The sequence below is a fragment of the Pelobates fuscus genome, chromosome 12 (assembly GCF_036172605.1).
Source record: "Pelobates fuscus isolate aPelFus1 chromosome 12, aPelFus1.pri, whole genome shotgun sequence".
Lineage (NCBI taxonomy): Eukaryota > Metazoa > Chordata > Amphibia > Anura > Pelobatidae > Pelobates > Pelobates fuscus.
In genome coordinates, this window is record NC_086328.1 from 19295986 (window position 1) to 19440164 (window position 144179).

The 144179-nt window shown below is 41.8% G+C and overlaps 2 protein-coding genes and 1 long non-coding RNA gene across 5 annotated transcripts; 2 read left to right on the forward strand and 1 right to left on the reverse strand.

Moving 5' to 3' along the window:
• Positions 1-20511: 20511 nt before the first annotated feature.
• On the forward strand, positions 20512-84327 carry LOC134578885 (uncharacterized). The gene is made up of 2 exons (XR_010086142.1): positions 20512-20604; positions 84009-84327. It is a non-coding gene; the product is annotated as an uncharacterized LOC134578885 (long non-coding RNA).
• Positions 84328-95241: 10914 nt separating this feature from the next.
• CCNE1 (cyclin E1) lies at positions 95242-103444 on the reverse strand. The gene is made up of 11 exons (XM_063437429.1): positions 103350-103444; positions 103085-103169; positions 102703-102768; positions 100755-100903; positions 100166-100301; positions 99591-99737; positions 99102-99197; positions 97405-97539; positions 97015-97126; positions 96219-96376; positions 95242-95570 (listed from the first exon to the last, which is right to left on the reverse strand). Exons 1-11 carry the CDS (start codon positions 103385-103387, stop codon positions 95325-95327), a joined length of 1368 nt encoding a protein of 455 aa, XP_063293499.1. The 5' UTR covers positions 103388-103444; the 3' UTR covers positions 95242-95324.
• LOC134578430 (uncharacterized protein F13E9.13, mitochondrial-like) lies at positions 103142-123206 on the forward strand. 3 transcript variants are annotated; one of them, XM_063437432.1, is made up of 7 exons: positions 103142-103162; positions 110448-110523; positions 110598-110680; positions 112051-112231; positions 117390-117540; positions 119785-119912; positions 122673-123206. In XM_063437432.1, the coding sequence occupies exons 2-7, from the start codon at positions 110451-110453 to the stop codon at positions 122861-122863; spliced, it is 807 nt and encodes a 268-aa protein (XP_063293502.1). In that variant the 5' UTR covers positions 103142-103162; positions 110448-110450; the 3' UTR covers positions 122864-123206. The 3 variants fall into 3 exon arrangements, with proteins under 3 accessions (XP_063293502.1, XP_063293500.1, XP_063293501.1); XM_063437430.1 differs by lacking the exon at positions 103142-103162 and adding an exon at positions 104957-105017; XM_063437431.1 differs by lacking the exon at positions 103142-103162 and adding an exon at positions 104968-105032.
• Positions 123207-144179: the final 20973 nt, after the last annotated feature.

The following is a 144179-nucleotide window of genomic DNA, read 5'->3' on the forward strand; positions in this document are numbered from 1 at the left end:
AAGCGCTACGGAATCTGTTGGCGCTATATAAATGGCAATAATAATAATAATATATTGCACAAACACAGTAGTATGTTTTAGTGCATAACCATGATGGTAAAAGGTTCTGCTGTGTAGACTTAGACTGGTACTTTGAATAGAGCAACTTTGATGGGAAAAGGGGGTAACTGCTCTCCTTGGAACTGTTTTGGCTTGTTATGAGTTTTTTTTTTTTTTTTTTTAAAGGGACACTGTAGGCACCATAACCACTTCAACATGTTGACGTGATTATGGAGCCTAAGGTCACTGCAGTCACAAGTCCAGCAGCCCAGCCTCCAATGACAATATTGTGTAAGCGCTGCTATATCAGAGATTGGGGCAGTAATAAAGGGCGCTCAGTTGATGCTCTCAGCCTATCACTGCCTGCTATACACCTTATGGCGTGAAGAGGAAGATAGCTCCACCTTTGCCATACTTTCACTGGAGATTGGGCTGAAGTCTGCTTGGGACCAAGAATCAGAAATAAACAGTGAGTGAACCGTTAAATAGTGATGTGGGATCTATAAATTCCAGGCACCATAACTATTTCAACTGTTGAAGTATTTGTGATGCCTAAAGTTTTCCTTTCAAGCTGGTAATTAGAAAGCACTGCCACCAGAAGTGACCACAGTGACAAATCCAATGTACAAAGTGATCTTTCTAAATGTAGCTCTTGATGTCAGTCATCTAAGCTCTCAAAGTGTTAACACAGTTCTTTTCTATAACTCTGTAGCCTTAACATGCCTTTGGCTGGCATTAAAGATATTAAGCAGAGCTTATACTGTAAATTAGAGGCGTTTCCTGCCGCTGCCAGAAAATACGCTAAGTATAATCTGTACAAAGCAATTCAAGACCAGAGGGGAATTAGACACACTGGTGAAAATAGAAGTGTGCTCTTGAAGTAATGAAATGAAAGTAATCTTGATTGGCCTCATTTGCTGCAGTTCAAAAGCTGCCCATCATCACCATGAATGTAACAAGGGATCAACCGGCGGTTATTGCTGCGACAAAGTGCTTGTGGTTACCTAACACAGAACAAGTCAAGAACCCCTTATTGTACACTCAATAATGGGTCCTCCAACTCTGAAAGGATATATGCTATAATTTTAATTTCACAAATACACAGGGAGGACAGGAAGGTTAGTCTACAGCACTTCAGATGTTTGATGTTAACTCCTATTATCATCTGTTCCCATTTATTTGCAAAACACTGTAACTGCCATCAGTAGAAGGGAAATAACTTATAAAGAGATAGTGATTCCTGTTATTTTTTTTTTTTTTTATTGTAAAATTCTGAGTAGCCTGTGATTGAATATTGAATACTGTGCCCTAGATAGGTGGTAAGAAGTGAAAATACATTAACCATAGAGAAGGATTCTTAAAAAGTGTGACATATGGAGCCCATTATATTCCTTAGTCAAAGATGGGAGTAATAAAAAATGTCTTATATTAATCACTGAACTATTACTTAACATACGGAAACATACAGGACACCTTTCACCTATTTAGTCATATGGAACACTTATTTAAGTTTAACAAATGACAAGACAAACTTCAACACTTTGTTTCTGATTTTAGAATTATTGTTATTATATTTACATAATGACACTCTTTTCCACAAGATGGCAGCATAATATTTAACATGCAGAAACTGAGTGACAAATAGCCGTTAATGCATAAACAACAATATAACTGAAAGAGAAAGTATAGTGCTGTGGTTGTTTTCAAGTTTCTCTTACTTTTTACAATTAGTATCACACTTTTTAGATACATTTTGTTAAAGGGACACTAAGATCATGCAGACCACTTTATCCTAATGAAGTGGTCTGGATGCAGTGGCCCTGTCCTTTCTAGTTTTCTAGAAATTGCAATGTTTACATAGCAGGCTTAAATCCAACTTCAGTACCTGTGTTCCTGACAGCCACTAGAGGAACTTCCATGTCACTGACCTTGTGAAACGTGATGCACAAGCGACTAGGAAAGCATTGAAATGAATGGCTTCCTATAGGGCAGCTTGGATGCATGCATGGCACCATCGTGGAGGAGGCCATGTTTCCTTGATTACATCATGTGAGGCAGAGAGGTGAGAAGCACCAAGTAACACTGATTTTATTAATTTTTATGGCACAAGGTAGACCTATATATAACTAGGGACAGGGGTAATATAGTATTATGACTACTGATTTCTAATCATTATGCCAAAGTGTTCCTTAAATGGAAATCTATAGTGCAAATACAAAGCTGTGTTCCTCACTCTATAGTGCCTCTAGTCCCACCTCCCTCATGCCCCTAACACCAGATTCCAGCGCCGACGTCCCTCAGCACTGTTTCGGCGCTCCGCCTCCTCTGATGTCATCCGATGAAGTGGGCTAATGCGCTTGCACGACGAGTGCATTATGCCCTCCCCAGAGGAAAGCACTGCTTCAATGCTTTCCTGTGGGGATTTGATTGATGCTTTATATCCTCATGCAGAGCATAAGAACATCCAGTGTGAGTTATACCAAGCTGGAAGTGACTCTAGTGACTGTCTGACTGACAGCCACTAGAGCAGTCTTAGTCCTGCAATGTAATTATTGCAGTTTCTCAGACTTACATTGCAGGACTAAGTGGGACTGGGACACTGCACCCAGACCACGTCAATGAGATGAAGTAATCTGCAAGACTATACTGAAGCCCATGGAACAACGCAGTGGGAGGAGTGGGCCTTGACAGAGCCAGGGAGTGGGCAGGTGCTAGTGTTTGGGGGTCGGGTTAGGGTAATGGTGCTTGGGGGTGGAGACAGGGAATATAAAGAGCAGCCATTTTAGAATAGGGGCCATTTTAACCAGAGCCTCTCTTACCTGTAAATTGTCCCACCCACCCTCCCTAATTTTAGCAGTTCTGTTTAGTCACAGCGGCGGAACAGGGCGTAGTGAAAATTGGAATTTGGCGTGGAGTTTGAACTGGACAGGCCGAGGTGTAGGCCTGATGGAATTAAGGACTGGTTGGTTCTAGCTCTTCGGTGGCGACGAACCTGGGGGTGTAGGGGTGTCTGAGGTACACCCCTACAGTTAACAGTATGATGTGGGGCCTCTTTGGTAGGCCGTGTTTCAAGTGAATTGTTATTTGGTTATTTATTGTTCAATTGGTAGGGTCATTGTCAGAGGGACTGTGTGGGGGGTATAGTAACTTAATGTATAGTTGGACAATTACCCTAAATTATGTTAATTATGTTAATTTATGATAATTTTATGGAATAATTTAATTAATAATTTAATTAATAAAAGCTGTGGACTTTATACTCCAACAGAATTAACTGTGTCCGTGTCTTATTTAGTATAAGGTTATAGTACTTGACGAATAACGTCTGTGCAAAGGTTTATATAAGTTTTTAGCACATGCCGAATAATGTCTGTGCAAATGTCATGTACCTTTAATGTCAAACTTTCATTTGGCAACTGGTCATTTAAGTAATATTGTCACAGCAACATAGACAAAGTTATTGTTTATTAACGCCATTTATATAACACCGACATATTCTGTAATGCTTCACAATTTATTAGTCAGGGAAGTGTGAATAGTCAGGAAATTGACATTTTTAGTCAGTCAACAATTATTCAGTTTGGTTTTTAGCCCCCAAGACTGAAGTTTATGTAGAATGCACTTTAAATTTTCAACAATTCACTCTTTATGAATAATCTTGAATTACGTAATTTATTACAAAGTAAGCGTAACTGCCTTGGACAATTCTTTCAATTCAGCTCTTTGGCCTTATATTTGAAATTCACTTTGCATCCCCAACAATCCAAATACGTTTCTGTTCAATGAGAATAATAGTTAACATTTGCAAAAAGAAACCCTAAAAAAATCTGGTTGTATATTTCTCAGGTTATTCTTACGTATAACGTCGGTGACATAATCCCAGAATACAAGGCTGCTATCTCAAGGTATTCACTGCCTTTTCTAAGCAAAATACATACCTATTTCAAGCAGCCTCTGAATGACAGGTGTGCTTTGAAACAAGGGGTGGCTAGCATATTTTTCAGCAAGTTGTCCCAGAACTACTGAAAATATTTTTGACACTCTAATTATGATTAGATTCATACATGCTGTTTTGCAATCACCTTTGCCTGACAGCTGATAGTTAATCATGGTCTCTTTATCATTTTCCATATTTAAGTCAGTCACTCACTGCAGGTAGCAGTGAGTGAATGGTTGTCAGTGACAATGTCCACTTAGATGTTTCACCATAAATATGGAAGCTCTTTGCAAAATATAAAAATAATATGTATCTTATAATACACATATCATTTTATCTTTACACTGGGTGCAATATTTTTTTAATTGGACACTCTAGTCACCAGAATAAGTAGAGCTTAGTTGTTCTGGTGTGTATAGTCTGTCCCTGCATGCATATTCATGTAAACACGGACTTTTCAGAGAAAACATTGCTGCCTAGGGACACCTCCAGTGGCGGTCACCAAGTCAGCCACTAGGGGTGCTTCCTGGGTCAGTGCTGCACAATGTTTTGCCATCGTTTGTATTCCTAACACCATAGTGTTCCTTTAATTCACAAAAATATCCCTGCTAGTGAATAGATATTTTCAAAACAATTTGGCCCTGATAACCACTGGTATTGCATGGATTCTAAACTCTTCAAATATGTTTTATCACTATTTACTTATAAGTATTACTTATATGTAACGCATGTGCAAAACTATTTTTTGCTATTGTCTTTGTTTTGGATTTCTACTTGACATTGTTTCAATTACATCTAAACCCTTTAAAGACTGATTCTTAACAATCCTACAACTTTAACTTTATTTCACAAAGGAGAGATTAAAGAGAGAAGTGCAGGGCAAATTGTGTGCTTTTTTCTACACCTTGCAGTTAATTTTTCCTTTATTTTCCAATTCCTGGTTTAGTCAATGAACCCACTTTTTTATATAATATTAAAGGTTGTCTTTTAGAAATGGGATTCACCAAAATATATGACACTCGTACACCGCTAGTTTATTCTACGTAATGTGTACCTTTTCTAAAAAGGATTACAAATCAGATATTATGTCATTCTCCTCATAAAATATAAACAGAAGTGTCTCTGGAACCCTAAGGGTTAAGCCTTACCCTTAATACCCAAAGAAAGACAGAGACTATAAACTCAACCAGCGTAGCTTCCATCAAAACAGGGTCAGTATAGAGGATAATTCTTTTTCCTCAGTCAGACTTACAGTTTGGGACCTTTTGCAGTCTTGTTAATTAGTGACTGACGCAGAGTTCATAATCTCTAAACGGCCCTGACATCTCTATTAGCTGAAATGTTAATGTCGGTCTGCAACAGAAGATGTCTATGCAAACAGGAGGGGTTCCAATCATAATACTGTTCATGCAGACAAGTTTTCTCTTGTCACAAAGTAGATAGTTCAATTATTTCAGCAGGAGGCTTCTTGTAGGGTAACCTGCTTGCAGCTGTATTCTAAAACACCTTATAATTTGCTGATGTGATATGTATGATACATAAATCCCACTCATTGATGCCTTACAAAAAAGACAAGTTAAAGGACCACTATAGGCACCCAGACCACTTCAGCTTAATGAAGTGGTCTGGGTGCCAGGTCCAGCTAGGTTTAACCCTTTTTTCTATAAACATAGCAGTTTCAGAGAAACTGCTATGTTTATAATAGGGTTAATCCAGCCTCTAGTGGCTGTCTCATTGACAGCCGCTAGAGGCGCTTCCGCGCTTCTCACTGTGATTTTCACAGTGCGAAGACGCCAGCGTCCATAGGAAAGCATTGAGAATGCTTTCCTATGGACTGGCTGAATGCGCGCGCGGCTCCTGCCAAGGAGGAGGAGAGGAGGAGGAGAGTCCCCCGTCCGGCACTGGAAAAAGAGGTAAGTTTAACCCCTTCTATCCCCTACAGCCTGGCGGGAGGGGGACCCTGAGGGTGGGGGCACCCTCAGGGCACTAGAGTGCCAGGAAAACGAGTATGTTTTCCTGGCACTATAGTGGTCCTTTAAGAATTCAGTGGTCCACTAATTTGTCCTCAATTGTTATTGTTTTTGTCATGTGTCTTTCCATATGTATGTTTGTATTTTCAAAATATATTACCGGTATTTGTATTTTCATGATAAGCAAAGTAGTCATGAGTAAGAATATAATATAGAATCAATACAGAACCTAGAAATTATCATTTTGCCAAAGGTCAGTTCTAATAATGTTATATTCGTATGATATATTCTTTTTGACAAACTAATAAAAAAATAACTAAAAAAAAAATAAAACAATAGCTTAGTTGGAGAATTTTTCTTAATCAGCTATTTTTTCAGCCTAAATTTACCAAATGAAGTTTTCAGTTTAATACAATTTGGTGTTTAGTGAGTAAGCCCCTGTTTCTATATTAGTAAGCGGAAGTCCCCCTGACTATGTCACGTTATGTCAAATCGGGACACACTGACAACCGTTAGAGTGCCAGAGCAATTTCTAATTGATTCCTAAACAATCCACTCTTCCTTATTATTACGTAAACAAACCATTAAACAGCTCATAGGTAGGAAGGGGCATATCTGCAGCACTCAAATATTTAACTGGGAAATATTTTTGGTATTTATAAAGCTCTCTGAATTTGAAATTAGTATGCCCATGGAATGGACAGAGACAGGTGACCGTGTGAGGATTTAAGTGTAGAAGCTAATCGGCGCCACCTGCTGATGAAAAATCATATTAACAGATGTTTAAATACATTAACACCTGCCATAAAATTGAAGATTATGCTAGCGTTAGTGTACTTATAATCTTAATTTTAATAATGACAGGAGGCGAGTATTTTGCATAACTCTCTTAACTAAACTCCATAGCAGTAAAGAAAGTGAAACATTTAAACCAATCAAAATGCAAATAGGGAGTATATTATCCCAGTAAATAGGCTCCTCCTCCTCTTTCGGAAGCGACATCGGAACAGGGAAGAAGGTTAGCAATAAAAGTCTGTAGTAATTATCAACTGTGGTATCTAACTGGAATGATGAACGTCTTGGCATGAGTGGGAACAGGCACCAACGGGTGATAGAAGTCGTCCGATAGAAGTCGTGGTCTTTATATGAAGAACCGCAGTCCTATGATTATGCCGCAGAAGTTGCAAGTTGAAACGAAGTTAAACTGAAAAGAGAATGTGAGAAAGGTTAGGCACCGGTCTAGAAACTGTTTGTAATATAGGTATTGATCCATCGGATAGCATTGAAACAGTATATATTACGAATTCAGAGTATAATCTAACAGTAGATCGATAGGCTGATGGTAATAGAGGATACAATATGCCAACATGTTGGTTGGTGGAGATAAAGAAGGAAGAAAAGGAGAAAGTTGTAGACGTATGAATAGAGTAGTTCCCCTCCTCTCCGGGTGGGAAAATAATCGCCTGCTGTCATTATTAAAATTAAGATTATAAGTACACTAACGCTAGCATAATCTTCAATTTTACCACATGACAGGAGGCTTCCTATTTTGCATTTTTAACGCTGTTGTATAAGAGACATGGCCGCACCGGAGTTCGGTCGGAAATAGAAGGTGCGGAACGTAGATTCTCTAGACCAATCCGCGGAGCGTAGGATATCCGTTATGGAGGCACCCGCCATGAAGGCTGAGGATGCTGCTGCACCGCGTACGGAGTGGGCTCCTAACGTAGTGTCCACGCCGGCTAGCGATAGCAACCATCGAACCCATCTTGCTAGGGTGGTCGTTGAGATGGGGACATGTGGTCTAACGTATGATACTAAGAGTTGACCTGAGGGTGCAGACCGGAGTGGTAAGGTAGTTTCTACATACTGACGTAGAGCGGAGACGACACAGAGTTGTGGATCTGTGGGGAAGAATGGATAGAATACAGATGTGGAGTCAGTCTTCGTGCGACGAGATATCCGGAATGTTACTCTTCTGGGGAGATAGAAAAAGCGTCTATGTCCAGCGCTCGAATGTCTGACACTCTGCGGAAGGAGACCAGGCAAAGCAAGACCGTGAGTTTTGCTGAGAGTTGTCGGAGGGAGAGTCTGTCGTTAGTTGGCCAGTCTCTCAGGAATCGGAGGATTACGTCGACGTCGCAGAATCGAGAATATTTCGGGCCTGGGGGGCGTTGTTATCGAATGCCCCTCAGAAGTCAACACACCAGTGGGTCCTTACCAACCGGGATCCCTAGTATGGGGACATGAGCCGCTGAAATACCTGAACAAATTACGTTAAGTGATCTGTAAGACAGACCTAATGAGAATAGGTGGGATGGGAAATTTAAAATGGCTAAAAATAGAGGCCGTAAATGGATTGAGGTTCCGTTCCAAACACCAAGTGGACCAGGAGTTCCAAGAATCTTCTGGTTCCAGGGGCCCATGAGTCCCATAGTAGTTCTTTAGCAGCCTGCGATAGTTCGCCGACTTGCCAGGAGCCCCTGAAAGTGTCCAAGCCACCAGATGGAGACGATTGTCTAGGATGAGTGGGTGAGGGTTGCCTTTTGGATCTGTGAGAATGTACTGATGATGAGGTAGAAGAAGAGGATTGTTGCATGATAGAGCTAGGAGGTCCGGGAACCATGGTTTTCCTCTCCATAGTGGAGTGATGAGCACTAGAGAGGTTTGTTGATTCTTCAGGTAGTGTATGGTCCTCGCTATCATGGCGAAGGGAGGGAAGGCGTAGGCTCCCGTAATCGGCCATGGCTGTAGGAATGCGTCCACTGCTGCGCTCTCCGGGTCCGGGAGCCAGCTGAAGTATAGTTCCGTTTGCCTGTTGTTGCGGGACGCAAATAGATCCAGGTGAAGTGGCCCTCGGTGTTCCGCAATGTGGTTAAAGATTTGCGGATCCAGTTTCCAGTCGCTGGTGTCCCGCCAGTGACGTGAGAACCAGTCTGCTGTGAGGTTTGTCTCTCCTGGGAGGTATTCTGCCGTGAGGGAGATGTTGCGGGGTAGGCAGAAATCGAAGATCTCTTTCGTGATTTCTGACAGGAGACGGGAACAGGCTCCGCCTAGGCGGTTGATGTAGCGGACTGCAGAGATGTTGCCCATCCTGAGGAGGATGCAGCAAGCCGACTTGTCCTTTGCTAGGCTTCGGATAGCGAAAGACCCGGCTAGGAGTTCTAGGCAGTTTATATGCATGTTGAGGTCTTGGGATGTCCAGGCGCCTCCTGTCGATGTATTTTCGCTCGTCGCGCCCCATCCCCAGAGGCTGGCGTCTGATTCTAATATCATATCGGGAGTCTTTCCGAAGATGGCTCGGCCGTTCCATGCCTCCATGCTGTCTAGCCACCATCTGAGTTAGTCTCTGACTTCTTCTGTCATCGAGATTGGCTGATCGTATGAGGGTTTTTTCTTGAGGAAGGAAGCTTTGAGGCGCTGCATCGCCCTGTAGTGGAGTGGACCGGGGAATATAGCTTGTATGGAAGCCGAGAGAAGTCCCACAATGCGTGCGAGGGCGCGGAGTGGAATGGTGTGGCAGCGGATGGCCCTGCGTAATTCCTTGCGAATGGCTGAGATTTTTTATGTCGGCAGCCGTAGAGTGCTGGAGATGAAATCTCTCTCGAATCCTAGAAATTGTACTGTTTGTGATGGGGAGATAGCCGATTTTTGAAAGTTCACTATGAAGCCCAGGGATGACTCTGAGATCTGTGGTATACCGTGTGTGTCGTATCAGTCTGAGTCTGTCTGAGCAGAACAGCAGGAGGTCGTCCAGGTATATAATGCAACGAATTCCTTGCGCTCGAAGATGTGCGACCACGGGTTTCAGTAGTTTGGTGAAACACCATGGGGCCGAACTGAGGCCGAAGGGGAGGCACGTGAATTGTCAAGGAAGGCCTTGCCAGTGGAAACGAAGGTATTGTCTGCAGGATTGGTGGACGGGTACTGATAGGTATGCGTCCTTGAGGTCTAGTCTCGTGAACCAATCCTTGTCTTGTAAGAGGTCTCGTAGAAGATGTATGCCTTCCATCTTGAAGTGGTTGTAAGTGACGTATTCGTTGAGTTGTCGTAGGTTTATGACGGGTCGTAGATCTCCCGTTTTCTTCTTTACTAAGAAGATGTGTTTGAAGAAATTCGAGGGTCGGAGGCGGGTTCGATCGCGCCTTTCGAGTATAGGGTTTGTAGTTCATCGTCGATGAGAGAGGTGTCTATCCTTGAGCAGTGGATGGGACGTGGTAGTTCCGTCTGTCGTGGTTGGTCTACGAAGTCTATGACGTGGCCTTGTACTGTCTGTAGGATCCATGCGTCCATGGAGATGGAGGTCCATTCCTGGAAGAAAAGAGATATGCGACCTGCTGTACGCATTGGAAGGGAAGAATGAGTGAAATGGTTGCTTACCTGAGGAAAAACGAGCTCTGCCTCGGGTGCGTGGTCCGCGACCTCTGTCTGCGCCTCGAGTGTAGGAGGATGGTCGGTATCCCACCTCTGGATAAAAAGGTTGGGGTCTCATAGAGCGGAGGCCTGATGGCCAGAAGCGGCTGGCAGCACGGCCCCTTTGGCGGCCAGCCCGTCCAAAAACACCCCTGGAGGGGTTTTGTCTAAAGACTCTTCGCATTGATGTCTGAGCCTTGTTTAAGGATGTTGTCAGGATCGGGTCAGGGATCCAACACGCAGAGTACAAAGAGTAGCTGATACGTATACCGGTCCTTAGAATGGCCGGACTAACGTAGAACTACAATAGAATGGTCAGAGACAAGCCGAGGTCGAGGATAACAGAAGACAGGTAAGCGAGAGACAAGCCGGGTCAAGGAATACAGAAAGGCAGGAGAGTAAATAACAAAGCCGGGTCAGAACCAAAAGACAAGAGAATCACAAAGCACTGTGTGACTAGAAGGACTAGAACCACGACAGGGCAATGAGTGAATGAGAGAACCCCCGTTAAGTATCCTGGCTAGGGAGAGGAGACACGCCTCCGGCGAGTCCTGATTCGTCTCCCGAGATTTGAGTGGCAGGATGTTTCGGGTTAGCGTCATGACGTCTACCTCCGGTCCTTCTGTTATAAAAGGAAGTGACTCCCTCGCGGCCGGCGTTAGCAAGGCCGAGTGAACCGCGGGAGATCGAGGAGACATGGCGTCCGGACGGATAACCTTCTAAGTCTCTACCTCTCTCAACGGTAGAGACTCCAGGTACCCTGACAGTACCCCCCCCCTCAGATACGCCCACCGGGCGGAAGGAGCCGGGGCGAGATGGAAAGCGGGAGTGAAATGCCCTGCGAAGACGAGGAGCATGAACATCCTCTTGTGGTACCCAACTCCTCTCCTCAGGACCATATCCCCTCCAGTCAACTAAATATTGTACTCGTCCCCGGGAGACACGAGAATCAATAATGGAGTTAACCTCATACTCCTCCTGACCCTCCACCTGAACAGGGCGCGGAGGGGCGATTGTGGAGGAGAATCTGTTACAGATTAGAGGTTTCAACAATGACACGTGAAAGGAGTTCGGGATGCGTAAAGTAGCTGGAAGAGCTAGACGATATGCCACTGGGTTAATTCGAGTCAAGATCCTGTAAGGACCAATATAACGAGGAGCGAACTTCATGGAAGGAACTTTAAGACGAATATTCCTAGTGCTCAACCACACTCTATCGCCTGGAACAAAATTCGGAGCCGCCCTTCTACGTTTGTCAGCATGTTTCTTTACCAGTACAGAATTGTGTAGAAGAATCTGTCGAGTCTGATCCCACAACTTCCTCAAGTTGGCCACATGGACATCAACCGACGGTACTCCTTGGGAAGGAGAAACCGGGGGAAGAATAGATGGATGAAAGCCATAGTTCATGAAGAAGGGACTTGAATGCGTGGAGTCACAAACAAGATTGTTGTGCGCAAACTCTGCCCAAGGAATCAAACCGACCCAATCGTCCTGGTGTTCGGAAACAAAACAACGTAAGTATTGCTCAATCTTCTGGTTAGTTCGTTCAGCAGCTCCGTTAGACTGAGGGTGATAGGCGGACGAAAAATTCAATTTGATGCCTAATTGAGAACAGAACGACCTCCAAAAACGTGAAACAAATTGGGAGCCTCTATCAGAAGTGATCTCAGAAGGAATCCCATGTAAACGAAAAATCTCTTTAGCAAAGACCTCTGCCAATTCAGGAGAAGTCGGGAGTTTAGGCAAAGGTACGAAATGTGCCATCTTGGTAAACCTATCGACTACGGTGAGGATAACAGTGTGTTTTTTAGAAACCGGCAGATCCACAATAAAGTCCATAGCCACACAGGACCAAGGTTTGTCAGGAATCTCCAGCGGTTGTAGAAGGCCACAAGGAAGCGAATGCGGTAGTTTGGTTTTAGTACAGACCACACAAACCCCGATAAAATCCTTAATATCCTTCCGTAACGACGGCCACCAGAAATCCTTGGAGATCAAAGAATACGTCTTGCGGACACCCGGATGACCAGCCACCTTACTCTCGTGAAGACACTGTAAGAGCTCCAATTGAAGTTCAGGGGGAACGAAAAGTCTGGAAACCGGAGTCAGTCTAGGTGCCAGATGCTGCAAGTTCCTTATCTGATCAAGTAGCGGGGAATGAACTTTGAGAGTAGTGTTAGCGATAATGTTACACTTGGGTACTATAGAGGACAAAACCGGCTCAGATACGGCAGCAGGTTCATATTGGCGAGATAAGGCGTCGGCTTTAGAATTCTTAGAACCTGGCCTATATGTGAGTACGTAGTTGAAGTGAGTGAGAAATATGGACCAACGAACCTGTCTAGATGATAGTCGTTTAGCCTCCCCAATATAGGATAAGTTCTTATGATCCGTCAAAATAGTAACAGGATGCAAGGTACCCTCCAATAAATGTCTCCACTCCTTCAAGGCCATTATAACCGCTAGTAGTTCCCTGTCACCAATGTCATATCTGCTTTCAGTACCGGACAATTTTTTGGAAAAGTATCCACAAGGATGTAGTGGTTTATCTACACCCAACCTTTGGGACAGAACAGCACCTATACCTGTCTCAGAAGCGTCTACTTCGAGTAGGAAAGGTAGAGTAGTATCAGGGTGAACTAAAATTGGTGCGGAAGCAAACAGCTCTTTGAGTGTCTCAAAAGCCCGAAGAGCTTCAGTAGACCAATTCTTAGTCTCAGCCCCTTGTTTGGTCATGTTAGTGATGGGAGCAATGATAGAGGAGTATCCCTTAATGAAACGTCTGTAGTAATTAGAGAAACCAATGAATCTCTGGATAGCCTTGAGACCCTGAGGTAAAGGCCAGTCTAGTATGGATTGGAGCTTCTCCGGATCCATTTCAAACCCTTCCCCAGAAATCACATAACCAAGAAATGTAGTTTGGGATTGGTCAAAGCTGCATTTCTCTAGTTTGCAGTATAAGCCATGCTGAAGAAGTTTGTGTAAAACCCTCCTGACTTGCCTGTGGTGAGTCTCAATATCCCTGGAATGTATAAGAATATCATCAAGGTATACAATTACACAGTCATCTTGAAACTCCCTAAGAACCTCATTAATAAGGTCCTGAAATACTGCCGGAGCATTGCAGAGACCAAAAGGCATTACCGTATACTCATAGTGCCCATATCGAGTATTGAATGCAGTTTTCCACTCGTCACCGTCGTGGATTCTCACTAAATTATAAGCACCTCTAAGGTCTAACTTAGTGAAAATTTTAGAACTTTTTAATCGGTCAAAAAGCTCGGTGATCAAGGGAATCGGATAAACATTTCTGATGGTTATCTTGTTAAGGCCTCGGTAGTCAATGCAAGGTCTTAAAGAGCCATCCTTCTTTTTAACAAAAAAAAATCCAGCCCCAGCAGGGGAGGAGGATCTTCTAATGAACCCCTTGTCTAGGTTTTCACGAATATACTCCTCTAGAACTAAGTTCTCATTCGTGGACAAAGGATATACATGACCCCTGGGGGGCATGGTACCAGAAAGTAAACTAATTTTGCAATCAAAAGGCCTATGTGGTGGTAAGGTATCAGCCTTTCTTTTGTCAAATACTGCCTTTAAATCTTGATACAAGGGCGGTATCTGTACTTTGGTAGAGTCAGTAGCGTTATTAATTGGGTTGACACTACAAAGAGGTGACACTTTCTTTAAACAACTCTCTTGACAATTCTGGCCCCAAGAAACTATTTCCCCTGATCTCCAATCTATAACGGGGTTATGTTTCTTAAGCCAGGAATATCCCAGGACTATGGGAACAGAAGGGGATGAAATGAGTAGTAGGGATATTTCCTCCTTGTGTAGAATACCAATAGTTAAGTAAAGAGGTGTGGTCTCCCGGGAAATCACAGGCTCAACTAAAGGTCTACCATCAATGGCTTCAACAGCCAAGGGTGTCTTCCTTAACTGGGATGGGATAGTGTGTTTAGTGAGAAACTTTTGGTCGATAAAACTCTCAGCAGCGCCGGAGTCTATCAATGCCATAGTTTCTAAAGTTCCCTTCTCCCAAGTTAACGAGACCGGTAAAAGGAGTCTATGTTCTTTGTAGTTATGAGTAGAGGACAAAATCGAAACACCCAAGGTCTGTCCTCTAGAGAAACTTAGGTGCGAGCGTTTCCCGGACGGCTGGGACAGCTCAAACGTACATGACCTCTGAACCCACAATACATACACAGTCCCTCTCTTCTCCTGTACTGTCTCTCCTCCTCTGAGAGACGAGTAAGGCCTAACTGCATAGGTTCTGAAACCTGTGGATCTTTGGTTTCAGCAACTTGAAATGATGGTACTAGTCTAGAGAAAGATTTAGCGGTTCTATCTCGAGTATTCTGTCTCTCCCTTAGGCGTTCGTCAATACGGGAGACAAAGGAAATTAAGTCCTCCAGATTCTCGGGAAGTTCTCTAGTAGCTACCTCATCAAGTATTACATCAGATAATCCATTTAAGAATACGTCTATATAGGCCTGTTCATTCCATTTTACCTCTGCCGCCAAAGACCTGAACTCTAGTGCATAATCCACAAGGGTTTGGTTGTCTTGTCTAAGGCGCAACAGTAATCTGGCTGCATTGGCCTTCCTGCCAGGAGGGTCAAAAGTTCTTTTAAAAGCAGCTACAAAGGAATTATAGTTATAGACTAATGGATTATCATTCTCCCACAACGGATTCGCCCATCTCAGAGCTCTCTCAATGAGTAAGGTAATAATAAATCCCACCTTTGCCCTATCAGTAGGGTATGAACGGGGCTGTAGCTCGAAGTGAATACTGATCTGGTTCAAAAAGCCACGACACCTCTCAGGGGAACCAGCATAACGTACAGGTGGGGTAACTCGGGAAGAAGCACCTACAGTAGCTACCTCTAACCCTGAACCCACAGAAGAAGCAGAAGTGTTACGCCTCTCCTCAGGTGGATTAATAGGGCGAGACAGCAGCGCCTGTAGTGCCAGAGCCATCTGATCCATCCTATGATCCATGGCGTCAAACCTAGGATCAGGAGAACCAAGCTGACAATTTGTACCTGCAGGATCCATGGCCCTGTCGTAATGTCAGGATCGGGTCAGGGATCCAACACGCAGAGTACAAAGAGTAGCTGATACGTATACCGGTCCTTAGAATGGCCGGACTAACGTAGAACTACAATAGAATGGTCAGAGACAAGCCGAGGTCGAGGATAACAGAAGACAGGTAAGCGAGAGACAAGCCGGGTCAAGGAATACAGAAAGGCAGGAGAGTAAATAACAAAGCCGGGTCAGAACCAAAAGACAAGAGAATCACAAAGCACTGTGTGACTAGAAGGACTAGAACCACGACAGGGCAATGAGTGAATGAGAGAACCCCCGTTAAGTATCCTGGCTAGGGAGAGGAGACACGCCTCCGGCGAGTCCTGATTCGTCTCCCGAGATTTGAGTGGCAGGATGTTTCGGGTTAGCGTCATGACGTCTACCTCCGGTCCTTCTGTTATAAAAGGAAGTGACTCCCTCGCGGCCGGCGTTAGCAAGGCCGAGTGAACCGCGGGAGATCGAGGAGACATGGCGTCCGGACGGATAACCTTCTAAGTCTCTACCTCTCTCAACGGTAGAGACTCCAGGTACCCTGACAGATGTGTAGACGTTTACATGTCTGCTCAGCTCTTTAAGGAAAGGTTCTCCAAAGAGCTTGCCCTGTGCCATAGGACCTAGTTCTTTGGTGCCCAACTCCACCAACTTCCCGTCAATGCGGAGAAGTGCTGCTTTACGTCACTCGGATGATAAGGCGACATTGGCATTACCCACAAAACAAAAGCATCTTTGTGCCCATTCCCGCACATCATGCGCCCATTCTCGCACCATAGTAGCGTCGAATTGATCGGCTTTGGCTAGGGCATCGTCGGCCAAATACATAATTCTGGATAGTGGTCCCACTGAATCCAGAAGTTTATCCTGTACCCCTCTAAACCCTTTCTCCACTCCTTTGCGTGGGTCACGGCCACCTCGTGACATAAAGGTGGTCATCACCTGGTCGAATTCTGTAGTGTCCGCAACGTGGTCAGGTAGAAAAGGTTGTGGGCATTCCGACCTCAAGCGGTTGCGGACTGTCTTGTCCATGGACTTTCGTAACCAGAGGTGAATGAACCTCGCTAAGTGGTGGTGTCCAGTCGCTTGAGAGTAGGTGTCTTATTTTTCGTGGGTCAAAACGTTTTTGTCCCAGCGGGTCGAATATGGTGTCTTCGTCTTCCTGCGGGGTTTCCGCATTGTCTGGTTCTTGGGGTTCTCCCATGAACGTGTGTTGTGGAAAGAAGGATTGTGATCCTGAGTCTGAGCCCCAAGCATCCTCGTTGGAATCTGACTCGTCCGCTTGCCATTCATCTAGGATGGCCATGGATTTAGTGTGAGATTCTTCTTCTTCTGAAGAGTACTTGTGTTGCGGGTTCGGGGTGGTGGCTGTAGCGGGTTTAGTGCGTTTAGCAGGGTTTTTGCCTTTGTTAGGGTTTTGGTGACCCTTTTCGCCTTTCCAATGGCGTTTGCCCGTGAGGGTTTCTGGGCTCTTGCGTGATTCTGGTTCATCAGAATCTGAGTCATGGCGGGATGGGTGGGTTTTTGATGGTTTCCTCTTGTCAGGACCAGAGGCCATCATTTTGGAGAGAACTTTCTCCATAGAGGCGGATACGGCCTCGTTTACAATGTTTTGGAGCTCTGTTGTCTGAGAGATCTCTATAATGCCTGAATATGTGTTTGGCACAGGGCGTATGATAGAGGTCAGTATGCTGTATTAGACAGTAATAAGCTGTTTTAGTATCGTTATGCGGACCCTAGCAGGGTGCAATAACGTGTTTTTGTTGTACAGAGTACAAATTACCCCAGCAGGGTTTATAAAAGGTATGATAATGGTTTGAGAAGAAAATCAAATAACCCCAGCAGGGTTGTAAATATATTATACCCCAGCAGGGTATGTAGTGGTATGTATGAGAAGGTTATACCTTCAGCAGGGTCTGTGACCAAGGAGAACTGTGGCAAAATCACCCCAGCAGGGTATATAGAGCCAATGGTAATAATAATAAATAGCCTCAGCAGGGCAGGATACAAAACCACTAGTTGGGATTTTTGTTCTGGGCCTCACCCAGGGTTGTAGAGGTGGCCATAAAGCGACCTCTTTAGCAGCACAGTTTAAGGGCAGCACCCCAAGCAGGCACAGGTTAACACCTTATGTGCCTTTAACAGCTTTTAAGCTTTATAACTGACCTCTGTGGAGTATTGCGGTAGAATTCCGTCCAGTGTGTGTCCCTCGCGGCACTGGCGGCACTTTCAAGATGGCGTCCGTAATCTCGCGAGCCGCGACAAAATGAGTGAGAGGGAGCCGGCAGGGGCGGTAAAGCAGGGGGCAAAGTCTGAGGGACCTACCAAAACTCGGGGTCCACCCGAGGGCGGAAAAAACGAGCGGGAAAACTGGAAAACGGAGCGAGGCCGCTGGGACTAGGGAGACATAGTCAAAACTGTCCCAGTAAAGGAGGGAAAGGTAGTTAAAGTAAAAATACAGGGAACACAAGTAGAGAAAGTAATAGGAAATAAAGATAATAATAAGAAATAAAGTATATAAGCAAATGTAAGCAAATGTACGAGCAATTATAAATGACAAAACGTATATATTATGAAGTAATAAGGGAAGAGCAAAAAACTCTGACCTGTCTGTGATGGAGCAGTAAAGAAAGAGGAGGAGAAGCCTATTTACTGGGATAATATACTCCTTATTTGCATTTTGATTGGTTTAAATGTTTCACTTTCTTTACTGCTATGGAGTTTAGTAAAGAGAGTTATGCAAAATAGGAAGCCTCCTGTCATGTGGTAAAATTAAAGATTTAATCCTACCACATTTAGATAAAAAATACTTTAGCATTGTATTAATAAAGTGCGCCTTATGATGATACATGTATTATTCTGCATACCCTGCAATGCACGGGATATATATAAAGCTTAAGAAAAAGTTCTGCTTTGCCTCTAGAGATTATATATATATATACATATATATATATACAGATAAAATTTGTATCTTGCAATACCTTTTTTATTGGACTAACATATATATATATATATATATATATATATATATTTTTTTTTTTTATTTAACAGGAATAGGTGGCTTCCCTCCCTGCCACTCCAAGAATTACCGGTATAGAAGTAATTGGCTGAGGATAAGGAATATTTTTTGATTTTTTGTTATCTTTCTTGTCTGAAGAGGTGGGTAGTGTGCGTTTCTTTCTTTGGCACATTGAGGTGGGGTTAAGTAATGTAGTGGAGAATCTGTACTATGAAATCATAGGTAGATGAGGTGGGAGAATTCAAGAATCAAGTGTGTTGAAAGGAGCAGATAAAAGTATATACAGTGGAATAATTTAGGGGTTCTAAGAGTAATATGAAATTTCAGAGGACACAAACGCAGCTTTCAAAAGATGTATAAACATATCTAAAGTACACAGTTGGTGCATTCAGGATGGCAAGGAAGATTAGTAAGATATACCAAACCCAAAGGGAAAGAAAAATCGCTCAGCCAGGTAATGTTAAAATTCAGGTAATTTTATTTAACACCAAGAATAAGCTGGAACATACTGAGCACTAAGTTATTTAGAATGCCAGACTTACTCTAGGCATTAGTGAAGTAGTAGATACAAAGGTGAAGCGCTGTATATTTTAAACAATGTGAAATATAAAAAATAGGATAATACCTTAATTTCATACACAAAAGTCCATATGTGGCATATAGTACCTTAAAAGTAAAAACAAATAAAAACAAAAATAGTGTATCCTGTGACATAAATAAATTGGTATAGAATGAAATAAATTTCCCACTCACACTTTTAAGAGCTAATAAATATAGCTCAATAAAATCGCTTGTAGGATCCGTAAAGGCGATCCTAGTCCCTTCTTTTGGTGGGAGTTCTTCCTCTTCCTTGGTCTCTAAAATCAGGAGAGGTATATGGTGCAGTACCTTTGATATACAATCTATAAAAGGGTAAAGCAAAAGGGGTACTTACAAACCCAGAGCCATCCAAATCGGCTCTGATCAGGAGTATATGTGGTTAAGGACCACAATCCGTCTTTGTAAAAGTAGCAGGAACAATGCCAGTAGTGAACCCTTTCCAGAACCTATTATACCTGGCTCTTAGTGTGTAGACTCTTGTGTAGACTCTTGTGTGGGAGCAATACATCTAAAACCTGCAAGAAAGGGCAGAAGCTTTGAGCAACTGCCTGCAGGAACTCTGACACAGTCATTCATTATGTGTCAGAGTTCCTGCAGGCAGTTGCTCAAAGCTTCTGCCCTTTCTTGCAGGTTTTAGATGTATTGCTCCCACACAAGAGTCTACACACTAAGAGCCAGGTATAATAGGTTCTGGAAAGGGTTCACTACTGGCATTGTTCCTGCTACTTTTACAAAGAAGGATTGTGGTTCTTAACCACATATACTCCTGATCAGAGCCGATTTGGATGGCTCTGGGTTTGTAAGTACCCCTTTTGCTTTAGAGCAAGGAATGCCCCTCAGAGACCAAGGAAGAGGAAGAACTCCCACCAAAAGAAGGGACTTGGATCGCCTTTACGGATCCTACAAGCGATTTTATTGAGCTATATTTATTAGCTCTTAAAAGAGTGAGTGGGAAATTTATTTCATTCTATACCAATTTATTTATATCACAGGATACACTATTTTTGTTTTTATTTGTTTTTACTTTTAAGGTACTATATGCCACATATGGACTTTTGTGTATGAAATTAAGGTATTATCCTATTTTTTATATTTCACATTGTTTAAAATATACAGCGCTTCACCTTTGTATCCACTACTTCACTATTGTTTAAAGATAAGATTTGGTGTTATAGCAGCTGATTCACTCATATCACATTTACTAAATAAGCGCTAGTACTACCCCCTTTTCTGCATTTTACTCTAGGCATTGCCTATTAGTAAGCATCCAGTGGTGTAAAACATTTAAAGCTAATGATGGTTTTCTGAATTCCTTCTTGAATGTTCAGGATTACACTCGTTGTTAAATAAACTTACTTCATCTCATTTTAGTAATATTTTACTCCTTGATAGATAATTAAATACCTACTCATTTTTGTATATCTTCTGGTTTCCTGCTTTTCATAGTATGTGGTGATAACTACCTGAAGCACAAAGAGGATTTGGAGCAACCCCCCAGGATTCTGAAGGAAGGCACCCCAAGGCGACATATCCATCAAGTCTCTAGTGAATGAATTACTATTTGCGCATATATCTGTACTGTATTACACTATATCAGTGTTTTTTTTTCTGTAGATCTACAGCTGTATCCTCATCATTTCATATATTGGTTTGCTGTTTTGAGGGATACTACCTGGGATATAGAGGAAGTTGTGCGTTATTATTTTAAGTTATATTTATTTTTATTCCACTCTGTTCACTTTGAGGTGAGGACCGTGAGGTTGTGGTAATTGTACTGATAAATGCTTCAGCCTACATTTATAGTATTCCTTTTGTTAATTAAATCTTGAGACTCTTTGGGCATTTCTTCACCTATCAGTGCCTGTTCCTTTCATACATACTCAAACACTATGATTTCTAACATTAACCCATGCAACCATGTATATTTAAAGGAACACTATAGGGTCAGGAACACAAACATCTATAACTGACCCTATAGTGTTAAAAACACTATCTAGCCCCCCTGGCCTTCCCTTGCCCCCCTAAATATAGCAAAATCTTACCAGTCTCCTGGTGCTGGCTCTGCCTCTGATCTGCCTCATTGGCTGACATGATCAAAAGTGATGATCTCAGACAATCACAATGCACGATTGGCTGAGATTGTCAATTCTGATGATCACAGCCAAGGAGGCTGGCTGGGGCCAGAGCCAAATAATGCCTTGGCCAATCAGCATCTCCTCATAGATATGCATTAAATTAATGCATCTCTGTGAGGAAAGTTCAGTGTCTGCATGCAGAGGGTGGAGACACTGAATGTCAGTATTGCAAACTGTACAGCACTGCCCTAGGAAGCACCTCTAGTAGCCATCTGAGAAGTGGCCAGTGGAGGTCTCCCTAGGCTGTAATATAAGCACTGCTTTTTCCCTGAGTATAAAGGCAAAAGGCCTACAGGGACTGAGTATACTCACCAGAACAACTACATTAGCTGTTGATGTTCTGGTGACTATAGTGTCCCTTTAATCCCACAATTTTACCTGCACTTTCAAACATTCAGTAATATATATATATATATATAAACAGCGATCTGGAACTGCACTCACGGTCCTTTGAAGTTTGAAAAAAATTCCTTTATTGCATCAAGTATAAAAATCAACGTTTCGGTCCACACAGGGACCTTCCTCAGGATAGACTGACCTATCCTGAGGAAGGTCCCTGTGTGGACCGAAACGTCGATTTTTATACTTGATGCAATAAAGGAATTTTTTTCAAACTTCAAAGGACCGTGAGTGCAGTTCCAGATCGCTGTTTATATGTTCCGCCCCTGTAAACGAGCACCCGGCAAGTAACAGTCTTTTATGGACTTTAAACTACATTTGAGCTAGAGTGCAAGGAACTTTTGTATTTTTGTATATATATATATATTTCATTTTTAAATTATAGATAGACTGTGGTACAGTAACAGCAACTAAACAATGCCACAATGTGGAGCCAGGTCAAGATTCCACAGAGCCCTTGTTTGGGCCCACTTAACTCTTCACATAAAGAGGGTAAATGGTGCCAAACATGACCACCATTCCCTGGGCGGCTGCATTATCCTGCCTTGTGTGTATGATGCTGGTAATTAAAGTCCGTTCATAGGAGATTCTGGGCATGACATATGTCGTTTCCAAAATAATTTTCTTTACAATATTATGGATGTATCCGTTAGTAGGTGTAGCATTTGTCATTTAAGTTCTTAATAAAAGACTCAGAGGAATGATTCTTAACATTCACAATCACTGTTAGAATGACAAGAGATAGCTACAGCAGACAGAGAGAACTTCAAAGACAGGTAATGCGCCACACCTGCTATTTTATTAAGCACAGTTTCTTCCCTTAACTACTACTAATGTTTAATGACATCTGGCAAGACCGAGATTTCATGTACTGTTTCTGGATTAATGAGTATATGTAAGAGTAACTTAAATTATTGGGGAGCTGCATTGATGTCACCTAACTTCTTCTGAGATCTATAATGTACCCAGATTATGCTTCAGATCTCAAATAAATCATTTTAATAGATACATTTGTTTCTAGGAAAGCAATCTGGCTACTCATATGTCAGCCTTCACTCTTAATGGAGCAATTTTTCCGTGTATATTTTAAGAGGACTAATTAACCTTGAAAGATTCGCTGAGAAAATTAAAGTGGTGTTCATCTGACAAGAGATGTATATTTGAAGATCACAGTCGCTAGCATATGGTGCATGTGGAAAAACGACAGAAAAAGTTGAAATGTATTAGTTGGCAGACCCAAAAAAATTCTGACGTGAAACATTTGACTGCGGGCTAAGGAGTGAGATGAAATGTCACTTGTGATTTGCTAGTACCGTCCATTTGGCATGTAAAATCCCCAATTGGGGACGCAATTTAATGTTGACCTATTAGCCATGGAGCAATATATCATATACTAAACATTTAATTTTAACTAAAGAGAAATTGTTACTACAATAAAACTTTCACTCACAGGATAGACTATTTTGTTTGTTCTTTGAGATAAAATAATGTAATATGCAAGTATCAATTCTGGGAGGAAGTAAAAAAAGATAGCTGTATATCCCCATCATTCTACTTATCTGTTAATTAAAAGTTCTCACAACACAAAATAATTGAGAAGACATTTTCAAAAGTACTAAAATGCAAAAGTAGACTTTGAGATCAGACCCAGAGGAAATCTCATATTAAGGATCTCAGGTCACAAGAGGAGGCACCATCAAATTTACAAGTAGTTGATATCATTAGCCATGTCTCAGCAGGGTTAGAAAGCTAGAAAAAATAACTAAACTGCACAACTACAACCTCACTTGTTAAATGAGATGTTAATTGACTGCTTACTGCACAGTAACCAGTCTTCCCTCCTTTCCCAACCTAATGAGCTGCAATTTACACCTCCCCAGATGGAATACGTTTGAGTAAAGAAAACATAATTGGCCGTTTTGCTACATTTCAAAAGAACAACACATGCCTTTGAGCTATCTACTAATATACCCGGGATATGGGATTTTTTTAGGATTCACATATATTGGAGCATTTTCTACATACTTATCTGTCATGTTATTTTTATGTTTCTAGATATATGGATTTTATTTCTAAACAAGTGGCTACAATTGCTTCCATGTAGCACTAACAATGTTATCCATCAAGAAAAATCACAAGGTGCCAGATAAATATGAACTGTAACTACCCTAGATATTTAATATTATATTTACGTATCTATTATATTTAACAAATATGTGTTTGTAAGGCGAGTAAAATAAAATTAAATATAGAAATTCACACCTATGTATTTAGCTGTACCTGAAAATTGAGTGCCCCCACCTTGGTTCTCTGTTAAAGGAACACTCCAGGCCAGTGGGGGAACTAATGTAGACAGAGCCTTGATGCAAGTTTTTTTGGGGGGGGGGCTCCCTTTAGCACAAGGGTGCGCAATAGGTAGATGTAGATCCCAGTCTGTCAAACTCCCCTGAAGCTATGCCAGCTGGGGATTTACCATTTGCCCATCCTGGCAGGGTTGTATTTGTGAGCAGTGTTTGTGCATTTTAATGTAAACATGTTTTTAGATAGTGTACGTGTGCGCATGTAGGGGTGTATTTGTAAGTACTGTTACCATTGGAATGCAGTGGTGTACTTGAGTGTTTTGTTTATGTTTGAATTCAGGGGTGTGTTTGTATGTAGTGTTGGCTCTTACATGCAGCTGTGTTATTGTGTGTAGTGCTAATGATTGAATGAATTGGTGTTTGTTTATAAGTTTAGTGGTTTCATTCAGGGGAGTGTTTGTATGCAATGTTTGCATGTGATTGAAGGGGTGTGTTTGTATGTTGTGTATGTAGGCAGCGCAGAAGGAGCGCTGATGTGTTTCCAGTTCGTCACTGCTCCTCGTGACTTCTGTGTTGATGCAGGAGCTGGAATATGACATTAATCCGGCCCCGCATTACTAAACAGCGCGAGGGAGCAGTAAGGAACCGGAAGACTGCAGGGAGACTTCCAGTGAGAATATCTCCACTGGACCCCAGGGAGAAAATCCCCACTGGACCCCACAGAGATGAACCACGACAAGAAACAGCACGAGGGTACTCAAGACAACACAATTACTACAGAGAGCAGTAGAGGTTATTTTGCATACAGGAGTGGTTCCCAACCTTTTTTGGCAACGGCAAACTTCAATAAGAGTCCCATTTTTTAGGCACACTTGTTTTCTTTTTCTTTTTAACTTTATTAGCAGCTTATAAATGTCACATGTTTTACAGTCTTACTAATAACCAGCCATACTTCTAGCCAAACCGAATTATTAGTATAAAGTAATTGCATTAAGAGGATTACAATATTAATGCTGATAGTTACTAAAAAGCCCATTTTCTGGAGCCATTCCAACCTACAGAAGCTCTAAATGAAAACCATCTCCATAGTGTCCCTTTAATACAAGTTACAGGTGTTTTCTTTAAAGATGTCATTTCCGGAGAAGTGACAGTTCCACTTGAAGTGTCCTTGAGTGTCTTTGCATTTAATAATATGTTAAATTTTAGGCACCCAATTATTTATTCCTTCCAAAAATATATGAGGTTACATTTATACAACCACAATACTTTAAATAGTCATAAAATACAAAAAGTATTTGTTGTAGTAAGATAGATGCAGGTGATGGACAAGGTGATGGATTCCCCGCTATACACGGCCAATTAGGTTAGGTTCAAGCTAAGTTACGGCTGCAGAAACTATAGGGATGGTGTGGTAGACTAGCTGTAGAATGAATGGGCAGACTAGTCACCGCGTGGGCTGATAGCTCCTTGTAAGTGACCTACCAACAGCAATAAAACTAGTGATTAAGCCAACAACCTCAAAAGGGTGACAACCCTGCACACAATGGCACAAAAATCAACTAAAAAAGCAAGCAAAACCCCACTCTACAGATCGCAGCGTTACCCTTACCACACTTACAAGATGGTGCCGACAGGCCACGCTCGCCAGCCTCCTACTTGGACCACAGTGACAGCCACTTCTTCAGGCAGAGAATTCCACATCCTGATTGTTCTAACAGTAAAAAAACCTTTCCTTTGCCTTAGACGAAATCTTCTTTCTTCTAGTCTAAACACATGACCTCGTGTCCTATGTAAAGTCCGGTTTGTGAATAGATTTCCACACAATAAAATGGAAGAAATAATTGAAGTTCACAAAAAACAACCAACATGGACCTTCATGCTAAAATAGACCGTCTTACAGAGAAAGTGGCTGATCATGAGGACCGAGACAGGCGTAGCAACATTCGTCTGCGGGGAATTGCGGAGTAAATTTCCACCTAAGAGCTGTCCAGGTATGTGAGGGAACTCTTCAAAGCCATAGCTCCTGACTTGCCAGAACAAGAGCTTCTCTTGGACCGCATTCATTAACTAACAAGGCCAAGGAACTTACCTCAATCAGCACACAGAGATCTCATAATGAAGCTGCACTACTTCACTACTTAAGACCAGATCATGCAAGCCTCGAGACATCTGGCAAACCTACCAGACCGGTTCTCCTCAGTAAGGCTCTTCACTGATTTATCAGCCTCCACACTCTAGAAGCGTAAGGCCCTGGCTCCCATCACCCAAGCCTTAATAACAATGAAGCTACAACACAAGTGGGGTTTCCCAGCCCGCATTATTAAATGCCACAATGGCGCCATGCGACTTTTTATGACAGTGGAAGTGTCACGGAGTATTAACCCTAACATGCAGAGTTTAGGATAGCAAGGAATGGACTAATGAAATATAAACGACTTACCGGGCCTTAGAGTGGACAGAATAAAGCGAGGTCGAAATACGAGCCAAGGTCAGGGTAACGGAGAAACAGCGAAAACGAGAACTAGCTAGAGTCCGGTACACGGTAAATATCATAAGGGCAAACAAGACAGGCAAGAGTTAAAGAGAAACTCAGGAAAGTCATGAAACAAAACCAAGGTCAATACCAGAATACAATACAAAACACAAGGAACGCACTGAAGGGTACTGGGAACAGAAACCACAATATGGCACAGAATCTAGGGCCAGGTAAGTTTAAATACTTTTACTTTTAATTTTATTGGTCCATGTCATTCCTGCGCCCCAAAACATGCATGAATGGGGGCGCCGGAATGACGTGGGCCAGTGGGAGCCGACCGCAAGGTTACGCTCCCATTTCCCCTTTAAGAAAGTGCTTTCAATACTGTACGGGCTGTGCGCCCGATCAGAATGTTTGGTGTGCGTGGCCCACCAGGAGCAATGAGTTTTCGAGCCGCATGTGGCTCGCATGAAGACAGGACTGCTCGAGCCGCATGCGGCATGATCAGAGGACCCCTGCAGGCACACAGACCGGGTAAGTATTGTTACAGGAAGAAGGAAGGAAGCTGCTCAGAGAATGGAAGATCAATATGGCAATACCGAGAGAACAAGAATTGCCCGGACCTGCACACTGTTCACCAACGAAAGTCATCTCAGACTGGCAGAAGGTTGCCATGATAAAATGACTGTGATCCACCCTGCAGATCGATTGCAGAGATGCTCATTCACTACTAACAGATAAGATGCCTTAGTCAAGAGCCTAAGCCCCTGTTGTGTTTTTTTTTTTTTTTTGCTATATATGTATATGTTAGTTAATGGGTTAACAACAGTTAAAATATGTACTATCTTAGACATCAGGATACACCTGAATGAGGATGTCTTCAGGGTCATGTGTCCACCATTTACTGGGTTAAACCTACTGAATTTGGGCCTAGCTTCAGCCCCACCAACGCATTGGAGTAGGTCCACTCCTCACAGACGACCCACCCCCAAAGCTTGCAAGAGCCATGTTTCCGTCGTCGGTGCGTAGCCGCATCACCTTTGACTACACAGAGTTCTCTCTGCACAGAATTATGATTTTTCTGCACACTCTGCACAGAGTTATGGTTTTCTTTTTATGTTTCCCATATTGTTATTTTTATTCCCCCATTTCTCAGACAACAGCTCAGTCCATAACACTTCTACAATTGGTACACAGCACCCTAACATACCCGAGATGTAGGAAGGTGGCCATGCCTACCTGTCACTCCTTCCCCAGAGGCAACACAGTTCACCCCCTCTCTAATGAAATATACTCCTTAGATGTAAGGGGTCTAAACACACAGGAATTGCAGACTCAATATCACTGGGGAGACAAAAGATTGGGCAACAACAAATCTTGGGCAAATAATCAGAAGCAATAAACACACATGGCACCTAAGCTGTGACCCCTATCTGAGACAGAGCAGTTGGTCTTCCTACAAGTTTTTTCCTACTGAAAAAAAATGTTTTAAACAAAAATACAAAACATAAGCAAAAAATAAACAAAATGTTGGAGGGTAGCTGGTAAAGTCCCCCTGTCAACGGAGTGGGAGCACTCCAAGTGAGTACCAAGTGAGTCTTATCAAGTGAGTCTTATCCCCCACTATGGCGCTAAATATAATGTCTATCAACGTTAAGCGGTTAAATTCTACAAGCGTAGATTGACACTAACAGAAGCGAGAAAACACAATGCACATATTCTCTTTTGCCAAGAGACCCACTTTAAGTGGGGCAATAGACCCAAATTTAATTTCAAACACTTCCCACATGATTTCCACTCTTGTTTTAAATCCAAGAAAAGGGGGGTATCAGTGTTAATTAGCAGAGCCGTCTCCTTTAATCTAGTAAAAAAAAAAACTGGGGGGCAATGCGGGCAGATACCTATTACTACAATGTTATGTGAATAATAGACCCTACACCTTTATCAATATTTATGGCCCGTATTATGACCATCTCTCTTTCTTTGACAAAATCTTTGTTCTGGCAACACTGCACAAATTCAGGGAGGTAGTCATCGGGGGAGATGGTAATTTTATATTAGACCAATCAATTGACTCCACTTCGGCGGACAAGGTCTCACACACCACATGCATGAAAAGAGAAAATTCCTCCGCCAAACTAAGAAACAAACTACTACAACATAATTACATTTTACATATCATTCCATGGTAGACAACACATACACATGAATTGACAGGTTCCTCCTTCCCTGTTTCCTAGTGACGAAAATCCAAGACACCAAGATTGGATTAATAACATGGTCAGACCATGCTTCGATCACCCTGTCCCTACACCAAAGATTTCCTACCGTAGATTCAGGTACCTGGAGACTTAACGACATACTGCTTCACGATGCGTCAATAGTGGCAACAGTACAACAAGATTTAAAAGACTATCTCAAACTCAACTCCCCTGACGACACAAATATTGAGAATTTTTGGCCATATATGGTCATTAGGTAAAGTTTATAAAGGCAGCTAGCTACGGAAAAAACAAAGACTTAAAATATATACTGAAACTATTCAAGATCTTACGAGTTAACACACAAAAACAAATTTGACCCCTCACCTACCACTCAGAACCGACTGAGACTCTTGCAAAACAAAACAAAAGAATTAGAACTAGCAAAAACCACATACATATTCTGAAAATTCAAGTATAAATTCCTTGCCCAGAGAAATAAACCAGGGGCTCAATTAGCTTCCCAACAACAAGCCCGCATGTATCATTCTAAAATAGCACATATATCACCAAAGATAAAGGGAAAATACTAAATCCCCAAGATATTGTTAACGCATTCGCTACATACTACAGCACACTGTACAATTTTAGAGACAACCCTGACACCCCAACGCCAACAGTGAAAGACATCGAAACATTCCTAGAATCAGTGAATTTACCTCACCTCCTACCTGAAGAGATTGAATGGATCTCCGCACCTTTTAGCACAGAAGAAATCACAGAGGCCATTAAAAACCTCCCAGCACACAAATCCCCAGGGCCAGACGGCTATACAAATAGCTAGTACCAAACCTTTGTAGAGATTCTCTTCCCACACCTATCGACCCTCTTTAATACCTGCTACACCAAATGAACCTAGCTCACATATCTACTCTACCAAAGCCAGGAAAATCAGCCACCACCTGCCCAAACTTCCGCCCTACCTCCCTCTTGAACGCAGATGTGAAATTGTATGCCAAAATATTAGCAAACAGAATGGCAACATTTATAACACGCATAGTTCAGACAGATCAATAGGGCTTTGTTCGCAGCAGGCAGGGATCAGATAATATGCACAAAATATTGAACATTATCTCACATATGCAGGAGTCGAAGAGAGAAGATCTTCTCCTAGCATTAGATTCAGAGAAGGCCTTTGACAGGCTCAATTGGCGATACATGAAGAGAGTTCTCATGAAATTTGGTTTTCCGCGGGCATTTACAGCAGGAATCGCCCAGCAGCCAGCGTCTCCAACACAGGGTTTATTTCCACCACATTCCAAATCACCAATGGCTCTAGACAGGGATACCCTCGCTCCCCATTGCTGTTTATTTTCTCTCTGGAGCCATTGGCGTATAAAATTAGACACCATCCTGCTATACATGGGGTGAAGATAGGCAACGACAGCTACTGCCTCTTAATGCTTGCAGATGACAACCTACTTACCTTAGAACAACGACCACCTCGGTACCGGCTCTCCTCCAATTGCTACAAGAATATGGGAACATTTCCCATTACAAACTAAACCAATCGAAAACACAAGCCTTACCGGTTGGTCTACCCACACATGTGGTCCACTAACTCTTGCAGCAATACCAGTTTGACTGGAGAAAGTCTAGTCTGACCTATCTAGTGGTTAAGTTGGCACCCTCCCTACAAAATACATCTAATATGAATTACAAAACCTTGCCTAGCATGTGCACCACAGACTTCTCAAAATGGAAGTTGGTAAAACTCTCATGGCTGGGAAGTGTTAACACAACTAAAATGGTCAATCTGCCCAAACACCTGTATGTCTTCAGGATATTACCCCTACCTATGCCCCTCTCTCTCTCTGCAAACGCCTGCAGAAAAACATTAGTGCATACATTTGGGAGTACCATAGACCCCACATACCACTCTCACTCATGCAAAAACATACAACTCGGGGAGGAGTGGGTCTACCCAGCATAGCGACATTCCACAAGGCTTCCCTGTTGTTCTCTGCAATTATGCATGAACGCAAGGGTACACTACAGTGGGTTGATATTGAGAATTCCCGGGTGAATGGCTCCACACTAACCAACATTATGTGGACACCCAAACACTGAAGTCCGAAACCTTTGTGATGATTGTTCCCGACCACACAACTATCCATTGCCCAGTGGGATCAATTCATGACACAGCTGGGAGAGTCTCATAAATATCGCCACAACACACTCTTGTCAGCACTAACAGCTGAGCTCTTTCTCCCTGGCTCACCTTTAATTCATGGATCAGCAAGGGAATATGCACTATAGGAGATGTCTACCAAAACAAAGAGATCATATCGTTCCCACACCTCCAAAACACATACCACTTACCAAATCATATGTATTTCAGTACCTACAACTGAAAAGTATTGTCATGTCTCATGTACAAATACAAGAAGCCACTACCCCACATTTACCGTAACGGCTGTGGCCCACAAAATGTATGATAGATGCTGGAAACATCCGACACATCCCAAGGCCTTATCGATCTGCTATAAAGCATTGAGAGAGATAGGGCCTGATATACCGTTTCTCTTTCTCAAACACTGACAACAAGAAACAGAATGTGACTTGTCTCCCTGCGAATGGCTGACCGCGATAAACGCACTGAGAGGTATTACTAAATGTTACTCCCATGTAGAGGCACATAGGAAGCTCATCTACAGATTGTATCACTCCACATAAATTGCATAAGATGTACCCTACGACTTCCAAGAACTGCTGGCGCTGCGACCAGACTGACACACATTTGGTGGCGATGCCCAACCATAGCCCAACTATGGGATTTGGTAGCACACACATTGTCGTATCTGGGGTTACTAAATATCAAACTGAACATACATACAGCACTGTCTCCATGTTAGCTTGCAACCAGTCTTCCTGTCACTATATAAAAATGTGCATTGTATTTCCAACTCATGCCTTGCTAATCCTTTTCATTATAACTTACAGAAAATTAAAAAAAAACTTCAAATCGAAAAAAATCTGTTTTACGAGAATGTAAAGAAAAATACAGGTATAACTGTTTATTTGTGTTAGTATTTCATGGTTCAGTGGTTAATTTAATCTTACCTGCCATGCAACGCATTAAAATTGAGATTTTATGCTTTGTTGGATGCACATCCAACCCATGCCACATGTTTTGATTAAACCTATACTAAACCATGCATAGAGATTTTAAAAGGTTAGACTCACTGTTGTTCGGCCGGGGCACATACCGATGCTGTCAGGATCTGCCCTAGACTGATCATCTGTACTGAGATAGGGGAGGTACAAAACAAACTGCACAATAATGTTGTTTCTTTTATATTACCCATGATTTATTTAGATTTTGCCTCCATTAATGAGGAAAAATAAATCACCTTAAACAGGTGTAAGTTTATCAGGTAAGGATGTTGGATTTGTGTTCGGAAATTAAACTGACGGGTGTTTTAATCAGAGATGCTTAAAAATAAATTAAGAAAATAAATGAAACCTGATTCATCCCTACGTTGTCTTATGTTTTTAAAGAGAAATAAATCAATATTTGGAGAGAAGAAGAGAAGATAAAACAACTGTAGAAAGTTAGGTTTGGGGTGACAGAGCCACTTTTTATAAAAAAAAAGCACCTCTTATATAATGCATCATTAAAAATACTTTTATGCATTTTACAGCTTTGAGCCTTAATAATACCTGTATGTTTGCATCCTCAATTAGCTCAATCTGTATTTTTTGCAAAATATATAAATATGTAAATATTTTTCAACATTTTGTAAGCCTGCCTCCTCTATCCTTTTCATGTCCTCTATGGTAAAACAATTTTGCAGGTTACTGTAGCCTGTATGTAATGTCATAGGTCCCTTTCACTGCCTCCCAACCTGCAGTGTTTCTCCAATAATATAGACCTTTGTGTCATAAAGAAGCAGTGAAAGGGTATAGTTTAATTGTAGCTCAGCCAATAGATTTCTTAATAAAATATCAGTAAAAAAAAAAACACTAAATTACAACTTTCACACAACTCTGCTCTGTCCATCATAAAATCTTGTCATGCAGAGATTTAAAGGAATGCGACAGTGTTATGAATTCAAAGCTGTATTCCTAATACTATAGGAACCCTCTCCCGCCACCCCCACACCCTCTCCCCATCAATATAAAAGGTTAAATGTAAACTTTTTTCACTTACCAGATTCCAACGCTGATGTTCCTTGATGCTGGGTCGGGCTCCTCCACCAATGTCAGCCAATGGGGGAACCTAATGCAAATCTTTGGCGAGGACCACACACCACACACCACACACCACACACACTGCAGGAAACGCATCTAGTGGCATTCTGATAGAATGCCACTAGAGGCAATCTTAACACTGCAATGTGAACATTTCAGTTTCTCTAAAACTACATTGTTCAACTATCTAAGTTTAAAAACAGTCTTCACGTCATTATATATATAAAAATGTGCATTGTATTCCCTTGTCATGCCTTACTGATACCGGAGAAACTGACGGAAGCCAAGCACAGAGAGATGGACACAGGTTTCTTCAGGAAGGAAGAGATTCTTTATTGGATCACCGATCGGGACTCAGAGGGACTAATGTCACCAAAATACAGCAAAATCTGAGCCCCGGACAATAGTGCAGGCTCCTTATATAGGCATATAACTCCTCCCATATTAAGCTCCACCCGCACATTCTCTTGACCAATCAACACAAATAAGAATTAACTTCCTGTTTGACCGCATGGCTTGTCCAGCACAATGGAGGAGGGGGAATACTATATCCTGTATTCTTGCACATGCTCCGTACACTACTGATCGTATCTTGCCACGTGCAACCAACTGATCGATACGTCAGCATATGCACGTACACATGCCACGTGGTAATCTCGGCCTACTAAATTTATTTTTACCGAGATTCCACCACATTCCCCCCTTTGATGCCTCTTGATATTTTACAATTACTTGAGGCATCACTTAACCTTAGTTTTGCTTACACCGCAAGTTACCTTGAACCAGACCAGACTTATCTTATGATGTGAATCTTCAACATTCATCTTCTTGCATTGGTTCTCCCTGATCTAGAGCCTTATATTTATATATCGCCATTATCTGTGCAGCAGCCTTCCTCTCTGCTATACTTCCTATCAGGCTTTGCACAGACCTAACTACTAAGGGTATAAGACACGGTAGGAGTAGACACAACAGTAAAATCAATAGGACTCCACCTACCACTGCCTTAAGCCCTCCAAACCATTCATACCAGCTACCAAACCAACTACTTGGATTGTACCCTTTCCATACCTGAGTAGGCACATGCGCTAGTTTAACCATATGGCTAGTAAGCTCAGCTATTGCTTGCCCTTCGTCGTCTATTTGAAGACAGCAATTGCTTAGGTTAAACTTCCCACATACACCTCCCTCTACTGCCAAAAGGTAATCCAAGGCTAATCTATTTTGGTATACTGCTGTCCTCATCCTGGTATTATGTTTCACTAGGAGATTGAGCGCTTGTGATGTCTCATTTGTGATAATCTCAACCACCGCCTGTAATCTTATAATGCGGTTGAGCATATAAATAGGGGTTCTATAACCAAAGGTACCATCTTCTGCCCACGTGGCTGGCCCATAATAATCTATGATACGCTGGGGAGGCCATTCATTATCTTCCCAGGTGCCTATCTCTAAGGGTCCCCTTTTCTTCCTATGATTCACATCATACACTTTAACACCTAAAGTCTCACCTGTTTCAATCGGTAACAAGAAGAAGGATGGTTTGAGCATACCCAACACACATGCCCCTTCCCAGTCCTGTGGCAACTCCGAATAGGCTTTCTTACCACAGATCCAGTACAAATTTGCTGGGGCTCTCCAGGTAGATGTGATGGATAAATCAAACCACACATCCTTTAAACTGGCATATCTAGCAAACGGGTTAGATGGTTCTGAGACATTTGAAGCCGACCACCAAGTTGTATTTTTAGTATCATCATCATAAGCTTTTTGCCCTAGACAAGTTAATTCTCCTACAGAAGTATTATACATTATTCCTTTCCTTGCTATGCAAACATAACCTATGATGGAGGTCTTTAATCTCCACTCAGATTTACCTCTAACACTCATATGATAATCGGCTTGTGTAGATATTAATTGGTCAACTGCCTCAGAACCGGACATTACCTCCTTTGCTTCCCAAGGCCATTGGTCTCCCATGTTAGTACCTCCACACACATAGCAGTTGGTAACATTAAGACTACCGGCAATACTTTCAGCTAGATCGATAAACAGGTTTTTAGCATTATGGGGGATCTTATTATCTATACTCATCTCTTCATAAAAGGAATGGTATACTTGATGAGTCTGGGAGGATACCGTATCAGTCTCTATTCCTATAAACAATAATGTCCCAGGATCTAAACCCGTCCCGTATATCTGAAACCCAAATAAATTTCCATACTTATCTAAGAACTTGTCGGGGTTATTAATAAGTATATGGACTGGGTTGCATTCCATAGACTTACAATATGGGCTAGTCGGCAACTTAGTCACTATCATGTCTTTGTCTACTGTCTGTCCCCAAGTCGCCCACCCCACACAAGACCAATATGGACAAAAGTTATAGTCTTTATTTGGGCATCTAGGACTCACATATTTATTTTTGCTACTGGGACAAATGTATTTATCGTTAGACCCATACGTCCTCTCCCATCTAAGATCCCCACATACATTCCACGGCTTTCTACCACTCGATATTGCTTTACACGCATCAAATGGCAGAACACCCGAAGAATGTACGGATTCTAACACCGTCTTATTAATTAGGGTCCCCTGAGGATCTCCATTCCTGAGAGTCAACCAAATTGTACGAGGTTGATACTCCGGACTGAAGCACTTAGGTTCTCCTACTCCTAAATGGCACACACTATATTCTATATTTAAGTATCTACATCTCGATACATCTCCTTTACACTCGTATTGTGAATGCCAGATTAGGGTTTGGGAAATATGGTTACCTGTTCTCGTAGTCTTAATGCATACCTCACAGCTAGGAGTGTCGGTACCTCTACCTTCCTGAATATAAAGACACATGTAAATAAACACAATCAGAAGCACATCTTTCGCCGTCATCCTCAGTCTTCGTCCGTGCGATGGAACCTCAGCTTCCAGGATGTGAGGGCTGCAGGGAATGGAGTTCTGCTCGTCTTCACAGGTGTCCCTTCGAGACTTTCCTGGCTTATACACTATGTGATGGTAAGCGGACAGGCTTTATTATGGCCTTCTCACTCACACCTGTAACAATAAAATTTGTAATCCACAATAATTCCTCGTTACTCCGACTGAGTAGTGCGTTTCAACCGGATCTTGCAGGGATTCTCTGGATCTGCTGTAACTTGCCAAGAATCGACTGCTGCTGGCTTAACCCTGGAGTGATGTATCCACGGAGTCACTTCGGCTACTTTTATCGCTGTAGGGGTAGACAAAAGAACAACATAAGGACCTCTCCACTTGGGCCCTAACGGTACATTATTCCACTCTTTAATCCACACTTGATCTCCTGGATGATAACTATGAACAGGGGGATAAATATTCACAGGTAATCTATCTTGTACCCATTTCTGTACCTCCTCCATAGTCTTACCCAACTCTACAACCTGCTGCCGGGTAATTCCTTCTCCCAACTGACTCAAATCCCCCCTTAAGTTACCAAGTACGGGAGGTGGTCGCCCATACATAATTTCAAAAGGAGAGAGGCCCATCCTTCTGGTAGGGGTACTGCGAATTCGCAATAAAGCTATAGGTAAGAGAACGTTCCACTTAAGTTGGGTTTCCTGACACATTTTAGCCAACTGGTTCTTAATAGTTCTATTCATTCTCTCTACCTTACCAGAACTCTGGGGTCTATATGCAGTATGAAGCCTCCACTTTATACCAAGCATATGAGTCAGTTGTTGTAGGCACTGGTGAACAAAAGCTGGACCATTGTCCGATCCTATAGAACAGGGTAGTCCATATCGGGGTATTATTTCTCGTAGCAGGAATCTTACAACTTCTCCTGCTTTCTCTGTACGAGTAGGACATGCTTCTACCCAGCCTGAATAGGTGCACACAATTACCAGCAGGTAACGATGTCCACCCGATTTAGGCATCACTGTAAAGTCTATTTGTAGATCGGACATGGGGAGTCCCCCCATAAACTGGACTCCTGGTGGCTTTACTGGTCCTTGTCTTGCATTATTTTTAGCACACGTTACACATCTACGTACAATGGCCTGAGTCAAGTTGGACAATCTTGGTATGTAGAGATGTTTCCTGAGAGATTCTTCAGTACTGTCTCTCCCAGAATGTGTCCCGTTGTGATAATTTTGGACAATTTCTACCGCTAGCGATGCTGGTATAACTATTCTTCCATCTTCTAGCTGATACCACTTGTTCTCCAGATACTTTCCCAGTTCAGTCTTTAACCACTCCTCTTCTTGAGCTGTATAAACTGGAGTCCATTGAGACAGTGGGGTTGGTATTAGAGCAGCTATATGCCCCACATACTCCTGTCTTCCTGATTCAGCAGCACGCTTAGCTGCACTATCTGCCATCCGATTTCCCTTGGTTACATCACCATCTCCTCTCAGATGCGCTCGACAATGTATGATACCGACTTCTTTCGGCTCCCACACTGCTTCCAATAGTTGTAGGATTTCAGCTGCGTATTTGATTTCTTTGCCTTCTGAATTCAGTAGTCCTCTTTCTTTATACAAAGCTCCGTGGGCATGAGTGGTTAAAAACGCATACTTAGAGTCCGTATAGATATTCACTCTTAAACCTTCAGCCAATTGTAACGCTCGTGTTAGTGCTATTAATTCTGCCTTTTGTGCTGATGTTCCTTTCGCCAGTGGCCGAGCTTCTATCACCTTGTCTATTGTTGTTACTGCATATCCTGCATAGCGGATCCCTTCTTTCACATAACTACTGCCGTCGGTGTAATATTGAACATCGGGGTTCTGGATGGGAAAATCACGAAGATCTGGTCTACTTGAGAATACTTCATCCATTACTTCCAAACAATCATGTTGACTTTCAGTAGGTTGTGGCAAAAGGGTAGCTGGATTTAAGGTGTTTACAGTCTCTAAATGCACTCTTGGGTTTTCACACAACATTGCTTGATACTTGGTCATACGGCTGTTACTAAACCAATGATTTCCTTTGTAATCCAACAACGTCTGTACTGCATGTGGGACTCGTACATAAAGTTCTTGACCCAGAGTGAGTTTATCGGCTTCAGCTACTAGCAGGGCGGCTGCAGCTACGGCTCTTAGACAAGGTGGAAGTCCGCTGGCCACTGCATCCAGTTGCTTAGACATGTAGGCAACAGGTCTTTGCCATGATCCCAAGTACTGTGTCAATACTCCCACAGCCATTCTTCTTTGCTCATGTACGTACAGGTAGAATGGTCGTGTGTGATCAGGTAGACCTAATGCTGGGGCACTCATCAAAGCCTTCTTCACATCTTCAAATGCCGTTTGCTGTTCTTGGGTCCATAAGAAGGGGTCATGCTCTGTACCTTTGATGGCTGCGTACAGAGGTTTTGCCAGTATCGCATAGCTGGGAATCCATATCCTACAGAAGCCTGCTGCCCCCAAGAATTCTCGCACTTGTCTTCTATTCTTGGGTATTGGTATTTGGCAGACAGCTTCTTTTCTCTCTGGCCCCATAATCCTTTGACCTTCAGAGATATGGAATCCCAGATACTTGACAGTTGGCAAACACAACTGAGCCTTCTTTCTAGACACCTTGTATCCTGCCTTCCAGAGAATGTGTAGTAGATCGTGCGTTGCTTGCTGACATTTTTCTTTTGTAACTGCTGCTATCAACAAGTCATCTACATACTGTAACAATACACACTCTCCTGGGATGGACTCGAAATCCAGTAGATCTTGACTTAGAGCTGAACCAAATAGGGTAGGTGAATTTTTAAACCCTTGGGGTAGTCTTGTCCAAGTCATTTGGCGTTTTGAGCCCGTTACAGCGTTCTCCCATTGGAAAGCGAAAATACATTGACTTTCTGTGGCAATTCGGAGGCAAAAGAAGGCATCTTTGAGATCTAAGACTGTGAAGTAAGTAGCCCCGCCCGGAATTAAAGCAAGCAGGTTATATGGATTGGGTACAACTGGATGTATACTAACAACCGCATCATTGACTGCTCTTAAGTCCTGCACAGGTCGATACTCATCTGTACCGGGCTTTTGAACAGGCAACAATGGGGTGTTCCAGGGGGAAGTACAGAATTTTAGGATACCATACCGTATGAATTTATCCAGATAGGATTGGATGTTCTTCTTAGCCTTCTGTGGGATGTGGTATTGTCTTAGGCTTACTGGATAAACCCCAAGTTTCAGTTCAATTTTTATAGGTGGAATATTGCGGGCCAGTCCTGGTGGGTTGTTCTCTGCCCAAACTCCTGGTATGTTAAACAATGTCTCATCACTCCTAGGGTTTTGGCTAGTCAACACTGTATAAAGTCGCCACTCTTCTTCCTTTGGTACAGATAAAGTCATAATACCTGAAGGTCCATTAAACTTTAAAGATGTTGTTCCATTTGGTAGGAACGTAATCTGCGCTTGTAATTTTGATAGCATATCACGTCCCAGCAATTGGACTGGACATTCAGGCATATAAAGGAATTGATGTTTTACTACGTGGCCTCCCAATGTACAGAGTCGACTTTTAAGAACCGGTTTTTCAGCACTTCTTCCAGTTGCTCCTATCACAGTAATAGTCCTTCCAGATGGAGGAGCAACTAGATTAGTCACCACTGAATGTTCAGCACCAGTGTCGATCATGAACGCACTCCTTTTTCCCCCTATTGATACATCGACCATAGGCTCCGCTCGACCAAGGGGGATGGAGCCCGGTCGGTATCAATAGTCCTCCATGACCGTGTCAGCCAATCCTACAAAGTCCCTACCTTCTCTATCGCGGGACCTTTGCGCTGCTGGAATATACCTGTCTTCCCTAACACTTCCTCTGTTCCCATTACTCCCTCTATAACCATTACTCCCTCTGGGGCCTCCTCTACCTCTCGCTCTGCCTCTAAAGTTTCCGTAACCTGACCTAGGTCTGTCTCTCTCAGACTGTTCTCTTCGCGGACACTCATTTCTCCAATGCCCTTCTTCCCTACAGTAAGCGCACTGATTTCTACTTAGAGGTTCCTCATTCCACTTACTATCGCCTCTATCTGGGCCCCGTCTATCTACGCCTGCGATCGCTACCGCTAGCATATCAGCCTTTTTACGCATCTTGCGCTCTTCCTCTTTCTTGCTTTCTGTATCCCTATTCATGTAAACCTTATTTGCTACCTCCATTAGTTGGGTGATGGACATGCCTGCAAACCCTTCTAACTTTTGTAGCTTGCGCTTAATATCTCCGTAAGCTTGGCTGACAAAGGCGGAGTTAACCATTCGGGAATTGTCTGCGTCTTCCGGATTAAAGGGGGTGTACAAGCGGTACGCCTCCAATAATCGGTCATAAAAGACACTAGGCGCTTCATCGCTTTTCTGAATCACCTCAACTGTCTTCGACATGTTAATGGCTTTCTTTCCTCCGGCTTTCATGCCAGCAATTATAGCGTCTCTATAGGCTCTGAGTTGAACCATATCAGCACCATTTACGTTCCAATCGGGATCAGTGTTGGGATAATGTGTTGCGGCCCATGCTGCTGGATTAGCTTGGTTCAAAGCACGGGCTCTATCTTCTAATGCTTTAATGGCTGCTTGATTTATTCTTGTCCTTTCCTCATTATTAAATAAAGTCATTAGTAACTGCTGGCAATCAGCCCATGTCGGATTATGCGTCTGTACTATTGAGGTGAACAGATCAGTCATGGCTTGTGGTTTCTCAGTATACGAGGAATTATGGGTCTTCCAGTTTAAAAGGTCGGTAGTGGTAAATGGGACATATACGAAGACTGGGTCAGCGTGTGCCATTTGACCTGCGGCATCGATATAAGCTGACCCGGGATTTAGGCGAAGAGGCATCTGATAGTGCTTTAATTGTTGGGCACCAGTCAACTGTCGGGTTTGGATAGGGCTACGTAGAGAGGCGTCAGTCATGGGTTCCGGTCGGGGAGAGATAGGGTATGGGGATGTGGGAGGTTGGTTTTGTGAAAAGGTCGTAAATAAAACACTTCGAGCCGAGCTAGATGAAGCTTGACCGGAAGTCTGAAGTGGCGCCAAATCAGGATATTCGTTTTTAATGGGGGTGGGTTCTGGTTCCGGAAGGGGAGATTTAGTACGAGGGGGGGTGGATCCTGTACTGGAGGAGGAAGCGGAAGTGGATGAGGGTAATGAGGGGAGGGGTGCAGGACTTCCTGCGTTTGCGTCACTTCTTCTTAACGGAAAGTAAGGGGGCGGCAAAGGGATCTCGGACTCAGGGGGCGTGTCCAAAATGGGCCTAACACCAGTCCTAGTGGACGAACAAGTCCTAGCTACCATGAGGCGACACTGCTCCTCGTGGCATGTCTGGAGCCATTTTGGCGAGTCATTTACGGCCTGTCTCCAACAGTCAATATAAGGAAACTGGCCGTAAAGTTCAGGCCTACCTGATACAGTCACGTGTAAGCGCTGTACCAGAGTTGGATCCAAACTGCCACGTGGCGGCCATGCCGCAACCAAAGTAGGCCACTCTCTAGTACACAAAGTGACCAAACGTACAGGAGACATCTTTACCCCAAAATCACAAACCTTGAATCCCTTTTTAAAATTCTTAACCATACATCCTAAGGGATCCGGAATCGTTGACTGCGACGCACCCATACTTAACAATGGAACGTCGTCGACAACGAATACTATACACGCGTACTATTCAACAGTCACACCCGTTTCCTCTGGCAACAGCACCACGTGGTACGGTTACCAAGTGAAACGTACACAATAACACAATAAACACTCAGGGAATTCCCGTACACACACAGCTGTTACACCAGTCACTATATAATCAATATTATGCCCTTTGGCGTAACTGTACAGTCACCCACGCTATAATTCTCTATATATGAATTACCCGTCTATAACACACCCCAGTAACATCGTCTTTTACAAATAGCGGTTACAGTACGGTTAGCATAGGTCAAAGCACAAGTTAAGGTCACAATACAATTATTAGTGGTTATGGTGTTAAACATGCAATGGACGACAATGATTAGTACTTATTATACAATGTCAGTAAATATACAGGGTTATGGTACCGTGCACTATAATACAGCAACACACTATTAACACTCTCGCTAGACGGCTGAGCTCGCGCTATCTAACAAGATATACACTTTACTAAAACAATCGTTAACACATTTACAATTCCCAACTAAACTATTGGCCAGTACCTTGAATGGACTACCTAAAAACAATCTACATACGTTTTGGTTAGCCACACTGCCCAATCACCACATATATAGCGAGCTAGAGAACCGAATTTACACAGACGCCTCTTAGTCGCACTATACAACGAGCTAGAGGACCGAATTTACACAGACGCCTCTTAGTCGTACTATCAAAAGTCTAGTGGGTTCCAAATTTACACGCCTTCCCACTTAGCCCAGATAGGATGAGAACTAGCGAACCGGATTTACACAGACGCCGCTTAGTCTCCCGGTCCCTCCGACCTAGCGAACAAAATATACACCCTAGAACGCTAGTCTAGACAAGACACCGGTGTCCGGCTAGGGCTATTTTACACCAGAGCGCCCCGCCTGACTAACAAAATCAAACGGTCTGACTAAAGAGCGTTCGATCGAGCGGTGCGCCTTCGCTCCTTCCCTCCGACAGAGGGGGCAGATACAGATTCAAAAACCCCTTTGGGCCTACCGCACAATCGGTATACCCCTAGCGGGTCCTGCCGTCTAAAACAGCAGTTGTCTTACCTCGTTCCTGAACCTGAGTTCACACTCATCGACGGGGACACCCCAGCACTTCTCACGTAGAGGCCGATGATCTCCTGGACAACAGACCAGTGGCGCCGAGACGAAGGGAGGTCCACGCAGAAGTTCAGGGGTGCAGCCGTAGAGAACGTGGGCAAAGATAGACCGTCTCACGCCTCTGCCTCTCAGCTACCGTTGAACGATGAGCTTCCCGGCCAATGTACCAAATGATACCGGAGAAACTGACGGAAGCCAAGCACAGAGAGATGGACACAGGTTTCTTCAGGAAGGAAGAGATTCTTTATTGGATCACCGATCGGGACTCAGAGGGACTAATGTCACCAAAATACAGCAAAATCTGAGCCCCGGACAATAGTGCAGGCTCCTTATATAGGCATATAACTCCTCCCATATTAAGCTCCACCCGCACATTCTCTTGACCAATCAACACAAATAAGAATTAACTTCCTGTTTGACCGCATGGCTTGTCCAGCACAATGGAGGAGGGGGAATACTATATCCTGTATTCTTGCACATGCTCCGTACACTACTGATCGTATCTTGCCACGTGCAACCAACTGATCGATACGTCAGCATATGCACGTACACATGCCACGTGGTAATCTCGGCCTACTAAATTTATTTTTACCGAGATTCCACCACATTACTACATTGATGTTTATTACTATATCGAGGGTACATGCTGTTGGGGCATGGCACAAGCATTTGCAACTTTTATTTTTCCTTATGCACTCAAAAATAAAGAATTTATAGAAAACTACATTGTTTTACATTGCAGGATAAAGAAAACAGAGACACTGCACACAGACAAATTCAATGTAATGAAGTGTTTTGGGTGGCTTCAGTGTCCCTTTAAGGGATAAATTCAGCCTTCTGGGGAAAAAAACATGGAAAATACTCTGGAAAATATTAGAGCATTTTGGTTGGTTGGTCATGATTATTTAGGTGCTAAATTGCAATAAATTGAAAGTACAGGGATTTATTGCAGACCGAGAAGCTTAAAATGTGAGAATGTTTTCTATTTTTTAAAATACTTTTTTCATGACATGTTTTTGCATATACCTTTAAATGCATTAACTAAACAATACCATCAAGGAGAAATTGGTCAATTTCACTGTGGAGTTCCTTTTAATTTATATATATTTTTTGGGTCTAGATTAAGAGGTTAAGCACTAACTGGACTAGCAGCTACCTTACTCATGCTTGTAAGATTTTAGAAGCATCTCACATTTTAAAATAGTTTACTAACAAGATAGGTTATGAGTTACTGAGTTAAGGTACTATTTCGTAATTTATTTTTAAAAATCCAGCCTTTTTTTACTTGCAGAATGTACAATTTTTCAAATCGTGTTACAAAAAAAAGGTACTTTTTTTTTTTAAAACTAACAACTGCATAATCCCAAATAAATTATGCAGTTATAGACTAATGTAATAATGTAATTTTAATTTAAAACAGTTACCATGTGACAATGAGTGCTTTCCACAGAGGCAAGTTTCCAGTCTTATTTCAGCTTTGTTCACATTTTGTAAAAATCTGTAAAAATTACATACATTAAATAAATGAAACGTGAAAAAATATTTTAACAATTTATATTGCTTTTAATAAAGAAAAAATTGTCAAAAAAAGTTACAATTGTAAGGCACTTTCCAAATAACCACTTAAAATATATAAGAAACAAAAGTAAATTTCATCACCCTCAACTCACATTATATATGTACCCTTCACATATTATAGTGGAGCACTTTAAATTTATCAATCTAACCTCTCCTCTTCCCGTTGATAAATATGCTGGCCTTTTCTCTCCACTAACTGGAAGATTGGAGGAGTTGCCCTGAACAAACTCCAACACTGTTACATTAGAGCCATTCTGGGCTCTATTGAATGTGACTGGGCATACCATAAATTTGTATATGTAATATTAATTTTCTCTATATTGTGTTATTCAGATAACTATCTGCACTAGTTTATGTTCTCTTCTTTCCTCTTTGAGCTAAGTTTCTTAATCAACAGGATTGTATACAGGGGTGTTATATACATATCTACTGGCAAGTGGTGTGGGGGACGCGGCCGATGCATCCACCTGCTGCCTATGCTCCTGTGCCTCGCAGGGTCTTCTCCTAATCTCTCCCCCCTCGCCCCTTCCCCGCCATCCCCGGTGGGGGTTATCGTGGCACAAACTCTTGGGGTTGTGATGTTATACCGGACCGCATGGTGAAGCTTGGCAAGCAACTTAAAATGGCGGATGCCAGGGGGGCGGAGTCAGCGCCCGAGCGAGCAGGACGCGTTTGGGACCAGCTCCGTGTCTCAGTGCGGGCAAAGTGCGGCTGGGTACGAAAAAACCCACACTTCTTGGCTCCAACTGCCACAGACTATTCCCCGACGATATGGGGAAGAAGTCCAAGAAGATGCGCTCGGACCCGGGCTCGGGTTCCCGAGATATCGGCACCTTTATGCGCACGGCAGTGCGACATGATGCCGCCAAGATGGCGCCCGCTGAGGCCTACACACCGCTGTCGTCGGAGGAGGACAGCAGCACAGCAGACATCTCCCCTCCACCGAGGAGGCGAATAGAGCCACAGGCTCATGCAGGACCGGAAGACTCAGCCCCATCCACTAAGGCTGACATCAAAGCCCTAATGAAAGAAATCCAGGCTATGTTCAATGCCGACATGGCACCGGTCCGAGAAGCTGTATCAACCCTCACAACACGTGTACAAGCAGTGGAGGAGAGCACAGAAAGCTGCAAAACAGCACAGTCAGCTACAGACACAGCCATAGCAACGCTGCAGAAACAATGTGCCGACCACCAAGCCCAAATAGCCACCATGGAGGACAAAGCCAGGGCACGCAACCTGAGAATAAGGGGAGTGCCAGACACGATCTCAGGAGCAGAGCTCCCTCACTACTGCAGGAGACTCCTTACCACTCTCCTCATGCCCAAGCAGACCAAACAGCTAGTGGTGGATTACTGCTTCAGACTGCATAATGCAACCAACGCAAATCAAGAGGTACCCGGGGATGTTTTGTTGAAACTGGTGCGGGACTCTGACCGTGGGGTTATTATGGGTGCAGTCAGGGGTACCCCCACAGTATCGTTTGAGGGAGCGCAACTGGCGTTTTACCGGGACATTTCAAGGCATACCCTGACATGGCATCGATCCCTAAAACCAATCACCCAGCTCCTTCAGGACAATGCGGTCACATATAAATGGGGCACACGCCGCCTGATTGCCAATAAAGCGGGCAAGACGTTTGCCATCTCACACCCTACTGAAGCACCGACCTTCCTGAAATCCCTGGGCCTGCCAGAGGAGAGCACACCGCCGCCTGGCCGCATAGCTCGGAATGTAGCAAACTTCACCCCATTCGTGCCCAGAAGAGAGGCACCTGAGGCAACGACCTCCCACCCTGAACTCTCTGACGGCATCTACCTGTGCCATAATGTTCTACATTGTTTAGTTAATTCTATATTTAACTCTTCTGTTGTTTGTTCATATGTACCTTAACCCTATTTCACTGGCTCCGTAGGCTTTAGACACAGCCATGAGATTATGCCTTTCCTCCCCCCCCTCCCCCAGTGGGCGCAAGCGATACACCTGTAATTCTACAGCCAATTGTTAACCCCTCGCAAAACCACAGCAGCCTATCGCAGCGCTATGCTCCATGCCTAACCCCTTGGATATAGACGGTTAACCACCTGCTTTCTTTCCCTACCAGCGCCTCCTTAGAAGTACAAACAGACCGCGCTATAATATTTAGCCCTAAGGCGCAAGAAGCCTAATGCAAACGCCCCCCACTCCCTACGCCTCATAGTAGCCCACAGATGAACCTGGGTGTCTTAGCCCATAACCAAAAAATTGAGTAGGCTTAGCCGAGTGATGTATAGCCAGCTATGATGTATTGTTAACCAGTTACTCACGTGACATGTTGTATTCTCTGCATAAACTCACAAAAATAAAGAATTAAAAAAAAAAAATGGCGGATGCCATGTGTAAGCTCGAGACCCGTCACCCCCTCTAAGCTTGACCTGCTCTTTGCAGAGTTCTGGAGGAGTATCGCTGAACGCCAGTACATAAGCGAATCACAAGCCCTGAAAGCACACTTACCTCCTGGCGAATTAAGGTAGATCCAGGCCGCAGGCGAACCCGACAACGGCGGAGAAACCCAGGCCAACTTAAGAGAGCAGGGGACAGGCGCAACCTAACATCAGGCCTGTACAAGCGATCCTACCAAACTCCCCACTGAAAGCCTGAAGTGCCGAAGGGGTCTCCAGGACCAGCACAGGGCCCTACCCCATGCTTCAGCTTGTTGTCCTTTCGACCCACGCTGGAGCTACTGAATTTGGTGACTGCCACACTGCAGTGGAACTGCACTCTGCCCTCAGAGTGGAATCGGGTGATCTGAGTTTGTGACTCTTACAAGCAAGCTCTTATTCCCAACTGCTGCCTCTGCAGTGCATATAGTTCACTTGTTACAGATAGCATGTTATACAGCTCTCTCCTGACATGCCTAGTTTAAGTTCTACCTACACCATGCTTTATGTTTTCCTAATCTACTATGTCTGAAATACCTAATCTGTTTGCACGCCAATATAACTATCTATATTTGGACATGTTCACTAGCCTGCTTCTTATATCTTTACAACCAACCAAAAAAAAAAAAAAGGTGCAGCACCTCTTGACCTTCTATGCTTATATATTGTCATTTGTCATTACAAAAGATTGTACATATCACTGCATGCCTAAAAAGTGTGTTTTGTACATACTATTGTGGTTGTTGTGCATTGCTTGATTTTTGCACACAAATAATATTGAAAGTTGAGGTGGGTTTTTAAAATATTTACACTTGTTTATATTAAGACACAGTTTTTGTGTTTTTTTCTGCATGTATACAGTATTGTATATTTATGTTATGTATTCTGGGTTTTTCATAAGCACCCTTAAACCTAAAAAAAGTTTTAAGAACTTTAATATTGGCATTGCTCCCACCTACCTAATGTCGCACCTATTCATAGGAGTCATGCTTGCATAGTATTTTATTATCACCCTCTCGCCCATTTGTACAGAGAGCACTACACTGTGTTCTTCTGTGTTTGTCCAATTTTGTTAGGACATTCTGCACCACTCGTTCCTTCTTGTCTTGTTTTTACTGTAACACCGGATCCAAACTACTACAAGAAATTTGATCTCCTCAAGGGAAGAAAGATAAACATACCTGAGACTGTATGCTATTCATATATATATTGTTCTTTTATTATTGCATTGTTCCTGGCAATAATTGTTCCCTATAATTTAATTTGTTGTTTTACTTTATTTGGTCTCCCTACTATATTCTGTCTTTTAGAGGGTATATTAGTTTTTTAGGAGCAACCTTTTTTCACTTTTTTCTTGTTATACATATTTTATTTGCCTGTCTGAAATACTGGAGAGGTACACAGAAATGCAGAGAAAATCATGTGATCCTTCAATGCTATTCACGTCTGGCAAAAAGTCACTCATGAAACACCATGCTTACGGCAACAAGGGGCCTGATCCCGTTCCTCTGGAACGAACAACTTCCCCCAGCGTTCAGCAATGGATGCAGAGAATTGGAAAAAATACATATGGAAGCGGTAATTGCGGCCGCCAACCTAATTAATGACTGAAAAATATATATCCAATATCTGTTTAGAGGATTACCTTAACCCCTTAAGGACACATGACATGTGTGACATGTCATGATTCCCTTTTATTTCAGAAGTTTGGTCCTTAAGGGGTTAAGAGTATGGCGCACACATACCACACACACACATCCTCTACCAATTCCCACTTCCCGTCCTCTCCCTTTCCCACGCCTCCTCCCTCTTTTTTAATATTCTTTCTCTTACTCCCTCCACGCTCCCCCCCCCCCCCATATTCTCTAAACTTAGTCTTACTTTCTTTTCACCTCCAACTAAATCTTATCATCCGAGTGAGCTAAAGTGGTCTATCCTGACATCTTATATGGAGGTAAAAGCCCGAAGTGTTTCTGTACGATTTCTTGCTGCCAAGTGAGCAGGAGAAATTATATCTAGCCCGACTTAGGGTAAAGATGAATATAAGCACTTAAGTAATGCAAATATATCTCACTAGTCCTGCCCAGCAATACATTTTGAGAAGATGCACAACGTCGCTCCACACCGGACCAAAGTCGCAGTCTATCACTGTTATTTACTCTTCGTAACATATCTCTGTAATGTTGAAAATAAAGATTGTCAAAAAAATATATATTGGCATTGCTTATACTACTGAAATTTGAGATCATTGTTGCACTTTACAAGAGTGTTCACTCAATTTTTATTTTTTTTGGCACTGTAGTTAGACTGATACAGTTTTGATACATTTGATTCAATTGCTCTAGTATTTAATTATTTTTTAAAAAGAAAAAAATGTAAGTATAAATGGCAAAGCCATTTTTAAGATGATGACCTATTTCACTAGCAGTCCTAAATATAATTTTGTGGCTAGGTAGAAGTGCTAACTTTAACTTAGGATACTAAATGCAGATATATTACCATGAAAACTGGTCTTTTGTCAAGCGATAAAATGTATATTTCCCTTCATTTAATATATTTTAAGATCCAATCATTGCAAAATTGCAAAACCCTCTGCAAACTTCACCCATCACACAGGCACAGGAAGGGGTGAAGGTTTTAGCTTTGCAAATGAAACGTCGATAACATGAAAGACTTCCTAAATTCTGAATCAATTTATGAGAACAAAAGAAATTGAGTCAAACCGAGGAATGCTTTTGTGTTATAAATCCAATTTACGTTGTTTACTGTAAAACAAATTCTTTGGGAGTTTTTTTTTCCTGCAATAATCTGTCTACTACCACCCACCTAAGATGTTTGTGCTAACGCCATTATCGTTGTTATAATGATTTTTTTCCTTTTTACATTGAAAAGGCCAATTCCGAGCTAACGCGCATTGTGTTTTCTTCAAGAAAGCACATTGAAAACCGCAAAAACATATTTAGATTGTCCAATAAAGCAGGATTTAGTGCACTGGAAAAATAAATACTTATCTTGAGCATTGCAGGGAATATGACCAGTACATGCTCTCAAATCACCATGAAACAAATATACAGTTTATTTATATTCATTGAAACACTTCATACTAAAATGCTAAACTTCACATAATACTCCATACTAATATATTTGCGGAATTCTAGGCAACTGGTTAAAAAAAAAGGGAAATAAATAAATATGCAAAGGATGTGTGTACACTCATGGCCAAAAATAAATTAATCTATAACGTTTCACACTAGTCACACACTCATTTTTTGAAAAATGCAAACATTAAAAGGACTACACTGCAACATACTTAATAATATATACAGCAAACAGGCTGTCATGGATAAATTTACACCCGAGAGACAGCGTACAAAAATAACATTTTCTATGTTACTACTATTATTAAATACATTGTATTGGGTTATGTTTAAGGAAATATATCTTGGCACAAAGTTCTAAAAGTGAAGCAATAGGCAGAAACATTCCAAAGGTTTCATGGAATTATTTCTTCCACTTTTACAACTTGCCAGTGGGATTGCTCCTTATGCAAAATCCCACACTGTACGAGGGACATGAGATGAGAGGGAAACACTATTTAGTCAACTGTAGTGAGACATTCAGCCATCAGCCATCCCTAGCTCTAGATAAGCATTTGTAGTGTCAATTGGTAAACTAAACCTGCTCTCAAACTTCTTTTTTTTTTTAATTCTTTATTTTCATAGTGCATAGCTTAATAACATACAAGCTTGTCATGCTACGACAACTGTGACAAGCCTTTTTGAACATACATCTAGATACGGTGTCATCGCATGTGAGAACATTGTACATGTTTATGGGTTTAATACACAGGTTGAACTAAGCACTTTTTAAAAAAAAAAATATTAGACAAGTTAGGTAACATGCTCTCAAACTTGTGATCACTTAAGAAGCATTTGTGCTCTAAATTCTAGTCTAAAATGTATTATTGAATATATCACATATCCCAAGTGTCCTGAGTCTAAATGGATAGTCCTGTTTGCACTGAGCCAACATAATTCTGGTCAGTTTCGTGGTGATTTGAAGAAGCCTTGGGCCCCTCTCTGTCAGAGGGAGGGCCAGATTTTTAAAATTTGTAATCTGTAGTGCAAATAGAGTAATTAGCATCGGTGAAAGCTGTAGGCCCTACTCATGACCCAGGGGAGTTTATTTCTTTGATTGGTAGCAAAGCTGAAATGTGGCGGCATATTTTTCATGGCCGTGTCTGATGCAGATGCCATGCGTGAGAGAATAAAGGAGAATTTAATACCTTTTTAAGTTTACCTGCCACCACCTGCATCACCAATAACGAACTGCATCCCTGGCATACTAGCTCCCAACTCAATTTCATAACTCACAAACTGAGAAAGTGTATTACGGACCTTCCAGACCCCCAGAAACTCAAATTGCATGTTTTATTAAGATGTCGAGGTGGCTGGTAAAAAAAAAAAATAGAGCCAGATCAATGTGTCGAATCAAGATGTGCTTCAGGACAGAAATGTGTTTCTCTGGCAATTTATATCAATGTACATTATGATTCTGCTGCAGGCAAATGTGCACAGTTTGGAAGTGTCCATGAAGGTAATGGAGCAGGCCAAGTTTATATTTCCACATTCAATACCAATTGTCATATACCATAAAATTCTGAACATTAATTATCAGACATTCTTAGCACTACGCTGTCTAATTCCTTGGCTGAAATAAGCCGGTACCTATCATTGTGGTGCAGTACGAGCAAATGGTTCGAGACTGAGCCAGTGCAGGCTGGATACTTTACAAAAGGATAGATTCTAATAAATGTCACACAAATGATATCTTATCCATAAGCCTTCCTCAACTCCTGAATAAGCTTTTTGTTATTTATAAAGTACTAATGATTGGATGGTCTGAAGGAGAAGTAACAATGAATCGGAAATTACAGAGTTAAAGGATGTACCATCGGGACATGATACAGCCCAGAGCAAAGTTTAAATGTTAATGCCTGATTTAAGTATTTTATTTCCCAGCTAAAATTGTCTTTAAGTTTGCAAGCGCTAGTGAGCAAAGCTCTTTATCCCATCTTTCCCTCTCTATATTACCGTCACAAATGTGTTCACTTTTGTCTATATCCTAATGTGTAGAAGGATAGGTGCTAATTCACGTCCAGTCTGTAGATAAAATAATATATTATCCACTTATATGGTTATCATGCACTGCAAAAAAAATTGTTTGCATGAGACGGTGAAGTGTAATGCCTCATAATTGATAGGTGCAAAAATATTAATTAAATCCCCAACTCACCTATAGGAACCAGAATTTAAAGCAGTTTTGTCACTTTTGGTAATCTTTGCATATTTTATGCGGCACGTTACCTTGTTAAATGACAGCGAGGCTCACTCCATGTCACATTACCTCATTAAATGGCAGCGAGGCTCACTCCATGTCACATTACCTCATTAAATGACAGCGAGACTCACTCCATGTCACATTACCTCATTAAATGACAGCGAGACTCACTCCATGTCACATTACCTCATTAAATGACAGCGAGACTCACTCCGTGTCACATTACCTCATTAAATGACAGCGAGGCTCACTCCATGTCACATTACCTCATTAAATGACAGCGAGGCTCACTCCGTGTCACATTACCTCATTAAATGACAGCGAGGCTCACTCCATGTCACATTACCTCATTAAATGACAGCGAGACTCACTCCATGTCACATTACCTCATTAAATGACAGCGAGACTCACTCCGTGTCACATTACCTCATTAAATGACAGCGAGGCTCACTCCATGTCACATTACCTCATTAAATGGCAGCGAGGCTCACTCCATGTCACATTACCTCATTAAATGGCAGCGAGGCTCACTCCATGTCACATTACCTCATTAAATGACAGCGAGGCTCACTCCGTGTCACATTACCTCATTAAATGACAGCAAGACTCACTCCATGTCACATTACCTCATTAAATGACAGCGAGACTCACTCCATGTCACATTACCTCATTAAATGGCAGCGAGACTCGCTCCATGTCACATTACCTCATTAAATGACAGCGAGGCTCACTCCATGTCACATTACCTCATTAAATGACAGCGAGGCTCACTCCATGTCACATTACCTCATTAAATGGCAGCGAGACTCGCTCCATGTCACATTACCTCATTAAATGACAGCGAGGCTCACTCCATGTCACATTACCTCATTAAATGACAGCGAGGCTCACTCCGTGTCACATTACCTCATTAAATGACAGCGAGGCTCACTCCGTGTCACATTACCTCATTAAATGACAGCGAGACTCACTCCATGTCACATTACCTCATTAAATGACAGCGAGACTCACTCCATGTCACATTACCTCATTAAATGGCAGCGAGGCTCACTCCATGTCACATTACCTCATTAAATGGCAGCGAGGCTCACTCCATGTCACATTACCTCATTAAATGACAGCGAGGCTCACTCCATGTCACATTACCTCATTAAATGACAGCGAGGCTCACTCCATGTCACATTACCTCATTAAATGACAGCGAGGCTCACTCCATGTAACATTACCTCATTAAATGACAGCGAGGCTCACTCCATGTCACATTACCTCATTAAATGACAGCGAGGCTCACTCCATGTCACATTACCTCATTAAATGACAGCGAGGCTCACTCCGTGTCACATTACCTCATTAAATGACAGCGAGGCTCACTCCATGTCACATTACCTCATTAAATGACAGCGAGACTCACTCCATGTCACATTACCTCATTAAATGACAGCGAGACTCACTCCATGTCACATTACCTCATTAAATGACAGCGAGACTCACTCCGTGTCACATTACCTCATTAAATGACAGCGAGACTCACTCCGTGTCACATTACCTCATTAAATGGCAGCGAGGCTCACTCCATGTCACATTACCTCATTAAATGACAGTGAGACTCACTCCGTGTCACATTACCTCATTAAATGACAGCGAGGCTCACTCCATGTCACATTACCTCATTAAATGACAGCGAGACTCACTCCATGTCACATTACCTCATTAAATGACAGCGAGGCTCACTCCATGTCACATTACCTCATTAAATGACAGCGAGACTCACTCCGTGTCACATTACCTCATTAAATGACAGCGAGACTCACTCCGTGTCACATTACCTCATTAAATGGCAGCGAGGCTCACTCCATGTCACATTACCTCATTAAATGACAGCGAGGCTCACTCCATGTCACATTACCTCATTAAATGACAGCGAGACTCACTCCATGTCACATTACCTCATTAAATGACAGCGAGACTCACTCCATGTCACATTACCTCATTAAATGACAGCGAGACTCACTCCGTGTCACATTACCTCATTAAATGACAGCGAGGCTCACTCCATGTCACATTACCTCATTAAATGACAGCGAGGCTCACTCCATGTCACATTACCTCATTAAATGGCAGCAAGACTCGCTCCATGTCACATTACCTCATTAAATGACAGCGAGACTCACTCCATGTCACATTACCTCATTAAATGACAGCGAGGCTCACTCCGTGTCACATTACCTCATTAAATGACAGCGAGGCTCACTCCATGTCACATTACCTCATTAAATGACAGCGAGACTCACTCCATGTCACATTACCTCATTAAATGACAGCGAGGCTCACTCCATGTCACATTACCTCATTAAATGACAGCGAGGCTCACTCCGTGTCACATTACCTCATTAAATGACAGCGAGGCTCACTCCGTGTCACATTACCTCATTAAATGACAGCGAGGCTCACTCCGTGTCACATTACCTCATTAAATGACAGCGAGGCTCACTCTGTGTCACATTACCTCATTAAATGACAGCGAGGCTCACTCCGTGTCACATTACCTCATTAAATGACAGCGAGGCTCACTCCATGTCACATTACCTCATTAAATGACAGCGAGGCTCACTCCATGTCACATTACCTCATTAAATGACAGCGAGACTCACTCCATGTCACATTACCTCATTAAATGACAGCGAGACTCACTCCATGTCACATTACCTCATTAAATGACAGCGAGGCTCACTCCATGTCACATTACCTCATTAAATGACAGCGAGGCTCACTCCGTGTCACATTACCTCATTAAATGACAGCGAGGCTCACTCCGTGTCACATTACCTCATTAAATGACAGCGAGGCTCACTCCATGTCACATTACCTCATTAAATGACAGCGAGACTCACTCCATGTCACATTACCTCATTAAATGACAGCGAGACTCACTCCGTGTCACATTACCTCATTAAATGACAGCGAGGCTCACTCCATGTCACATTACCTCATTAAATGACAGCGAGACTCACTCCATGTCACATTACCTCCTTAAATGACAGTGAGACTCACTCCGTGTCACATTACCTCATTAAATGACAGCGAGGCTCACTCCATGTCACATTACCTCATTAAATGACAGCGAGACTCACTCCATGTCACATTACCTCATTAAATGACAGCGAGGCTCACTCCATGTCACATTACCTCATTAAATGACAGCGAGGCTCACTCCGTGTCACATTACCTCATTAAATGACAGCGAGGCTCACTCCGTGTCACATTACCTCATTAAATGACAGCGAGGCTCACTCCATGTCACATTACCTCATTAAATGACAGCGAGACTCACTCCATGTCACATTACCTCATTAAATGACAGCGAGGCTCACTCCGTGTCACATTACCTCATTAAATGACAGCGAGGCTCACTCTGTGTCACATTACCTCATTAAATGACAGCGAGGCTCACTCCGTGTCACATTACCTCATTAAATGACAGCGAGGCTCACTCCATGTCACATTACCTCATTAAATGACAGCGAGGCTCACTCCATGTCACATTACCTCATTAAATGACAGCGAGACTCACTCCATGTCACATTACCTCATTAAATGACAGCGAGACTCACTCCATGTCACATTACCTCATTAAATGACAGCGAGGCTCACTCCATGTCACATTACCTCATTAAATGACAGCGAGGCTCACTCCGTGTCACATTACCTCATTAAATGACAGCGAGGCTCACTCCGTGTCACATTACCTCATTAAATGACAGCGAGGCTCACTCCATGTCACATTACCTCATTAAATGACAGCGAGACTCACTCCATGTCACATTACCTCATTAAATGACAGCGAGACTCACTCCGTGTCACATTACCTCATTAAATGACAGCGAGGCTCACTCCATGTCACATTACCTCATTAAATGACAGCGAGACTCACTCCATGTCACATTACCTCCTTAAATGACAGTGAGACTCACTCCGTGTCACATTACCTCATTAAATGACAGCGAGGCTCACTCCATGTCACATTACCTCATTAAATGACAGCGAGACTCACTCCATGTCACATTACCTCATTAAATGACAGCGAGGCTCACTCCATGTCACATTACCTCATTAAATGACAGCGAGGCTCACTCCGTGTCACATTACCTCATTAAATGACAGCGAGGCTCACTCCGTGTCACATTACCTCATTAAATGACAGCGAGGCTCACTCCATGTCACATTACCTCATTAAATGACAGCGAGACTCACTCCATGTCACATTACCTCATTAAATGACAGCGAGACTCACTCCGTGTCACATTACCTCATTAAATGACAGCGAGGCTCACTCCATGTCACATTACCTCATTAAATGACAGCGAGGCTCACTCCATGTCACATTACCTCCTTAAATGACAGTGAGACTCACTCCGTGTCACATTACCTCATTAAATGACAGCGAGGCTCACTCCATGTCACATTACCTCATTAAATGACAGCGAGACTCACTCCATGTCACATTACCTCATTAAATGACAGCGAGGCTCACTCCATGTCACATTACCTCATTAAATGGCAGCGAGGCTCACTCCATGTCACATTACCTTGTTATGGTACTTTTTGCAGTAAACCAAAATGTTTAAATGTCTATCTGTTCCTGTCCAAATCAATAAAATAAATTGCGTATATACGCTGAAGTAATTAAGTCTGACACACAAGGTTCAGGTTAAAATAACTTCGAGAAAATTTATTGGCAAGTGATTAAAAAGCGGACACGCAGGTCCTTTTAAGAGACATTTTACGTCATCATTGCTTATTAGAATATCAGTAAATAAACATCATTAATTGGATTAATTGTCAAGTGTCGGGATTAGTGTCCACCTATCAATATTATTAATTGGCTCAAAAGACTAAGTGGTTAATCCCGTGTCCACCCACCAAGAGGTGGGATTGTTCTGGACACGGGTGGGGGACAAGGGGTCTTGAGCGTCATTTTACACGGTCGGTGATCTCAGGCCTCGTGGCCAGGTGCAAGGTCTCTTATGAATAGAACATTTCATTACTACTGTGTTCGCATGGCCTTCAAATTATACTTTGTTGCAAATCTAAGGAAAAGTCAGCAATTCCTGTGTTAATCATATCTTTATAGAAAATACAGTCTTTGTTCTATTGTATTAGATGTGCTGGGGAATTCTGTCATGTAAGGTGATTTTAAAATGAACAAGTTAGGTTATGAGGACAAAATGGAGGATTGAAGAAGTCAGGTTAGGGGGACAAAATGGAGGATTGTCACAGTATAAAGTTAAAATGGAGTTAGTGCAATAATTGAATACAAATACAATAAGGTTTTTTTAAATAATCCCACATCAGTCCCCCCTATGAAATGTTAGATTCTAAGAGATAAAACTTTATTAAGTTAGTACCAGGAAGACGTGTTAACCCAAAGGCACAGAAACCCCGTGGCCGCTAGCTAGGTGTTAATGCAAAGTGCAAGGCTGTCCCTAGATCTGACCCTAATAGGCTAACTCATCCGTCAGTATGGCTCTCGAACACTTCACACCCAAGGGTATCCCATGGCAGCTAACCCACCACTTCTCCACATGGGGCCTTTACCATTCACTGACAGATGCTGTCCCTGAGCTAGTCCCTTCCTAGAATTCCTGCACTTTATCAACAAAAGGGATTGTTTGCAGCGGCAGACAGGGTGAGTTGATGTCTTGGAAATCTTGGCCATCAACTTCAAGATGGGCGAAAGTGGGTGCCGCTTGGTCAACAGTCTTCAGGAGGGATTTTCTCAGACATGGGAGAATACAACAAAAGAGAAGAGCAAAGAGAAAAAGAAAAATTAGTATAGCCATACCAATATGCATTAAAGCCTTTTGCCATCCCGTCATCCAGCCAAACCATCTTTCCCAGGGATCTTGTATCCCAGAATTCCTTTTCAACTCTATAGACAGGTCATTTAATTTTTCTATGGCTAATGTAACTTTACCATTAGGGCCTGTGTTTTCTGGGATATAGGTACAACATGTCAAGGTGTCGGGCAAAATTTTACAAACCCCTCCTTTTTCGGCTAAGATCATATCTAGGGCCATTCTATTCTGGAAAGCCATTTGGGATGTGGCCTGCAATTGTTCGGCCAATCCCTGGAGGGCGTCTCTGGTATAATTAACAAAACGCTGTTGATTATAATAAATGTAGTTTATCCAATTTAAATTCTTGTTTGTGGTAACTATGGCAAAAAGTGATTCAAATCCTGCAGCAACTTCATCTCTCGCTTTAAATTCATTGGGCACCCCCCTAGGCACCCCAATGGCATCAATATAAACATGAGGATCAAAACTTCCTTTTACTGGGGCGTCACGCTTAACCTTAGTGTGCCTGGACTCATGGGTGACGAGGTGTGTGTCAGAGATGATATGTATAGGCATAATAGCTTTAGCCAAAGTACACTCCCCCCACCATTCCTTGTCCATTCTGGATCTTAGCTGTAAATCCCCACACAACCAGTAGATATCCCCTAATGACCTGGTGTGAAACTGCAACAAGTTCATAGAGACACTCCTGTAGGTAGCACAATACCCCTTAGAGAAGTTACCCAAGAATTTACCAATTCCATCATAATTAGCATAACAAGTGTAATTACCTTTATACACGGTAATACCATCTGGGGGTTTGACATCCTTGGTTAGGAGAGGATACTCCTTTGTCCATGCAATACATATGGACCTGTTAAAATCATAGTGATAGGCAAAAAGGCTTAAAACACATTCCTCTATATCTACTGGCAGGATTAGAGGTACAGTACCCAGGTGAGGCCGGGCACCACCACACACATAGCATGCAGTCTTATTATGCTTATTAGCATTATATTTCATCCATTCTAACCATAAATTTACATCATTAAAACCTGTTTCAGCGGCCATGGTATCTTCAAAGGTGGGGTTAGCAATGGCCATCATGTCTTGAAAGGTCTGGATGTGAGGTTTTAATGGGTTAGGGACCATATGGGTGGCCCCTTGCCACTCAGAAGAGTTGCACATATCTTTTAAGAAGAAATGCCCTAATTTACGGTAGGAACCCTTTTTCCAATACATTCCCATCACATACTGGTCTGCATCCGTTGGGCTTGGATGCTCAATGTTAAGGATTAATTTCATTGGTGTACCCCCCCCAGGCTTTCTCAAAGTCATTCTCTGGAGAAGGGATCTACCTTGATCATCTACTTTAGATAAGGCACTTTTTGGCTTGTAACCCCAGGCAGGCCCGGCATTCCATCCCGCCGCCCCCCAATGATTACAATTGTGCCCCCATTGCTTGTCAACTACACAAACATATGGATCTTTTGAATGAGGGATATCTCTGTAAATACTCTGGATTTGTGATGTGGGGAACGGGCATTCTACAATATCACAATAGTCAAAGGTGTAAGTAGCCACATGGGTGCATGATGAATTGTACCAGAAGGTATACCCACTAATATCTTTGGTGATGGCTACTTGTTGGGCCTTTATGAGGCTGATTAAGGAGAAGATGTGCCAGAGGTACATGCTTGTGCGGTATCTGCTTCCTCTGGGGCAGGAGATTTCTTGCAGTGGGAAGCGTGGATCCAATTTGGCCTACCGGCCAGTTTGACGGAAGTTGCGGTAATCAGGAGAACTTGGAATGGACCGTCAAATCTTGGTTCCAGGGTATTTTTCCGCACAAACTTCTTGACCAGAACCCAATCTCCGGGGAGCAGGTTATGGGCACCTGTATCCAATTCGGGATCTGGAATTGAAGAGAAAACTTGGGCATGTATTTTGTTTAAGGCACTTGCAAGTTCAGTTACATAATCTACTAAAACATCTGATTGGAGCTGTAACTGCTGCGGATAATAACAACCTAGTCTGGGTGCTGTCCCAAATAGAATCTCATATGGGGACAGTGAATGCTTCCCTCTAGGTGTGTGCCTAACACTAAATAAAGCTATTGACAGGCTTTCTGGCCAGGGCATCTTTGTTTCTTGTGACATTTTTAACATTCTGGCCTTTAGAGTGCCATTCATGCGCTCTACTTTACCACTACTTTGTGGGTGGTAAGGGGTGTGGAAGGCTAAGGTCACCCCTAGAGCAGTCCAAATTTCTTTAGTCACTGTTGCTGTAAAGGCTGGGCCTTGATCACTTTCAATGACTTCTGGGAGTCCGAACCTACATACTATCTCTGTAAGTAGGCGTCTTGCGGTTGTTTTCGCAGTGATATTGGCCACTGGGTAGGCCTCTGGCCATCCTGAGAACATGTCCACTATGACTAGTGCATATTCATGGGGCCCACTCTTGGGCATCTGGATGTGGTCAATTTGAATTCGCTGGAAGGGGTACATGGGCTTTGCCAGGTGTTTTGCAGGCACCTTGATTGGTCTTCCTGGATTGCATTTTGCACAAATGACACAGGCCTTACAGAAGCTGCTGATCAATGTTGTGATTCCGGGTGCTTCATAATACTTCTGTATGAGGGCGGCCATTAATTCCTTTGACAAGTGTGCAGGCCCATGTGCCCATTGGACAACTGCTGGATATAAATTTTTGGGGAGACAGAATTTGAAGTTGTTGTAATATACTCCGTCCTTTTGGACAGCTCCTTTCTTTTTCCATTTCTGGATTTCTTCAGGAGTGACTGCAGCTTGCTGTTCTCGCAAAATTCGCAAATCAGTAGGAAGAGTTTGCAGAGCAAAAATAGGGACTTCTTCTTCTTCTTCTTGTCCGGACACGTCTTCATCCACTTCCTGCAAATCCCTGGCAGCTAGCTTAGCAGCCTGATCAGCCAAATGGTTGCCCATTGCTTCATCTGTATCCAACTTCCCATGGGCCTTTACCTTCAAGACGGCCACTTCTTTAGGGAGTAGGAGGGCATCCATTAGCTCCTTGATTGCAGTACTATGCTTGACTGGCGTACCGGCGGTGGTAAGAAATCCTCTTGTCTTCCAGATTAGGCCGAAGTCATGTGCCACGCCTAGAGCATATCTTGAATCTGTATAGATATTGGCACGTTTTCCTTCGGAAATTTTGCATGCTGAAGTCAGAGCCTGTAATTCAGCTTCTTGCGCAGACATTGCTGGTGGTAAGGATGATGATTTGATAACTTCATCTGTTGTGGTTACGGCATATCCTGTATGGTATCTTCCTTCTTCATCAGCATATCTTGAACCGTCCACAAACAGGGTAAAATCCGGATCTGGTAATGGATTCTCGTGCACGGTTGGTAGGTGCACTGTCTCCATTTTCATCTGTTCAAAACAGTCATGAGGTGTTTCGGGGTCATAATCATTCACTATGACCAGATCTTGAAATTCTTTTTCTAGGAAGTGGCGTGGCCATGCTTCCAGAAGGTCAGTTGTTGGGTATTTGACAATACCATTTTCCTGTAGCTGTTCTTCATCCATGGTGGCCCATAACTTTGCCATGGGCCCAAGATCATTCCATGACTTTGTCTTCAATTTGGTAACAGGAATATGTGGGATAGCAGTATCCCAATGGCGGTAGAGGTAGTTAAGTTGTTGAGGTAGTTGGACCAAGACCATGCTATTGCCTTCAGAGTCACAATAGAAATCTTGAGCAGTGAGCTTAACATCAGTCCAATGGTAGAGCTCATCTTCATAGCAAGGCTCGGGAGTAATGTCTGGTTTGTACCACATGGTACAGAAGGCATGATCTGGGCCTTCACAGAGAGGCTTTTCACCTTCATAAAATGTCAAATGTGGATGCATGACTTTCTTGATACATCCACAAAGCAGGTAAATGTAGGTTTCATCTGTGATAAATCCATAATAGATACCCCCCTCAGGGAGTGGAAGAAGAGTGGATGGGTTAAGAACTTGACATCTTTGGATGGAAATGTTGTCAGGTAGAAGAAGATGGCACTGGAGGCGTAGGTGTCTGGCTGGAGACACGTGCTTGAGCTGGACTTGGTTGATGATGGCAGAAATGTCATGAGGGGCCAAAACAACCAGGGGGTGGCCAAGGACCAGGTCTGAGGTTCTTTCTATGAGCTCTCTTGCAGCAAAAACAGCCCTGAGACAGGAAGGAGTCCCTCTGGCCACAATGTCAAGTTGACATGAGAAATATCCAATAGGCCTCTGGCGGCCTCTTAAGTCATTAGTTTGGGTGAGAACTCCTGTTGCGTGGCCTTGTCTTTCAGAGACAAATAATTTGAAAGGTTTGGAGTAATCAGGTAGGCCCAAGGCAGGAGCAGAAGCAATGGCACGCTTGAGAGCATTGAAATTGTCCAGAGCTTCATTAGTTAAACAGAAAGGGTCAGACTTAAGTGCGTCATAGAGGGGTTGCATGAGCAGGGAGGCTTCTGGGATCCATGCTCTGCAGTAGGAAATGAGGCCTAGGAAGGCATGGAGAGATTTTGAAGTTCTTGGAGTTGGAATATCCAGTACGGCTCTTACCCGGTCCCGGGTAAGATGTCTGGTACCTTGAGATAGGCAATGTCCAAGGAAAATTACTGAGGGTTGGCAGAACTGTAGCTTGATGAGTGAAGCTTTGCATCCTTGTTCTGCCAAATAACAAAGCAGGCTAATTGAGCACTTTTCAGTAGTGGGTATATCATCTCCACAGAGCAGCAAATCATCCACATACTGAAGCAGAACAACTTCTGGGTGCTCGGCTTGCCATGGGTCAAGGATGGTGGCCATGGCCTTTGCAAATTGACTTGGTGAATTTTGTGCCCCTTGGGGCATGACAGTCCAGGTATACTGTTGCATCTCATGGGTGAAAGCAAACAGGTATTGGCAGGATGGGTCCAGTGGAACACTGAAAAAGGCATTTGCTAGGTCAATGACTGTGAAAAATTTTGCAGATGGTGGGACTCCAGAGAGCAGAGTATGGGGATTTGGTACAAGAGGGGTGTCCAGGACGGTAGCTTCATTAACAGCACGGAGATCCTGAACCATCCTGTACTTCTCTGGCTCACCTTTTGGAGTTTTCTTTTTCACAGGGAATAATGGGGTGTTGCATTCAGATTTGCATTTCACTAGGGCACCCTTCTCCAAGAGTGCCTTGATGTGGGTAGAAATGGCAGCAGCCTGTGCTGGTTTTAATGGATATTGTGGTTTTCTTGGTAATTTAGCCCCTGGAATAAGCTTTACCACCACAGGGGGAACATTTAGGTGACCTATGTCCTCTGGGCCTGAGGACCATAACTTGGCGGGCACCTGTGTTTTTAATGCCTCTGGGAAATTGGACCTTAATTCTGCTGCTTTCTCACGGGGCTTTTCTAAATGCAGCATTAGAGGCAAGGAGCACAAGGCTGAGATGTCTGATTCAGATAGAGGTGTGGACATTTCTACCTGCCCATCCGGGGTGAAGGTAATGGATGCTTGCAGGCGTGAGAGAACATCAGCACCTAACAGGTTAATTGGGCATGTGGAGGATACCACAAAGCGAGCTAGCAGGCTGGAGCCAACTCGGAGTGGAGTTGTTAAAGGGCTATGTCTTGGCTGGCCATCCACTCCGACACAAGAGACATCAATATTTGACAGAAAGGATGGATCTGGCAGGTCTTGTTCACGGAGAACACTACGGGCTGCACCTGTGTCAACTAGAAAGGTGGTAGGGTGGCCTTCAATGGGCAAAGTCACTGTGGCAAGTGGCCCCCCTTTATCCCCTGTAGACACTGCCATTACAGGGGTTACAGACACAGGCTTGCCAATTTCCTAATCATCGGGTTCCTCAATTATCGGAACCTCTTTTTCGGCCTTAGGGGCCGGTGCAGGCCTGGATGGCTTTCTTGGCTCTCTCTTGGGTTCTGGACAGTCACTTTTAAAATGTCCCTTGGCTTTACAATTAAAGCAGAAACCATCCTCTGGTCTGGTGCCCCTGGGGACAGGGGTACTGCGTGATACCATAAGAGGGGCAGAGCTTGGCCTTCTGGGGGTCTGGGCAGATTCTAAGCCCCTAGCAACTAAAAGTAGGGTATCCAGGGGAACAACCTTATATTCAGGGCGTGCAGCAATGATTCCCTTGCGTATAGAGTCCTTAACACCTTGGACAAACGCACCTGACAGCATTTGTGAATGAATTTTGTCAGTAAGATCAAACCCCAAATCTGTAAACATTTGATACAGTCTTGCATGAAACCTTTCCACTGATTCTCCTTTATCTTGAATAACATCAGTAAGGCCAGCAGCCTGATCTGCAAGTTTGTCCTTAGCCCATTCTTTTAATTGGGTGCAAAAAGTTACTCCAGAGGGGTAATCAACATCACTGTTGAGCTGATCTGTACTGAGGTGTCGGGCCATACTTGGCCAATATGCATCCCCTGCTTTAATAGCACAAATGCTCAATAGATCACGCCATGCGGCTGAATAAGTCTTTTGAATTTGAACTATCCCTCGGTAGAAGGGCATGGGCTGCTTTTCTGGGTCCGGGAGTGATTTCATCAGAGCACTAGCTTGAGTGGGGTTAAAAGCTACATATTTAGGAGGGGCCTGTTCTCCCCGACCCTTGTGGCCGAAGGGATCATCGATAGAACGATGAGATGGGGCTCCCGCAGCAAGTTCCGATGAGACATGGGACACCCTGTCCATCTCGTCATCATCGAATTCTATGATATTGACTCTTCTACGCGGTGCAGGTCCCGCGTGAGGTGAAAGGGTCGGTGGCTGGGAATGAGCCCCAGATGCAGGGGTGGCTAGCGAGTCGTAACCTGGGGACAGGTAGTCGCCGGGAATTACTGGCATCAGGGCTGAACTGGGAGCCGCCATATTGGAGGCGGGGAAAGGAGTTGCTTCAGGATTAAGGGAAGGAGCGGCGGCCATATTTGATATGGGCACTTCCGGGGTAGATTGGGCCGGACTGGGCATGACCGGAACCTGGGGAGTGGCTTGGGGAAAGGGAGGGTAACCGGGGTAGGGCAGGGCCATGGGATATGGGAAGGGGTAGGGCCAGGCAGGGGAGGGCAAAAGAGTAGGGTGGGCAGGTACGGTTAAGGAGGTAGGATATTGGACTGGGGCGGAGCTGGTTATCGGAGGAGACAGGACAGGATTAGTAGGGATGGATGCAGAAAGAGGAGTCGTAGCATGGGAGGGAGGGGTAGTTAGCTGGACGGGTGCTGATGGAAGGGGATTAACCATAGAGAGGGATTGCAGGGAGGAGGCGGCAGATGAGATGTTAGGATTAGGCATGGAAGGAAGCGTGGGGATGGCTGAGGATGATGGGACCGTTAGAGAAAGGGAAGGGGTAAAGAAAGATCCATCAGAATTCAGGACCGGGCAGACAGGGGAGGTGATGGGATGGGATTCGGGAGGATCGGGAGTGGGGAACATAGTCAGCTGGCTATCACCTATGGCTGACTGAACCTTGGGGACGGACATCCCCTGGGCGCCATTTTGGGGCGCTGGCTGAGGGTAAACCCCAGCAACACAATTTTTATGATACACAAACAATTTTACACCTTTGTGATTTACTTCTTCCTCAACCCAACCTTCTAACTGAATAGCCTTCGCTACTCTGTACCATGCTTCAGCAGTCTTTAATAAACCATTATCTGTAAGCTTGCCTTTCATTTCTGCTAGTAACTTGCGCCAACTTTCTGGTTGCAATCTCCCACATGTCGGTACAGCAATTTTACATACTTTTGCAATCTTTTCAACACCTTTAACCATCTCTTCACCCTCTCTGTTCTCTACCAAATCACATGCTAACCAGCCCTTGCTGGGCTTATCTAAATCCTGTCCCATAGTCCCTTTACCCCTATACCAGCGTCCTAGATATAGAGAGAGAGAGGGAAATTTGAACAAGAACGTCTACAATGCTCGACTGCCACCCGAGAATCGTGGGACTTTCTCAGGTGCGTCTTCCCAAAACGTAGACTAGTCACTGAATCCGCCTACCCGGGGTGGTAGACACGGATTGGAGCGAGGTGAGAAGTGTGTGACCAATCACTTCTCTTTTAAGAGGAATGGGAGTGGATAGTATAATAATATAGAAAGTGTAGAAAAGATGAAAGGCAAGGAAAAATCCTTAGAGACAGACACAGGAGTACATGAGACTCCTCATTAAACAACCAAGACAACAATACAGTTGAAATACAGTGCATGCATCACAGTTCAAATAAAATCAACAGTAATTCCTTTCCTTTACTCGTGTGCTTACTCCAAAGTCACCTCCCTCAATCCCGTAGTATCTTACTACCAACGGCCAAGGATAACAGCTAACACCGGTCCGAAATCCATATGCCTCCCTCGTCACAGCAGCCCACTAATGGTGTCTGCGCTACCCTCACCCTTGTAGTGCCCCTATAAAAACCCACTTTATAAGTCCCACTACTCCGTGGTGATGAAGACAGCAATGCCTGCCCGAATTCACACACCACAAAATAAAAATTGGAATAGCTCCAGCTCAGCGCTCAAAGCTGGAGGGTACCACCACTCTGCAAGCAGAGTAACGTGCACAGAGAAGCTAGCAAGGCTATCAAAGTGACACAAGAAGGATCCCCAGGAAACTATGAGTCTACACAATCTCCACAGATCCAACACACCTCTTTTTCCCTACAGCCCCAGCCACGAGGCTCCTAAAAGAGTTAAACAGGAAAAGATGACCCCCAGGAACACATCCACAGGTCAACCCCCCTTTTTCCCTACAACCACAGCACCGTGGTTCCTAAAAGGGGTAAAACAGGCAACAGAAGACCCAGGCAAATCCCCTCAGGTCCACCCCCCTTTATCCCAAAAGAGGTAAAATACAAACAGATAAACAGACAAAACAGAAGACCCAGGCAAATCCCCTCAGGTCCACCCCCCTTTATCCCAAAAAGAGGTAAAATACAAACAGATAAACAGACAAAACAGAAGACCCAGGCAAATCCCCTCAGGTCCACCCCCCTTTATCCCAAAAAGGGGAAAACAAGCAAGACAGAACCCCAGGCAAATCCCCTGCAGGTCCACCCCCCCTTTATCTCAAAATGGGGAAACAGGCAAACAATTCAAACACAATTCAAACACACCCAGGCAACAGATAGACTAAAATGCAGGTAAACAAATGAGTAACGAGACACCGGGCAAGATATTACCTGTCTTTGATGTCCTCCCGGGAAGCAGTCACAGACACGTGGACGGGTCAATCAAAGGGGCCGGAACGTACCGGTGGCTCTGCAGAAGTCTCTACCGTGTATCTGGAGGTGATCAATCTCCCTTCCTTCCCCCTGGATTCCTCCGTCCACCCTTGTCTTCCTTAGGACGGCTCACCGGCCGGACATAGCCCGATGCCCCACGTTGGGCGCCAAGTTGTTATGGTACTTTTTGCAGTAAACCAAAATGTTTAAATGTCTATCTGTTCCTGTCCAAATCAATAAAATAAATTGCGTATATACGCTGAAGTAATTAAGTCTGACACACAAGGTTCAGGTTAAAATAACTTCGAGAAAATTTATTGGCAAGTGATTAAAAAGCGGACACGCAGGTCCTTTTAAGAGACATTTTACGTCATCATTGCTTATTAGAATATCAGTAAATAAACATCATTAATTGGATTAATTGTCAAGTGTCGGGATTAGTGTCCACCTATCAATATTATTAATTGGCTCAAAAGACTAAGTGGTTAATCCCGTGTCCACCCACCAAGAGGTGGGATTGTTCTGGACACGGGTGGGGGACAAGGGGTCTTGAGCGTCATTTTACACGGTCGGTGATCTCAGGCCTCGTGGCCAGGTGCAAGGTCTCTTATGAATAGAACATTTCATTACTACTGTGTTCGCATGGCCTTCAAATTATACTTTGTTGCAAATCTAAGGAAAAGTCAGCAATTCCTGTGTTAATCATATCTTTATAGAAAATACAGTCTTTGTTCTATTGTATTAGATGTGCTGGGAAATTCTGTCATGTAAGGTGATTTTAAAATGAACAAGTTAGGTTATGAGGACAAAATGGAGGATTGAAGAAGTCAGGTTAGGGGGACAAAATGGAGGATTGTCACAGTATAAAGTTAAAATGGAGTTAGTGCAATAATTGAATACAAATACAATAAGGTTTTTTTAAATAATCCCACATCAACCTCATTAAATGACAGCGAGGCTCACTCCATGTCACATTACCTCATTAAATGACAGCGAGGCTCACTCCGTGTCACATTACCTCATTAAATGGCAGCGAGACTCACTCCATGTCACATTACCTCATTAAATGACAGCGAGGCTCACTCCATGTCACATTACCTCATTAAATGACAGCGAGGCTCACTCCATGTCACATTACCTCATTAAATGACAGCGAGACTCACTCCATGTCACATTACCTCATTAAATGACAGCGAGGCTCACTCCATGTCACATTACCTCATTAAATGACAGCGAGACTCACTCCATGTCACATTACCTCATTAAATGACAGCGAGGCTCACTCCATGTCACATTACCTCATTAAATGACAGCGAGACTCACTCCATGTCACATTACCTCATTAAATGACAGCGAGGCTCACTCCATGTCACATTACCTCATTAAATGGCAGCGAGGCTCACTCCATGTCACATTACCTCATTAAATGGCAGCGAGGCTCACTCCATGTCACATTACCTCATTAAATGACAGCGAGGCTCACTCCATGTCACATTACCTCATTAAATGACAGCGAGACTCACTCCATGTCACATTACCTCATTAAATGACAGCGAGGCTCACTCCATGTCACATTACCTCATTAAATGACAGCGAGACTCACTCCATGTCACATTACCTCATTAAATGACAGCGAGGCTCACTCCATGTCACATTACCTCATTAAATGACAGCGAGACTCACTCCATGTCACATTACCTCATTAAATGGCAGCGAGGCTCACTCCATGTCACATTACCTCATTAAATGGCAGCGAGGCTCACTCCATGTCACATTACCTCATTAAATGACAGCGAGACTCACTCCATGTCACATTACCTCATTAAATGGCAGCGAGGCTCACTCCATGTCACATTACCTCATTAAATGGCAGCGAGGCTCACTCCATGTCACATTACCTCATTAAATGACAGCGAGGCTCACTCCATGTCACATTACCTCATTAAATGACAGCGAGACTCGCTCCATGTCACATTACCTCATTAAATGACAGCGAGACTCACTCCATGTCACATTACCTCATTAAATGACAGCGAGGCTCACTCCATGTCACATTACCTCATTAAATGACAGCGAGACTCGCTCCATGTCACATTACCTCATTAAATGACAGCGAGACTCACTCCATGTCACATTACCTCATTAAATGACAGCGAGACTCGCTCCATGTCACATTACCTCATTAAATGGCAGCGAGGCTCACTCCATGTCACATTACCTCATTAAATGACAGCGAGACTCACTCCATGTCACATTACCTCATTAAATGGCAGCGAGGCTCACTCCATGTCACATTACCTCATTAAATGACAGCGAGACTCACTCCATGTCACATTACCTCATTAAATGACAGCGAGGCTCACTCCATGTCACATTACCTCATTAAATGACAGCGAGACTCGCTCCATGTCACATTACCTCATTAAATGGCAGCGAGGCTCACTCCATGTCACATTACCTCATTAAATGACAGCGAGACTCACTCCATGTCACATTACCTCATTAAATGGCAGCGAGGCTCACTCCGTGTCACATTACCTCATTAAATGACAGCGAGACTCGCTCCATGTCACATTACCTCATTAAATGACAGCGAGACTCACGCCATGTCACATTACCTCATTAAATGACAGCGAGGCTCACTCCATGTCACATTACCTCATTAAATGACAGCGAGACTCACTCCATGTCACATTACCTCATTAAATGACAGCGAGGCTCACTCCATGTCACATTACCTCATTAAATGACAGCGAGGCTCACTCCATGTCACATTACCTCATTAAATGGCAGCGAGACTCACTCCATGTCACATTACCTCATTAAATGGCAGCGAGGCTCACTCCATGTCACATTACCTCATTAAATGACAGCGAGACTCACTCCGTGTCACATTACCTCATTAAATGACAGCGAGGCTCACTCCATGTCACATTACCTCATTAAATGGCAGCGAGGCTCACTCCATGTCACATTACCTCATTAAATGGCAGCGAGGCTCACTCCATGTCACATTACCTCATTAAATGACAGCGAGGCTCACTCCATGTCACATTACCTCATTAAATGACAGCGAGACTCGCTCCATGTCACATTACCTCATTAAATGGCAGCGAGACTCACTCCATGTCACATTACCTCATTAAATGACAGCGAGACTCGCTCCATGTCACATTACCTCATTAAATGGCAGCGAGACTCACTCTGTGTCACATTACCTCATTAAATGACAGCGAGACTCGCTCCATGTCACATTACCTCATTAAATGGCAGCGAGGCTCACTCCATGTCACATTACCTCATTAAATGACAGCGAGACTCACTCCATGTCACATTACCTCATTAAATGACAGCGAGACTCACTCCATGTCACATTACCTCATTAAATGGCAGCGAGGCTCACTCCGTGTCACATTACCTCATTAAATGACAGCGAGACTCGCTCCATGTCACATTACCTCATTAAATGACAGCGAGACTCACTCCATGTCACATTACCTCATTAAATGACAGCGAGGCTCACTCCATGTCACATTACCTCATTAAATGACAGCGAGGCTCACTCCGTGTCACATTACCTCATTAAATGACAGCGAGACTCACTCCATGTCACATTACCTCATTAAATGACAGCAAGACTCACTCCATGTCACATTACCTCATTAAATGGCAGCGAGACTCACTCCATGTCACATTACCTCATTAAATGACAGCGAGACTCACTCCATGTCACATTACCTCATTAAATGACAGCGAGGCTCACTCCATGTCACATTACCTCATTAAATGACAGCAAAATGACTATCACAGGTAAATGTGTTACAGTAAGTAGTGAATAAATATGTTTATTTTCATTCACATTTCACTTAATTGTCTCTAGCTGCTAGATCAAAGTTATTATTACTAGAAATAAACAGATATGATACATTAATAACAAAATAAAGTAAACATTTAAGGTTAAAATCTAGATCAAGTAATTATTCATATGTATCTCATGTGACAGCATAATCTTTTTTTTGTTTGTTTTAATGGTAGGAGTACATTTTGTTACAGGGCATCCCAATCTCAGCCTGGACTAGAGATATTACCTTTAAAACTGAGGCGGCGATTCAGAGAAGAGGTCCATAAATATTCCTCCTAATTCATCATATCCTCCCGCCCGGGTCTGTTACACCGAGAACTATGATGTTAAACACAAGATTTAGAAACACTCTGCCTGAAGCAGTGAGATGTTTCAGTCTGATGTAATATGGGAACGGTGGTCTCTTACTGTAGCCATGGGGTCTATGAGAATGTTATAAGATGGCGCCATCCTGTGACACTGAGGGACATCAACGTTTTCCTAAATTCCCTTTACCGGCCAGTTATTATGGATAAACCAGTGCCAGGCAGGGAGATTAAACCCATGGCATTGCAGCTGTTTAATAGAGTAATAGTCAAATAGGAGATTGGCATAGGTTGCCAACTTTGTAGAACTACAACTCCCATGTTGCTTTGCTATCCTTTAAAAATAACAAACCGTTCTCGGACATGTAGTTCTAAAACATGTGGTAAACTATTTTGACAAGGACTGGTATTAATTATTTTCCAGTGGGCGAATAGGCTGCTGTTTCATGGAGTGCTAGCTCTGTAGCACAGATCCCTGGAGTTCTATATTTACCTTCAGCACATATTTGAACTGTATTATATCGATGTAACAAGGGGTTCTATTACTGCACATAGTTCCACTTGGTTCTCTTTATATTGTACAGAGTCTCACGGGTTTCTGTTTACTGCAACAGAGTTCCAGTTGGTTCTCTCGATCTCATGCACAGATTTCCATAGGATTCTATCTGTCTGTAGCTCAGTTTCACAGGGCTCTATCTCTGTAGCAGAGTTCCAGTGGGTTCTCTCTATGTTCTGTGTCTTGAACAGAGTTTCACTGGGTTCTGTCTCCTGCACAAAGTTCCACTTGGTTCTTTTTATGTTGCACAGAGTTCCAGTTGGTTCTCTCTATCTCATGCACAGATTTCCATAGGGTTCTATCTGTCTGTAACTCAGTTTCACATGGTTCTAGCTCTGTAGCAGAGTTCCAGTGGGTTCTCTCTATGTTCTGTGTCTTGAACAGAGTTTCACTGGGTTCTGTCTCCTGCACAAAGTTCCACTTGGTTCTTTTTATGTTGCACAGAGTTCCAGTTGGTTCTCTCTATCTCATGCACAGATTTCCATAGGGTTCTATCTGTCTGTAGCTCAGTTTCACAGGGTTCTATCTCTGTAGCAGAGTTCCAGTGGGTTCTCTCTATGTTCTGTGTCTTGAACAGAGTTTCACTGGGTTCTGTCTCCTGCACAAAGTTCCACTTGGTTCTTTTTATGTTGCACAGAGTTCCAGTTGGTTCTCTCTATCTCATGCACAGATTTCCATAGGGTTCTATCTGTCTGTAGCTCAGTTTCACAGGGTTCTATCTCTGTAGCAGAGTTCCAGTGGGTTCTCTCTATGTTCTGTGTCTTGCACAGAGTTTCACTGTTCTATCAGTATAGTGGTTTTATTTAGCAATACGTTCACTGGGTCAGATGGTGACCGTGTTGTGAGTATGCGCATTTAATGGCATAGAACAGCAGTGAGCTAAGAGTGAAGTAATATGAAACACTATTTCTCTGCTGGAATGTGTTTCACCTCGTTTCGGGGCCCCCTGGCGGTTTATTCGGGAACTGTTAGCACCCTCCTACACCTCCCTCACATAACCCCGCCCCTAATAGGCGGAGCCAGCAGGACTGAGCAGCCGCGGGAACAGCTGTCAATTTAAAAGGGGCCGGATCTGCTGTGTAAACAGAAGCACATGGCTAGCCAGCACCGGGTGTCACGTGACCTGAGCGGGGCGGCCAATCAGGACGCAGCAAATGGTGACAGCTCGTGGGATGCAGGAGCAGCTGCTCTGTGAGTCCTAGTGCAAGGTCAGACCATCTCCATCATAATAATAATATATATAGAGCAATGTCAGACCATCTCCATCATAATAATAATAATAAATATATAGAGCAAGGTCAGACCATCTCCATAATAATAATAATAACAACAATAATATTAATAATAATAATAAATATATAGAGCAATGTCAGACCATCTCCATCATAGTAATAATATATATAGAGCAATGTCAGACCATCTCCATCATAATAATAATAATAAATATATAGAGCAATGTCAGACCATCTCAATAATAATAATAATAATAAATATATAGAGCAAGGTCAGACCAACTCCATAATAATAATAATAACAAGAATAATATTAATAATAATAATAAATATATAGAGCAATGTCAGACCATCTCCATCATAATAATAATATATATAGAGCAATGTCAGACCATCTCCATCATAATAATAATAATAAATATATAGAGCAATGTCAGACCATCTCAATAATAATAATAATAATAAATATATAGAGCAAGGTCAGACCATCTCCATAATAATAATAATAACAATAATATTAATAATAATAATAAATATATAGAGCAATGTCAGACCATCTCCATAATAATAATAATAATAATAATAATAATAATAAATATATAGAGCAATGTCAGACCATCTCCATAATAATAATAATAATAATAACTAATATATAGAGCAATGTCAGACCATCTCCATCATAATAATAACAATAATAATAATAAATATATAGAGCTAGGTCAGACCATCTCCATCATAATAATAACAATAATAATAATAATAATTATATAGAGCAAGATCAGACCATCTCCATCATAATAATAACAACAATAATAATAATAACAATAATAATAATAATAAATATATAGAGCTAGGTCAGACCATCTCCATCATAATAATAATAATAATAATAATAATAATATAGAGCAATGTCAGACCATCTCCATAATAATAATAATAATAATAATAAAAAATAATTAATATACAGAGCAATGTCAGACCATCTCCATCATAATAACAATAATTAATAATAATAATAATATAGAGCAATGTCAGACCATCTCCATCATAATAATAACAATAATAATAATAATAATATAGAGCAATGTTAGACCATCTCCATCATAATTATAACAATAATTAATAATTAGTGCATAGTCAGGCTATCTCCATCATAATAATAATAACAATAATTAATAAATAGAGCAAGGTCAGACCATATCCATCATAATAATAACAATAATAATTCCTATATAGAGCAAGGCCAGACCATCTCATCATCATTATAATAATAATAATAATAATAATTAATAATTATTAACAATTAGAGCAAGGTCAGACCATCTCCATCATAATTATAACAATAATTAATAATTAGTGCATAGTCAGGCTATCTCCATCATAATAATAACAATAATTAATAAATAGAGCAAGGTCAGGCTATCTCCATCATAATAATAACAACAATTAATAAATAGAGCAAGGTCAGGCTATCATCTCAGTAATAATAATAATAAAAATAATAATTATAATAAATAAATAATATTCAAAATAATAATAATGCCACTGCATTCTTTATACACTCATTTCAAGTTTCAGAATAATCCCCCCCCCCCAAAAAAAATCACAATTAAATGCATACCTGTTTTTATTGGGGGTATATGTACTAAACAGTTTTTTTTTGTTTTGTTTTTTTAAACATTGAAATGTTTCTTTAAGGAATTGTTAATATTGGTTAAGTGCACAGAGATCAGTCTCAAACATTACCATATAACCCAGTTGTTATGGTAAAAAGCCCTGAATCAGATATCCTTGAGTCTGAGACATGTTAAACGGTCATAGCTGGATTTACCTTAGGTGACCTATCATATCGTTTATGGTTTAGGAGTCTGATGGGTACCACTAGGGCAGCACAAAATAAAGTACGCCACTGGGTATCTATCTGCACCAGAACTGATCAATCCATCTATATTTATCTGTGGAGTCTTGTTCAATGAGGAACAGACCAATTTGTTCAGGCGTGAAAAGGCATTTGTTTCGTTCATACCTGCTGAAACGCATTTGTACAAACGTCTAATGTCCACAGTACACAAACCATTGAAATGGAGTTCCACCTGATATCATTATTGGAATGATGATGCCAAATGTATCAGTTTTTGGACTATATGACTCTGTACATTGAGCTTTACCTCTGAGAACCCATATACTTCTATCACTGAGGTGCATCTTTGCTTTATATTTGTTTTATCATTGGATACTTCATTAATGAAGAATTAATTAAATAAAACCTATGTCTGTGGAGAGAAGTTGTTCAATAAATATTATTTTTCAGTCCTTATTTACTATATATGAGAATTATATGTATATCAGTGCTGTTGTGTTGCATAGATTAAGCCCCCATGCAAACCCTCCAAAGTGTCTTCATGCATTCTATATAAATATATATATATATATAGATATCTTTTTTTTTTAAACAAACTTTTTCTTTCTTTTTATGATTATCTTTTCTTTTTTTTTTTCTTATTAATAATCCTTACTCTTCAAGATAGCGAATGTTAATCCTACATAATAAACAGTGACATCTATGCCATAGCTGTGGATTTAAATCCCGACAATCACGCACATGTCTGTGTTTTGCTCTTGCAACTTTGTTATATATTAATATTTTGTCCTTTATGCCTGGTGCGCCGTGCTCTTAATGTGCAGAGTCTCACACAGTCATTGTGCATCTCCCTTTGAAACTCCGCCGCACACCTGCTCAATACAAGTGGCTGAATACTTATTGTAACAAGGCCCGAGTATCTGCTTGTAACAGCTGCCCTACATTTTATTTTCCTTTCATAATGGGAACAGTCGTCATGGCAACAAAGCCTATACAGAGACAGATTTGTGAGCTCACTCCAATATGTAAATAAGAAATTAAGAGAAGTTTCACTTATGTTGGCACTGTAGATCCCCTCCTTGTTACTATAATAATTAGTACTTGCCAACCTATATAACCACAGAAATACCTCCCATCATTTGATTTCATGCCTGATTATAGGGTATGGTGCACCATGCACCCTAACGCAGTTTCAGAGAATAACCCTTTAAATTCTGGCCAAGATGTTAAAGTAGAATTTTTGTTCATTCAATTTGGATTAAAAGAAGGGTTAAAGTTTCAGCATTTTGAAACAGTGTTGAATCTCACGCAAACAGATCATTAGGAAACTTTAACTGTACTGCGTTCACCATCGCACGGGCTCTTGGCTGATAATAAAAACATGTTGTGGCAAGAATGCACTTCTTTTTCTGCTAAAAACTAGTTCATTGTTGAGCAATCATTGTATCTTTGCATTTGTTGTAGCATTATCAGGTAAATATTACCTGGCAGCAGTTTCCTTCAACTTGGTCCATTTAGTATGATGGAATTTGGATGCTGTGGTGACAAATGTTGTGGTGCCCACAAGGTGCCCATGTCAGTTGAGTTGCAGGAATGTTTCTGTACCAGCCATTTTACTTGCCAATACTTTGATAGCCAGATTAATTCTGATAAGCTACAGCAACATATCTTAAATACACCAGTGGCTGCTAAAACAATGCTTGTGATAAACAGAATCTCTGTAGAACTGTAGAACCTTGTATGAACCAATTCCTTTTGTAAGATTCTACTTAATTGTTTAGATCATATGTCTGTAGTTAGGGCTCTTAAATCTACTATTATCACTACTATAAAGTATAATTTAATATAAGAAAATTTAAATTCTTTATTTAGCAATCAGTAGATATAGATATACAAACCATATCGGACAGTTTGCCGTGTTACTGTACCCATTTTCCAATTAAACAGAACAAATTAAAGCTTAATTCACGGAAAAAAAAAAAACTAGACATACATTATGTATAGTCTTGAAAGGTCATATACATGCACATTTTAAAAATCCTAACAATGGCATACACATATATTGATATGACATGAGTGAAACTCCATCATCCTCAATAAAGATTATAAAATCTGTTTAGGACTGCTATTAAGTGCTGATGTGGTTGTGTGTGTCCAGGAAAGTGTCTCCAATACGGGGAGGGAGACTTCTTATCAAGTAGGCAAACCGTGCATCCCCCATAAAATACCCTCTTTAAAGGTAGTAATTAAAAATTAAATTGAAAAGAAAAGGAAGAAATCCCACCGCAAGACCAGTGACTGCTTAATTTCAATTTCACTCTCTTCTTAACCTAGTGGTTTCCAAACCAGTCCTTAAGGCACGCCTACCAGTCCGGGATTAAGGGATAACCCAATTAAATCTAAGGTGTTTTAAAAAACAAAACAAACAAAAAAAACACTTTGGCACAATTGGGTAATTCCTAAATCCTGAACTGGTAGATGTGCCTTTAGGACCGGTTTGGAAACCACTGTCTTACCCTTCATCTTCTCCTATGGGGCCCAAACCGACTGCCTGCATAGTGTTATGTATCATAGCTGTGAGCTTATCAATTAGATCATTTTCTCTTATTTTTATTTTGACTTTCATCAGACTGGGAACAATGCATATTATTGAGCTTTTTTTATACTTCTTACTCAGTGTATGTAGTTCTGTGGAATTTGTTGAAGCTATACATTTTATTAAGATGTCATAACTCTGGACAATACATATTATTACTATTACATTATACATGGTTTGATGTTCTGAAAATTTGTATTTCCTGCATTCTGCAGAAGACACTTAAACTGTTTTTCAGTTGAGAAAGGTTTTTTTTTTCCTTTCATATTCTAAAAATGATTAGGTGATTCATTAAACATTTATTTCTTGCTCTATTAATTCATTTGCTATTTTATACTTAACAAACTTTAAAAGTCTATAATGGTGGGGGGGGAGGGGGCTGGGCCTGACTGCCAAGATGGCCAGACGTGTTTGTTACCAGCTCCTGCACATCTGAGTTAAACCTACACTTCACTACTAAAATCGACTGATACTCAACCTGGAGCAGATGGAGGAACAATACTAAAGTGAGTGGGCACTCGAGGGTGTCCTTTATCTTGATCTGCATTGTGGAAATCTGCTGTCCGAACACGCGGCCTAGTATGACTAGAGTTTTGGTGAATGCGGGAGGCGGCCGATCTCTCAAAACGGGACCCGCTGTGATCCGTGGCTCGTTTGTCGCCCTGCTACCCCCCCCCTCCCCCCGCCCCCACCTCCCTTTGGACCGGCGGGGGTTATCCTGGTCCCTGCTGGGGAAACTCACCTCACTCAAGCAACATAGTCCCCCGCATCACCACCAGCCAAGTTGTGAAAATAATTTGGCTGCCACTCCTTATCCTCAGGACTGTACAGTACAGGACTGTACATGGAGGGAGCGTTTTGAAGAGCGCTTTGATGCTCTCTGCCAACAGTTCTGGAGATGCATCTATCACCAATAACACACCCCTGCCGAATCAGCTAGGCTAAAAGCTAAAACGAACTCCCAACCTTGTCCTAGACCGGGGTCCCACCTGAAGAAATCTCTGAGCAACAGATCGGGCACACAGAGGGCTTACCGACATGCAGAGCGCCTTCGGACCCATTCTCATATAGCAAAGAAGAGGAGAATCCCATGCCGCATGGCTGCTGATCAACATGCCCTTCGGGCGAAGTGGGGAGAGGACCTCTTACACAGAAGACCGCACACAGCACCCCGGCTCCCACCCTGGCTGGAACAACGGGACAACAATGACCCAGCAATAAACTCTGGCAGCTTCCCACCATTAGGGATCGGATGAAAGGGGACTCATACATGATCAAATCTACACTCACACTGTAAAAGTGCACAGATAGTTTTATTTTTATTTCGGCCTGTTGCCTTACACATTATGATTTCAATGCCTATACCCCGTGATCTCTATGCCAACCATAGTAGTAATTATTTTGTAGTGAAAAACAGGGACCCATGTTTTTATACTTTACTATAATAGCGGCACCCTAACCCTGCTGTCGATTCATATTTGATTTACCTTTTATTGTAACACCCAGCTCTATAGTTATCGTTGTAATAACTACACTCACTTAATCTTTTTTTTTTTTTTTTTTATTCTTTATTTTGTTTGTGCATATAGAAAGGAGTACATGCAAACTTAATATGTCACAGCAGTATAAGCAAGCGTCGATAAACATGTTTAAGGCTGTAAGTGACATACAAGGATAATGCACATTTTTGTAGTAATAGTAATATAAATACAAAAAGAGAAGTCCTGCGCTTAAGCAGGAAGGACTACAACACACATCAGCCCCAATATATAGTAAAAACCAAAGAAAAGAAAATGTTACTTGCGCTTTCTCCTTAATCCCTATGTATATTTAGACAAATGGAGGTCATTTAGTTGCTCCAATGGCCATTGGAGGGATGCCCGCCTGCCAACGTCAAGGCAGACCCCCCTAAGCGGGTCCTAACACTGACCCTTCAGCCTGCTTCCTTGAGCTTCTGGCAAAGATATCTCTAATGAGACAGAAAGGGGTATTTTTTATATACACCCCTTTACTTATTAACCCTTAATAGGGAACACATGGGATGGGCAGCAGCATTGTAACCAGGCTGTGTGATACAAAGTAAATACAAATACAAAAAGAGAAGTCCTGCGCTTAAGCAGCAAGGACTACAACACACATCAGCCCCAATATATAGTAAAAACCAAAGAAAAGAAAATTTTACTTGCGCTTTCTCCTTAATCCCTATGTATATTTAGACAAATGGAGGTCATTTAGTTGCTCCAATGGCCATTGGAGGGATGCCCGCCTGCCAACGTCAAGGCAGACCCCCCTAAGCGGGTCCTAACACTGACCCTTCAGCCTGCTTCCTTGAGCTTCTGGCAAAGATATCTCTAATGAGACAGAAAGGGGTATTTTTTATATACACCCCTGTATATTGGGGCTGATGTGTGTTGTAGTCCTTGCTGCTTAAGCGCAGGACTTCTCTTTTTGTATTTGTATTTACTTTGTATCACACAGCCTGGTTACAATGCTGCTACCCATCCCATGTGTTCCCTATTAAGGGTTAATAAGTAAAGGGGTGTATATAAAAAATACCCCTTTCTGTCTCATTAGAGATATCTTTGCCAGAAGCTCAAGGAAGCAGGCTGAAGGGTCAGTGTTAGGACCCGCTTAGGGGGGTCTGCCTTGACGTTGGCAGGCGGGCATCCCTCCAATGGCCATTGGAGCAACTAAATGACCTCCATTTGTCTAAATATACATAGGGATTAAGGAGAAAGCGCAAGTAAAATTTTCTTTTCTTTGGTTTTTACTATATATTGGGGCTGATGTGTGTTGTAGTCCTTGCTGCTTAAGCACAGGACTTCTCTTTTTGTATTTGTATTTACTTTGTATCACACAGCCTGGTTACAATGCTGCTACCCATCCCATGTGTTCCCTATTAAGGGTTAATAAGTAAAGGGGTGTATATAAAAAAATACCCCTTTCTGTCTCATTAGAGATATCTTTGCCAGAAGCTCAAGGAAGCAGGCTGAAGGGTCAGTGTTAGGACCCGCTTAGGGGGGTCTGCCTTGACGTTGGCAGGCGGGCATCCCTCTAATGGCCATTGGAGCAACTAAATGACCTCCATTTGTCTAAATATACATAGGGATTAAGGAGAAAGCGCAAGTAACATTTTCTTTTCTTTGGTTTTTAGTAATAGTAATATACCAAAGATTTGTGAGAGCCAACTTAAACAGTAAAAAAGGTAAACTATGCTTAGTGCTCCAACCGGTCTATACAAAGCTTAGATTAATAAGTATGCATCAGCAGCTGTATTTTTACAGCAGTAGTTTTATGTGGTAATGTATTCTGGTTGGTCGTATTCGTCAATGGTAACAGTAAAGTAGTATATGAGTGGTCTCGTGGCTGTGTGGTATTGCTATATTGTAGCTGAGGTTTAGCGGGTAAGTCAGATAGGTAGTTGGCTTGACCTCAGGCATCTTGGTAGAGTGTGTCTCTAAGTGGCCACTATATAGTTGGTCTAGTAGGAGGGGGAGCTATGATGCGCTGCAGATTGTGCAGAACTGTGCTTGTGTGCGTTCTTGCGTGTTTTGTGCGATTGCCTTCTAGGTGCTGTGAGAGAAGCTCTGTGACCCCGAGATTGGGGGAGGGGGGGGGGTTGTGTGGTGTCTAAGACCTCCTCTTCATGTATGGCTTGGTGTGATTGTGATTGGTTGCCATATAAGGGTTTATTCCTCAGTAGTGAGGGGGTGTTACCTAAGTAAGGGTCTCGCTGGAGGTGTGGAGCGTGCTGTGTGTGGTCTGCGATGGGGCCCTCTGATCGTTGTGCGGTCTGCCCCTTCCTGCAGCTAGGTGTGGTGTTGCCTGAGTGCTGGCTACTGTTCAGTTTGGTACAAATCGTAAGATCGTTGTATCTCTACGATCTAATGACATATCAACCATAAGAGAGTATATAGCAGGTTAGATAAGCGTGAAAAAGACAAGAGAAAAATTAAATAAATAAATGAATGAATAAAAAAAAAGAAGAAGAAGAAAATACATAAAAAACTTGCTGGTGGTTAGTGTCAGTTTTTATGGAACAGTCTGGTTTAGATGTTCTGCGAGTGTCCCGTTTCTCAGGTGGTCGTGGGGAGCCTGCCGGTGTTCCAAGGCCCAGAGGAGGTGGATGGGCCTGTGGCTGCTCCTGCTGGTCGAAACAGTTTCAGATTGGACACGTCCCAGTTGTGTGAGGCCTTTGGGGGTGGTGCTGTGGACCCGGGTTCCGTGGCTCCCGGTTCCGAGTCAAGTGGCAGTCCCAGTGCCGGGAGCACAGAGTCTATGTCCGCTGGCTCATTTATGCGGATCGTTTTGCTTCTGTGGGAGATAACCAGGCTCCTGGGGAACCCCCAGTGGTACGGGATGGAGTGTTGGCACAGTGCACTGGTTAGAGGTTTGAACCTAGGTGGGCCTAGACAAGTAGAAGGTCAAGTGGGCATTTTCAAAAGAGTAGGAGGGCTGTCCTCTCATCGCTGACATGAAGGCTATTTGTGTGGATCTTGTTTGGAGGTGGAGGATGACATCCCTTGGGGATTCCGCCGGGGCTCTAGGTGCTTTTGGGATGCGGTATATTTAGTCTGTAAAGGCCTGTTTGCTTTGAGGTGAGTATTATGGTCAGAAGCCTCCTGGCGTAGTGTGGCAGTTCTTCGGGGGTCACCGTCTCTGGGATTCCCCTGATTTTAATGTTCCGGCTCCGGCGCTGGTCCTCCATGGCATCTATGCGATTGGTGAGTAATGTCTGTGCTTGTTGGATTTCTTGGGTTTGCTTTTCTATCGATATATATCTTGTGTTTAGGCCCTGCGTGTCCTCTTCCACCTTCCTTACTCGGCCTTCCACTTGGTGTATCTCCTCCCATGCCGTTGCGAGGTCTGACGCAAACATTGCGCGGATATTGTGGAGCAACGCCTTAATGTCTCCTTTTGTGGAGGGCATCTCGTTGTCCTCATCTGAGGAGGGATGGTGTAGACCCCCAGTGTCTGGGAACTCGTGCAGCTCATCCAGGGCCCGTTCTTCCGAGAGGGCAGAGTTTGTTTCGCCATTTTCTTTTGGCGCGGAGTTTCCCGCGGCCTTCGCTTCACACGCGTCTACTCTGTTCGGCTTTTGGCTCCGCCCCCCACACTCACTTAATCTTAACCTACTGGAGCTGTGGTTTTGTAGCGGGTTTCTCTCTCACTGCATTTAAACGCAGAGCCATCTTGGTTATAATTAACTTCCCATATATGTCAGGAGTGCTGTAATAACATACAGACTGACCATAGGACCTCTGTACAACATGTGTGCCTAGCCTGAACACCTATCCTTTAATTTAGCCACCCATCACAGCACTATCATCTTTTTAGCATACTGATGACAGCATAAATCTCCCTCCCTAAACACTATTGCTCAGCCTGATGGGTTTTTTTTTTTTGGGGGGGGGGGGGGGGGTTTATAAAAATGAAGCCATGCAACTGTTATCTTTAACCCTATATTTGCAATGTTAGTGATGCCATACTATTGTTTTCAAATGTCTACAATTCTGTTTGCACCAGCTGTTGTGGCAGTGAAAATCTGCTTGTTAAATCACTGCACGAATAAAATAAGAATAAAAAAAAAAGTCTATAATAATTGGGTCACATGAAAGAGTTTGGTGATTAAGTTTACCCATGCCCCAGATGACTGTTAGTAGCATCAGAACATAACTGAAAATAGTGGCATGTAAATAAAGCTTGCATGCACGTAAACATGAAATGAGCAATACTGGCCTGTCCACCAATCAGCATTTGCAAATGTGTATAGTTCTGTAGCATTGCTTGCATATAATAACGGAGTTCTAGACTGGCTCAAAGTGGGGTCAATGAAGATTCCACACTGTGGACTTAGGTGATCATCTCTGGTGTGTCTGATAAGTAGGTCAGAAAATAAGACCCGGACAAGGGACCCGAACTAAAGCAGTCTTGCAAATGTAAAAGGTAAGCTATTACTTCTTCCTGCGACTTAACAAGGCTCTGCGCATTTGATTTTGACATAGCCAAAATATTGGCTAAGTCTGTCATCTGTTTATTATGAGCTCTCGTTATTTGTTGGCCCCGCCCCCTAAGATCCTCATGTTGAGAGATAGCAGCAACAGACTCAAACTGCAAATGGGGCACCGAGAACCAGACCTTTACTTTAGCTCTTTTTACATGATCGAATGATGCAATGACACACACGGCATCCAGAAACAGAATAAAATTGTGGGACAATGTGCGAAAAGGGCTGTACATTTCTTCATAGTTAATTGTGTATGAAAATATTAGAACTTGCATGTTGTATTCCTATATAACAGTTTGCCACTCCACATGTAATTATTTTTATTAGAGATGAATCATTAATATAGTAGTTTTGGGAATTTTGTTTTCTTACATTAATCATTTTTTTTTTTCCTCCAACATTTATTTTATAATTTTTTTTTTTTAATGTAGTTGTGAAATTGAGAAATCTACCCTAATATTTGATTAATTGGTAATTAAAAACATTTCAGAATCCCATCATTTGTTGCTTTTAAGATATGCGACTGTGCTCTTGTTGAATCGAGTGTGCACACTATGTAAATAAGTCTCCCTGCAAATGCGTATCTATCTCACTAATTAAACTGTTTCTCATTTCACAGGTTGCTCAATGAATCTGTATTTTATCACATTCGAGTGGGAAGGTTAATGGAGGTGCTCACCTGTGCAACCGATCAACATGGGTGAAAAATCCTCTTTCTGCATTGTTTCTTTGTTAATTACCTTCACAGAAGACAGAGGAGTCCATTAGGACAACACTGAGAGATGTCTAATGAGTCACATGGGGTACTGTTAATCACCCAGATAGTCTTAAAGTGCCCTAACATGTAAAAAAAACTACCTAATATTCTCTTCACTTGCAAGAGCAGAAATCATATTAAGTGTATAACTCCCACACAATAAAATCTGGAAAAAGACGAATGTGGGCTGTATGAGTATTTTTTAAATATAATGGAGTGTCATTTCACTTTAAAAATATATTATTTTTGCTGAATAATATCTGCAGGAGTAGTGTTTATCTTGTTTTTTATTTACATAAAAAGTACAACATTCTTGACATGCCATGTACTGTATTTGCAATTTCTCCTGTCGTATCAGCTCTTGTGGACATGTCATTATAATCTCATTTTTATACCACTGCACAACAAAAATAAAGAATGTAAAAATATAAATAAAATTATAATATATATCTGTTTTCATAATGACATATTGTGGTTACTAAAAGACAAGAAGCGTCTTTATAAAGTAACTGTTTAAATCCCTTTGCCACATAACATCCAGATATAAACATCTTGTATCTAGTGTTAAAAGATCCACCATATTTTTTTGGCACACATATCATCATGCTGTTGAACTAACAGTATACGACAACTTTCTACAAGAAACAAACTGCAATTTTTATCCAATTTGTTTAAATAATTGTTTAGTCAATTCGGTATGTGTTTGTTGCCTCCCAAAGGACCACGGTCTAAGATCACTATAGCCTAGCTAGCAGTCATCTAGGGATTGGTTTTAGGTCTGCTTGATTAGAATATGTATTTGTAGTTCAGATGTAATCCTTTTACTGCAGTGTCTCCTAACACCATACTGTCGCCCCATGAAACTTGAGCAGCATTAGTGGAATAGGGCCTTGACAGGGCTTGGAGGCAGGCTTAGGGGGAGAATGGTGGATGGGGATTGAGGATATGATCAGGGGCCGGCCTAGTATAAATAGGTCGGCCATATTAGCTCCTGTCACCATTAATCTTTTTACCAGTTCGAGTTGGTCCCTCCCTTGGGTAGAGTTCTTGGTTGGCCCCATTTAGTCCCAGCAGCGAGGTTAGTTAGGGGAAGGATAGGGGGAGCATGGGGGGAAATTGTCCCTGTTGGAGTTACAGAGGAATTAAGGACGTTTGGCCGAGAGGTTCAAGTTGGTGGGTTTGAGCCAGTCGGAAGGGTAGGGGTATCTGGGTATACCCTTACCAGGAGGCATTAAGTTATGTTAAATTTGATTGGTGTATATTTATGTTGAATTGTATATGTATATCTATATGTCGTTACATCGTTATAAAAATGTTTACAATATGGGTCATTGCCTTATTATTTATGATGTATGGGATATGTATTGTTGATGCATGGTTTGGTGGGGGCGGGCAAGGACTTTTAAAATGTTTCATTGTATATATTTCATATAATTTTGGGGTAAAGGGTGGAGGTGTGGGTTGTTAGGGGTACTCTCCTCCTGTCCAGATGGCAACAATGCACCTGTCATGATTTTAAACCGTTTTGTACAAAGGTCCACGGTGCACTCAAAACATGGCCCCTCTACAAATATCGCTAAATTAGACGTTCCCTTTCCACATTAGAAATATCAGTTTTTGTCTGCTGACACTCTCAGCTAATGAATTATGTGTAAACACGGGCTAATGCAACACTTTAGCGATATCTGTGCTTTGGCGTGGGCACCAAGCTAATTGACAAACTATTTGAAAACAACTGAAATCTGTCCCATGGCATATTCCCAGTCTTAAAGTGGCACTGCTCCCTTCCCCCATATTCACACACAAATGACATAAAATCTTTATGAAATACTCATATTTGTTTTAGTATTTTTCTTAAGCTTGACAAAAAGGCAGAACTATCTTCTGTAAAGCCTTCAGCTGTCACTAGTGATGGCTTAGGGGAAAAAAAGGCTCAGTCTATGGAAAATCCCATGGATGCATATACCCTAAATATCTAGGAAATATGGTGAATATGACAGTCCTAATTATTGTATACCTGTCCTGATTAATGAATCAATTTCATTTATTTTTTTATTTTTTTTATTTTTAAATTCTTTATTTTTGGAGCGCTTGAAGGGTACAAGTATTCTTGCTTTGCCACAACAGTCAAGGCAAGACAGATGTTAACAATATATAGTACAGTGGTGGTATATAGTGTAACTGCGCACATTTTTATGGTTTTTAATAAAGGTACATGTAGAAAACTAAGAGGCATTGATACATATACAACAATAATTCAATTAGGTAACATTTAGCTCTGTTAATTGTCGATTTGGTTGGTAAGAGTGAGCTATGTATTGCTGAAGGTTCACAAGATGCTGTCATTATATATATTGAACATCAATACCTTAACATAAACTAGAACATTTTGCTAACCGGAAACATCCCTGTTAGCCTTTGATTTATTTGGGAAGCGGTCTGCATCATATGCGCTAACAGTAGGAGTGATTAAAAAGGAACAGCAACGCTTTGCGAGTATTCGTGTGGTTCATCGTGAGTGTATACAGTCTCGCTGCACTACATGCGTCTGTTAGTAAAGTGAGATGTATTTATTTGTGTGGCATAAGCCTGCCCGAGTGTCGTGAGAGTGGTGGTGCCGCCTAATTGTTATATCGGAGTGTAGTATAGGTGGTATGAAGTTCGCGGCTGAGGTGGGTGTCCTTCCCTCTGGAGTAGGTGTCTAGATCAGAGCATCAGGTACAAGTGTGGAAGGGGTGGGGGAGAGAGATAGTCTAATATGCAGTCAATGAATGCCTGGATGGTGTCAATGTGTCGTCCGTCCCGTATGAGTGCGGGTTGAGGGTGCGGCAGGGGTGGGTTAGTACAAACATAACAGTAGTAGCATTTAACCATATAAAAAAAAAAAAATTAGAAATTTGAGTCTAACGTATGGTCAGGCGGTCATCAGACCCGATAATGTGGAACAACTGGTACAGTTTCTGGCTGTGCAGAGAAACCTGAATAAGCGCTCAGCCGCCGCTGAGACCCTTTCACCTCTCAGTCAAGTCCCGTATCCTGTGGCTGCGACGGTCCCCGCCGCCCGAGGCACAAACTCCCGGATCGTAGTTAAGTCCACCTGTGACAGGTTTCTGCTTTCATGTGTAGCATTAGGGAGGTGTCCCAGCGATCGCAGGTGGTCCTCTAGCTCTTGAAATGTTTCCGCGCGGAGAGTAGTGTCCCCGGCTGTTATCAGCACCGTGCGGGAGGGACCCCAACGGTATGGCCCCTCTTTGGTGCGTAGCTGCTGCAGAAGTGGACGCAGGGATTGGCGCCACAGGAGTGTGTTCCTGTCATGCCTTAACTATGGTATCCTCTTACTTCCTGGTTCCACGGAGCCTAGCCACACCCCTTTATGACACGGTCTGCCTATTTAATCTGACTGCACCAGCTGATCAGGGCTGGATTATTGAACTACGTTCCTTACTCACAACCCGGCTACAACTTCGTTGTGAAAGCCTCTGCTACCAGACCGGACTGAAAGACTCTGCAAAGTTCCCTTCACCTCTCCTCATCCACGACTAAAGATTAAACACTCTTCATACGCCTCTGAGGAGATCTCGGGAACCAGTGTTCTATATGCCGGAAGCTAAGTAAAACCAATGTGATAAGAGTTGCATCTAAAAGCTGTTATTACCTGTCTCCAAAAGTCCTTCGGTAAAAACAATCCTGTTACAGCTAAACTCAACTCATACTTCATATCAGTTATCTGCATCTGGCTTGCTTAAGTTAAAGTATGGAACAGCTATTGTAATTACTGCTCACCTAAACCGTTAACTCTATTAAGAGACTCTTTATTGATTCAGTGTCTGCAATTTTCTATCGTTTACTCCTTAAAGCTACAGTGCCTGTAATTGTGGACTTCAGTTATCATTTGCTACTTAAAGCTACAGTGCCTTTAACTGTGGACTTCAGTTATCATTTACTACTTAAGCTACAGTGCCTGTAATTTGGAATTAAAGTTTTTACCTTTTACTTTCTTTAATAAATATTCAACTATACGAAATCTGCAGTTGTGTTCCTTCATAACAAATGTTTAAACGTGACAGAATAATCCAGCCATTGTAATGGATCCAGCAGATTTCGATTCTACTATAGCTACGCTGAATCAAAGAGTTAATGCACTAACCCAAAGTGTGCAAGACCTGCAAGTTACTAATGAAAGACTTCTCACTTATATCAGAGATTTACAAACTCATACTCCTCATACTACTCTGCACTCGGCTAGTGATCCTGCTGTGTGTAACCCTGAAAAGTTCTATGGAGATCGTTCCAGATACAGGGAGTTCCTCAACTCTTGCAAACTTTTAATTGCTTTGAAACCTAGATCCTATCCTACAGAAAGAACTAAAGTTTGTTCGGTTATTTCCTTTCTAAGAGGTGAACCTATGTCATGGGCTCATTCCTTTCTGGAAAACGATGACCCCATTTTAGATTCACTAGATGAATTTTTTGAAGCCATGTCTCTTCTCTATGAAGATCCTAACAAACAAGCTACAGCTGATTTAACAATCAGAACACTACAGCAAAGAAATAGACCCGTTGAAGATTACATTGCTGAATTCAAAAGATGGGCTATAGAAACGCAATGGAATGACATCACATTGCGCAACCAGTTTCGAATTGGTTTATCGGAAGCTGTAAAAGATGAATTATCTAGAACAGAACTCCCTACTAATTTGAACGCTCTAATTCGCCTATCAATCAGCATTGACAGAAGATTAAGAGAAAGAAAGGCCGAAAAAGCCCTTTCACATTCAAAAGACCGCAAACCTTTCACTCCCTCAAAAGCTCCAGATAAGACTTCCATACCAAGTGAACCTATGGAAATAGGGGCTCCAAAGCCTCCTGACAACCCATCTGAACCAATCGAACCTATGGAAATAGGGATAATAAGAAGTCCCCTCACTCCTGAAGAGAAAAATCGAAGACGTCAATTAAACCTATGCATGTATTGTGCCTCTCAAGTTCATTTAGTCTCTGATTGTCCTTCATTGAAACGGATAAAAGGCAGAAGGCAGTCTCATGCCTCTTCCATCCTAAGTGTACTTCCCTCTACAGCAAATACTCAAATGTCCCCTATCGTTCTTGTATTACAGTGGGACAATAAAAGAATTATAACCAAGGCTGTTATCGATTCCGGTGCAAATGGAGTATTCATCGACTCAGCCTTTGTAACAAAGAATAAAATTTCTTGTGTTCGTAAAAGAACTTCTGTACCTGTTAAAGTGATTGACGGGTCCCTCATCTCATCGGGACCAATACTTCATGAATCCATCCCTCTAAAAGTAACCATCAATCATACTCATACGGAAAGTCTTATATTTGATGTCATCTCATCACCATTTTTTCCTATTATATTAGGGATCAACTGGTTAAGGAACCACAACCCTCAAATCTCATGGTTTCCCTTCTCTCTTGCATTTGATTCTGATTATTGCAAGAAAACATGCTTGCAACGTATTCCAATTCTCCAGTCTACGAAAGAACCAGCTAAAACCTCATGTTGTTCTGACACCGAACTGGAGTCTCCTCCTCCTACAGTCATTGGAATCCTATCTTCTCTTATCGACGACGTTAAAGGTCTCAGTGAAGACGCTCTTGAACTTCCTAAATCAAGTAAATTATCCAAGAAAAACGGTCTCTACTATTTTAAAGACCGGATTTATGTACCTCCCTCTTTCAGAATTAAAGTACTTGAAATTATTCATGATTCTCCTCTGGCAGGTCATCCAGGTATGAAAAAGACCCTTGAATTGTCTAAAAGATACTATTGGTGGCCTCGTCAAGACCAAACTATTGAATCTTATGTCAATTCCTGTTCTGTATGCCAAAGATCCAAACATGTGTCCTTGCTAAAGTCTTATCATCCTGACCCTTTCCAAAGAAATGTCACTACTTCTCCTGATCCCATATTGGTCCAGGGTGAAGAAGAATACGAAATTCAAAGTATACTGGATTCAAGGATCCATCGTGGCTCCTTACAATACCTCATCAGATGGAAAGGATATGGAATTGATGAAGATACATGGGAAAACTCCTCTGTCGTTCATGCTGACAAATTGGTTTCCAAAATTCACAAGCGTTACCCTTCTAAACCAAGTCAATAGCACCCAGAGGTTGCTCATTAAAGAGGGGGTACTGTCATGCCTTAACTATGGTATCCTCTTACTTCCTGGTTCCACGGAGCCTAGCCACACCCCTTTATGACACGGTCTGCCTATTTAATCTGACTGCACCAGCTGATCAGGGCTGGATTATTGAACTACGTTCCTTACTCACAACCCGGCTACAACTTCGTTGTGAAAGCCTCTGCTACCAGACCGGACTGAAAGACTCTGCAAAGTTCCCTTCACCTCTCCTCATCCACGACTAAAGATTAAACACTCTTCATACGCCTCTGAGGAGATCTCGGGAACCAGTGTTCTATATGCCGGAAGCTAAGTAAAACCAATGTGATAAGAGTTGCATCTAAAAGCTGTTATTACCTGTCTCCAAAAGTCCTTCGGTAAAAACAATCCTGTTACAGCTAAACTCAACTCATACTTCATATCAGTTATCTGCATCTGGCTTGCTTAAGTTAAAGTATGGAACAGCTATTGTAATTACTGCTCACCTAAACCGTTAACTCTATTAAGAGACTCTTTATTGATTCAGTGTCTGCAATTTTCTATCGTTTACTCCTTAAAGCTACAGTGCCTGTAATTGTGGACTTCAGTTATCATTTGCTACTTAAAGCTACAGTGCCTTTAACTGTGGACTTCAGTTATCATTTACTACTTAAGCTACAGTGCCTGTAATTTGGAATTAAAGTTTTTACCTTTTACTTTCTTTAATAAATATTCAACTATACGAAATCTGCAGTTGTGTTCCTTCATAACAAATGTTTAAACGTGACAGTTCCTGGATAGGTCCGGGAAAAGGAGAAGCGAGGCGCCCTCGAAGGCGATGGGCGTTTTACCTCTCACCGCAGCTTGGAAGATGGATTTGTCCTGTATAGAACTGAAGCGGAGGATGAGGTCTGGAGTAGTAGAGGCTGGAGCATTGGGCGGTTTGGGGAGGCGGAACATACCGTCTATTCTTATAGATTTGGCCTGTTTTGGAGGCAGATAGGCCGCCAGGAGTCTCCTGACGAAGTGAGGTAGGTCTGACAGTCCCACATGTTCCGGCACTCCCCTGAGCTTTATGTTGTGCCTTCGCCTCTGGTCTTCCATGCTGTCGAGTCTGCGGTCGGTCTTTAGCCGGTGTTGGTCTAGCGTGGCCAGCCCCCTTTCTACCACCGTGAGCCGGTTATCGTGCTCGCTTTGGGCAGTGTCGAGTTGGGCCAGTTTGGCAGTTGTGTGTTCTGCCGCCTTTTTGAGGGGGGCTAGGTCAGCCGCCAAGTTCGTGCGGAGTTCCGCCAACATCGCCTTGATTTGCGCGGCGGTGACCGGGTCTCGGCCTGTGGTGGCCTCCAGTGGGGCCTGGTTTTGCTTCAGGGCCGGAGTGGTCTGTACCAGCGGGGCAATGGCCATTTCCTCCGAGGAGTACGAGGAGCATTCGTCCGCCATCGCCATCTTGTCCCATGCGGCCCTCTGTGAGCTCCGGAATAGGTCACCGATGTCTCGGCCCGGTGGGCTCTTGTCTGGCTTAGATTTTTTATTTTTACGGCCCATTCTCGTTCCTGGAGTCAGGGTGTCTCTTTTTATGAGGTTATAAGGTCTTTTTTTGGTATTTTCAGCTGATTTCGGTCAGTTTTGAGCGGAGCTCAGAGAGTCTGCTGCCATCCAGGTTCGCTGCTAGGCTCCGCCCCCCCAATTTCATTTATTATTGCACTGTGTAACGGATCACCTGGCACCCCGACTTGGTACCTCCGTTAATGGATGCTCCTAGTGCTTCCTGAGGACTTCAAGCACTCTGGCAGACACCACAATCACCAAATCCGAGAAACCTTTTAAATTCTCCCAAGCATATGAATGCTGTAGACCATTGAATAGGAACCATACGAATAGGCTTGTACTCCTAGCAGTCAACTGGAACAGCATGCAATAAATCCTTCCCCCAATAATGAGACGACACTTAACTTTGAGGGTAAAACAGGAACCCTGGACTGGCTCATCCAGCCTGGCTTTTATTACAATAATCCACATACAGGCCACACCCAGTGGGAGACATAAAATAACCAATCACATACATGGTTCAGCCCACACATCCCCTCCCCTCAGATAACATTAAACCCAATTATCCGGTACACCTTTTCAGCCAAGTTCTGGATGTACCCCAAAAACAGGGGGTACACCTTTAAATCCAGCATCGCTGGATAGCCCTTATTCAGGGGGGAAACATATCCAAAATTCAAGTCATTCGGATGAACGGTTCGGGAGATATGGGGTTCCAAAGATTTGACCGACCGCATGGGTAAAGTATCCGAAAACAGTTCCATGCATTTTGGCCCTGCGGTCGGTCACAAACAAGGGAATGAAAACAGACGAATTGCCTGTGTTATAGAGCCTGGAGAGGGTTTGAATGAATTCCCTTGTTTGTGTGGTTCTTTCTACCGAACGGCGGGTCATTCGGTAGTTTCTATACGAATTTCTGGAAGTATGGAGGTCTCAGCGGTGTTTGCCTAGTCAAGTGTCCGATTTTAGTTCCAGACACACGACGGCAAAACACCGCTGTTCGGTAGTTTAAGATGGCCGCCGCCACGTGTTCGTTTCCCGAATGGCGGCCACCCAGAGGACAAAGCATACATTACACTGATTGCCAATTACCCGTTTGCAACATTGTTGCAAACGGTAATTGGAGGCACACTTATTCCTGGGTGGTCTGGTTGTTCGGTAGTTTCACTCAATATACTGAATGGAGTGATTCTACCGAACAATCAGCTGAATGCTGCATACATATAACCCAGGTTAACTTAACACACAAATACACATATAATATTACAGGCAGTACACTAGAATATGTATCACAGTCTTAAAGGGACAATAGTCCCAAAAGTCCCAATATGTCCATAGATGCTGTTAAAAGGGCCAGTAGCAGCAATATACAGTACAATATGCCCCAAATAACCCAGGGGCCATAGTCAGCAGGTAGGAGGCTAGCAAACAGGCTTCTCCAGGGCCGGGTGGCGAGGTTGGTTTCGCCACACACTGGAATTCTATTTACTGCAGGGCAGAACTTCTACGTAATGAAGGAATGGGTCTATGGGAATCAGGCAAGGATACTGAGAGATGAAGGATCCCATTTAACAGAAATTAGAAGGTGCAAAGGAGAATTGCATCCGGCAGCCTTTAAAACAACCCACACAGTGTCAGATATCTATGGAAATTATTATATAAATACCCGTGACTTACTTATTTTGGGAATATTTAGCCTTCCACAATTTACCTATAATCTCAATTCTTGTCATGATGCATCGCTTGAATTAACAGACATTAAAGATGACTGTATCTGATGGAGAGGTTTCTGCCAGAGATGCATAATGTAGTGCAGGCTTTGTATTAAAATGATTAATTGTCCCGAGGAAACACATTGAGCAACTGAACCTTCAACAATATGTCATGCAGATGGCTCACGTGATCTCGCTCTGAAAACTGTGGCTGTTGTGCATGGAATGTTCAAGTGAGCCTTTCCAAGGCATCTGTGCATTAGTTAACCCTTCGGAGAAAGGGTAAAATTAAATTGGCACATCTACGTAAGCAGCTTCTTTAAATAGTCTCCTAGAAAAACAAACAGGAAGCCATCCAATTAGATTCTATAAGGCATCATTCAACTGAAGCCACAAGTATGTACAGCCCACTCCCACTTAACCTTTGCAGTTAAAATGCACAACGCAAGTCTAGCGGCAGGAGTTGAGCCAAATATATTTATGGGACTTGATAATTAACGCAACCTGTAACAGCCTGAGAAGAGGCAATTTTTGTCTAGCAGCATCTTCGTTAATTAGCAAGTTTCAAAGTTAATGGGGGATAGTTTAATTGCATGAAGCATGGGTAGGCCACATGTCCTGCACCAAAACAATCTAGAAAACATAAATAAGATTAAACTAGGAGGGAATCAGGAAAACCAGAGAAGTTTTTTTGTATTTAAATAAGCAAGAAGTATTTAATGGGTCCTACGCACTCCTAAAAAAAAAAAAAAAAAAAAAAAAAAAGAAACCCCCCCCACCCCCCCCCAATACAACTGCAAACATGGTTATATCAGAGTTATCAAAATTAGAAAGTTAATTCCAAATTCTAAGTCAATACAATTGGCTGAACTTGCAGATCGGCTATTTTGTTTGAAAATGGGAGTTTCACACTTATTGGCTTTTTATTCTATCGCACCAGTCACAGTAATAGTCTAGTGGAGGATATCATAGCCAGAGGTTAATATAGAGATGCCACTGCCGTACCCTTGTCTCTGTGGAATGTACAGAGTCGCTTGCAATCACTATGTAAAATATGCCCATTTGACTTAAGGCGGAAAAGTGTAAACTATATTAAGAGCATAACAATTTATTTACTAGCAAAATATATACATATATGAATTTTGGTGCTCTATAAAAAGGTTTCACATTGTGATTTATGCATGGCCAATTTACTTTTCAAAGTAAAAGCTTTTAAATTAGGCAGGCCTAGACCAAGTCAGCACTGTATGTGTATCTATTAGTACTGAATATAGCCGGATTCTTGTTACCAGGCTCAATATACCATTTGGGACACAGACACACACAGTTTTCTTTTTAAAAAAACACTGCTTCTTTATTGAAAAATACATATTTAGCAGATTAAAAAAAAAAAAAAAAAAAAAAAAGTCTTAAAATATTTAAAAATAAAAAAAAAACACAACATATGCATCAGTTCATAAAACATACTAGAATAGAGAATTGCACTTTTCTTCGTAGCAAAGTTTGTGAGTTCAGTGTTTAACATTGAGCCCATACATTGGTAGAGCAGCTAGATTTAGTCAAATATTATATAGCAGCAACCAGAACAATGTGCTCAGCACACAGTTTACTAAACATAAAGTGCCCTTTGAAGCAAGTAACGTCCCTTGACAAGAAAAAGTTCTTTGATAAAACGGGCAAGTCCACTCCAAAAATATATATAATAAAAAAAAACAAAAAAAAAAAAAAACATATAAACAAGTCACATATAAAAAAAAAAAATGATGATAAAGTGCAGAAATCCAAGGATTTTAGTTTCCTATGGATACGTCATGAGGCTTCTTTTCACTTTGTGGAAGGGTTACATTGGAATCTGAGAGCAAATTTATGCTGGTGTTCTGCTCAAAGCTCACATCTGAAGTTTGAGCCGGCCCCACCAGTAGACCTCCGTAATGAGGAATTTGCGGATCCCAAAATACTGTAAAAAAATTCAGAGATGCCCTGAATTGAGCCGTTTCCTGCATTTCCAAGTATGCCTTATACTTGTGAGATTGTTCCTGAGAAAAAAAAATAAAAAAATTGTAGATTTTAACGGTAACACAATTTAAACAAGAAAGCGTTCATTTATTTAAAACAAATTAAGAGTTAGATCCTCTCTCTGAACATAATTGTTTACTTATTAATTATTTTTTTTATATAAGAATATACATTTTTATTTAAACAATTTTATGGCATTCCCAAATGGAAGCTAAATACAACAGACACAGGAATGATCAATTGGAACCAGTCTCTAGATGTGTGGTCATCCACTTTTATAGATTTGCATGGTCTACTAATAAGCTGGATTGTCCACACAATTTAACATCATATATTGCCAAGGTAACATCATGAAAGTTTGATCAGTGTGAAAGCTTTGCACAGCCCAGCATTTCACTTCAAGCACTAGATTTCAAATGATTGTTAAAGAACCTTTATATCAATCCAAGATTTTTTATCTACCCAAGGGCAATAAATTATCTGTGCTTTTTAGAACTCAGTTTTTGAATAACGTACGGTCACTCTAACCCCTTAAGGACCAAACTTGTAGAATAAAAGGGAATCATGACATGTCACACATGTCATGTGTCCTTAAGGGGCTAATCTAGGTCATACTACTAGGGGTTCCCCAGCCTGTGTCTAACCAAACAACAGGACAAAAATCTTACCATCTTCTGCAAGGCGTTCACGTGAGTCTGTTTGTTGTGCAAGTCGTCAATGGAGACTTCTTTCAACGGCTTTAGAGTTGAGATCCCAGTTGCCTTTATTGTCATTGCAAAGGGTACTACCCATGTAATGCAGTTCGACAACTCTATGCTACTAAGACCTTAAATAAAAAAAAAAACAAAAAAAACCAACAGATTAGTATTTAAATAAAAAACATCTTTAAACTTGCATACACACAGCTCTGCAGGAAATATCTACACAAGTCTCACAAAGAGGAGTTAGTCCAGTAGGTGGATAGATGCAAGTCATTCAAAAAGGGACATGAAGCACCAAAAACCACCTCATCTGACCATCTAGTTGTTTTGGTCCAAAGATCCCTTTAAAAACAATGCAGTTCCTGAGAAACAACACTGTTTATGTGGTGTCTACACTACTTCCTTATTAAATTCCTTAGATTTTTAAAGGTCTCAAACATTCGGAGGCATCGCGCACAGCATGATGCAATTAAAAAAAAAAAAAAAAAAAAAAGCCCCAAATATTTTTTTTAGACTTTAAGTGCTCCTTTAATACAGATCATCAAAACCAAAGCTCAAATTGTGGGCAACAAGTACAAAATTGTAAAATAAATATTGATCCAGTTCAATTGTTGTCACGACTAAAGTTTTCTTTGAAATTCAGTGATCAATTCACTTTAACTTGGTGCATAAACCCCTAAATGCCTACTGAAGCACACAAAATGACAATACTTCTTAGGCAGGTGGACTTAATTTGTTAACACGTAAACATTTGGTCACATACCTGAAACTTTCTCCACCAATTGCAAATCAGAAAAGTGATATAATGCCGCAGCAGCAAGTGTACGGCGAGGATATTGCAAGCTGTCAATATCGAGAACACAGATATCTAAAAGCTGGAAACAAGAACAAAAAAAAACATGTATTAAAAAATAAATTTTTCATCCAGATTTTGCTAAACAGAAAAACAAACCAATAACATATTGGGGCTGTCAGAGGAGAAATGCTTCAAACTATAGCAGATAGTGTTTAGAGGTGTAGAACTTTAATAGTGTGAGCTTATGGTTACACTGTCCTATATATAAACACAGTGAACCCACTATTATCTCACCACTAAGATATAGGGAAGTAAAACTAGAAAATGTTACATTTCGCTGCATATTAAAGAACTTACCTCTGTTATTTGTGTGTACATAGACCACGGATATTTTGGCGTGAGAAATTCCTCCGGTGGAGACTGATTCGCAAGTTGCATGTAGACATTCAGCCAAGAAATTACAGTCAATGGATTTAAACGCCAGCAAAGTGCCTGGTTAGATCAGATGGTAGAGATTAGGCAAATTATAAAAATCAAATAAAACGTTTAAAAACTTGAACTTTTTTTTCCCTTCTCGGTTTTATGACAAGAGACTTCTGGTTTTGTCCTTTGTGTACATAGATTAAAAGTTCTAGATTATATAGGGTTTACTACAATTTTTAAGACTTCCTCCCAGATCACACGACTGTGTTTAACCGGTCTTATTGAAAAATGATACAGCAAGCATTCCTTTAAAGGGACACTATAGTCACCTGAACAACTTTAGCTTAATGAAGCAGTTTTGGTGTATAGAACATGCCCCTGCAGCCTCACTGCTCAATCCTCTGCCATTTAGGAGTTAAATCCCTTTGTTTATGAACCCTAGTCACACCTCCCTGCATGTGACTTGCACAGCCTTCCATAAACACTTCCTGTAAAGAGAGCCCTATTTAGTCTTTCTTTATTGCAAGTTCTGTTTAATTAAGATTTTCTTATCCCCTGCTATGTTAATAGCTTGCATCTGTTTAAAAGGGAAACCATTTTTTTTTCCATGCAGGCTCTGTCAATCATAGCCAGGGGAGGTGTGGCTAGGGCTGCATAAACAGAAACAAAGTGATTTAACTCCTAAATGACAGTGAATTGAGCAGTGAAATTGCAGGGGAAGGATCTATACACTAAAACGGCTTTATTTAGCTAAATTAATTTAGGTGACTATAGTGTTCCTTTAACAGCAAATGATCTACAGAGCAGCTACAAATGGATACGAGAAGCACTTACATTTGATATTTGCAAGACTGGGAGAATGGGTACCAATGGTGGGCAAGGCAGTGTTCGATTAAGGTGTACCTGTAATTAGAACACCTGATGCATGCTTATATAGAGCTGCTGAATGAATCCTTTGTGTGCAAGACTAGCACAATGTTCTTTACCAGGAGAATATATGGAGCCAGCACAGTGGTGTGGGGTAGGGGAATGGCATCCTGTTTTGTGGAAGCATTGCTGTGCTTCCCTGTAGGTCAAAATGAGGGACACTGCAGGTGCTATAACAAGTGAAACAGTATAAACCAGGGTTGCCCAGGTAGATCCCTAGAGGTTTTAAAACTACAGCTTCCATGATGCTTTGTCATTCTAAAGACATGCAAAGCTTCATGGGAGTTGTAGTTCTACAACAACAGCTGTGGATCTACCTTTTGGGCCCCTGGTAAAACATACAACTGGGGTGGGGAGGGGGTGTTTTATTAATACAAAGAAATAAAATACAGAATGTGTTTAAGAAACCAACAATAAGAGGGAGATGAGTTCTGTGTGCGAAGCATTACATTTAGAAAAGCCGTGCTTATCAAACCAGTCGTTGATGGCACCATCTACCAGTTCTCAGCCATCTAACAGTATTAAGAAGGTTATTGGAGATTTATTCTGATATCTGAGCACTGCAGCATGACACCCCCCCCCCTGGTTTAATTCACACTGTGGATGTAATCTATAGATTCTGGTATATTTGTAGCACATTTAACTGTACCTATAGACCAGCTGTTATCAATCACAAATAGATATCTAGAACATAAACCAGTTACCTTTAATATGATCAACTCCATGTTGCGAATCTCTTTTCTCGTACAAGCTCGATCCGTAATGAACGCAAACTGATACAGTTTAGGTGGGTAGATTTCCTGAAATCAAATTTTTGACACATAGAAGGTTAAAATGAGGAAACAGTGTTTCTATCCAGTTCACATAACGATTTAGAATAGTCCCCTTGACTAGCCAATAGGAAGTGAAAATTCTGCTCGACAAAGTATGGCATTCTGGGAAGTCAATTCCACAAAGTTTCAGTTTTCCTGGGAACTCTTGTGAGGACCTATACTTGCCCTTCTGTCAAGGTTATGGAACCCAGCTCTTTAAAGAGACACTCACACCATCATTAACAGGTTTATGGTGAAGAAAAGGTGTGGAAACAATACAGTCCCTTTAGAAAAGGTTACCAATACACGTTATAGCTGAACCAAACAATCAATCTATGGTGTTTGGGAGAAAAGGGATAAAGAAAGCAGGCTTCTACCTACCTCACGTTTTGCCGCTAGGAACAGACAGCTGATGCCAATAAGCTGCAGTCTATTTCGGTGTACATTTTCCTGTGTTGCCATGAACCTGTCAAAATACTCCTGAGCCAAGTAGTAGGTCTCTCTCTGCAGATTGTGGAGTTCACAAACCTAAAAGAAAAATTGCAGAAAGCTCATGAGATCACACGGTTCATGCAAAGACAGTAGAAGATTTTTACATTTTAATGAGAAAAACCACATAAGTGCATAAACCATGACATTCACTAAAAAGCATATTCTCCATGATTGCCTTGAAGTCTGAAACCTAGGCATGGCCAGATTAAGCCCTTAAGGACACATGACGTGTGTGACACGTCATTATTCCATTTTATTCCAGAAGTTTGGTCCTTAAGGGGTTAAGGAGAAGGCAGCCACATAGAACCTTTGGAGTTTCCTCTGTTGTGGATTTGATTACCAGGCACTATATTACCGTCATGGGACACAGTGTGAAATGATTAGTGCAAATCTGTAACAAGTCATTGGTCTCTTCCTACAAACGTTCCTTAAATAAAAAGCTTGACATTGTGTTTCGTATGTACCTCCATGAGCCAGTCCAATAAAACTGCTCTCATACGTGTGTCCAACTCTGGGTGTTTTTTTAACCAGTTGCTGGACCTCGGGTAGTCGCGATCTTGTTCCACCATATTTCTCCACACTTCGTCTCCATCAGCAAAGCTAAATATGGAAAACAGAAGCACATTCTTCAGATCAGCAAGAGTATATTAATCTGGAATAAGTTTGTTTAAAATCTCAAAGGGAGAGGTTTTTTTAATGATGTATATTTCATTTTTTTAGGTTTCATTTTTATAATCTGGTTAAGCAACCATGTTGGCTCTATTATCTGGCAAGTTGCTCAACTTAACCTTCCTGCTGCTGTGATTGCTTTGTGTAAAACTGCAGCAGCGGGCAAGTCATGTTAAGCAGCAAATGGTCATTATACAGTAAAGTCTGACTAAACAGCTTAGCCAGATTAAAAAAAGATTTTTTTTTTTTTTTAAATAGAAAAATCAGAAACAAACCAAAACATCAATGCTAGAGGCAAAGAGCAGAAACATATGATGTCTTGATTAAAAAGGGGTCCCAGGCTAAGTGGGTGAGTTTAGTCTGGTTTATTAGCAAGAGGAGTACCTTAAATTTGGAAGGGGTGTTGCATTGATGCTTGCAAACCTTATATTCGGAAAGCATGGCACTACGATGGGGAAACAAGCATATCTTGGTGGTGGTGGTGATGATAAACTGCAAACATGTTTAAGAGGCACAGACTTCGTTGAAGCAACCTGAAAAAAAAAAAAAAAAAAAAAAACACATTAAAAAAAAAACAAATTAATGCAAACATCACCTTTTGGTGAGGGACAAGGCACAATTATTATACTTTATTAATAAAGCGCCATCACATTCTGCATGCGCCGTCCATGGATATATGCAGAAAGACCATTCAATAGAACGAAAAGACAAAAAAAAAAAAAAAAAAAAAAAAAAAAAAACACACCACACACCACACACACACACACTATTCCCGTGGGAACGTTCAATCAAGAGCAGGAATAGCCAACCTTCAGCACTTCAGATGCTTTGCACTACACCTCCCATTATGCTTTGCCAGCTTTGAGTATAAGAGCATTATGGGGGATGTAGTGCACATCATCTGGAGTGCCGAAGGTTGCCTACCCCTGACCTAGATGCATAGGAGGGGTGACAAACCCCAAAAGCTCCCTCTGTAATACTTAACTCCACTCCTCCCACAATGTCATGTAACTGATGCGCATGCATGAGGAGCACATTTAAACATTTTCCTACGGGTGCCTCTGCATCATGCGAACGGTAATATTTTACCTTGAATTATTAAAATGACAGGACAACTGCACCCAGCACACTAGAGTGGTCATTTAAATGAACACAGTAGTGTCAGGAATACAAACGTGTATAGCGGACATAGGTGTGAAAACAGCGTTTAGGTTACAGGACTGGTTGCAGAGCATCGGGACTCTGAACGTCAGTGCTGCATATTGTGCAGCAATGACACACAAGAGCACCTCTTGTGGCAGTCTGAGTGACTGTCACTAGAGGTGTAACTAGCCAGCAATGTAAAACACTGTATTTTCTCTGAAATTAAATTACATTAAAAAGGCCTGCGGAGACAAGCTGTAGACACCAGAACCACTACATTAAGCTGTAGTTGTTCTGGTGACTATAGTGTCCCTTTGAGGAAGACTTGATGGCAATAAGTGAATTCAAAAGGAAATGGGAGGTCTGGTGCTTGTTTGTTAATTTCCACAGACACAAATATTTTATTAGATATTACTAGTTCTTATGTCATAAATGTATTTTCTAATTTCACCCCTGTATGTAAATACAATACAGAAAATATATAACATCAGATTTTGAAAACAATACACAATGGAAGGTTCTCAGCACCATAACCACTAAAGCAGTGTTTCCCCAACCAAGTCCTCATGGACCAGCAACAGTCCAGGATTTATGCATTACCCAGTTTTATTCCACTTTAGTGACCCCCTCCCTCGTTTAGCTGATCCCAGTAGTCTGGGTGCAGTGTCCCAGGTCCCTTAACCCCGCAGTGGTAATCATTGCAGTTTTTTAATAAAACTGCAATTATTACCGGCCAGGGTTGACTTCACCTCTGGTGGCTGTCCACTAGACAGCCACTAGAGGGACTTCCAGGTCGTTGGGCGGCTTGGTGACGCTGGACAGCCACACGCTATGCAAGAGGGCATCACTCAACACCCTATAGTAAAAGCATTATACAATGCCTTCCTATGGGATGGGGGGGGGGGGGGGGTTAAGGGACCTGGGACACTGCACCCAGACTACTTCAATGAGCTGAAGTGGTCTGGCTGCTATAGTGTCCCTTTTAGCAGGTGTTGGCTCATTGGCTGAGATTGATCAAGTAGTGGAGTCAGGGAGCGGTAAGAAATCAAACAATTAGAAAAAAAAATTTTGATTCCTTTCAATGGGAGGACGACGATGCCAGGGCACTGCTGGCACCATAACCACTACAAAGAGCTGGAGGAGATTAGTGAGTTCCTTTAAATACTAGACCCATGCAAGCTGTATTTACCTGGGGCTCAAGTTTCGGCTTTTTTGACTCATCCTGCCAATTAGTCTCATCTGGATCTACCAAAAACTGAATGGAAAAAAAACAAAAAAAAACAGGTAATTAGCGGCTGCAGTCTACTACACAAACCATATACAGGTAATCTTAAAACAGAGCTTCCCCAATCAGTGCAAAACATTCCACCAGATTCCCAGAACATAATTTTCTCCTCGCTCTCATTATTTACTAACCCCTGAAATATAGTGAATTGTAAACATTTGCTATTCAATGGTTAAACCCCTTTGTCTTAACAGGTCTTTACCCTTACAGGTTCTACATGGAGAGAAGCATGGCTTCACCTGTAATATATTATATAAATCCACAGATTTGGGAAATAAAAACTTACTGCAGACATATCGGTCTTCCTCTTTCGAAAAGGAAGACGCCGCTGCTGTGCCTCAAAGTCTCGCCTTTGCTCCTCAGTGTAAGTGCTGTAAAATAAAATAAGAAAGTTTATATAAAAATTACACTATATCATTTAAAAGAAAATAAAAAAAATGATATATATATATATATATATATTTTTTATTTTTTTTTACATTTTTTTTTTTAGAAAGGATGCAAACCTCAATCATTAAAACCAGACACTACTGCCTGGCACATAAACCTACCTTATTGATGGCTTTCCTTGGAGCTGCAAATTCAGCATACTTTGGGCTGAAAAATCAGAAAGAATAGCATTAAAATATATTAGAGAAACAATTTAATGATATCAGACTGATTAATAATAATAATAATAATAATAATAATAATAATAATAATAATAATAATGACTCAGAAAAAAACAAAAACAAAAAAAAGGGAGTTGGGTATAATAATCAGCCACACAATACAGCTATCCAGGTAGTATAGTGGCAAGGTTCCCCACAAACTACCTCTATGGACCATTAGCTGTGCCCTCCACCAAATTTAAAGAAGAAGAAGAGCACAGAAAAACTAGCTGCAGCCTAAACATAGGAGAGGGAGGGGGGATCTACCAATATAAAAACACCCCATATCCATTATCTGGGGCTCTACCCCTCACTATAAAAACAGAGAGGGGACATTTGCCCCCCAATTGGAATGTTTAATTATGGAGTGTGAGGATCCATGTGAAATAACAATCATCGAATGTACAGACTGCACCCCAAAATATTGAATGGGGTGTGGGTACCACGTTACAGAGCGGTCCTTACCTACAGACGGGGGGTGTGCGCTATACATATCGCGCAGTGCGGTGTGAGCTGAGGGAGCACAGGGGAGATTGGAGGGCAGGTATGGGGGTCACATTGAGTGCAGGGAGAGTTAAAGATCCATGTATGGTGTCCCGGTCCGGGTCAGGCACGCAGGGGGGGTGCTGTATACACGGTGTCCCGGTCAGGCCCCGGAGAGATGCTGTAAGGCTCTATATAGTGGGTGTCCCGGTCAGGCCCCGGAGAGATGCTGTAAGGCTCTATATAGTGGGTGTCCCGGTCAGGCCCGCAGGGGGGTGCTGTATACACGGTGTCCCGGTCAGGTCCCGGAGAGATGCTGTAAGGCTCTATATAGTGGGTGTCCCGGTCAGGCCCCGGAGAGATGCTGTAAGGCTCTATATAGTGGGTGTCCCGGTCAGGCCCCGGAGAGATGCTGTAAGGCTCTATATAGTGGGTGTCCCGGTCAGGCCCACAGGGGGGTGCTGTATACACGGTGTCCCGGTCAGGTCCCGGAGAGATGCTGTAAGGCTCTATATAGTGGGTGTCCGGGTCAGGCACGCAGGGGGGGTGCTGTATACACGGTGTCCCGGTCAGGCCCCGGAGAGATGCTGTAAGGCTCTATATAGTGGGTGTCCCGGTCAGGCCCCGGAGAGATGCTGTAAGGCTCTATATAATGGGTGTCCCGGTCAGGCCCGCAGGGGGGTGCTGTATACACGGTGTCCCGGTCAGGTCCCGGAGAGATGCTGTAAGGCTCTATATAGTGGGTGTCCGGGTCAGGTTCGCAGTGCTGTCTGCACTCTGTGTCACACTCGCTCTCTCCTGCTGTCTCCGCAGTCGCTGTCCGGGCCACCCGCTCTGTCTGCCAGGCTGTGGATGGCCCTCTGCGGCCGGTTATAAGCCTGCCAGCCCGGTGCCTGGGGCGGGGGCGTGGCCAGTGTGAGACTGGGACGAACTAGCAGCGGATGGGGCGTGTCCTGGGCTAGGGGCGTCCACAACAGCACTTTTAAAGGGGGCGTGTATTACAGGGGGCGTGTCATACAGGGGCGGGGCCTGGGGCGGAAACAGACGGAAGCGCATGGTGGAGTTGGATGTCAACAAACACAATCGGTGGGTGATGGACAGGTCTGTGTCTGTCTGTCTGGGTGATGGACAGGTCTGTGTCTGTCTGTCTGGGTGATGGACAGGTCTGTGTCTGTCTGTCTGGGTGATGGACAGGTCTGTGTCTGTCTGTCTGGGTGATGGACAGGTCTGTGTCTGTCTGTCTGGGTGATGGACAGGTCTGTGTCTGACTGTCTGGGTGATGGACAGGTCTGTGTCTGACTGTCTGGGTGATAGACAGGTCTGTGTTTGTCTGTCTGGGGATCCCCTGCTGTGTTACTGTGTCCTAATTACTAACACTACACACAGTATACACAGGTCCTGCCAGGGAGACAGTACACACATCTCACTGTCAGTTCTCCATGACTTCATACTGGGGGCCAGTGTTCTATCAAAATTCCCTACCCGTGAAAATCACCTACCCTCGTCACTTCCAGTGAGGGGAATCAGCTGGATCCTATGCTGCACATGCTGTGCTAGCACTCCTGCTACTCCTCCACAGCCAGGTCCACAGTTTTATTATAGTTAGTGCATTCACTAAGCTTAGGACATGGGACATTTAGGGATAATGTTAGGGTTCAAATTAGGGTTAGGATTAGGGACTTGTTCACATTTAGTGATATTTAACATTAGGGGAATATCACTAAATGGTGATTTCTCACTCTATTTTAACCCTTACCCCAAGGGTTAGGGTAAGAATAGAGAGTGAGAGAGGTTAGAAGCACTTACCTAACCCTAATTTGAACCCTCACTTAACCCTAAATGTCCCGTGTGCCTAAGCTTAGTGAATGCACTAACTATAATGAAAGTGTAAAACTAATTTTACTTACCTTCCAGGACCTGGCTGTGGAGGAGTAGCAGGAGTGCTAGCACCATGTGCAGCACAGGATCCAGCTGATTCCCCTCACTGACGAGGGTAGGGGGAATTTGATAGAACACCAGCCTGTTATATGGTGCCTTAGGGCAATCAGCTCCTGTACAGTGACCTGGCCTCTACACAAGGGCCATGTATTGGATGAAGGACCCTGTATTCAATGAGCATCCCCCCTGAGAGTGTGGTCAGCTCTTTAATGGTTTTTTTTTTATCAATAAAAATAATTGTATTTATTAGAGTGTGTCTGGTGTTGCCACCATTAGTATCTGCTTCAAACAGCACTCAGTGTCTGCAAGTAAATAAAAACTAGGAAATATAATGTACGTAATAAGCCAACAGGTTGTCCAACAACTCTTATACAGACCTGTGAAGTTTCTTTGGTAGCCCAAGTGCCTTTTCCAGAAGTCAAGAAAAAAACCCAGAAAGCTCCCAGACAGTGTTTACATCCACCATTGTCTCAGCTCTTGCTACTCTTTGTTTTTTCATTGTCCTACTCAAATAAATGACCCTCCCCCTCTTAGTCCTTAATCCTAACCATGTTAATTCTCCCTATTGCCTTGTTAAAATGCAGCCCCACCCTGTGATTCCCCCTACTTTCTCTCCCATTTCTTTTTAGTTTTTCATTAGTATTTACTCCTTGCCCCCTCCTTTACATCAGCTTGTACTGTAAAAGTCAGTTCCCTGTTCCTCCTTACAAATTAGTCTCTTTGGTGTCCATTAATTGAGAGCCCTCTGTAAATCTCCCTACTTGACCGCTGCCTTTTTCTGTTGATATTAGTGCAAGCTGAGTTCAATTATTTCTTGAAATTATTGTACACCAAGTGCTGTAAGGGGTCTTTCTACCATAACAACAACTTAAAGTAAAGTTTTTTGGGAGGTAGGAATCCATGGGCGCCATCTTTCTTTAGGGTGTTAAACTGCTTTCCAATGGTTTAGCTCCAAAATTGGGTCCTCAAGTGCCCACTGTCTCCCCTTTACTTTGCTCAGTCACTATACAGTATAGAACAAGAATTGTTGCCTGTGATAGGCGGATTATTGTCCTCCCTTCACAAGCAACTGTACTTGCAATGGGCAGCCAGTCAAAGGCTGAGAAAGACCGCTAACTCTGCCCGAGGCTACATCTCCTTATGAGTTAGACAGCTGATCAGAGGAGAAGGGAAGCATTATGAATGGGTGTTTGAGGACCCTAAGTAAATGACAGACCCTAGTGACCCCTGCTCTCCAAAAAACTTATATGAAATGAAGTTGATAAGAGATTGGAGAATGACCTTCTAGTGCACCATGTACACCAGCTGCCAGGATTTATGGCTATCCACTTGGCAGAGTGCATTAAAGGCACCAGTGTCAGAACTGGCGATCGCTAATAACACAAACTAGTAGAATTAATATTTTTCGGAATCGAAGTCTAATCTCACCCAAGTATGGAAAAGTACCTGCTAGGTGCATTGGATACAATCCCTGTATATATTATGTATCGCCCCTTTGCACATGTTTAGTTGCCACCTTGCATGGCAGTATAGGTCAATTCGTGACTGGTTGGACAACCACAGTGGGTTTTCCATGCTGCCCTAGTACAAAGTTGACACCCATGCTATTTAGCTGTCAATTTTGTGACTCTACCCTTAATGTGACACGGTGGGTACTATAATTATTTTATCTCATTGACCTGGTTACAGCAGTGGTTCCCAAACCAGTCCTCAAGGCACACCTACCTGTCCAGGATTTAGGATTTACCCAGTCAAGCAGTACAGAAGGAATGGGCTACTGGGGACTCTCTGTTAGCATTACAATGGTTTTACACTGAATGTAAAGATGTTGCTAGTAGACTCCAGAAACTATACTCACCCTAATGAGATGATTAGATTACAGTGTCCCTTAATTAGTCATCAGTTTGTCAGACTCAAGTTGAAATATCCAATAAACACGACACTTTGGTTTATCCGCTTTTAGCTTCAGAGTATGACTTTTATCCCTAGACATTAAACAATGGTTGGTAATGGTTGCTCAAAACAGATTACATAGCGGTATTCACTAATGTTTGAAGTGTTGGCAATTGAAAGTAAATTTCATATTTTAGGCACAAAAGCAAATTGAAAAAAAAAATTGTCCAAAATTTAAGTTTTTATTTTAGCATTTTTTATTTTTTGACCTTTAGGCAATATTTTTAATGCATTAACTATATGATGACTTAAATATATATACTTCCCAACATTTCATGTGGACAAAGATTAACTCTTTCATTTTAAGGATGTGACCAGAGACAAGTTTGTTTTCAGACAATTTAAGTGAATATTAACAGTTTATGCAACTAGAATGTAATTTAGAACAAGAACAATGTATGTTATTTATACAGACTGACTTCCAAACACATTAATTGTAGTTTAAAGTCACATTACTGGGAGTATTATTGCTGTGGAGCTCTGTTATACACTCAGACACATTACTGGGAGTATTATTGCTGTGGAGTTCTGTTATACATATCAGACACATTACTGGGAGTATTATTGCCGTGGAGCTCTGTTATACACTCAGACACATTACTGGGAGTATTATTACTGTGGATCTCTGTTATACACTCAGACACATTACTGGGAGTATTATTACTGGGGAGCTCTGTTATACACTCAGACACATTACTGGGAGTATTATTACTGCGGAGCTCTGTTATACACTCAGACACATTACTGGGAGTATTATTGCTGTGGAGCTCTGTTATACACTCAGACACATTACTGGGAGTATTATTGCTGTGGAGATCTGTTATATACAGACACATTACTGGGAGTATTATTGCTGTGGAGCTCTGTTATACACAGACACATTACTGGGAGTATTATTGCTGTGGAGCTCTGTTATACACTCAGACACATTACTGGGAGTATTATTGCTGTGGAGCTCTGTTATACACTCAGACACATTACTGGGAGTATTATTGCTGTGGAGCTCTGTTATACACTCAGACACATTACTGGGAGTATTATTGCTGTGGGGCTCTGTTATACACTCAGACACATTACTGGGAGTATTATTGCTGTGGAGCTCTGTTATACTCAGACACATTACTGGGAGTATTATTGCTGTGGGGCTCTGTTATACACTCAGACACATTACTGGGAGTATTATTGCTGTGGAGTTCTGTTATACACTCAGACACATTACTGGGAGTATTATTGCTGTGGAGCTCTGTTATACACTCAGACACATTACTGGGAGTATTATTGCTGTGGAGCTCTGTTATACACTCAGACACATTACTGGGAGTATTATTGCTGTGGAGTTCTGTTATACACTCAGATACATTACTGGGAGTATTATTGCTGTGGAGCTCTGTTATACACTCAGACACATTACTGGGAGTATTATTGCTGTGGAGCTCTGTTATACACGCAGACACATTACTGGGAGTATTATTGCTGTGGAGCTCTGTTATACACTCAGACACATTACTGTGAGTATTATTGCTGTGGAGCTCTGTTATACACTCAGACACATTACTGGGAGTATTATTGCTGTGGATCTCTGTTATACACTCAGACACATTACTGGGAGTATTATTGCTGTGGAGCTCTGTTATACACTCAGACACATTACTGGGAGTATTATTGCTGTGGATCTCTGTTATACACTCAGACACATTACTGGGAGTATTATTGCTGTGGAGCTCTGTTATACATATCAGACACATTACTGGGAGTATTATTGCTGTGGAGCTCTGTTATACACTCAGACACATTACTGGGAGTATTATTGCTGTGGATCTCTGTTATACACTCAGACACATTACTGGGAGTATTATTGCTGTGGAGCTCTGTTATACACTCAGACACATTACTGGGAGTATTATTGCTGTGGATCTCTGTTATACACTCAGACACATTACTGGGAGTATTATTGCTGTGGAGCTCTGTTATACATATCAGACACATTACTGGGAGTATTATTGCTGTGGATCTCTGTTATACACTCAGACACATTACTGGGAGTATTATTGCTGTGGAGCTCTGTTATACACTCAGACACATTACTGGGAGTATTATTGCCGTGGAGCTCTGTTATACACTCCAACACATTACTGGGAGTATTATTGCTGTGGAGCTCTGTTATACAACCAGACACATTACTGGGAGTATTATTGTTGTGGAGCTCTGTTATACACTCAGATACATTACTGGGAGTATTATTACTGTGGAGCTCTGTTATACACTCAGACACATTACTGGGAGTATTAGTGCTGTGGAGCTCTGTTATACACTCAGACACATTACTGGGAGTATTATTACTGTGGAGCTCTGTTATACACTCAGACACATTACTGGGAGTATTATTGCTGTGGAGCTCTGTTATACAATCAGACACATTGAACTAACAGAATTTCAACTAGTTATTACATCTAACACACTCCTTTCTCAATTACAAGCTAGATCAATTTCATACTTTGGGTTTTCTATGTACCATTTTATTTGTTTATTTTGTTACCTTTGAATTATAAATCTCTGAATGATGTTTCTATTCAATTTGCATTTTTCTCTTTAGCAAAAAAGTTGTTTGTGTTTATACGTTTTTAGGCCATGGCATTTTTGCAAGTTTTTGGAAGAGTCCGATCAATTGTAATAGGAATGGTGCATATGAAAGCATTACCAGGTAAGCAATTCAAATTCAATTAAAAAACAAAGAGTTTTGCCTACTTAATATTTATTTTCTTTCATATAATTTAGGAACCCCAGGCTGCAGATTACCAGTGGCACAGATTGTAGAAGAAGCTTGCCAAGAAGCTGAAATCTATAAGAATGCTGGAGTTGTAAGGGTTAATTTGCATCAAAAATCACAAATGTGTGTGTTTCTGGGTTGCCCATCTATATTTCACACTTCACACTTGTATGCATACCTCTTAAATCCCACTGTCCCCCATTCACTACCCATGTATCCTTAATTTCTGGGAAATCTAAATATTTGTTGTGCATGAAAAGATCTGAATTCTACGTGAATAATAATATAATAGTAATGTGGTGGGTTCACTACGTGTCTCTGTGACCAATACAATTTAGTCTACTGTGTGTACATCTTAGAGTAGAGCAATCAGACTCACAGTAAAGAGCATTGTATAGGCATGTATCACAGAGTTCCACAATATTAAAACTCACAGTTGCGTGTGGTGTGTGCAGTTTGACAGAGCTTCTCAATCATTACAATTATTGGAATGTGCAATGTACCACAGAGCTCCTCAGCAATACAATCACAATAGGATACATTCAAATTGTAGCAAATGTACTTATAAACGATGTTCTATAATCGCCTAGCAATCTATCCTGTAATCTAATCCCCTCTACGTCAATAAACACTGAACTGCGCTGAAACAAAAATAAAAGTGCAATGACATCCCAAAAGGGCTGCAACTATTTATGAATTGGATAGTTTTTCCAAAGCAACACTTTTTTGGCTGCATTTTGCAATTTTTTAGTACAGTTCATATACCCCGTTGTGTCCGTCTTTAATTTTGTGTTTTTTTTGTGAAAGATATGCCCATGTACTGTGGCAATAGCATACACTGGTATCAATGTAAATCCATAATATAATGCACATATTCCCAGAATTCAGTGTGTTTAACCTCTCCCCTAGCATTCTGGGATTGAGCCATATGCAGTATGAGAGTTTATGGAGGTACATGCGGCCTGCTGCACAGACCAGTTACAACGTTCGGGACAGTTCTACATTTAATCTGTATATTTCTTTCAAATTTTCCAAATAAAATGCGTAGATTAAACTGTATTTCCTATCTAAAAGCACCCTTGTCATCCAAACTTAAAAAGTTTATTGCATAATATCTGTAATTATTAAATATAATCCGTTTATCAGGTACGGTGTACTTGCCCTGCCAGGAGAATAATCAGTGAGCTGATGCCTGTAGAAGGGAGAATTTAGGCGTTATTACAAAACTGCCACTTGTCATTTATCAAATAATTTCCATAGATTTATTTTGACATGTTGAAGTTGATTAATTAGGGTACACTTTTAAAGGCTGGTTTATAGCTAGCAATGCATTAAAATGGCTCAATAAAATTAGATTTTTGTGGTTGCTTTTGACTTCAAAAATGCAATCAGGAAAAAAACTGAATAATTGCTTTAAATTATTGCAGTTTATGTTAGTAATATTATTACTTCTGTTGGCAGGATGGACTAATAGTGGAGAATATGCATGATATACCATACACCCTGCATATCGGACCAGAGATCACAGCAGTAATGACCAAAGTATGTAGTGCTGTGAGACAGACATGTCCTCGTCTCCCACTTGGGGTTCAGATCCTTTCCTGTGGCAACAAACAGGCCCTTGCAGTGGCTCTCGCAACAGGTAATGTCTCCATTGCATCTTTGGAATGTTATGGAATTGGCTTGTATTAAGGCTGCAAGTTTATATAATTCAACAAGGCCATAGATTTGGCAGAGCTCTTAAAGGGAAACTCCATACCTCTAAAGCACTATAGCTTGCTGAAAAACTTTATGTGTAAACAGTTTGTCCTATTTTTATTTTTTCCATTTTGCAAAAACTGCAGATTTCAATAGAAATGTACACTTTTATGACTTAACCTAGTTACACCTCTTGGCTTTCAATCAGACAACTGGTCTGGTTACTTCCTGGTTCGGTTAGCTTGGTGAAGCTCAGTGGAACTCAGGCAGTTGCTCAGAGCACCTGCTTTGCACAGACTTCTCATTGAGCTGCATCGGGGGTCTGTGATTGGGAACAGGAAATGTGGGCGGGGTTAGAAAGGGAGGGCTTGCAAAGGCAGAAGACAAGAGAACTGCAGCTTTTGCAAGATGGTTTTAGATCTAACCCTAAGGATAAAATGCATAATGCAATGCATGTATGTTTTCATTGGTGGTATATCTGCTAAACAGTGATATTTATTTTGCATTTGGGTAGTGGAGTGTCCCTTTAATTGCTATAGTGGAATTACTATGGAAATCCTATGACATGCAGTTTTTATAAAAAAAAATAAAAATCCTAAATTGAAGAGCTACATACTAACCTCCCCTGATTTACATAACATAAGATTAGTGGATTCATTGTGTGCAGCTACAGCTTGTATAATGTTGAACTGCGCTGGTTCAGTTTGGTATAATACAATACTCATTGTTTATTTCTGCATCACTCCAATTAAACTAGGGGTGCCCAAAAGGTAGATCCCCAGATGTTGTAGAACTATAACTCCCATGATGCACTGCATGCCTTTGGAATGACAAAGCATCATGGAAGATGTAGTTTTAAAACTTCTGGTGGTCTACCTTTTGGGAAGCCCTGTATTAATGCATGTTGAGGGTGGCTATTTCGTTCCAGCTGTGTGTGTGGATATTTGGAGTATTCTCCAGATTGCAGGGATCCCCTTTACAGTTGTCCCAATCATAGGATTTTATTCATCACTGAATTGTAATGAGTTTGAAAATAAATTGTAAACCTGCTGACCGAGAAGTCAAGGCATGCTAATGGAGATTTATCAATGTTAAAAAAGGTCCCTAACGTGCTAAAAGTGATGTGATCGCCATGGAAGTCATTAGAACCAGCATGCCTATTCCATTGGTGATCTCTCCCCTTTTATATTTTTGCACCACTTTTTAGAATAGAACACTTGGTAAATCCCCCCCACTGTATTATGTGTCCTGTTTCTCAGACCAAGTTTTCATGGGTTCTATGTATAAAGTGTAGTTTTGATACAACATTCTAAAATTGAAGCAATGAGCAGTCCATTGGTTTCCATGGTAACAGCTCCACTGTTAGGACCTTCTCCAGAATATCTCTGTCAACATAACCCCCAATATATCCAATGTTGTGGATTTATATTCATCTAGAATATGTGTTTTTATTCATCATTTCAGTGTTTTTCACTGTGAGAATTCAAAGTGACGTCAACATAGCTGGACTATCTGATTCAGTTATGCTTCCATTTTGGATACTTTTGCCTTAATCTTGAAATTCCCTTTGCATTGTCACTTTTGTGAATAACCCTGTATATGATTTATAATCTCCGTATTGTAGAGGTGCACTGATTCCAGTATCGTCACCTCATTTTGTCAGCCTTCCAATTTAAAATAAAATCTGCATGCTTAGGGTTGTGTTTTTTTGTTCAGTGTTTGCACAGTATTTAAATGATAGGATTTGGGCAGCTATCCCCCTTTAACTAAATGCAATTTGTCTTTGAATGACTAATTCAATCAATAGGGTTTACTGGGTGGACCAGTTTTTCTAGTCTTCGTGGAATACTGGTGTTTTATGTAAAAAGAAGACAGGTCAACAGACAGCTGTCTATTTAGTAGCTACATAACTTACAGTCTGGCGCAAGACAAACAATGTATGGCTCGTGCTGGCACAATTGAGTGTAAATGTGTTAATCAAGGGTTGGAAAGTTTTGAAAAATATATATTTTCTAACACTTTTTTGACACCAACATAAACCTCATAGTCCCATAGAGAACAGTTAAAACAGGGGTGCCCAAAAGGTAGATCCCCAGATGTTGTAGAACTACAACTCCCATGATGCTTTGCATGCCTTTAGAATCTCAAAGCTTCATGGAAACTGTCATTTAATACATCTGGTGATCTACCTTTTGGGCACCCCTGAGTTAAAGTAATGTTTTAGACCAGGGCTGCCCAACAGATAGATCCCCAGATGTTGTAAAACTACAACTACTATGATGCTTTGTCATTCCAAATGCATTCTAACGGCATGCAAAGCATCATGGGAGTTGTAGTTTTACAACATCTGGGGATCTACCTGTTGGGCAGCCCTGCTGTAGACATAGAAACATAGAATGTGACGGCAGATAGGAACCATTCGACCCATCAAATCTGCCCAATTTTCTAAATTCTGTCATTAGTCCCTGGCCTTATCTTAAGTCTAGGATAGCCTTATGCCTGTCCCATGCATACTTAAACTTCCTCACTGTGTTAACCTTTACCACTTCAGCTGGAAGACTATTCCATGCTTCCACTACCCTCTCTGTAAAGTAATACTTCCTGAAATTATTTTTAAACCTTTCCCTTCTAATTTAAGACTGTCCTCTTGTTGTGGTAGTTTTTCTTCTTTTAAATATAGTCTCCACCTTTACTGTTTTGATTCCCTTTAGTTTAGACACCCAGACGACTTCATCTCTATGAAGATGCCATGTGCCCCCCTTTTAAACTTGCAGTTGAAAAAATTGCCGTTCTGCATAGTTAGCCTGCCTCTAGAGGCTGTCAACATGACAGCCACTGGAAGCACTTCCAATGGTCACAAGAACATCTGTTTGGTGCTGCATTTTGCTGAACATGTGCGTTAGCCTCCCAATGCTTTTCTTTTGGGAAAGCATTGGATTGGCTGAGATCATTGATCTTAATAATCTCAGCCAAAGAGGAGGAGCTTGAGCGGGCAGAGCGTCGAGGGGAAAAAAAGGGAAGCACCGTTTAAACCTGGCAGTGCTGGCCTGTTAACATCCGTGGTGACTAAGCACTGTAGCGTTATGAATACATAGTTGTGTTCCTTTATTAGTGGCATATCATCCTCTTGTGATGCCTCACATGTTTGCTGCTCAAATTTATAGCACTTCGTTGTCCATCTGAAATCCCCCTTTCTGCCTTCTACTCTTTCCCTTTACAGATCTATTAGCGAACCCCTCTCAATAACTACACCCTTTCAGACATCCTGTCCTTCTCAGCACCTTTCCTGCTTTTCTCTGTATGCCCTTTGTCATTCTTAATCCCTTCAGTGGTATCTCCTAACAATTTATCTTAAACTGTAATCTAATTTCACCTTAACACCTGGCTCCAATACAGAGGGGTCTCACTCAGAAAGATCCCATGCATTGAAATGTGCTGAATATAATGGGTTTACTCTCTATACAGGAAATTAAATAACATGATCTATGTTTATAACAATTCCACCTTAGCTGATCTGATCTAAACGCGGTTATTATTTCACTGCTGCCAGTTTAGTGGATATACATGTGATCCTATTTGCTAACTGAGACAATAAAGACTAATCACGTTAGTTATAACAGCTACCCATCTTCAGAAGTATTTTTTCCCCTATTCTGCCTAGCCCAGATTGGCACATAATGGACATCATGTTGTGCACTCGTCATACTGTTCCATGGTTCTATGTAGAATTCAGATGTCGCAAGAGTTAAACCAGATAATTATCCTTTGTGGCTCCTTTAGTATCCTATTCATGACCTATTCATTGATTTGACTCTTGCATTATATATACATAATGTATACTGAGAAGGAGTACTTGCATGTAAAAGTCGCATTTTCTCTTTTCTTTCTTCCACTTTTTCTCTCTCCCTCCATTCCCTTCACTTTATATTTTTCTATTCAGCCCCATGCTGTTACATTAACTATTCTTGCCTCCAAGGCAGTATCTATTCTCCTTCAGTTGCCCCGATGTCTCTCTAACCACCCTCCCAGTGTTTAGAACTTTCCATTGCACTGCCTCATCACAATCCTACATGATGCTACCCTGTTTTTCAAGCACGTCTTAACTTTGAAACTCCCTATATCCCATCCTAACCCAATGTCTTAATCACTATTTCAGTGTCTTGACTTCCTGTGAACATCTCACTCAATTCTTCCCCCAATCTACCCGAAAAAGGTGACCAGCACTCCATTTATCATGATTAAAATACTGTAAAATAATTGTGTCACCGGTAGTATACTATCATCAATTAAATTGTGATCTATAAAAAATACTTTATTGCAGTGAAAATAGCACCCAGTTGAGTTAATTTACCTAATTAAATTACCCAATTATCTGAAACTAATGAGGTCAACAGTTGAACAGCAACTCACACATAAACGCATATCTAATTTTCTGTATCTGTGTCCCCCACTGTGGGCATATACAAAGTGACTGAAAAAGACAAGTCTCATAGAATTATCCTGATAAAAATAGAATATTTTATTTAACTACTTTTTTGGGGGGATACACAATTAGTGACAATTACAACTAAAGGTTTTTAAGGAGGTCCTCGTCTCCTTCAGTTCTTTTCCTTCCACAATTTTGATTCTTTAGATAACCCAATTGCAGTGTGTGTGTGTATATATATATAGTATATAACCTGGAATAATTTAAAAATTTCACTCGTTTTCACGTATGGAGTCTTTGAATGCATAAAATACAGCGGCTAAATATTAACTGCTAAACTATATCTGTCTGCTTCCACGTAATGATCACACACAGGGTTATTCACCAAAGTGAGAATTGTCAAGAATGTATAGCAAATTTTCAGTTTAACACCAATATAACCAAACTTTTAGCACAGCCAAATTGGAGAATATTTCTTATTTTGCTATTTTGGTCTTATATTTGAAATTCACTTAAAATTTTCAACTATTCTCACTGTGGAAAACAATTTGGGTTGGCAGGTGGTATTTTTCAGGGGTTCTGACCCCCCCCTAGTGACAATGAAATAAGTTTTCGTCTGTGATTTTTGTTTGTTTGCTGAATTCGATTATGATTTGTTGTCTGTGCTTTGGTATAGGTTTAGATTTTATCCGAGCAGAAGGCTTTGTGTTCTCTCATGTTGCGGATGAAGGTATTGTAAATGCCTGCGCTGGGGAGCTGCTGAGGTACCGCAGGCTTATCGGAGCTGATCATATCCAGATCTTTGCCGATATTAAGAAGAAGCACAGGTCAGCTGGTGGTGTTGATTTCTAGAACCCTTCAATAACTAACCATATAGCTTTACTTTGTAGATTATAATTTGTATCCTGCATCCCGGTCCTTTAACTTGGCCTGTATTGCTTTGAGCATGGAGATGTTACAGTGCAGTTCTGCAGGGTCTTTCAATAACCAGTAGATTCCGCTGGGTATCTGCTATTGCCGTATAACTATCGAATTTCTAATAAGAGCCTTTATAGAAGTATGTTAGTTGATCATTTTCCTATAACCAGTTTTTTTTTGTCACCTCATACATTAGGAAAGCTTTGTTGGGTTGTAACATTGGCTTTTCTTGAAGGCCAATATGAGGTCAATTGTCACCCTAGTCAAAAAATCTAGTTTTGTGATTCACTCAATCTTTTCACACTCTTTCTCAACAATATTCCTTCTCTTTTTCCCCATTCTCTATTCTGGTCTTCTGGTGCCTTTTTGCACTGTTCTATCTTATATTAACATCGACCCCCCTCTCACTGTCTTTATTCCCACTGTCTCCCAACCCCTCTGTCTTTCTCTTTTCTGTTGCAGTCTCTCTAACAGTAGCTTAGTTTAAATAATTGAACATTTCTTCCCGATCATTACTCCAATTGCGTAATCTTTGACACAGAGAAAGTATGATCCCTGGTAGTCCATGGTGAGCTCTAACAGATCTCCTTATTTCATGTCAGCAAAGAAAACGCTAAGTGCTTTCTTATAGTCCTGTATGCTGAATGAATCAAGATGCCAGCATGACATAATGCAACAATTTTAGCAGGCTTATTCACTAAGGGGAAAATTCAAGGTGAATTCAAAGTGCATTTCAAAATTTAAGGCCAAAGTAGTTGATTTGAAAGCATAGCTGACATAGAGAATTTTCCCAGTTTAAAGGGACACTATAAGCACCCAGACTTCAGCTCATTGAAGTGGTCTGGGTGCACTGTCCCAGCTCAGTTAACCCTGCAAAGGTAATTATTGCACTTTTTAAGAAACTGCAATAATTACCTCTCAGGTTGACTTCACCTCCAGTGCCTGTCTATCAGACAGCCACTAGAGGAACTTCCAGGCTGTCAGGTGACTTTTAGTTGCCTAAGTGATGCTGGACGTCATCATGCTATGCATGGGGACGTCCAGTGTCACCCGAACCCCATAGAAAAGCTTTGTATAATGCTTTCCTATAGGGGAAATCCTAATGCGAGCGTGGCCATTGTCGCGCATGCGCATTAGGTCTCCCCTGCTGGCTGATGTCGGTAGGGAGGAGCGAAGGTGCACCCGAGGGCCATCGGCGCTCACCCAGGTAAGTCACAGAAAGGGTTTTTAACCCCTTCTGCACCCCGGGGGTGGGATACGGCGGGGAGCAAAGCTATATTGCCAGGAAAATAAGTTTGTTTCCTGGCACTATAGTTTCTTTCTAACTATTTTGACCTGAAATTTGTAATTTACTTTCAATTGTCACAAAATCAAGAAGTATTTTTTGCAAAATGAAAATTAGGACACACTCTTCACACATAAAGATTTTCAGCTACCTAGAGTGCTTTAGGAGTCCACAGTGTCTCTTTAAGATGCACTGAAGTGCAAAGAACAACTAATAATATTCTATGCTACCAAGATTCCTCTATGTAAGTTAGGACAGATCCTTTTAACTTCAATATCTGCCCATATATATTTGGACCCATAGACTGCCTTTGGCTGTCCTGCTAGACGAATAAGTAACAAACTGCAATATATATATATTGGAGATAATGCAAATTAAGTGTTTCCTAAACAAATATTTTTTTTGTTTGTTTACTGCATACTTAAAAAAAATGTGCAAAGAATGGGGAGGGGTGTCAGAGTACGAGGTAAAAAAAATAATAAAACATCCTTTTAAGCAGTAATGTAAGCAATGCAGCTTCATTTTATCACACGTTAAAATTAGGTTATGAGCCACCGATAATAGGGTTGTGCTTACAAATTATACCAGGATCTATAGAATACAAAATAATAGTGAACTCAAATATAAATATAAAATTCCAAAAATTCCAGTTTTTTACAGCATGGTTATTGTATCCTCCATTTTGCTATTCTTCTACAGTTTGGAGTGTAGCAATTGACCCCTCATTTTTTTGGAAGTGCAATACTATTTTTTATATGTTACTCATGAGATTACTATATACCTGTCCGGCTGCTGCCATGATTCTTTGTTTGGTTTTTAATGTGTCTTTGTTAAATATTCTGTTATTAACTTTATTCTTCCTTTGTAGTTCCCATTCGTTAACAGCAGATGTTTCCGTGTCTGAGACGGCAAAAGCGGCAGAATTCTTCTTGGCTGATGGTGTCATATTAACTGGGGTCTCTACTGGAGAAGAGGCGGATCCAAGAGATCTTCAAGGTAATTAAAGTAGATGAATGTCGAGGGAGGGGAGAGTTTCCTTTCCGGATGTTCAAAAATTATATATGACTAACATGACAGTACATCTAATTGTGTGTGATAATTTTACAACCTCAAGACCAACTTGGATAGACATTGAAAAAGCTGACCTTGGCAATCTCGAACCTCTATTTCTCATATGGTGTGATAGTGAATTTGTAAAAAGTATAAAAACTAACAATCCGATGAATTACACAATGATCTACATAGTAAAATATCTAAAGAAAAAATATGGTACCAAATATATATAAAAAAATGCCCCACTAGCATGCTTAAATTTCTATGTAAAAGATATAAATATTCAAGAATGGGAAAAGTGTGGAATTGTAAAATATGAGGAGTTATTAGAGGGAAACCACATTCTAGCATTTCCAATGTTACAGCTTAAATATAATCTCCCTTCTAAAGAAGTATTTAACTATCTAAGAACAAAATCCTTCATTTTAAGTAAAGAATTTTCGGAAAATACCCCAATCGATCAATTTATAGCATTCCATTATAGGAAAAAAATGGCTTCTAGATTTAATCACTTTGTAAAAAACCAAAAGCAAATAGATAAAGCATCAGCATTGATTAAATGGGAGCAAGAATTTCAAATTTCTTTTACGCTTGAAGAGTGCTTATTGGGTCTACACTTAGTAAAAAGGCATATACATGGGGTAAATATACGGGAAGTTTATTTCAAACTTGTTTACAGATGGTACTTGGTGCCCACTCGTCTACACAAATTTCAACCTACATTCCTACCAGATTGTTGGAGATGTGGCAGGGCATTAGGCTCATTCCCCCACGTATGGTGGGATTGGGAGGAGGTGAATCCTATGAAATTAATTCTATATGGGTTAGTACATTTTATCCTTAAGGCACAAATTGATATAACTGCCCAAATGGTTTTGTTCCATTTAGATATGTCAAGGGTTAATATAAAAATTACAATTCTCATGATTCATATCTTTATGGCAAGTAAAATAGTTATGGCCAGGAACTGGAGAAACGTAGGTCTTTTGAATTGGCACGACAAATGTACACAAGTGGATTTCCAATACAGGATGGAAGCAGGCATAGCATTGGACAGAGTATACATAGAGAAATATGATGACATTTGGGCCCCTTGGGTTAGATATTTAAGAACAAAAGCTTAAATCCCCCACTAATTCACCAATAATTCATCATTTTTTCTTTTGTATGGGTATGAAAGGGTTTAATGTGTCTATCTTTGTGATTTGAACACTTCTATTGTATAAACATGCAAATTCATAGCTTTGGATATGATAAGTATTAAAAGAATTCATTGTAATATAGCAAATCTATTTTTAAAGTATATTATATGGATGAAAATTATGTGACCTGGTATGTACCCACTGTGGCCAGCCTCTTCTCCTGGGGGGCCCAGGAGCTGGCCACCTCAGAGCCACCCGAGGCTGGCCCTGCTGTCACCCGGCGGCCGATCACTGGGCGGGCGCGTGAGGAAGCACTGTCCCCTGAGTGCTTCCTCTTCAGCTCCCTCACGCACTGCACTGATACCGGAGCCGGAAGATGACATCTGTTCGTGAGAGTGTGTGTGTCTTCAGCACTTACCTTTCTCCAGCGCCGGACTCCCTTGACACTGGGGATCCCTCCGCCTCTCAGCTCCGAATGCACATGCATGGCAAGAGCCGTGCGCGCATTCAAACTGCCCATAGGAAAGCATTACTCAATGCTTTGCTATGGACGTTCAGTGTCTTAGAATCGCGGAAGCTCCTCTAGCGGCTGTCAGTGAGACAGCCACTACAGGCTGGATTAACCCTCAGTGAAACATAGCAGTTTCACTGAAACTGCTATGCTTTCAGCTGCAGGGTAAAACTAGATGGACCTGACACCCAGACCACTTCATTGAGCTGATGTGATCTTGGTGTCTGTAGTGGTCCTTTAAGTGTGTGTGCATCTGCATGCACTGGCGTACATACCGCGGTCGCAGGGGTCGCAGCCATGTGTTGCGGCCCTGGCCCGCGCAGAGTAAGCGCGGGGGGGGGGGGGGGCACGGATAAATTTTCGCACCGGGGCCCCATGCGTCATGTGTACGCCACTGTTGTCAACTCTATTATTTAGTGGACTGGAATTCTTACAAACTTTTTTTATACTCCAGATTTACATTTTCTCCTTCCTCTATGTTGGAACTTATAAATTGTTTTTGTGAATTTTGCTAACTTTGTTAAATTCAACATGGTTTTTGGCATCCATTTTGTATTTGGCCTATATCCTTTACACTGTGTTCCAAAGAAAATGGCGGACACCTTTATGGAAATATTAGACATGCTAACATATATTGTCTCTGACTGAAAACTGCAAAAAGCTTTTTTTTTTCTGTTCAACTAAACACAGAATTCTGGCAAACCAGCATCTACATGTTCAAGGCATAGCCTTTAGTAGCTTGTAGAAAGAAATACATTGAATATGGTCATTGCAAATTCAGTTGCAGGAAACCCATTTAAGTGAATTAAACTCATAGTATATAATAAGGACTACATGGAGAACTTCTTGTCAAATATTCAACGGACCAACCTGACTTATGTTTAAATGCCAAGAGAAGAGTATAGTAAATGCAAGCTGTGCCAGATGGATTAAAGTAGATAATAATAATAGTATATTATTTGGTAAAAACGATGTAATTTTATGTGACATTTTAGGCTTTTCTGTGTAAATTGAATTACTAATACTGTTCATTTCACTGTCCTATCCTAGAAGTTCAGCGCTCGGTAAAGATTCCTGTCCTTATTGGATCTGGAGTGACATTGGACAATGTGGAGAAGTACATGGAGGCCAATGCCTTAATAGTCGGTTCACACTTTAAAAAAGATGGTTATTGGAAAAATGATGTTGTTTCGGATAAAGTGATATCGTTCATGGATCGAGTCCGTAAACTAAGATTGTAATCTGTAGTCCAATAAGTCTGAATATCTGACAGAATCTGAACATTCTCACGCTAAGGGGTAATTGTACCAAATTAATATGTTTTTTATTAATTCATGGGCATCCTATGACGTCTCTGAACAATGAACTCACTAATATGAGATACAAATACAGGGTTTGTAATCATTAGTCAAGCAAACAGAATGAAATGAAATTATCGCACAGAAGGGGAAGAGTCCAAGTTAGATCATGAAGAATCGTTTTCTGGGACTTGACGCAAAGAAATACTTGAGTACTCCCATAAAACTCCTTAAATTAAGAACTTCCTGCATTGACATTAACAATAAAATTAAGGATTTGAGTTGATTCACCTCAGGTACTAAATAATTGGTTTTGATAATGGTTTATCACTTTTTGGAAATGTTGCACACATCTCAGATTATCGTTACATACCAGAATTTATGTGAATAGGAATTCAGGAAGCAAAATTCATTTAATGGAGTTTACAGTAGCTAGAATTCACTGTATTCATGATTTCATACTCTAAAGTAATTTATCACACGTGATCACTTTCCCTGATGCGTGATGATAGAACATTGAGCGGACATGTTAGAATAGCCGCAAGGTAGGGTCTCAGCTTTTGTAGAACTACAATTACCATAATGCTTTGTCAGTCTGAAAACAGCCAGGGATCCACCATTTTGTCCACCCCTGTGCTACAGGTAGACATGGATGAACATGGTTTTGATCTATTGAAGCAAATGTAGCCACTCTATGGTAATTTGGTGATTTGTAACAATGTCCCTTTTAGACTGGCACTGTGTTTATTTGCATCTTTGGAACCAGTGCTGACTCCCACATACTGTGGTTTGTGCAATACTTGTTTCATGTCCTTGGGGTGGCCCAGATCATTATGCTTATTAAACACAAAGATGGAGATTTATTAAAGTGTTGCAGAAAAAATTGACATCTTACTTGTGATGATACGTTTTTGGTTTGAGATATCCCTCCGATAGTCTTTTTCACTATTTATTACTTTTGTGAAATTTGTGTGAGCATGCTTACTGTACTTTCCTTGTACTCCGGTGTTCATCCCATATTAGAGTACTTTAACGGCGCTCTGTGCATGTCTACCCTGAGCGGAGCTGCTTAGCTGGCTGCCAGCCTGGTATGGATTCACTCACATATAATAGAGCCTAGTGCAATGGATCAGTTCATTTCCGATTCTGTGCCTTTAACCCCTTAAGGACCAAACTTCTGGAATAAAAGGGAATCATGACATGTCACACATCACCTAAATAGTGACTCTGGTATTTGTATCTCCTAGAAACAGAGAACTGTACAAGATCTAGTGCATTATCCAGATGCAAGATTTTAAGTAAGGCACTAAATGCTCTGCTCACCTTATAATATTATTATTATATATCATATTTCGTACACATAAAGGGTGTTGTAATACTATTTAACACTATATTATTCTATTATTTGCATATATCGGCACAAGCCTATTGAAAACCCTACTAAAGTTAGGGTACGTAATAACAAAAAGCTCTCCACTTTTATACACTGTTTGATTGTAATCTTTGGGTTTGATATAGAGGAGGACAATTCACACAAGTATTGAAGCTGCTATTTACATATTCACACAGTTTTGTAAGCACTATATACACAACTTTAATATATCATTTTTCTTTGGTATGAATTTAGCCCAGGCAGACCTATACCGCCTTTTGGATGAATCTGTTCCTTTTTATTGGGCAAGTACATAACCTACAGACCTGCCTTACCACTGCGCACTTTTTTGCTGTAGAAAGCAAGGCAGAATATACGCACCGGAATTCTTAGTGAAAAATTCTTGTGGAAAGATAAAAAAAGTTTTCACACTGTCTCCACCAAGTCTCCTTGTTGTCTGTATGTAGATCTGAATGCTTAACATGCGAGAAGATAGACGGTTTTAAAGTTATGGAAATCTCAAAATGTAATTACTATCAACTGCCCCCCAGCTCCCCTTTTACTAAACTTTTCTTTTGATTATAGTAAATTATGTAATTCCTTTAGGATACATAATTTTACTAATGAGGTTGTTTGTCTGCATCTCAGTACAATATGCATAATTTAGTAAGGTTTTCTATGGACCTGATCAGCATGTATTCACCTGCAGTTTTCACTCTATGCAAATGTACATTTTCATAATGGCTTCAGGCTTTTCACCTTGTCCAGCACATTCCGTCCAACACCCCCCTGGAGACAAGACACATTCTAATGGGAATCCGATCATCATCTTTTTTTTTTTATTATATAACTTGGAGGAATATGTAGTGTGCTACTATAACAAACAAAAAAAAAGATGGTAGCCATCGTTCTCTTGTATTATTATTATTATTTGTAAAGCGCCAACACATTCCGCAGCGCTGTACAATGGATGGACTAACAGGCACGTATTTGTAACCAGACTAGTTGGACACACAGGAACAGAGGGGGTTGATGGCCTTGCTCAATGAGCTTACATGCTAGAGGGAGTGGGGTATAGTGACAGAAAAGATATGGGTAGGGTAGAAAAGTAGGTTGCTAGAATAGTTTTTACTGAGGAGGGACTACAAATCCTATTATTCATTCTGCCAGCAGCATTTGGCTGTGCATAGACTTTCTGAGGATAATGTGAATGGTAATTTAATAACAGCAGCTCTAAAATTAAATATTTCATAAACTTCAAAGGGGACTGTATATTCTAATGGAAGCATAAGGTACAGGAACAGCATAATCCAGACACATAAACATATCGGGACCATTGCCTCTCCCATATATATGGAAGAATTTTATATCACTCAGGGTATGCCCAAGTAGGCCATAGCGTACAGATGTGGAAACCTTTGGGCATCCTCAACAAAAAATTTCAAATATATATATATATATATATACCACAAGCACTCATTTTATTGGTTATTGAGCAAAAAGTCTCTGTATGCTCCATATGGTTGATACGTTTAGCACAACCATTATATTATTCCAACATTAGACAATAATGAGAGAAAATAAACTTTGTTTTCAAACTAGGCAATGGACTAAATACATGTGCATCACTTTGATTTTTGTTTAAAGGACCACAGCAGATCTTCAGCTTTTGCATACTTTTTGTCCCTACATACACCCAAATAAAACATGCATGTTTTCTTTGAAGCTATATCTGCTTAATTAGAGTAAAAAAAAAATATATATATATATATTTTATATCAACTTAATTGTTAAAAAAAAGAAAAAATGTAACGGCGTGTTCCTTTAAACTGAGTCAATGATCCAAACTTAAAAGTTGTACGTCACTTTAAATAAACAAATACGAATCTTCAGGTGTGGAATCAGCCCCTCCACACAAGTGGGATCTCATTGAGCATTATCTCTTGTCTGCTGTTCTATTATTGTAACCAATATATGGATTTTACATGAAAACAATGCAAGAATCCCTCCAAAAAACTCATAGTAAAGGAAGAATAGACCAGGAAAATGCAAATGGGGGTAAACGATATGCAGAAACATTCTATTGGTTTCCATGGTGATTGCTTATCTGTTAGTGCAACTTTGCTCCAGAATTGCTCCTCATATTTAATGCTTGCACGTGTAATCACATAACCTATACTGGGCACAGAAAGGGGAGAAGTGATAGGAATTGCATCCCATAGAATCTTCAAGGTAGACACTATAAAACACGTTAAAGTCCCCCTTCACCTAAAACTTGCTTAGACCTAAACAACCTCTAACCCTTAGTCCCCCTAAATGTACAGCATGGGGGTACATTACTGCCCTTAAAATTAGTAAATCGCCCTGTACCCCTCTAGACCGTTCATGATTATAAATGGTACTAATGATACTGTGCTATTTTCAGTGTGGGCTGGTGGTTTCCACAACATACTTTAAATAATTGATTGCAAGATAAAAAAAAATGCACAAAAAGACCAGAAAGCACCCCCATTTACTTTCTTAGTTTCTCTTGATTCACTGTTTAGTGGGTCTGCCTGCTGTTATCGCAAGGAAACTCTTTTTGCAGGGGTATACATGGGAGTTGGTGAGATCAGTTAAATTCACCACTTCGATTGAGTGAGAGGAGTGAGCACTTGGCCCAAGATCAGCATGCGGAGTGCAGTTGCGCACAACATTTGGACAAAATGAGTACAATCACCCTGGAACTCCCTTTCTGGGCTGCCGTACTGGCAGATCAATTTGCAAATCACTGCAATTCAGCCTAGAGTTTCCTCAGCTGAGGGTATACACCATTACCTTAGTCATTGTGCAAAAGTTGTGATGGTGCTTACAGGGCCCCTTTAAGCATAAGTGGCAGTTCACATGATCTTTTATTACCGAAAAGTCCAGTATGATAGCTTTAAATGATGACTTACCATCCTGCAGACATCTGCTCAAGGCATGAAATCCTATACACTGCGCTTCTACTGAACAAAACAGTTAGTGCTGCAATAAAATGACATATTTCAGAATAGAACAAGTTTCATTACAGATGCAATTTGCAATAACACTCCACATGGATTAATGTTCCCGTAATAACAACCTGTAATATAATTCTGATTACACAAATTGTGGTGTTACCTAGAATTCACTGATTATTGAAAGAAGGCTATTACCGGGAGACAATTATATAATCACTAAGATGTTGCTTATTTAAAACCACAGCCACTAGTTTTAGCTGTCTGACATTGGCGACTTTCTCCATGTTGAAATAATAATAAAGAACAATTTTCTCACAGGAGGAAATTCATTTTAAAATAGCCATAAAATAACGCAAACACGTACTGAAAAATACTTAATAGTCTTTGGAACTTGATGATTATTCCACAAAATTATTATCTGCTACCCGTAACTGTAAATGTATAAATATGTCACCTTCACGGGTACTTTGAAAAAACTGCTGAAATTAGGGTAATAAGGATTACTGGTGATTTGGGTTCTTTATTTTTTTTTTTTTTTACATCATTCAAGAAGTGATGATAACCTAATATTGCATATGGTGCTGTTATGGGTGTTAGATGCACAGTATGATAAGGGAAGCTAAATTTTAAGGAATGCATCAATTAATAGATATTTAGCATGTTACATTTTAAGTGTTTGATTTGATGAACTGGGAATTGGTGAGTTTTGCAATTTATCAGACAAAATAGCAGAATTTGACAAATTCTCTAGGTTGGCTAGTTTGGCCTTAACCCCTTAAGGACAGAGCTTCAGAAGCTTGACTTTCACTTAATGGCAACAGCATTTTTTGCTGTTTGCGTTCAACTGCAATTTGCATTTGACTAATTTATTGCACCGACGCATATTATATACCGTTTTTTAAAGGACAGAAAGGGCTTTCATTTGATGTAACATATATATATATATATATATATAAATGCTTATTTATTATAAAAAAAAATAAAGAAAAATGCAAAAAAAATGAAAAATGTTGTGTTTTTTTTTTTTTTTTACAGTTTTTGCAATAATAATGTGTGCCTAATTAGTGCAGGTTAAGGAAAGTAATTAAAAATTAATTTAGTTGTTCTGATTTACAGAATATATAATGTGTCTGGGATTTTAAGTTTTTTTTGGTAGTTACAGGTCACAAAGCACAAGGAGTAAAATTAACTTTTAATGTGGAGCGATTTTAGAATTTGGTATGTTTGTCTTGTAAGCTTAATAGCCATAAAAGAAAAAAAATTGCCACACAAAAGTATATATTTATATAAAGTAGACACCACAGGCTAAGGTGTTGTTTTGACCCTTTCTACGTAGCCATTTCACCGCCAACCTCTGCTAAATATTGGAGTAAAATTGTGTTTTTTGGGGGTATTATAGTAGTTTGACTGTTCAAAAAAAACAACCCACAAAGACCTACCATTTGTAAAAGTAGACACTCCAGGGTATCTCATAAGGTGCATATTGTGCCTTAACATGCCCCTATTTTTTCACCAAAATATGCCAAAGTATGTGGTAAACAGGGCTGCCATCAGAAATTTTGGGGCCCCTGACAGAGCACAAGGTCTGGGCTCCCGGGCCCACCCACGCCCTACCTAGTCCGCTGACAATGATGCAGGACTGAATGTGGTGTGTATAGTGGAAGTGAATTAGAATGTGTGTAATGGATGTAGTGTTTGTGTGTATTAGATACTGTTTGTGCAGTGAATGCAGAGTGTGTGTTTGTGTAGCGGATGCAGTGTGTATAGTGAACGCAGAGTGTGTTTGAGTAGTGGATGTAGTGTGTGTATGAACTAGATGAAATGTGTTTAGTGGATGCAGTGTCTGTAGTGGATGTAGTGTGTGTATTAGACGCAGTGTCTGTGCATAGTGAATGCAGAGTGTTTCAATTTGTGGTGGATGTAGTGTGTGTACTGTGAATACAGGATGTTTGTGTAGTGGATGCTGTGTGTACAGTTAATGCAGAGTGTGTGTCAGTATAGTGAATCCAGAGTGTGTGCATAGTTTAGTGAATGCAGAGTGTGTGTTAGTGTGTAATGAATGCAGAGTGTGTGTTAGTGTGTAGTGAATGCAGAGTGTGTCAGTGTAAGGAATGTAGTGTGTGTTAGTGCAGTGAGTGCAGAGTGTGTGTAAATGTGTAGTGAATGCAGAGTGTGTAAATGTGTAGTGAATGCAGAGTGTGTAAATGTGTAGTGAATGCAGAGCGTGTTAATGTGTAGTGAATGCAGAGTGTGTGTTAGTGTAGTGAATGCAGAGTGTGTGTTAGTGTAGTGAATGCAGAGTGTGTGTTAGTGTAGTGAATGCAGAGTGTGTTAATGTGTAGTGAATGCAGATAGTGTGTTAGTGTGTAGCGGATGCAGAGTGTGTGTTAGTGTAGTGAATGCAGAGTGTTAATGTGTAGTGAATGCATAGAGTGTGTTAGTGTGTAGCGGATGCAGAGTGTGTGTTAGTGTAGTGAATGCAGAGTGTGCTAATGTGTAGCGAATGCAGAGTGTGTGTCAGTATAGTGGATGCAGTGAGTGTGTTAGTGTGTAGTGTATGCAGAGTGCATGTTGTATTAGTGAATGCAGTGTGTGTATTGTATCAGTGTATTAGTGTATGCAGTGTGTGTTGTATTAGTGTATGCAGTGTGTGTGTGTTGTGTCAGTGTATGCAGTGTGTGTTGTATTAGTGTATGCAGTGTGTGTTGTATTAGTGTATGCAGTGTGTTGTGTCAGTGTATGCAGTGTGTGTTGTGTTAGTGTATGCAGTGTGTGTTGTCAGTGTATGCAGTGTGTTGTGTTAGTGTATGCAGTGTGTGTGTTGTGTCAGTGTATGCAGAGTGAGTGTTGTGTTAGTGTATGCAGTGTGTGTTGTGTTAGTGTATGCAGTGTGTGTTGTCAGTGTATGCAGTGTGTGTGTTGTCAGTGTATGCAGTGTGTGTGTTGTCAGTGTATGCAGTGTGTGTTGTGTTAGTGTATGCCGTGTGTGTTGTATTAGTGTATGCAGTGTGTGTGTTGTGTTAGTGTATGTAGTGTGTGTGTTGTGTCAGTGTATGTAGTGTGTGTGTGTTGTGTCAGTGTATTTAGTGTGTGTGTGTGTTGTCAGTGTATGTAGTGTGTGTGTTGTGTTAGTGTATGTAGTGTGTGTTGTGTCAGTGTATGTAGTGTGTGTTGTGTCAGTGTATTAAGTGTTTCTCCCCCCTCCCTGCTTCTTACCTGTGTCCAGGGAGGGGGGAGATTCCATCCCTGGTGGTCCGGTGTGCAGCCGCGGGCCCCCGGCTCCCTGTTACCGCAGAGGGGGCCCAGGCAGCACACTGCTTCTCTTCTCTCCTCTGTTCCAATAACTCTTGCGAGACCCGCGTAGCGTTGCCATGGCAACCAGGTCTCACAAGAGTTATTAGCAGAGAAGAGAAGAAGCAGTGTGCTGCCTGGGCCCCCTCTGCGGTAACAGGGAGCCGGGGGCCCGCGGCTGCACACATAGATAGCGATATTCAAACCCCCCAAATTATGCTCAGCTAAGTCTTCTGAGTAAAAGGACCCATTGTATATCTTTGGCACTATTTCGTGAAGCTACAGTGCCATATAGGCAGGCCCGGACTGGCCATCGGGCACACCGGGCAAATGCCCGGTGGGCCGCGATGGCCGTGGGGCCGAGGCCGGCAGGGGAGATCACAGGATCTCCCCTGCCAGCCCCAGCAGGGCCAGCGCGCTACCCGAGCGCCGGCCCTGCTCTGAGCCTCCATGGGCCGGTGGGGAGATCAAAGATCTCCCTCACAGGCCCAGAGACACTCACAGGCGGCCGACGGCTTTGGGGTGTGAGGGAGGCAGCAGAGAGGACCGGCGGAGCTCAATCCAGCAGCTCCGCCGGGTCTTCTCGCGAGGTCTGAGCGTTGCCACGGTTACCGCGGCAACGCTCAGATCTCGCGAGAGTGAACTCTAGCCGGCAGGTTAGAGTTCACTCTCACCACTGGACCACCAGGGAAGGAAGCTGCAGAAAGGATCCCCCCAGGCAGAACGGCTCCTCGCAGGCAGAACGCCTCCCCCTCCCATGCTAAAGGTAAGAAGGGAGGGGGGGATATAACTTTTTTTTTTTTTTTAATTATTAATAAAAAAATATTTAAATAAAAAAAAAAATCACACCAACAGCCCCCTCACACACACACACACACACACATCACCCCCAGACACACACAGCCCCCCCAGACACATACAGCACCCCCAGACACACACAGCCCCCCCCCAGACACACACAGCCCCCCCAGACACACACAGCACCCAAACACATACAGCCCCCCCAGACACACACAGCCCCCCCAGACACACACAGCCCCCCCAGACACACACAGCTCCCCCAGACACACACAGCTCCCCCAGACACACACAGCACCCCCAGACACACACAGCCCCCCCAGACACACACAGCACCCCCCAGACACACACAGCACCCAAACACTCACAGCACCCAAACACTCACAGCGCACGCAGACACACAGCGCACGCAGACACACAGCGCACGCAGACACACAGCGCACCCAGACACACAGCGCACCCAGACACACAGCGCACCCAGACACACAGCACCCTCAGACACACAGCACCCTCAGACACACAGCACACATCACCTTCAGACACACACATCACCTTCAGACACACACAGCACCCTCACTCACAGACAGCACCCTCAGACAGACAGCACCCTCAAACAGACAGCACCCAGACACACACAGCACCCCCAGACACACACAGCCCCCCCAGACACACACAGCACCCCCAGACACACACAGCCCCCCCAGACACACACAGGACCCCCCAGACACACACAGCACTCAAACACTCACAGCACCCAAACACTCACAGCGCACGCAGACACACAGCGCACGCAGACACACAGCGCACCCAGACACACAGCGCACCCAGACACACAGCGCACCCAGACACACAGCGCACCCAGACACACAGCACCCTCAGACACACAGCACACATCACCTTCAGACACACACAGCACCCTCACTCACAGACAGCACCCTCAGACAGACAGCACCCTCAAACAGACAGCACCCAGACACACACAGCACCCCCAGACACACACAGCACCCCCAGACACACACAGCCCCCCCAGACACACACAGCACCCCCCAGACACACACAGCACCCCCCAGACACACACAGCACCCAAACACTCACAGCGCACGCAGGCACACAGCGCACGCAGACACACAGCGCACCCAGACACACAGCGCACCCAGACACACAGCGCACCCAGACACACAGCACCCTCAGACACACAGCACACATCACCTTCAGACACACACATCACCTTCAGACACACACAGCACCCTCACTCACAGACAGCACCCTCAGACAGACAGCACCCTCAGACAGACAGCACCCTCAGACAGACAGCACCCTCAGACAGACCGCACCCTCGCTCACACACATACACATATATAAAATAACCCTCAGTGAGTTAACAGACAAAGAAAATTAGAAACCTAGAATGTGACGGCAGATAAAAACACCCTCACACACAGCACCCCTCTTAAATACACACACACTGCGCCCCTCACACATACAATACGTCCAAATATATATTTATATACACACACAAACACACACACACACACTACAGTGCCCCTCACACTGCACCACCACACACATTACGCTCCAGATACACGCTAGATCCCTTACCCTATATGCACTCTTAATCCTCTATATACACACACACACACACACAATCTCCTATACACACTCTGGGTCCTTTACACACTAGATCTCCTACACACCCTCTCTACAACCCCTACACACACTACGTCACCTATACACACACACACACACACTACAGCCTGTATGCACACACTCGCTACATCCCCTATAACACTATGCCCCCTATACACACACTATCAACAGCCCCTAGCCACACATATTACACCACAAACACAAATGAAATTGACCTATTTACACAATACCACACCACACTCTACACACACGCAATTTCACAAGCAGGCTCTAAACACATGCACCATACACTTTCCTGGCCCAATTGTCCTCTGGTATCCCACTTGTGGAGACACCAGAGACAATTTAAAAGCAAACACAGCGCAAGCCTTTTTCTAATGCCAGAGCTCTTCAGCAGGGCTCTGCACATTGAACCAACTTGCTCACTTTGAGAGGGGGTGTGCTTGTCATTCTTAGGGGGCCGCTCTGATTGAAAAATGCCCGGGCCTAATTTTTTTCCCAGTCCGGCCCTGCATATAGGAGACCTGTCCTTTTCAGTATTCACAGTAGAATTTTGAGAGACGGATTTAATGAGCCTATGCTTCCATTTGGGGTATTATAGTAGTTTGACTGTTCAAAAAAAAAAAAAAAAACACAAAAGCTACAGTGCCATATAGGAGACCAAGCCATATCAGTTTTTACCGAACTTTTAATTTTGATGCTGGGCCTATGTGCAATTTCCAAGCATCTTCGCAGGTTTTAAATTCAAACTACCCCACAAAGGCCTACCATGTATTAAAGAAGACACCCCAGGGTATTTCTAAAGGCATATTTTGAACCTTAGCGTGGGATCATTATTCCGCTAGCTTGTACCAAGTGTAGTGGTAATAAGCATTTTTTCTGCCTATTTGACACACAAAGTGAGTTTGCACAGTATATTTTGCAAACTTTATGTGTGCTACGACTGTATAATACTTCATATGTTGCTCAGCTATGTCGGCTGAGTACAAAAATAACCCCTGTATGTACCTCTGCCAGGTATATGTGGACATCGGAGGGGCACTTTTGGGACACAGCCATTCCAGTTTTTTTCAAACTTTACATTTTTATGCTGTGCCCATGTCCCATTTTAGAGTATTTTACCAGGCTATATAATCCAAATACCCCATAAAGCCATACCATTTCTTAAAGAAGACATCCCAGGGTATTTCAAAAGGCATATTTTGAACCTTAGCGTGAGATCATTTTTCCGCTAGCTTGTACCAAGTGTAGTGGTAATAAGCGTTTTTTTCTTCCTTCTTGACACACAGTGAGTTTGTACTGTATATTTTGCAAACCTTATGTGTGCTACGACTGTATAATACTTCATATGTTGCTCAGCTATGTGGTCTGAGTACAGCAATACCCCCGTATGTACCTTTGCCAGGTATATGTGGATGTTGAAGGGGCACATTTGAGACGCAGCCATTCACTTTTTTTCTAACTTTGAAGTTTTACACTGTGTCCATGTTCCAATTTGGAGTAGTTTAGATGGTTGGTTATTGAAAGTTCCCCACAAACACATACTATTTATTAAAGAATACACTCTGGGGTAATTCGAAAGGCATATTTTTGCGTGGGATCATTTTTTTCTCTAGTTTGTTCCAGGTGTAGTGGTAATGAGCATTTTTAAATGTATTTTTTAACTTTTTAAAACTTTGTTTTACTTTTTCTTTTCTTTTTTTTTAAATTCTATTACCATCTTTTATTTTTATACATCTTACAATCTCTTCTGACTTATTTTCGGCTTCAGTAACACTTTTTTTTATATCTTTACATCACTGAATTCTTTTTTACATTAGGGATTTCTTTTTTTTTTTTTTTTTTTTCTGAGATACTTTATACATATCCTGATTCTTGTATTAAATTAAGTTTTTATCCCTCCTTCTCTATAAAGAAGAAAGATAAAAAATATATATAGATAAAATAAAAAAAGTACATTTAATTATAGTAATTCTTTCTTTTATGAGTCTGCATTTCCAATTTAATTTAATTTATAGAATTTCATATCAAACATCTATATCAATCTGTTCCTGCTGCTTGAATCTCAAACGCCTTTTTTTTCTGTTCTCGTTCTCTTTCCCTCGTCTCCCTTCTCTTCCCTCTTCCTTCGTTTGTTTTGTACCACCTAAATTTTATTAGCCATCTGTATTAATGAAGCTATTTTGCTTATTTCTTTCCCCTTATTTTCTTTTGATTTCCTCTCATTTCATTTCCACCTCACCCAAATTTTATCATAAATATATTTTTTGCCTTTTAGCCTATATGCCATCTCCTCATAGATTTTGGTAGTAGAGATCTTTTCCCTTATTATACTTAATGATGGCACCTGTTTTGTTTTCCATAAATTGGCTATAGCATTTTTTGTAGCCATCAAAATATGTATAATTAGCACTTTTTCTTGTGGCAATATTCTCTCGGGCATAATGTGTAGTAGGAATATTTCTGGTTGCAGGGGTATCAATGTGTTTGTAACTTTAAAAATTAATTGTTGAATGTGTTTCCATACATCAATAATTTTTTTACACTGCCAAAATATATGGGTCATAGATCCTTCCATTTCCCCACATCTCCAACATGTCCCCACGTTCTCTGGATATATTTGCGCCAATTTTTGTGGTGTCATGTACCACCGTAGCCACATTTTGTATGTTGCTTCTATGTGTTGTATATTATGTGTGGCAGCCTTAGTTGATCTCATAGCCCTATACCATTGAAAGGGCTCCCAATCGTTGTTTAGCTCCTTCTACCAATTTAACATAAAAGGCAGTTTATCTGGTTTTGCTAGATTTAATATTCCTCTGTAGCTCATTGATAGAGGTTTATCTTGGGGTCATCTCCCCAAACATAGCCTCCCAAAATCGTTCACCCTAGAATTTTCCACCTCCTTCACTTGAAGTTTCATTAAAATATGTTTCACTCTGAGATATGTATAAAGTTCCCTGTTCTAAAGATCGTATTTCATTTGTATATCTGGGAATTGATGTATAGCTGAGCCTGCTATTAGATGTCGTGTTTTTTGTTAATCCTTTCGTTCTCCATGTTGTTATGTTTAAATCTTTTGTATAATAAGTTAAACTTTGCAGAGTTCCATAGTAAAAATAATTGCCTTTCCCCCAGAAGTTTAGGGGCCCAGTAACTCCACAACCTCAGAGCTATTTGTGTTGTGGATAGGAAATTATAGTTTCTAAGACGAGCGCGATGTGTTGTCCAAATGAGATCCAATATCTCATGTTGTGGGACAATGGATTGTTCTAATATATGCCATATGGGTATACTAGATGTATCTATTAGTGCTGCTGTTTGTGCCAGTATGGAAGCTATATAATATTTTTGAATATGCGGTACTCCCATTCCACCTTCTGTCATTTTGCAGCTCATTGTATTCTGGGTTTGTTAGTATTATCAGGACATCGTCCGCAAATAAGGCCACTTTTTAAAGTCCTATGTGAGTATTTAGCCCTGTTATTTGGACTTGTTTATTTATCTTATGTACTAGGGGTTCAAGGGTCATAATAAAAATCAATGGAGAGAGGGGACAGCCCTGTCTTGTTCCATTAGAGAGGGGCAATTTACGAGACACAAAACCTGAATTGATAACTCTAGCCGTTGGGTTTGTATATAATGAGCGCATACCTTGTTTAAATTTGTTTGGGAGTTGAAATTTATCTAGCACCTTCTCCATGTATTGCCAATGTAGGTGATCAAACGCCTTTTCCGCGTCAAGTGCCAGCAATAATCCCTCAGTTTTCTGTCTTTTCATTATTTCCAGTACATCTATAAATCTACGGGTATTATCCCACACCTGTCTACCTGGCACAAAGGGGTTAAAAAAAAAATCAGATCATAGTAAAATGCAATCCCTGCCAATTGATCACTGTAATCAATGATCAATTGGCAGGGAAGGGGTTAATTTTTTATTAAAATGGGAAAAGGGGGGTGGGATTTTAATTAAACTTTATTTATTTTTTATACAGGGGGCAGGATCACTGATGATCCGTCTCCCTGTACTTCACAGTGAACCCGGAAGTGCAGGGAGGCGGAAGGTGAGTATACACAGCACATGTGCTCGCTCTGACATGCTGGGACAGCGCGATCCGGTGCTCCCGGTCTGCCTATAATACAGGTGAAGGATAAGGTCCGTCACTTGTCGTTACAGCAATCCCCTGAGTGACGAACCTCGTCCGTCACTCGTCGTTAAGGGGTTAAAGGAACACTATAGGCCACCAGACCACTTTAGCTCTTTGGTTTACAAATGACAGCTCACTTTAATGGGTTTACTGGAATACTCTGGCACCATAACAACTTCATCTCAATTCAATTTCTTTGGTGCCAATAGGTCCTGGGTGCTGTCGTACCTTAAGTGGCAAATAGTTTACTGTGTAACCCCACAATTGTGAAGACGGTGCTCGTCCTGACCCCTGATTTCCAATGATGTCCAAGGCTTCAGTGAGGCTGGCGCTGATGGCGTGAGAGCATCCACTGACATTCTCAGCCTATGACTAGCTTCCTATACTCAAATTTGTGTGAGAAACGTAAGTACCTTTCTTACATATATTTGTGAATGGAGAGCTAGTGATAGGCTGAGAGAGTCAGCTGACGCTTTCAGGCTAACCGTGGCACTCAATGCAAGTTGTCCTCATGGAAGCCTCAGCTATTCTCTTTAACCTCTTAAGGTAAAACTGCGTCCAGGACTTCTTGGCACCATAACAACTTAATTGAGAAAGTCATGGTACCCTGAGGGTACCATGGAAGAAAAACATGTATTGCCAACACTCTAGTGACCTGATCACTGTATTGATGCCCCCTCTGAGTACAAGAAAAGGTGACATTTGCTTACATTTTCTCCATCGCAGAGTTGCTCTCTCCATTGCCGGTCCCGCTTCATTGGCTGAGATTATCAATATTGACGACCTCAGTCAATCCAATGTTTTTGGGAGACAAGTGCGCATGCACAGAAAAACGCTGCGGCATCTCCTTATTGATATGCATTGAATCAATACCATTACCTTAGTCATTGTGCAAAGTTGTGATGGTACTTACAGGGCCACTTTAAGCATAAGTGGCAGGTCACATGATCTTTTATTACCGAAAAGTCCAGTATGATAGCTTTAAATGATAACTTTTTGGTCCTGCGCCCTCTAGTGGCTGTCTGAGTGACAGCTCCTAGAGGTAATACTGAGCAGCAATGTAAACACTGCTAAGCCTGCAGGGACATACTATAGACACCAGAACCACTACATTAAACTGTAGTGGTTCTTGAGCCTAAAGTGTTCCTCTAATGTACGACAAAATATATAATATCGGAAAAAACATCTCCAGTTCATATGATTTTTATTTCTTTGTATAGCATAGATCTAAGCAACAAAATGTCACTATTGTTGTTTATTATTTTATTTCCCGAGATGGTATTGTTTTAACCGCACACCTATAAATCACTACTATTTTTATATCCAGTTACTATTGCACTCATATATTTTCTTCTAGAAATAACTTTTGTTCAGGGTAATCTCTAGGATTGCTCTAGATGAAAAGATACAAAGGGGAAGAAACTGCACAATTATATTTAATTACACACAAACTAAGGAGCGCAATACACATGTTCACAACTTCACATTGTACTGGAGAAAAATAATATAGTGATATAACACTATGTAAAACCTGCATCACACTTATATCTTGAATCTGACATAAGGGAAAGTAATATTCAGTTCGAATACTGCTCTGTTATTACACATGGAGGGGTTGTTGTGGCTGTAGTGAGAATTGCAGGCCTGTGCTCTGTATTACATACAGGTAATAATAGGTACTGTGCTCCTTATCCTGGGGATTACTGGGGCTGTGATGGGGATTGCTGGGTCTGTGCTCTGTATTACATACAGGTAATAATAGGTACTGTGCTCCTTATCCCTGGGATTGCTGGGTCTGTGCTCTGTATTACATACAGGTAATAATAGGTACTGTGCTCCTTATCCCTGGGATTGCTGGGTCTGTGCTCTGTATTACATACAGGTAATAAAAGGTACTGGGCTCCTTATCCCAGGGCTGTAATGGGGATTGCTGGGTCTGTGCTTTGTATTACATACAGGTGATTATAGACACTGTGCTCCTTAACCCAGGGATTACAGGCCTGTGCTCTGTATTACATACAGGTAATACTAGGTACTTTGCTCATTATCCCTGGGATTGCTGGGTCTGTGCTCTGTATTACATACAGGTAATAATAGATACTGGGATTGCTGGGTCTGTGCTCTGTATTACATACAGGTAATAAAAGGTACTGGGCTCCTTATCCCGGGGATTACTGGGGCTGTGATGGGGATTGCAGGCCTGTGCTCTGTATTACATACAGATGATTATAGGTACTGTGCTCCTTATCCCAGGGCTGTAATGGGGATTGCTGGGTCTGTGCTCTGTATTACATACAGGTAATAATAGGTACTTTGCTCCTTACCCCGGGGATTACTGGGGCTGTAATGGGGATTGCAGGCCTGTGCTCTGTATTACATACAGATGATTATAGGTACTGTGCTCCTTGTCCCGGAGATTGCTGGGTCTGTGCTCTGTATTACATACAGGTAATAATAGGTACTTTGCTCCTTATCCCGGGGATTACTGGGGCTGTAATGGGGATTGCAGGCCTGTGCTCTGTATTACATACAGATGATTATAGGTACTGTGCTCCTTATCCCAGGGCTGTAATGCGGATTGCTGGGTCTGTGCTCTGTATTACATACAGGTGATTATAGGTACTGTGCTCCTTACCCCGGGGATTATTGGGGCTGTAATGGGGATTGCTGGGTCTGCGCTCTGTATTACATACAGGTGATTATAGGTACTGTGCTCCTTATCCCGGGGATTGCTGGGTCTGTGCTCTGTATTACTTACAGGTAATAGGTACTGTGCTCCTTATCCTGGGGATTACTGGGGCTGTGATGGGGATTGCTGGGTCTGCGCTCTGTATTACATACAGGTGATTATAGGTACTGTGCTCCTTATCCCGGGGATTGCTGGGTCTGTGCTCTGTATTACTTACAGGTAATAGGTACTGTGCTCCTTATCCTGGGGATTAATGGGGCTGTGATGGGTCTGTGCTCTGTATTACATACAGGTAATAAGTACTGTGCTCCTTATCCCAGGCTTTCCTGGGACTTTGCCCCGCTCCTGATTGAGGGTGAACTCTTTTATATACAGTGGGAGGACTGGGACACTGCCTAATTAAATGGAATTATTGGGACTGTGGTTATTTAATATACAGTAAAGAGATTATTGGGAAATATTAGTGTTGCTTTCACTTTTATTAAATAGGGATTATTTCTGACATTCTTTAACCCCTTAACGACGAGTGACGGACGAGGTCCGTCACTCAGGGGAAACCCTTAACGACGAGTGACGGACCTCGTCCGTCACGCGGTAAAATTAACCCCAGATCGCTGCAATTGCGGCGATCACGGGGTTAATGGTGCTCCGGTCTGCCTCTGTATTAGAGGCAGAACGGGAGCACCGGATCGGGCTGTCCCAGCACATGTGCCCGCTCTGACAGCATGTCAGAGCGAGCACATGTGCTGTGTATACTCACCTTCCGCCTACCTGCACTTCCGGGTTCAGTGTGAAGTGCAGGGAGACGGATCAGTGCTGATCCTGCCCCCTGTGTAAAAAAAATAAATAAAGTTTATTTAAAATCCCACCCCCCTTTACCATTTTAATAAAAAATTAACCCCATCCCTGCCAATTGATCACTGTGCCATTAGTGGCACATATGAAATATACAAAACGCCCAGCAAAAATGCAATCCGTATGTAAAAAATGCACAAAATTATTTTTTACCACATACTTTGGCATATATTGGTAAAAAAGTGGGGGCATGTTAAGGCACAATATGCACCTTATGAGATACCCTGGAGTGTCTACTTTTACAAATGGTAGGCCTTTGTGGGTTTTTTTTGAACAGTCAAACTACTATAATACCCCAAATGGAAGCATAGGCTCATTAAATCCATCTCTCAAAATTCGACTGTGAATACTGAAAAGGACAGATCTCCTATATGGCACTGTAGCTTCACAAAATAGTGCCAAAGACATGCAATGGGGGTGTCATTTTACTCAGTAGATGTAACTGAACACAAAATAAAACTTTGTACAGGAATAGCACACACAAACTTTACAAAATACACATGAGAAGTTCTTTGTTATAAGTTTGTGTGCCAAAACCCCAAAAAAACACAATTTTACTCCAATATTTAGCAGAGTTTGGCGGTGAAATGGCTACGTAGAAAGTGTCAAAACAACCTTAGGTAAATAGCCTGTGGTGTCTACTTTATATAAATATATACTTTTGTGTGGCAATTTTGTTTTCTTTTATGGCTATTAGGCTTACAAGACAAACATACCAAATTCTAAAATCGCTCCACATTAAAAGTTTATTTTACTCCTTGTGCTTTGTGACCTGTAACTACCAAAACAAACTTAAAATCCCAGACACATTATATATTCTGTAAATCAGAACAACTAAATGAATTTCTTTTTAATTACTTTCCTTAACCTGCACTAATTGTGCACACATTATTATTGCAAAAACTGTAAAAAAACAAATTTTCCATTTTTTTTATAATAAATAAGCATGTATATATATATGTTACATCAAATTAAAGCCCTTTCTGTCCTTTAAAAAACGGTATATAATATACGTTGGTGCAATAAATTAGTCAAATGCAAATTGCAGTTGAACGCAAACAGCAAAAAATGCCGTTGTCATTAAGTGAAATACAAGCTTCCGAAGCTCTGTCCTTAAGGGGTTAATAAATGGGAGTTCTTGATGCTGCCCTCCGGTATATGATACTAGGAGGGGGTCTTGATAGAACTAACCTGATGATTAACCAATCTAGTGCTTTCCTATAGCCCATTGCGCATGTGTGGGAAAACTCTGTGGTGCTCAATCAACATCTCATCCTAGAGATGTGATGTAATTCCAGTAAAATACAAGTTTAGCAGGCTAAGATTGCCACAAGGCATATGTATGTATATGTGTTTGTAGTATCAGTTAGTTAATTACACGTAGCTAAGATACTGTTATCACTGTACTGACCAGGTGCAGGAATGTAAGAACTGGAATTACGCGTCCCTCTCCTTTGTATCAGATGAGCCACGTGGTTAGACCGGATGGATGAGTTTAGACTCTATTTATTAAATAGGTTAAGGGTATGTGTGGGTGTAGTTAATTGTGGGAGGAGCTACAGTGCTATATAAGGAATGTACTCTATGTATTCAGTACTCAGACTTTGCTGTATTTTGGTGACGCTAGTCCCTCTGAGTCCCGATCGGTGATCCAATAAAGAATCTCTTCCTTCCTGAAGAAACCTGTGTCCATCTCTCTGTGCTTGGCTTCCGTCAGTTTCTCCGGTATCATTTGGTGCATTGGCCGGGAAGCTCATCGTTCAACGGTAGCTGAGAGGCAGAGGCGTGAGACGGTCTATCTTTGCCCACGTTCTCTACGGCTGCACCCCATAACTTCTGCGTGGACCTCCCTTCGTCTCGGCGCCACTGGTCTGTTGTCCAGGAGATCATCGGCCTCTACGTGAGAAGTGCTGGGGTGTCCCCGTCGATGAGTGTGAACTCAGGTTCAGGAACGAGGAGGTAAGACAACTGCTGTTTTAGACGGCAGGACCCACTAGGGGTATACCGATTGTGCGGTAGGCCCAAAGGGGTTTTGAATCTGTGTATCTGCCCCCTCTGTCGGAGGGAAGGAGCGAAGGCGCACCGCTCGATCGAACGCTCTTTAGTCAGACCGTTTGATTTGGTTAGTCAGGCGGGGTCCTGGTGTAAATAGCCCTAGCCGGACACCGGTGTCTTGTCTAGACTAGCGTTCTAGGGTGTATATTACGTTCGCTAGGTCGGAGGGACCGGGAGACTAAGCGGCGCCTGTGTAAATTCGGTTCGCTAGTTCTCATCCTATCTGGGCTAAGTGGGAAGGCGTGTAAATTTGGAACCCACTAGACTTTTGATAGTGCGACTAAGAGGCGCCTGTGTAAATTCGGTTCTCTAGCTCGCTATATATGTGGTGATTGGGCAGTGTGGCTAACCAAAACGGGTGTATATAGTTTTAGGTAGTCCATTCAAGGTACTGGCCAATAGTTTAGTTGGGAATTGTAAATGTGTTAACGATTGTTTTAGTAAAGTGTATATCTTGTTAGATAGCGCGAGCTCAGCCGTCTAGCGAGAGTGTTAATAGTGTGTTGCTGTATTATAGTGCACGGTACCATAACCCTGTATATTTACTGACATTATATAATAAGTACTAATCATTGTCGTCCATTGCATGTTTAACACCATAACCACTAATAATTGTATTGTGACCTTAACTTGTGCTTTGACCTATGCTAACCGTACTGTAACCGCTATTTGTAAAAGACGATGTTACTGGGGTGTGTTATAGACGGGTAATTCGTATATAGAGAATTATAGCGTGGGTGACTGTATAGTTACGCCAAAGGGCATAATATTGATTATATAGTGACTGGTGTAACAGCTGTGTGTGTACGGGAATTCCCTGAGTGTTTATTGTTATTGTGTACGTTTCACTTGGTAACCGTACCACGTGGTGCTGTTGCCAGAGGAAACGGGTGTGACTGTTGAATAGTACGCGTGTATAGTATTCGTTGTCGACGACGTTCCATTGTTAAGTATGGGTGCGTCGCAGTCAACGATTCCGGATCCCTTAGGATGTATGGTTAAGAATTTTAAAAAGGGATTCAAAGTTTGTGATTTTGGGGTAAAGATGTCTCCTGTACGTTTGGTCACTTTGTGTACTAGGGAGTGGCCTACTTTGGTTGCGGCATGGCCGCCACGTGGCAGTTTGGATCCAACTCTGGTACAGCGCTTACACGTGGCTGTATCGGGTAGGCCTGAACTTTACGGCCAGTTTCCTTATATTGACTGTTGGAGACAGGCCGTAAATGACTCGCCAAAATGGCTCCAGACATGCCACGAGGAGCAGTGTCGCCTCATGGTAGCTAGGACTTGCTCGTCCACTAGGACTGGTGTTAGGCCCATTTTGGACACGCCCCCTGAGTCCGAGATCCCTTTGCCGCCCCCTTACTTTCCGTTAAGAAGAAGTGACGCAAACGCAGGAAGTCCTGCACCCCTCCCCTCATTA

Bases quoted from the DNA above. Each gene is read 5' to 3' on its own strand.
- LOC134578430 (XM_063437432.1), top strand. From the start codon at position 110,451: ATGGCATTTTTGCAAGTTTTTGGAAGAGTCCGATCAATTGTAATAGGA. The intron at 110,524-110,597 runs GTAAGCAATTCA...CATATAATTTAG, and splicing joins GCATATGAAAGCATTACCAG to GAACCCCAGGCTGCAGATTA. The intron at 117,541-119,784 runs GTCAGCTGGTGG...CTTCCTTTGTAG, and splicing joins GATATTAAGAAGAAGCACAG to TTCCCATTCGTTAACAGCAG.
- CCNE1 (XM_063437429.1), bottom strand. From the start codon at position 103,387: ATGCTGAATTTGCAGCTCCAAGGAAAGCCATCAATAAG. The intron at 102,769-103,084 runs GTAAGTTTTTAT...TTTTCCATTCAG, and splicing joins GGAAGACCGATATGTCTGCA to TTTTTGGTAGATCCAGATGA. The intron at 97,127-97,404 runs GTAAGTTCTTTA...TCTTGTTTCCAG, and splicing joins TGTACACACAAATAACAGAG to CTTTTAGATATCTGTGTTCT.